Genomic DNA, 144,179 nt, shown 5'->3' on the forward strand with positions numbered 1-144,179 from the left:
TCGAGCACCCAAACATCACGTCCATTTTACCCTCGGGCAACTGAAGTTATGAGTTCGATATACTGAACTTCAGACCGGGCACCCGAAATGCGGTTTTTTGAGAAATTGCCTCATTCAGCAAACCGAACATTTTTTCAGGCACTCGAACCATGAAAATGTTTTTATATTGATGTGTCTATTCGGTCGATTGAACTTAAGCTCGGGCACCCGAAACTCTCGAATTGAATTTATTTTTACCTTGGTAATTAGGGGTTAAACTAGGTTAAAATATTAAACTCATTTAAAATATTTTTAATAATGGCCATTGAGTCCCCAACGGTTATAATTTTGCCTATGCATATATATATAAGTTCATTTGCAAAAATTAGTAGAGATTAGCAAGATCATTAAGCCAAAATTCTCTCAAATTTCCAAATCATATTTTTGCTCATACTACTGGTATACACTTATTTCTTGATTATCCAAGTGTTGTGAGAGTTCCTAGAGTGCTTGTGATCCATTCTCATTTGCTTAATACTCTCATAGTGATTGCTTGTTGATTGATTTTGATATTAAGAGTTAAGCATAAGTTTTCCCACTAATTTAATTTGATAAATCTTGTGTGGGAAAAACTTAGTGGCTTGTGGGTTCTTGCATTGATATTGCAAGATACCTTAACCAATATTTTTTGTGTGCAAAATATTTTTATAAGCTTGCATTCAAACATCTCTTGTGCTAAGTACATAGAGAAAATATCTTTGAGTTTGTTTGAATCATCTTGCTAGCACCTTTGAAACCCTATGTGTAATTGAGATATTGTGTTTGAAATCTGTGTGTCATTCTTTCTCTATCTTATTTAATTTCATGCACTTTAAATATCGCATGTCACAATTATTTGCATACACACATTTGATTTAGATAAGATATAATGCACATGTGAATGTTTGCTTTCATTGTTAATTATTTTATATTCACGAGTGTATATTGAATGAGATATGAATTGTGGTGAATCGGCAAATATTTAAATTTAGCCAAAATGTTTTAAAACCTAATTATCCTTAATTACCCACGGTAAAATTTGGCCAACTCGTGCGTTTCGATCGACCGAGCGATAGGTTCGGTCGCCCGAACAAACACATGAGAAAAAGTAACTTTTCTATGTTCGAGTGCCCGATGACAGGTTTGAGTGGCTGAATAAGGCGATTTTCCAAAATGTCCGAGGTTTGGTCGGCTGGACCTAAGTTCGGTCGCCCGAGGTGAAAATGAACATGAAGTTCGGGTGCCCAGGGAAGGTGGAAAAAGTTACGGTCAGGGTTCAGTCGACTGAGGAAGTTTAACTCATTTTGGTTCGGTCGCCCGAACCAAGTCAAACTTTTGACTAGTCAATAGTTTGGTCGACCGATGCATTATTAACTTGCCTGGTTCGGTCGCCCGAATCCCTTTCAAGCTTAACATTTTAGATCCTTTATGAGTTTAAAGATATATGCAGGGACCTAGGGTCTTTCTAAGGCCTAGGCTTCTTAAAATAGCCCAAAACTTCGACGTCAGTCGACCGAAGTTAGCCTTAAGGTCTGTCTATGCTTCTATCTGAGCTTACATTCATATCATGCATGCAGATGCAATATATTGCAAACCATATATAGAAATAAATGCATACACATTATGTCTTCTTCTACCTTCTTTGCTCTTTGACTACATGGAATACTCCAGATTATGTGTGATCTGACTAATACATGGGTTCACACACTAAAACACACACATAATAAATACTTGTGTTTATCAGCATCAAAACAGAGATCAGACTCAAAAAGCCAATACATAGGTAGATACAATCGTACTTACTACCTTTACTGACTCAGCTATGGTCAACTGGCCATTTGCTGAGTCTAGCCTTCAAGCAGCACAACCCATCATGGAGGGAAGCATGTTGTATGAGTTTATGATAGCGTGACGACGTTAATACAGCAGTCCAGGTTGTATCTTTTATGCATATATGAGCAAATTTACTATAAAAGGGTTATATTGAGCCGACATTTTATTATTAAAAAATTATGTGTTTTCAGATATACACTGTAGTATAGTTTTAAATGTCATTTCATATACAGTTAAAATAATGGAAGTTTTATTTTCACACGAGAACTCATGCTAGCCACACACTGATAATAATATAATCCGTCTTACTAAGAAGTGTCTCATCCCATTATACAAATTGTTTTTCAGGTCCTTCAGGGAATTGTACCTAGCTTACCTCGGGGCTGGGATTAGACTTATAGGAGTGGTTATCAGAATTGGTGAGATACCAGATATTTTATTTTGTTATTTTGGGATTGTAATATGTAGATAGATAGTGGTGTGTATGTATTTGGGAACAGATAGAACTCTGTTAAATCATTTAGATGTTTTAGAAATCTTCCGTTGTTTGGTTTAATTTCAGTAATGGCAAGTGCACCCGGGATTCCCTGGTTAGGGCGAGTTCCATTTATATATGTTACAGATGGTATCAGAAATATATATATATATATATATATATATACATATATGTATGTATGTATGTATGTATGTATGTATGTATGTTTTACTAGCACTCCAGGCCCACGTGGCGGGTCGAGGCGCTACACAAATGTTGCACATTAGACTTCATTGGAACCTGATTGCTCTCATGTTATGTTTCGGTGGGAATGAATGCGATTGGAGACCATTATTATGGAATTGACGAAAGTATATTTTTGTGGTTTTACATTTGTTGCTTTATCAATGACCTTGCCATAGGGCATCGAGATGAGTTTTGTCAGAGGGATTTGAGATGAGTTTTGTTAGAGGGCATTTGAGCCATGTTGCCAATAGGCACTATTGTGAAATTACGCCATAATATTATGCATACACAGAGAAAATACAAAAAATTAGAGAAAATCAAAAGGAAGAAGAATAACACAAATTTTCGTGATTCGACAATGTGTTTACGTCCACGGAGTCCCTGCACAATTTTTATTATCAAATGAAAATTGTTTTAAGGTTTTAACCCTTGGCTATAATGTGTATATACAGCCCTATATGAAAAAAAAAAAAAAAATACCCTCATATGAAAATGTAGTTACATTGTTGCACCTTGACTTAAACATATTATACCGTATCGCGAGAGGGATTAGACCCCCCCCCCCCACCCCCAATATCCCCCAACGCTCCCCATTTAACTTAGTTTAAGCAAACAAGGAGGTCTCACATATAGAGGGCTCAATGGCCATGTGAGTCCCTGTGCCCTCCCATTTGTACCCTCCCATTTGTAAGAACCTTCAAGTGAATATCATTTGATATGAGCCACAACTCAACAAGAAAACACGTCGTTATCAGTAGAGGGCCTTTCTTGGTTGTTGTTGTTGTTTGTGCAGCATAATTGAGCCAGAGGACTTGTTTTTATAGGAAAGTTTGAGTATGAGCTAGAGGGTAGAAATATCATAATGGTAACCATAATGGAATATGGTTGAGATTTTTTTTGTCAAAAGACAAGAGATTGTGGATCATTGAGTTTCTATTTGGGTTTTGAGTCTTGGATGTTTGAGGACTTGATTTTTGTTATGGGATGGAAGATCCACACTTGAGTTATGACCTAAGCTTGAGACACAAGGACTCGAGGAAGTTCTCGTATCGATCATGTCACGACCTGCTCATTTTTCCACGTATTTTTTTTTCAATAATAATATCATCATAAAATCAATACTACATATCCCACAATCTAGCTCAGCAGGTCACCATCCACCTGGACCCGTGGGTACTAGGGATATAACGAAACATACAGCAGAAGCCTATGCAGCAGAAAGTATAAAATTATATACATCTCATCATAATGTGCCCAATATATACTAGAGTACTACAACCACTAACTCTTAGTATATACAACCCAAAAATAAATCTAGGGACAATTCCCTCAAAATCTAACTGTCCCTACCAAAACTTACCCTTCACAGAGGGCAGATAAACAACACTAATGCGGGGCTTTTCCCGTTCTCCTATCCGGGGCTCCTAAAAAGTTAATGAAATTTAGGGGTGAGACACCTCTCAGTAAGGGAAATAAACTAATACTAGTGTGTGGCAACATGAGTAATTCGTGTTCAACATATATCATATATAACACATTTAGTACTGTTTCATCAAATCTGAGAAAACATATATATATATATATATATATATATATATATATATATATATATAAATCAACATGGCAGAACATACTGCATTTTCATAATATATCTCAACTCATGTCATAATAATAATAACATAAAACAATCTTGGTAGGTTAGCTGGCTGTTGTCATGTATTACCCCCACATGACTGGGTTGTATGGCCCGAAGGCAGGACCTGACAATAGTTGGTCGACCACTGTCAAGTCAATAGTCTAGTCTGTAGGTCCGATGGGTCTACCCAGACTGGTCCGTAGACCAAGGGCGATAACAGCACACTTCTCGAAAATAACCACATCGACCATCCAATCTCACACCACTCCATACAGTGGCTTTAACACATATATCATGATCATAAGGATCATTGACACATAGCAACGGTACCGTGCAAGTACTAGCTTAAATCAAGCCAACCAGGTTCTGATATCATATACATATACTGATACCGTGATACATAAATATCTCATTTCATTTATTTTCACATCAATCATATCATTTCACATATATACATGTATCATAAAAATCATCGGCCCGTACGCCTGTATTTCACATTTTATCATAGCTCAGCCCGTACGCCAACTACACATAGCACAGCCCGTACGCTGGTAAATAGTAATCACATAGCACGGCCCGTACGTCGGCAAATCACATAGCACGGCCCATACGCCGGCAAATCACATCCTTATATATATATATATGAAAACATCTCGGCCCGTACGCCGGTTTTCCATCATAAAAATCCATCTCATCCACATTCCCAGAAAACAGCATTTCACAACATTTTTACTCATGCCACACAGTAAATTTTTCACATATTCAACATATGATCATTTTCACAGTATTTTGCAAATATAAGACATATATATATAATCATATACATTTTCCATAAATCAAATGATAACTATATATATATATATATATATATATATATATAAACATTTTCCAAAACAATACTAGCTTAATTTTTCCCCTTACCTGATTTCTGGAAAGCCCCTAATAAAACTGTCCCGCACCCGCAGGGTTCCTAACTCAACACCCTAAAAATGAAAAATCCAAGAATTAAAGTTCAGTATTTCGAAGCATACAATATTTTCCTCAACTGCCAAAAACCCAAATATTTGGTAGAAAGTTTTCACCAAAAAGCATTCAAGTTTAACACCTGAGGGGTTTCCTAACCAACACTTCGAAACTGAAAACCTCCAGTATTAAACTTCAGTATTTTCATGCGCACAACATTTCTAATAACTAGCGCAAGACCAAATATGGCTTAAAAAGCCTTACCTCAACTCTGGGATGATTTCCAACTAGCTTTATCCCACAATCCGCTCCAGCAGATTTGGAGAGAACTTCGCTAGGAGCGCCGTGGTGACTTCAGATCGTTGATCTGGCGTAAAAATAGCCCAAAAACGAAGAAAGAGAGAGAGAGAGAGTGAGCCGAAGGGGAGAGACAGAAGGGAGAGAGAGATTTCTTAAAAAATGAAATAATTCCCAGATTTTTGTATATATAAAACAGGGGATTTCGTCGACGAGCCTGTTCTTTGTTGACGAGTCCTTCACAAATTTCGTTGATGAGACCCTATATTCGTCGACGAAATTCAGGCTACCTCAGAACCCCTCTCGGTATTTTCTCGTTGACGAAACCCTGTGTTCATCAACGAAATCTTTAAAGCCTTCGTTGACGAATCCCCTATATTCGTCAACGAAGTCGACGGCCTCCTTCTATTTCCGGTCTCCATTTCCCTCTCTTTATTATTTGAATACCATTTTATTCGAGTCGTTACAGATCATGTGGTTCAATTGTGTCGATTGGTTAACTTTGGAATCATAGTATTTTGTATATATTGGTTATCTTATGAAAAATTTGGTATTCTGTATATATTAGTTATCTTGTGAATAATTAGGGTTGTGTACCGTGGATGATGAGATTATTCGTGTCTTATGGAGTCTCCTTGGGGTGGACTTATTCGTGGAGTTATGTTCTTGAGACTCTTTGGGTGGGGACTTGCCTTTGGAGTGATTTATCAGTTTGAGCTTGATTGGCTTGCTGCAAATGGTAACCCCATGATTTTAAGATTGATTTTTTATGATGAGACTCTAGAGTGTGGATCCATATTTGGAGTTGTGTCTTGTAAGACTCCTAAGATGAGACTCACTTTGACATCGATTTGTTGATTTCGAGCTTTGAAGTTTACTTAGTTGGTCAGCTACCAAGCAAATTGTTGGTATAACTAGGAAAACCTCTGAGATGGGATTTACTCTTGGATGGTATGGTCAGTATGGAACCTTGATATGGTATTAATCACCAGGAGATGGTTTAGTACTGTGCAAAATATCAAAATTAGGTTATGATGGAGCCTTTGATTTGATGATACCTTGGGTTGGTTTGTTGCGGTAAAATTGAGATGAGTGTCGGTTGGGTTTAGATCAAATTTGGCTTTTGGAGAGTGGTTTGCCTTCGTAAATTAGTGGGTGAACACTCTTTGGAACTATTGTAAAAGTTTGGTCTTGAGAGGCAAGGTTGTAAATACGGATCCATATCAAAGATTGAGAATTTGAGTTTTAGGAGTATGTTAATCTTTAGAACTATTTGGTATATTGGTTGGTGGTTAACTTGCAATTAATTTGCGACCTTGGACATGAGAAGTACTGAGTTGGATTTCAGATCTAAGTGTGGTTTAGAGGAAACTGTAGTTAGTTTCAAGTTTGAGTTGGGCCAAAAACCTTGTGTTCAAATATGTGGTCCATAAGCAACTTTAGATTAGTTTGGGATCAAGTCTACCATGGGATCAAACAAGATTGACTACTATGAAAAGTTTCAATTTGTGGTTGATTAAAGCTTCCTGTGTTGGAGTTTAGCAAGTATTGCTAAAACATTGGTTTGTGTATGTTTATCAATAAGGGAATTAATAGATTGAATTGGGAAAATGTTAGGGTCTTATAGTTTTACAATCCTAACATATAGTTTTAGTGTATGATTATCTATTTGGATGTATAGTCGATTAACTTGGATGCGACTGTGCAGTTGTCACGAGGATGGTTTTAGTATGTCACAGTGGCATTGTGGTTGGTCCAAACAGTTCTGATAGTGATGTTCTTGAATATAAGATGTATGATCATTTCCTTTTTGGTTACTCATGTGTGACTAAAAATATTATGGAGAATGACTTTTGGGAAACATCAAGTGTGCATCCTACTAGGTATCTTGATGGGTACTAAGTGAACAATCCTGATGAGCGTTTAAGGGCAGACTTTTGACATCATTAAGGGGTGTTTGGGCTTCTGTGTGGGATTGGGAGCCTTAAGGAAGATCCATTTGGGGATAGGATCATGCAGGTCTCTTTGACTCGGAGGTTTCGGTGTACATCCTTTTTAGTTGTTGACTATATATAGTTTAGCAGCATCATCTAAGTCTCTGGTTGTGCTAAGAGGATGAAAGTTACCCTCAATACTGATGAAATGTGAGTTATTTCCCTTAACATTCAAGTCCAAGTTTAGTAGATATGACCTTTGTTGGATGAAGGATTGTTGAGAGGCGAGACTTGATTGCTGGGTTAGTAAATTGAGTGTTTCCTTAGATAAGGATGAGTATGGTTGGGTTGGACTTGATGTAGTCTTGCCGTCACACGGGCGTGACTTCTTGACACTTTGAGAGGATTTTAGAAAGGGTGATTCCATTTAGCCATTGAGAATTCCACGTTAGTGACACGTACAACATTAATTTATTATGCCCCAACATTCATCTCAACTTAGCATTAAATGTTGGTAGGTGCCGACCAATATTTAATGCTCCAATTTTTTGCTTTTCCACGCACATTTATATTTAATATATTTTGCATTCATTTTTCATCTCTTATAAAAAATGAACATAAAATTTGAGCTTTTAATCTTGAATCTTGAAAATAAATCGTTGTATGACATAGTTTTTCATATGCACATTTCTTAAATTTTTAGTCAATTAAATATATCCTTGATCTATTATTTAGTTTTTAATATGCTTTTATTTTTGTGAATTTAGTCCAAAGAAACCAATTAGCATATACAAAGAAAGGTTATAATCCAATAATATTGTTGAATTTTTTAGGCTAATAAACACATGCTACACTTCTTCATTGTTTATCAACCCCAAAATATCAACATTATTATTGAAATTTTAGTCCATTTTTTATTTATTAGTTGGCTTCTTTCCAAAAAATATAAGCATATTAAAAACTAAAACAATAGATAAAAGATATATTTTGGTTTATCAACAAAATTTCAAAAAAAAAAAAAAAAAAAACAATGCATAAATTTCAAGCAATTTTGTAATTATTTTTTTATTAACTCATTAAATCGGTTGGTAACTAATGCTTAGCTGACATTAAACACAATATACATACATATGTATATCTGTGTGTGCATATATCACAATCAATGAGATAAGTAGCATGATGTTAACTTATTAAAAGATGAGGATTGTTACATTATTGTAATTACTTTCAAACATTACCTATTTAAAAGTCATACCTACCTTTGTATAGTGAAAGTTGTCAATACGCTAGAGATTTTTAATAGTACATAGGAGAAGAATAAGGAGAACTTAAAAGCAAGAAGTGAAAAAGAAAATAAAATGGTATCAATTTGTTAAGTATGAGTTGCTAAATTTTCATTCACTTAACACTGTTTATGTATTGTCATCAACTGATAGGAGGAAGTCGATCATTGTAATTTTTTAAATCTCAAGGGACATCTCCAAGATGTCATTAAATTTTGAAGGATCTTACTTCTTAATATAAGTTGTCCATTTATTTTCTAATCTTCATGGCATGTCCATAATCAACTACAGAAAATAAAATGAAGATGATTAGTACGAAGAAATTGAAAATTATTGAATGTGGGTAAAGATGGTGAAAAAACATTGATAAACAATAAAAAAATAAAGATAAAATCTGAGCAAAATGAAAGAAGTGTCTTATTAAAGATAGTTTGAAAAATACTCCACATTTTTACACGTTTATTTTTTTAACATTTTTATACTCATCAATATATACAACTTTCTCCGCCTCGAGTTCCTTATGAGCTTATAGTTGAGAGGCTACAAGATTTTTTTTTTCTTTTGTCTTGCATGGTGCAAGCTCTAATGTTTTCTTTGTGTTATCTTGGTCTGTTTCTTTAGGGTTTCGTGGTTGATATGATGGCAGATTGGATAAATAATTTAGATTAAGTGCAACTTATAATAAACAAAAAAGAGATAAACAACTACATAAGAGTCAAACTTTACCATGCTCTAGTTTGTTTATTAAAGTTTAAATTGAGATCAATCTTGAGTAGAGTTAAAACCAAGCTTGATTATATTTGTTTGAACTTGTTCATTTACGCAAACAAATGAAATGAACGAGACCCTACTGAACTAAGCTATTGATTTGCTCACGAGTGAGCATCTCACTATGTAGTTCTTAGGTTTCCGTTTGGTAAAAGGGAAATATTAGCTTTTACTAATGCTATCTCAGGGTTTCTTTATCCCCAATCTATTAGCTTTGCGCTTTTGATCCTATCATTAATATCAAGTTATGAACTTTGAGCTAAACAAGCTTACACCTAGACAACCCTTACTTTTAGTCTATTGAACCTAATTTGATGTCATTAAACAAGCCAAACTAAGCCTCTAATTGAATTAGTCACCAATCCACACGAGTCAAACCCATTCATGTTGAGGTTCGACTTGTTTACAAAATTTCTCAAAATTGCACTTGAGAATTACCAATTTGTATAAGAATGATCTTGAATGAGACCTTATCGAATTGAACTCTTGAACCACTTTGGAAGTGACCTGATTCATTACAGTCCTAGTTGGAATTGTTAAAGGAAGATCTAAAGAAGTGAGAAGAAAGATGGAAAAATAGTGTAGTAGTGCAAGGATTCAAGCTAATAAAAGATTGAGTTTTTGCACAAGCAATGACAAATAGCATGCAAAAACATGGAAATACATAGTAAAAATAAGAGACTGCTTTTCAAATTTTGTGATTTTCTTTAGAATACTTGAAAAAGTGTTAAGAACATTTATACTTTCGTACTTTTTTAATTACAAAACTTAAAAATATGCCTCTCTGCTCAAGAATATTTAAAAAAAATATATGGAATATCCTTCTCTAAGCTAGTTTATTCTCAATCTCTCAAGTATATTCCTTTGAGAGAGATTCATAAACTCAAAGAACCATTGGTCTTAAAGGGAAGGAAGCAAACAATAGCGTGACAAAGTCCAAACGCAAGAAAGGCAAAGCGTGAAGCTTGTGGCCTGTTCCTTTTCCAACTATGGCTAAACTTGTCGAAAGAAAATCTTTTGTCTTTCTTACTTTGTGCCTATTTTGATGATATTACTTGAGTTGAAACATCTTTGCCATTTCCTTTCTATTTCAAATCTTAGTGAAGATTTTGTTTTCTTCCTCCTATCTTTCATTATCCTCTACGAGTTTTGTTGTTTCTATTGAAAGCAAAGATTATAGCAATTGAAAATATAGTGAAACTTTAACGTAGTTGAAGCTTTCTATACGTAAATGTGGGATTGTTGAATTACTATAATAGAAGAATTTGTATTGTCCTCCTCCTTTCTCTTTTGAATTTTAATTGTATTATTTCGTATTGTACTTTTCCTTTCTTAATTTCATTGATGTCGACATTAATTGGTAATTTTAAAGAAAAAAACTCTCATTAGGTCACCACTATAGGTCATGCTACGCTCAATACAATTGTTATATGGTTGTTAAGCATATGAAGAATATTATTATAATTGATAAATATTTTTAAAAAATGTTTTTTAAAGTAGTATTTGTGTTTAGTATGATGTTGAAGAAGAAGTTTCTGAGGCATATGAAAAATAATTCACTTTTTATTTATAGTTTTTCAAATAATTAAAAAAATTCTTTTACTTTTTTTTCTCGATTTTCAACATTTCTATAAAAGGCCACTATTTTCCAAATCCTAAAAGTTTAAAATAAAAATTGTGTTTATCAAACAAAAATATTTCCAAATATCAATTTACAGTATATATAATTAGTATTATTAATACGTCCTCTCCTGGTCGGATTGAGGACACCGCCGAGTAGTCTAAACTCGTACCCTTGACTCCTTGACTTCTTACACAGTTACAGGGCCTCCATAGCTGCTGCTAGTGGAAAGACCTCGCAATCTAAGCAGTTGCGCCCCACGCCATTTTCACACCCACACCCATCCTTCCACTTCCTCAACTCTTCTCCTCTCCTCCTCTCCGGCGCCGGAACCCGTACTTTCGATCCCACCTGCACCTGACAACGATGAACAGGCTTCGCACGACCGGGGCTTCCCATCGTAATCCACTCCTCAATTTCCATGTCCGGCGACTGGAACAGGGTCTCCCATGGAATCTCTGCTCTGCCCAGCAGACGTGAGCCGCCGCCGCCAAGCCTTCCCAGAATTGGCAGTGTGGGGTTTCTGCAACGGAGATCGAAAACCACATGTCCTTGCTTTAGAGCGGCCATGGAGTCTAGGGTTCCGAAGCACTGGATGGAGAAGGACTGGTTCCAGCAGAGATGGTGGGAGTTGGATGAAATTTGTCGGGTGGTGAGGGCAATCGTCTTGTTGTTTCCTGCAGAGAGGTGGATTCTTACAAACAGGTTCCGGGCAGGCTTGAGTTCAATGTTCCTTGCTCTTATGATTCTCAATTCGCAAGCAAGAGAGGAAGTATGGGCAGGGGCAGCAGCACCCATTGTGTGTGTGTGTGTGTGTGAGAGAGAGAGGAGCTTTTAGGGTATGAAGAGAAGCTTTGGTTAATGGGGTTCATATATACGCAGTGTGCCTTTCGAGGATTGTGGTCTATGCCTTCAATCCATTTCAATTGGAAAGAGGTTTAATGGAAAACAGTGGATCTCTCTCAAATGGGCCAAATGTTAGTATATTAATAAAACAGGGAGGATGAAGTGGGGATTGAAATCTTAGAAAGCCCTTCTTATCCTCGAGAGGCTGTTCAGATGTCATTTGCATTTAAACTATATTAAAGTATGCCCTTTCCCTTCTTCGGGGTTGGCCACAACTTGATACATAGTATATATAAATAGACTGCAGAACCACCTCAATCTATTTTATAATCCAAGTAGATTCGACTTTACAACTCCAAAAGGATTACTCTCCTTTTTATTTTTCTGTTCCTCCTATACTCCTTTCAGGGGATATCATTGAGGTGTGCCTCTCTCTCTCTCTCTCACACACGCGCGCGCCTATATAACAATATATAATAGGGCAAACTGGTCATAATCTGTGGAGGCCTCTGGTTGTGTACAGTTGGCAAGAAAGCGATGCTTATGGTGGTAAAACATATCCAGATCAAATCAAACCAAGACAAATTCTACATAGCTGTACATGAGTTTCAGAACTTAAATTTGATTTGGCTTTTAGATATTCTATACTATAAAATTATATTAATTTTTTTGTGGATTCACAACCTTCCGAAGCACATAATGTAAAACAACCGCTCGCAACATGACTTTAAACCTGTGACCATGAATCTTAGATTGCAAGAAGCAACCTGCATACTTGAACTAGCAAACATCATCTAAAGAGGGTACCCAATTTACCTTCCATTTTTATTGATCGGGGCTAACCAAAACAATTAAGCACCGTATTTTACAACATAAATGAATTTACGACCTCAAATAGCAAAATAAATGCCTGTACATAGACAATTTTCTCTATGTTATGTTACAGGAGCTTATGACATTCTTTGTATGCTCAAAAATTATTATCTGCACTTTTATCCTAACAACAATCCTCCCTATACTTTTGACGGGCTTCTTCATCAGCCTCCACTGATGTGTCTGAACAGTCATTACCAGAGCTTGTTAACTACTTCAATAGAATGTTTATTAAGCAGTCACTCGCTTGCGCAGCCATGGGCAGAAGGGAGCAAGGGAAGGCCAATAATAATTACAGGCATTGGCATTGTCAGCTCATTGTTTGATCAAACGACGCTCCCAATTACCCTCACCATCAATCAGCCGTAGTTCAACAGAATGGAATGGAATCAGGGCAGGGCGCTGAAAACAATATAAAAAAGTGCAATAGAGAGAGTGCACAGTGAGTCGAGATAAAAAAAAAAAAAAAATGAGGGGTAAGCACTGCAATCATAATGCATTGCTTACTTGTGAGGAGGTAACAACTGTTATACCCATATCCTTTGCAAGTCTATAAAGATGTTCTTCAACATCAACGCTTGTTGCACTATCATGTCATAAAAATAAGCACAAAAAATAAATTTAGTTAGCTGTCATTGGGAAGAAAAGCAAGTGAAAATTGTTGCTTACTTGGTGCACTCATCAAGGATGCCAAATTTTGGCTTGTGAAAGAACAGGCGCGCCTAGGAGAAAAAAAGCATCATGTCAATAATTAAAAATCCACCAGAAAAATTCTTCACCAAAAAAAAAAAAAAGAGGTAGGAAACATCTAAATACAGACGAGCACATTGAATGAACATCTACATAAGTGAAACTCACCATGCCCAATCTCTGCTGCTCACCAAGAGATAGAATGTCTTCCCAGTTTAAATTAGCATCCCAGCCACATTCATCCCGTTCCAGAAGATAAATTAATCGAACACTTTCTAGAATAGTTCTCAAATGCGTATCCAGAATGTTTGAGGTGGCAGAAGATTTTTTGCCTAAATATTTCGCATGAGTCAATTACTTGGGTAACAATATGAGAAGAAAAATGAATATTCATTAATCCAAAAAAAAATGCATCCATGAATATGTCAAAATTTGAAATACCAAGTTCCAGGTTATTTTTCCCAACTTTATATTTTGTTAAGTTGGTCTTCCTGCAACTTACCCACACGTTGCAACCAATACATCATTTCCCCTATGACATGTTCCATTGAGCTAAATGATGGCTTTGTTACAGCTTATAAAAGGTTCCTGATGTCCTCACAGTGAAAATGAAAATGTTTATATACGTACATATATATATGTGTGTGTGTGTGTGTGTGTGTGTGTGCGTGTGCGTGCGTGTGCGTGCGTGCATAGATAGATAGATATATGCATGGTTTCTCTAAATACCCCAAGTTTTAAATTCTTCTGAAAAATATTTGAAATTGAAGCACTTTGAAGGCTTTTGTGAAAATATATTGCAGGGAAGAGATTTTAACTGTCTGCTGATGGTTTAATGACAATTCTTTTGAATCCAAGAGGTTAATCAATACAAGCACAATATTTTCATGATGCAGTAATTCAAATGCTTTTGTAAAAATCTTTTGTCATGCAGAGGTTTTAACTGCCTACTAATGGTTTAAATGACAATTCTTTTGAATCCAAGAGGTTAATCAGTACAAGTACAATATTTTCAAGATGCAGATATCTAGCTACTTTAATGAAACTGAAAACCAGGTAGAAGCCTAAAAATTGGAGATTTATTCAGAAAATTAAAGTTAAAATAAGATTGCATTAAAAATGATAAAAAAAAAAAACTATAAAACCAAATGACATCCGAATTGAAGTTTTGGAATGCCTATATGATAACATAATTGTATGGTTAACTAATTTATTTATTACAATTATAAGAACTGAAAATGCTAGAAGAATGGAGGCAAAGCACTTTAATACCTACATGCAAAAAATAAAGGAGATATTCAAAATTATAATAACTATTAAGGAATTAAACTAATGAGTGATACAATGGAATTGAGTGAAAGGGTAAATGAACAAAAACTAAAATTAAAAACAAAGGTCTCAAAAAAATCAATTTGGTTTTATGCTTGGAAGATTGACTATAGAAGGTATATATCTTTTAAGAAGATTAGTAGAAAAGTTTAGGAAAAAGTAGTAGATCTACTGATTCCGTCAAGGGTAAGTATGATAGAGTAATGCCTAGTGTTAGTAATTTAGGTGGAGAGTCTAGGAAATTTCCAATCACAATGTGTACATCAGGGATCCACTTTCAGCCCTTATCTTATCGCATTAGTATGGATGAACTTATTAGAGTACCCAAAATGAGGTTCCATGGTATACGTTGTTTGCAGGTAATAATGTCTTGATTGATGAAACTAGAGGTGGAGTAGAATTTGAGTTAGAGCTATGAAGAATCTAGAGATTTTAAGATAAGTGGAAATAAGATAGAATATATGAATACAATTTTAGTCATGGTTGGAGGAATGTTGGAGAAAAGATGAAACTTAATTGTCAAGAAATTAATAACATAAGTAGATTTCAAGATACCTTGGATTTATTATGCAAGCTAAAGGAGACAAACTGAAGATTTAATACATGGAGTTCAAAAGTAAAGTTGGATAAAATGGGGAAGTGCTTCGGGCATGTTGTGTGATCATAAAATACTCCTAAAATTAAAAGGAATTTTTTATTGGACAATTATAAGACTACCTATGTTATATGGAATAGAATGTTAGACAACTAAGAAACAATATATTCAAAAGGTGTAAATTTCCAAAATGAGAATGCAATGGTGGATGAGTGACGTATTATCAAGATAAATTAAGCAATGAATAGATCTGCAATTAGGCATAAACTATATGATAAGTGAGAAACAGCTTAGATGGTTTGGGCATCTACAATGTAGGCCAAATAGTATACCAGTGAGGAAGAGTGTATTAGTTACTCTTAGTGGCAGTAGAAAGGGCAGGACTAGACCTAAATAACTTGGACTCTGAATTATGAGATAGTAATGATTTAATAAACTGATAAGCCTTTAATTATTGGAAATTGCCCATGCTTGTGTAAAATGGTAGAAAATGATTCTTATAACCGATCTCACCTAGTGGGACTTAAGGTTTAGTTTTGTGTTATTGTAGATTTCTAGCTAAATAGTTCTATTGAATCCATGAGGTTTAAAAAATAGAAATATTAAGGCCTGAAAACAGTTTTATTTTTTATTTCAAATTTTCAAAAGAATTACAAAAGTGCCGCTTGATTTCTAGTTTTCCAAATTTGTACATGGGAAAAAATCGTTTTATTAGAGAACTAGAAAATGAGGTGGCACTTATGTAATTATTTGAAATTTGGAAATGGAAAATGAGAACTGATGTGGCCCTAATATTTACTTTTTTTCATCCATCAAAAAGTGTTTTCAATCAACTTTGTAAGCAAAAAGGAAGCATTGCACCATCATTTTCATGCCAATGTTTGAGAAGAAAGGAGTGAAGCATAAAAAATATTGATTCTGATGCAAGTCATTACCTTCTCCATGTAAATTTAATACCCTCAGCTCTGCTTCCTCATGAGAGAGGGGATAAATGATTTGATCCCTTAAGGTACCTAGGCATGTATAAGGTCGCTGGGGAACATAGAAGACACTGCAACCAAGTCCAGCTGCTTCATTAACATGTTGGGATGGTTTGCTGAGTCTTCCACTCACGATGGGCCAAAGGCCTCGTAAAACTCTGAAAATGGAGCTTTTACCACTCCCATTCGGACCTTGGAAACCGAAGAGTCATCAAAACATAGATTTGTATGATACAAAAAACCAAATGGTCCGAACAAGGGAACACCTCCCACCGGATTTTAAAAAAGGGAAAAAAAGAAAAGTTAAAAATAAACAAACCAGTTACAAGCAGGCTTTTCCCCGGAATTATGTCACATGTCAACTGCCTCGCCAACATTTTCTGCGCTGGAGTAATGATATCCACTTCGGAGAATGAAATGCTTTCTTCAGAGTAACTCTCACTCCTTTTAGATGGCAAGGAAGCATTACTAACAGGATCTCCTGCAGGAACACCACTTGGCATGAATGCGAAACTTCCACGTGACTTCATCAAACAAAAACAAAGATAGCAATTATATCAAGTAATCAATCTATAATCAGACGTCAGCAATTGTGTTCAAGGTGTCAAAAATCATTTCTTTTTTACCTAGGATCGACATAGGATCTACAAATAGAATTGTATGATTGAATTGTAAAATTATAAGATTTTACTAGTTGTGGCAAATAATGCTTAAAAAATCACACTAATAAAAAGTCCTAAACAGGGTTTACATCACATTATTTAGTACAAAATTCAAATAATAAAAAGGGGCAGCACGGCGCACAAAGCTCCCGCGTATGCAGGGTCCAGGGAAGGGGCGGACCACAACACAGAGACAACCTTACCGTTGCGCCTAAGCTCCCCTTCACAAAATTCAAATAATACTATCTCGTTGCGCCTAAGCTCCCCTTCAAAAAATTCAAATAATACTATCTTTAAAAGGAGCATTAGCATCACTATCATTAGTCACATAAAAAGAAAAATAAAAATTCATTAGACAATTAAAATACTAACATGCATGCTCATATTACTAATAATAAAGCATAGTATATGATACATAGGCCTTAGTCTATAGCATAAACAATCACAATATTCCACATGTTTTCTTCCGTACTAGAAAATTTCCCCTTGGATATATTTCAAATTCCAGGACCTGAATCTGGGTTATCAGGCATTTGCAACCACCGGTCAACTCTTTAGCAGAGTGTACAATCTTTCAACTGGACTGTTATTGTCTCCTCAGTCAAACGTGGAACACACAGAAATATGAGAGAGAGAGAGAGAGAGAGAGAAAGTGGCATCATCTACAATTGACAAGGAACAAAAATTATAAAATAAAGATCGACAAGGAGCAAAAATTAGAAAATAAAGAAAAAATAACACTAAGCTACAAATGCCTATTAACATGGATCCCTTTTAACAGCCCTCAACAATTATTGGAGCTCTTTAAATTATACAATTTCCACTGGAAAACAAGATCAGCAGATCATTCTTTCTTAACCTCCTCAATTGAAAAGCTACCATCAGTATCCCTCTTAGAAGCTTCTGGACATTCTTGTGAAGTTGCTTGTTTTTCAGTTCAAAATAACGACCTGGCTCTCTCCCTGCCTGAATTGCCATCAAAGAGGCTCAATCATAATCGACATCATAAAATACCTCTCTTTCCCATCTTCATCAACTCAGAGCAGTCAACATTAGAAGGTAAATTTAATTTGGGAACAAGAGAAAATTTACCTGAATATTTCTTAGATTTCCAAAATTTCTCTACAATGGCATTTGATTGTGATTGCACAACTTTCTTCCCTAAAATAACCTCCCTTAAATTGAAGTCTTTTCCTTGCCAAAATTGATTCTCATTGGGTACAAGTTTTTTTTTTTTGGTCCAATTCAAAGTCCATAGAATCCTGCTGATCTTCGATTCCTCTGCCAGATCAGGAACACCACTTTTTCCACCTTTGCAATGATACTCTCCAATCTCTTCTTCCTTGTTTGTATTCGAATTTTATCTCCTGCAGCCTGCATGCCGTTGCCCTAAGTGTTGGAGCTGGACAGCACCACCAATTTTAAGTCCCTTGAGCGAGCATCCACAGTCAATAGGTTACCGGAGCTGAATTGCTATAACGTGTATGAGTTGGCTGAATGGTCTTAAAATATTGAGTCTCTCTCTGCTGGCCCAGTCCATAATCTTGTTCAGTTTTAGAGACAACGGGCCTAGTTAAACTAGTAAAATATTTTCTGGACCCCCTATTCATTTAAACACATTTTTAACAGCCTGCAAAATTAACTGGCCCAAATCCACAGCTTTATTAATGTTGGACCCATTCCATTCTATACATGGGTTTGGACCTTCACACCCACACAAATCATTTCCTTACTCTCTGAGATACCCTGGAAACTCCCTGAACCTGAGATTTTGCAGACACAGTTGCCCACCTTTTAGACAACTCTGCCTTCTCCACTGTTTGCTCTTCTTCAAAAAATAAATCCACCTCCTATCATTGCTAGCCTTACTCCAAATCTCCAACCTGTTTGTGCAGCTGTGGTGAAGCCACCCACCAGGCACCACAGCCTTGAGCAAATCTGTAAATCCCCTCTGCTGATCCATATCCCGACAATCAGCAAAAAAAATCACATGCCGTTCACACCAGGAATACATAGAATTAATTTTTGGCATAAATACAACCTCAAAAGCAGAAGGGGCTGCAACTTGAACAAAGCTGAGGAAGTCAGACAGATGAAGGAGACGCGAAAATAGACAAGACAGATAGCTCGAACAATAAATATAAACAGTTCATGGAGAGGCACTGAATCAGTAAGCCCTAACAGAAACCCTTATCAATCTTAATGAATGTCGCTCAATTAGGCACAAGCAGGCTCATTACTGTATTCAAAGAACCAAAAATGAGAACTCAAGCCTCGCCTCAAACAGCGAAAATAAGCAGCCTAGTTAGAATGTTAATAAAATATGACAGAATTGTGATTCAAATGAGTTTAACGAGCCAACTCACAAGTCCATTACGGTTCCAACCCAAAGGGACTCTTCAAGGATGGTGAATAATAGGAAAAATGCATATCAAAGAAAAAGAAACCCCTCTTCCCACTCAACCCCTCCTCCCCCACCCCCCAAAAAAAAAAACACACACACACACACAGAGTTCCAAAAAAAGGGGGGAAATAAGGAAAATTTGCAATAAGTTAGTCACTCAGCAAAAATAGACAATAACGTTTTTAGTGTCCAATGATTCCAAACAATATGAGACCTGGTCTTTGATACGAGAGGAAGAGGTAGAAGTAGCATAAAAATCCAAAGGCACAATAAAGAAAAAGAGGATGGGATTTTTTTATTTCTTTTCTACAAGGACAAGAAAAACATTGTTGTTGCTCGTGTTTTTCTTGTCCTCCTTATATATTCTTTCCTCTATAAATAAAATGTCCTACAACTAAAAAAAAAAAAAAAAACAATGTGAAGGAAAAGAGAATAAGAGCTGTGCTCAACAACTCATTAAAAAAAAAGTACAAGATAGTAAACAATGCAACTTATTAGACTTAAGAAATAATAACTACTCAGAGACACAATTATGGTTGATCAATTTTGTAGGCGAACTGATTTAACTTCAATGACTTCTCTCAACAAAGATGCCACTGGAAAGGTCTATGAATCTACTGTCCAACGCATAGCACAGAGTGATTTATAGCTCTCTGGAGAAAGTCATGGCGCTTTTAACAGAAGGGGTCACAGTTAGACTGCAGAAAGAGACCCAGAATTTGCGTTTTCTCTTGAAAGTTGTAAGCTACTAATCCAGCTACTTCAGTATTCCCCATGTGGAAGAAACTCACCATTGAGTTGTTTTTAGAACAACAATCCCTTGATGAACTTAATGACGTCCCAAATTTAATGTTCTCGATCTCTCACCAATGGATTTTGAATTTTCCAGATTTGTGATGGGAACCAACAAACCCAAATACTTGCAATAAACTGAATGATAAACTTCTTGATTAACGACAAAATTCAGTATAGCTACTATTTTAATTTACTTAATAATTATCCAATATTTAAATTATACAACATAATTTGGGCCTTTAAAGAACAAACCACCCCCAATCAAACCAAATAAACAAATTAAAGAGTAACTGATGCTAGATGTATGGGGGTCTACCATAAATACTTGTGCCATATGGGCGCAAAGTGTGAAAGGCAGATTAGTAATTAATCAATTAATAAATAAATAAACCCTTGTTTGGTTTGTGGAATGGAATTGAAGCAGGAGAGGAATTGAGTGATGAATGAAATCAAGACAGGAATGAAATCACTCTTGGAATGCAATTACCCTATGTTTGGTGAGGCCTTAGATTTGAATTCGTATTGGATTTGGATAGGATGTAATATAAAATTGTATTGAAATTTGTCCAAATCCACCAAAATCGAAATCCAAGGTTTGGAATACATGCTCTCAAACGCAGTATTACTATATTTGGTTAGTAATATGGAATGATTGTAGGAATCACAATTTCAATTTCTTTCAATGTTTGATAATCTTTAATGATTTCTTTAATAGAATGAGAAGTCATTTTTTTATAAATACCCCTAATACTTAATTATTTAATTTTATAATTATATTTTTATTATTTGTATAATAGTGATTAGTATTTTATTGTTATTATTATTTCTTTTATTGTTTCATAATATTTATTACCCTTAAAATAAAAATAATTATTATTTTCGCCTTTATTATTATTGGTTTTTTTTTTTTTTTGAGTATCGCCGGGTGTCCACAACCGTCAACGTACGTCCATTTTACGGTCCGCACGCACCTGTCGTGACTAATCCCACGCCCTGCAGTGGTGGCCCCACACACACCACAGAGGGATTAATTCAGGAGCCTGCCACAGGAATCGAACCTGGGGGGTGGGGGGAGAAATCCCTGACCTCGTGAAAGGCACCCCCGAAATTCGCCCTGCCAATTGTTATTGTAATTATTATTAGTTGTCATTATTTTTTATATTTTTATAATAATTATATCCTTAAAATAATAATTATTGTTTTTGCCTGTTTTATTATTATTGTTCTTCTTGTTATCATAATTTTTATAATAATAAATATTATTGTTATTGTAATTATTATGAGTAAATAGTTTTATAATAATAAAATTATTACTATTTTTTCAATAATATATTTTTTATATTATAAATGAGTTTGATTCCACAGAATTAAGATGGATTCCAGCCCATCTGTACAGGAGTCTCAATTTCATCACCTGTAGGAATTGTATTCCGAATTCTGGCCTTGACTCTGCAAACCAAATGTAGAAATACAATTCCATTCCTAAAATTTGATCCCATTCCAGGTCTGATTCTGCGAACTAAATGCAAAGGGGGGGGGGGGGGGACTGTGTCGGTGGTGGTAAGTGTCGAGTCCAGTCTACAACTAAACAGCTCAGTAATCTCCATTGAAATGGTTAGTCTCCAGGCACAAAAGAGTCTTGATATGGTTGGTTTTTCACTGTAGCTTTGTTCGAGTCATCATAGTCACTTGGAAAAATAAAACCAGTGCACTAAGGGAGAACGTAGAGATATGCAAACACTGGGCAGGAGTTGAGTTGGTGAATTTCTGCAAAAAGGAGAAAAAATAAAAACAAAAGAGTTGATGTGGCTAAAGGCACATGACAGTTAAGCCACAGTATTTTTTTCTAGTAACCCTGTCTTCCATTACAGAATACAGAATGAAGCACATAAGAGATTGATTGTAGAGATTAGTGAGAAGTTCACAAATATTTGCAATAAGCTTGGCATAAAAGAATCTTTAGACATCTTGTTGGTATTCAACTTTTTTCCCTTTTTGTGGTGGGGTTGGGGGGGGGGGGGGGGGGCTTGCATCTTATGGTTCTCAAATAAGAAGTGGCAGATTACTAATTAATCAATTATTTAATAAAATAACAGGATATGGTCTAGTGTATGACTCAACAGCTTAGTATTCTCAACTATTGCATATTCTTTTATTCTTCGCTCCCTCAAAAATGTCCACTTCCATGGATTGCAAAAATAAAACTACACAAGCAGATGCTGAAAAGTACAAAAAGATCTAAGAGATACATTAGGATGAAATAAGTCGACAATCAAACTGAAAACACCAAAGAACACAGATGTACCAGATTGAGCAGCATCTAAGAGCTCTTCAAGCTCAAATATTCGATTGATACCACCCGAAAGTTCAAGAAATTTTTGATGTAATTCAAGTATGTCACCAAAAGCTAGAAAGCTTTGAGATACAACGGATGCTAAGAACCGCAATGCATGCGCCAGATGAGCTGAAAATATAAAAAGAAGTAATGTGTGGCCGTTTTACCAAAAGAGAGAAACAACTGAATCTTTGATCAACAAATTTTTTAATAGCATACCTTGAGTGGAAGTCAAAGCTCGATCTCCCTCGTGCTCCATTGCATATAACAAGCTCAAACCCCAAGTCACATTGTGTGGGAGTTGCTTTGTGATAAATTCATCAAGCATACCAAAGAGCCATTTCTTCTTTAGAAGCAACATAGAGTGATCAAGAAGCTCCTTAAACCGTGCCTCAACCATCTGCTTAATACGAGGAAGATTGTTAAAGGAAGCAGAAAATATGGGTGCAATAATGAAGCAATACAGTAGTGATTTAACTCTACTCAAACATGGTTTTGATAACACAAGCTTACAAACAAATTCAGTTCCTAACACAATAAAGTGCTTAATCATTTTCTCCTAACACTAAGCAATTAGGTGGACAATGAATCAATGACTGCTGGCTTTGTAATCAAGTGGTGTCTAGCCAATGGTATCTACTTATCCTAAAGCCTCTAGATTCCAAAGCTTCTCTCCACACTTCTAACTCAGCCTCTACTCTGTCCCTAGTTTCATCAATTAATACAATATCATCTGCAAACAACATACACCATGGAACCTCCTTTTGAATACTCTTAGTCAATTGGTTCATCACTAAAGTAAAAAGATAAGGACTCAAAATAGATCCTTGATGTACACCTATGCTGATTGGAAATTTTCTAGTTTCTCCATCTATAGTCCTTACACTAGTCATTACTCCATCGTACATATCCTTAATGACATCAGTATACCTACTACACACACCCTTTTTTTCTAAAACCCACCATAGAACTTCCCTAGGTATCCTATCATATGCTTTTTCAAGGTCAATAAATATCATATGCAAGTCCCTCTTCTTTTTCCTAAATTTTTCCATTAATCTTCCTAAAAGATATATAGCTTCTGTGGTAGATCTCCTAGGCATAAAACCAAATTGATTTTCTGAGACCTTCGTTTCTAACCTTAATCTTTGTTCAACTACCCTTTCCCATAGTTTCATCATATGACTCGTAAGTTTAATTCCACAATAGTTATTACAATTTTGAATATCTCCTTTATTTTTGTACATAGGTATTAAAGTACTTTACCTCCATTCATCTGGCATTTTCTTTGTTTTTATAATTGTATTAAATAAATTAGTTAACCATATAATTCTGTTATCACCTAAGCATTTCCAAACTTCAATTGGGATTTTATCTGGTCCCATAACTTTCCCATTTTTCTTTTTTTTTTTAGTGCAAACTTAACTTTGTTAATTCTAATTTTGCGAATAAATCTCATATTTTTAGTCTTTTCCTCATTTGATAATTCTAAGTTTAAGTCTTTTATTTGGTTTTCATTAAACAATTTACTAAAGTAACTTCGTCATCTTTCTTTAATGTCTTCGTCCTTAACCAAGACAATATCATCCTCACTTTTTATACATTATACATTTTCTAAGTCCTTATTCTTTCTTTCTCTAACTTTAGCAATTTTAAATATATCTCTTTCCCCTTCCTTTTCATCTAATCTATCATACAAACTGTTAAATGATTTGTATTTCGCTTCACTAACGGCCTTTTTTGCATCTTTTCTTGCCTCCTTATATTTTTCAAAGTTATCCCTGTTTCTACATTTTGGCCACATTTTATAGCAAATTCTTTTTGTCTTTATGGCTTTTTGTACATCTTTATCGCACCAAAAGAAAATATATTTAATTTGAGAGGAGAAAATAAGTTTTCCCAAACAAATAACAGAATTGGTTTTCTAAAGCCGAAAATGTGCTTGAGACACCAATGAAGTTTGCAACAATCGACACCTCTCACACTCCAATGAAAGAAATGCTCTTTCTGCAGCAGATCCAATTTGAAGTACCCTCAATTTGCACCAGACCCTGATCATCTCTTCACAAACACAGTTTCCATTCCAGATAACATGGACTGCCTCCTTGATGCATTTATAGGGCTCTGTGGGAACTCCACAATCCACATCTGCAGGATCATGAACAAACCAAGCTGCTCATTAACAGCTCGGAACTTAGCTCAGTAAAACTTCATTAGGTTCATTTGTATAGCTTAATGAATGAGTTTGAACTTTGAACATGAGTTTAAACTTGTCTAATGAACAATCCAAGGTCGAATCTTTGAATGAGTTTGAACATGATTTTTGAACTTGTCTAATAAATAGGCCAAGGTTGAACGAAGGTGAGCTTGGCTCATTTATGTTTACAAAGAAAGCTCACAAACAAGTTCATGAACAAGCATGATAAAGGTCAATAAAATTCAATAAAAAACACATTAAGCTTGGCTCATTTTTTATACATATAATGTAAAACCTTCCGTGGATGTCTACTTTTAGAAAGGGTGATCTTTTATGCCTATCTTTAGGCGTCAGTGGTTGACCGGTTGGTGTTTTTTTCCATGAATTCCATTCTCCCAAATTTTGAGTGACTAGAGATCCTTGTTATATATATTTATTTTATTATTTTTGTGCTCTTTTGCAATATTGCTTTTTTATGCTTTGTGTGGACTTCTGGTCCTCTCAATTGTAAATTATTTCTTCCTTTAATAAAATTCTCTTTTCTAAAGAGGCAGCCAGGTGCACAAAGCTCCCACGTATGCGGGATCCAGGAAGAGGCAGACCACAATGGGTCTATAGTACGCAGCCTTACCTTGCATTTTTGTAAGAGACTCTTTCCACACCTCGAACCCATGACTTCCAGATCACACGGTGACAACCTTATCGTTGCACCTAAGCTCCCCTTCAATAAAATTATCTTTTCTCATTTTAAAAAATATAATGTTAAAATAAAAAAATTAATTTTCCATTTACTATTTTCAAAATATTACAAGTAAAATATAATTTTATATGGCATGAAAAATGCTTTTTTCATTGGCATCAAAACCATTGTCAAGACCCCCACTTTTCAAGCTACTAATAAATATGTCTTGTGTGTTGCCATTGATTGCAAATGAATATATGAGCCAAATAAATTGAAATTATTTAATTTCTAAATGATTCAACTTAATAAATAATATATTTATCAAATAGTAAGAAACTAAGTCATGTTTAGATAAATTATAATACATTATACACCATCTAAACAAGCTGACAGTATATTATCATAATTAAGTTTATAAATAAAAAGTACCAATGCCCAAGGAAATGTAATATAATGTATCTGCACATTATATATATATATATATTGCTTCACTAACTAAAAAAGGACTTACATAAGAGAGCACTAATGGATTATATTACTATTAAAATTTAAAATACAATCCAACATGTGTGTACCCAATTTTGGAAGAAAAACTTAAAAAATTTACATCGTATGATTGAATTATTTAATATTTCTCTAAACTCATAATATAGAAATCTAATGTAGTCTGCATATTTGTTAAGCAAATTGATAATTCTTTGTTTCATTAAATTCAACTCAAATGTGATATTTATAGTGCATATTACTAATAGATCTCATTTCAAATTGGAAAAAAAAAAATGATCAGCTCCTCCAAATTAAAATTTTAAAACTAGCATAGACTTAGACAATAATCCTAAACTATTGTGCAACAGATGTATATAAACACAATGAACTATTAGTGGCCAATGGGTAGATAGAATATTCTGAAAGACTTGTATATTTAAAAGGTTATTATGTGATAGGCATGTGCAGAATTTTTTGAAAAATATGAGTGTATTACATTGTAACAGAATATTTTAAATCAACAAGAAGTAAAAAAATATTTAAAGAGCATCAGGATTACGGAAACGACAAGGACAGACACAACACTGTTATAGAAAATTTTAAATTTTTATTTTTTATGAACTTGCAATACAGTTATCCAGCATTAGTTTGTATACATTTTAGATGAAATGATAAGCCTGTGATAATTATACATATTTTGACTTGATATTATAATAGATTTACTAACACAATATATTCTTAAAATTGAGATTCTAGAGAAGAATATTTATGTAGAATTGATAAACATACCATATGAGACAATTCTTACAGATTTGAAAAAGTTAAATAAATTTAGTATCAAGTTTATCATGTAGCATAATGTATAAATCTAGTAGAATATCAGAATAAATGTTTAAGAACTAAGAAGAGATGAGTAGAAATATTTTATGTTTTTTAACTATCAGCAAAGAGAGATATTGTTAATTATAAAATATGGCATCAAAGGGAGGCCACCCAAGTACAATGGAAACAACATAAAGCAACACAACCCTCATTGATGTCTCCAGGAAATCAAGGAAACACAAAAATGTCCCCCCCCCCCCCCAACCAACCCATTTTGCCAGTAAGAAATTATAGTTATCCAACGGTCCTTGAAAACATGCGGGGGGAAACTGTTCCCTCAAAGCACTCCTATTTCTTTCCCTCCACACCACCCAAAAAATAGCAAGGGGAATGAGGGAAAGAGCCTCTCTTCTACCCTTGTTGGAGCAGATCACTTTCCAACCTCATAACTCTCCTTCCACAGTTCCTACAATGACCCACTTTTGCTTGGCCATGGAAATGGCCAAGTTCCAAAAAATTTTGGTCCTAGGGAAGTGCAAAAGAATGTGCTCCAAAGTTTCAGCATGCTCTGGGCATAAGCACCTATTAACGAGAGGTAAGCCCTTTCTCTGGAGGCTGTCAATGGTAAGAATCTTCCAGGGTGTTCCCATGTGGAAAAAAAAAAAAAAAACAATCTTTGTGGTAGCTGCAGTTTTTCAAATGAGTTTTCAATGGAAATGCTGCTTTCCATCAGGGCAATAAAATGTTTATAGCAACCTGATCGTAAATATCATTTAGAATCGCAATCTTCCTCAAAGCGAAGTTTCCAAAAATATTATTGCTCTACCATTTCAGTATCTTCTTCAGCATTTTCAGCCGAGGCAACCATGAAGCTGGCCTTCCCTTCAAACTGCAGCTTGAGCCACTAATTCTTGACCTAACTATCAAATCCCTTGTGCTTGAGCCACATATTCTCAAAGCAAAAATGGGCTGGCCTCCATTTGATTCCTCTCATGTCAAGGATGGGAGAAGTGTCCAAGATGTGAAAGACCTACCAGTGAGCAGAAGGTCAATGAGGGCAAAACCATTCACGAAGTCATGAAACTCTTGTTGACTTCAATGGCCTGTCGCTTCTTTTATGGGGGCATAAAATCAAGTCAAGATCGTCCCCAATGACCAAGGGGCATCCCACTTGTCTCTAAGCACCATGGGCTCACCACAAGAGATGGCTAGAAGAGCCTTCGCTTGGACCATAAACCCCCAAAAAATCCCAAAAAAAATTATCTTCCAAACTCTTGAACAAACAGAAAGATGAGAAGGGATTGATGTAATGATTCAACATTCCACCACCAAATAGTTCCACATTATGAGAATTCTTCCTGCATTGCCTGCTGCACCAAAAGCAATCCATTTGCAGCTCTTAACCCCCATATATTGCTAACCAACCAGCTATTTAGAGAATCAACCTTGGTTTCCTAAAAACAGCTGACATCTCCCTTCCATTCATTATGAAACAACCTAATTACAAACCTTTTGGCTTTTGGTTTTTGGTTTTTGTCATATAGTCCCATCACATTCCATGAAATTAATTTCCTCAACATATGTTCAATACACAACCTGGCTGCTTCCAGCTTCCCCCATGTCTGAAACACCTCCCAAAACTTTACATAATTTACAGAGGATTCCAATCTCTTCAATTCCCTACTTCTGCCTTTCTTTTAACTGCTGCCTTTAAGTTTTTTGCCAATGATTTTTCCTTCCTCTCTTCTCTTACATAGAAATCAGACTTGGAAGGGGTAAACAATTAGCAAGAGCGGCAGGTTTAGTAGCGTAACTGATTTCAAAGCAGGGGCCACATTATAATTACCCTCAGGGAAGGTCTGTTCAATATAGAAAAAATGCTTCAATTTCTTCAAATAAACACATTGCTTTTTCCTTCAAACCGTCAAAAGAAACCACAATAGTCTTACTCAAAAAACCCAATCTGACCCCTGCAATTTGAAGCTGGTGCTGTCATATCCAGTCCATTGAGCTCCTTCAAAGATGAAGATTTGGTTGTGGTGGCAGGGGGGGGGGGGAGGAGAACAGGTCCAGAACTGCAAGAATAATCACCAAATTCTCCTCCACAATCAAGGGTTTCAAGGGATCACTCTTTTTCCCAGCTCAGTCACGACCTGATGATTTTGCTCCATCCCTTCGAGTCAAACCCCTCTGGGAAAGCTTGAGTCACCATCCACTGGCCTTGATCTCCATTAGGGCAAGGAACTTGCTGAACCTGTTCTCTCTAAGTTGAAGCATCAATTTTTTTTTCTCCTTTGTCCTCGTACAACACAAGAAGGAGGGGGATGGCAGCCTGTCCTAAACAGCAACTCCAGAAATCATCCAAAGCTGCAAGGAGCCACTCAATTTTCCCCACCTCTAGGAAGATGGAGATCCTCCTACCTTTTTGGTTTTCTGTGATTCTGAGAAGATCAACATTCTCGCCATTGAGCGCACGGTTGAAAGATTTTCTTTCAAAGAAGATCGATATCCTACCCTTGCCTCACATGGCAGAGAGAGAGAGAGAGAGAGATTTGTTTGGCACCTACATAACAAATTTCTTTCTTGGGGTGAGCATGAGACTCATCACTAGCCTAACTCATCACACACACACACACGTCAAGAGATGAATCTTTATAAGGTCTTCTAATTTACATTGTCAGTGTATATTCTATTTTTTATCTACAGTAACAACAACAACAATAAACCTTAAGTGCCACTAGGTGTAGGCATATTGGATGCCGCCCAAGTACAAGCAACAGAAAGAAAATCACCCACACTGCAGTGTGTAAAAAAAGTCAAGCATTACATGTGTAGACATAGTAGATTATTATCTGATAGGCATGTATAATGTATTTTGAAATTTTTGGAAGTATTATTTCTTAAATAACATTTATTTGATGAAATGTTTAACGCATCTGTAATTTTACTTAGATTGTAGTTATTTAATTTATAATATGTAGGTGTGCTACATGCGAAAATTTTAACATATGGCAACTATTTGAATAGGTTAGATAGGATTTCATTTTGTGTATTAAAGTTAATTTTTCTTATAGAAACAATATAAAAATTTTTATAGATGTCTCTGAGTCATCATTTACAGAATATTGAATATTGTTTAACATATCGTGCATACTTGCAGAAAAGGACTCATGTAGCCAACCCCACCCAGTGGGACTAAAGGCTGTGTTTTTTTTTTTGGCTGTTGTTCCATATATTAGTATATGATATAAGGATTTACTAAAAGAATTCAATAGTTCTATACAAAATTCCTTTATGTATCAGTACTCAAATATTTATACAAATTGTGAATCATTAACTAACATTTGCTACTTTTTTACAGTTAATTTACCAGAAGTGAATTTCTTCTAAATTCAAATAAATTTAAGTTCTATTTAATTCACTTCCAAATCTACAATTTTATACTTCATATTTTATAACTCATTTAGTTGTTTACTACTCAACTAAAGATACTAAAATTTTGTTTAAATTTTGTTGAATTTTTTTAAAAAAAATATCTTCTTTTAAGTCCACAAAATGATTTGCATTTTTTGTGCTTTTGTATATAGTACAAAACTACAAATTATACATAAAAAGGTAACAAATAAAACACCAAGAAAAGAAAAGAGATAGTACTCATAAAGCAAAAAAATGCAAACCATCATTTGGTGATTGTAATTAAAAATAATCAGTGAAGTGTCAAATTCAACTTAAAAGCACAATTTCCCAAATGACCTATGATATGCAAGCCATTTTGGATACAAGATTGGAATATGATCCTTGTGTTCGTGAATCCAAGACTTAATTAAACACACTAGTTAAAGAGGCTATCATCATTTGCCTAAACAAGAAAATATAGGCCAAGTGTTAGGGAGTGACAATGTAATGGGGAAAAGGGGGAGAGAGATACTGCTATAATTGTATTGTCTAGGGATTTAAAATAAATATACGATTATATGTGTTAACGTTTGTATGGTTATTCTCTTGGATTTGAATAATACAAGTAGTCCTTTTCATTATGGTGTTTTGTTGCCTTGGGGTGTGATATCCCTAATTGTTATAGCCTTATTTCGTGTACTTGAATACATTGTTCGTGTGATATCATATTATTCCTTGTTTTTCTTGAGTATTGAGACTCACCTGGTGCTCATGCTTGCAGGCTTGAACGTGTGAGATTTGACTGACTTGTCGAGGGAGAGCTCTCAACGAGTGCCACACGGCCCTTACTTGAGTCCCATTTTGGGGGTCTGTGACAGTTGGTATCAGAGCATAGTGTGTGTGAGTACCATGAGAGGTAATATGAGAAACAAGTCGGAAAAAGTGGAGCGCATTGAGACGCTTGAGACAAAACTTGTAACTTTGGAGACAACGTGCTGTGAACTCCAAGGGTTGGTGGCAACATTGATAAAGCAGAAAGGCATGCCAATAGAGTTTGAGGCTGCTGAAGAAAACCCCAAAGAAAATCTATATAGGGTATCAAAATTTGTAGAGAAACTTGAGGAACTTCAAAAATTCATTCCACGTGTGAAATCCCTGGAGAAAAGGCCAAGAGAGCTTGAGGCCTTCTAGAGGAGTATCGAGCAGTTGGAAGCCTTTGAGAGTAGACTGGAACATATTGAGGGCATATTGTCATCTCTTCCGTCCCAACGGGGAGAGCCAATAGAGCTTGAGGTTTCCTTATGAGAGCTAACGGATAATTTTGATTTCCTTGCAGAAGATGTTAAGGAATCCATTACTTCTTTGAAGGAAGATTTGAAGGAGATGGGCAATGTACAAAGTGCTGTGGACTAAATTCAAAGGGATTTACAAGAGATGACGGTGAGAGTGAATGCAGTGGCACAGATAGCCCAAAGGCCGATTGCAGATCCGAGTGAGGGTTTTCGATTGAAGGTACCGGAACCTAAAAGTTTTGGGAGTATGCGAGATGCAAAGGAACTGGATAATTTATTCTTTGATATGGAGCACTAATTCATGTGCTCACGAGTGAATCTAAAAGTGGACAGAGTAAATATGGCAACCGTATACCTGATTGGGGATGCCAAATTGTGGTGGAGAACTAAATGGAATGATATTCAACACAATAAGTAACACTTGGGAGGGGTTGAAACAGGCGTTGAAGTCCCAGTTTTACCCGGAAAGTGTGGTGTACATAGCACGGTGCAAAGTAATGGAGTTGCAACAAACCGACTCAATAAGGAGTTATGTACGAGAATATCAAGCCATGATATTGGACATCATAGACATGACCGAATCGGATAGACTATCTCATTTTCTTCGGGGTTTGAAGACATGACCAAAGAATGAACTGCGCAGGCAAGGTGCTAGTGATCTCTTTTTCGCCCTTGCTGCTGCTGAACAGTTGGATGATTTTTCAGAAAATTTTGGGAAACGAAATTTTCCTACATCCGCCAATAATGATTCCAGGCCCAATAAAGTGTATAAGCCCACAAATGGGGGAAAGGACAAGAAGACAAATAGTTCTTGGAATGATAAAAGAGCGCCCATGAATAGGGAGTGGAGGGGCAGACGAACAGGTGGTGGAGAGCGCCGGGTGCCAATCTCATGTTTTCTTTGCAAGGGACTGCATCGAGTGGCGGAGTGCGAAAGGCTTTGAATGCTCTAAAGGCCCTTCGAGGGGAAACTGAAACCCTGACAGCAATCCCAGAAGAACAACAGAATATGGTGGGAGCATTGAGATTTTTGGGGGCATTAGAGTACCAAGTAGTGACCAACAAGTCTCAGGAAAAGGGTTTAATGTATGTTGATCTACTTTTGAATGGAAAGAAAATCAAGGCCATGATTGATACAGGGGCCACCCATAATTTCATTGCTGACTCAGAAGCACAACGGTTAGAATTACAAGTATATAAGGATGTGGGGAAGTTAAAAGCAGTGAATTCTCAAGCGTTAACCACAATGGGAGTGGCACCTAAAGTAGCCTGTCAAATGGGGTCGTGGTCTGGAACAATTGATTTCACCGTGACATCCCTTGATGACTTTGATGTGGTATTGGAAATGGATTTTCTTAAAGTGACACGCTCAATGCCAATCCCAGCTGTGGATTGTTTTGTGATAATGGGAGATACACCTTGTACGGTCCCCGCAGCCTACAACAATTTCGATGAGAGAAAGTTGCTTTCAGCCCTCCAATTCAAGAAGGGAGTAAAAAGAGGAAAACCTTCTTTCGTAGTTCTACTAGTAGTTTCGAAAAATGAAGAGAAAGGGGAATATCTAGTTGAAATTAAGGAAGTTTTAGAAGAGTACAGAAAGATAATCCCAGAACAGCTACCTAGGGTTTTACCACCTCGACGATAGATTGACCACAAAATTGAGCTTTTGCCGGGGGTAAGACCGCCAGCACGTGCCCCTTATCGAATGGCACCGCCTGAGTTAGCTGAACTTAGAAGACAACTAAATGACCTAATTGCAGCAAGATTCATCCGCCCATCAAAAACACCTTTTGGGGACCCAGTGTTATTCCAGAAGAAACAAGATAGCAGTTTGCATTTGTGTGTAGATTATCGAACTCTTAATAAGATGACGGTTCGCAACAAGTATCTCATTCCACCGATTGCCGATATTTTTGACCAATTAAGTACAACTAAATATTTCACTAAATTGAACTTGAGATCGGGATATCATCAAGTGCACATTGTAGAGGGAGATGAACCTAAGACCACTTGTGTCACCCGGTATGGAGCATTTGAATTCCTTGTCATGCCTTTTGGGCTAACAAATACACCGGCTACCTTTTGTTCTTTAATGAATTAGGCTTTTCGAGACTACCTTGATCAATTTGTGGTCATTTACCTTGATGACATAATGGTTTTCAGCGCATCCTTAGAAGAGCCTAAAGATCACCTTCGGAAGGTTTTTCAAAAACTCCGAGAAAATCAGTTATATGTAAAAGGGGAGAAGTGTGCTTTCATTCAAAAGCGTATTAAATTCTCGGGGCATATCATTGAAGAGGGCCAGATACGGATGGATTCAGCAAAAGTACAAACCATCAATGAATGGTGAGCACCTACATCCGTTAGAGAACTGCGATCCTTCTTGGGCCTAGCCAACAACTATTGAAAGGTTATAGAGGGGTACTCTAGAAGAGTTGTATCGTTAACAAATTTACTGGAGCAGGGGGCACCATGGGGGTGTGTCAGAAAAGTGTCAATCAGCATTTGTGGAATTAAAGGAAAAGATTGTAGGAGATCCTGTGCTAATCCTTCTTGATGTGACAAAACCGTTTGAAGTACAAGCAAACGCCTCAGACTTTGCATTAGGGGGAGTTCTTTTGCAAGAAGGGCATCCAGTTGCTTTTGAAAGTAGAAACTTAATGAGAGCCGCACAGAACTATACAGTGCAGGAAAAGGAGTTTCTCGCGGTGGTACACTGTCTTCGGGTGTGGAGGCACTATCTCTTGGGGTCCAAATTTGTGGTAAAAACCGATAATGTGGCAGTTACTCACTTCTTGTCACAACCAGGACTAACTTTAAAACAAGCCCGTTGGCAAGAGAAGTTAGCTGAATTTAATTTTGATTTTGAATACAAAGTAGAGAAGACAAATGAAGTGGCCAATGCTTTAAGCAAAAAAACCGAATTGGCAACATTAAAACTCATAAGTCATTTATCAACTAGTAGGGTGGCGTTACTTTTGAAGAATCTTATCAGGGAACATTTAAGTACAGATCAACAAGCGCACACATTGAGCAAACTAATAGAAGAAGGGAAGACACGACAATTCTAGGTAAAAGATGGACTGATAATGACCATGGTCTTAAATTTCCACGAAATTGTCAAAATTTCCGTCGAAATTTTCAATTTTCGTCACCCTCGAAATCGAAATGGCAGTCGATTTCTGTCTTGCATAATTTCCGTCGAAATCTCAACGAATCATCCGAAATTTATTCAAAACCTTGAAATTTTATCGAAATTTGTCGAAATTTTAACTATGCAATGAAATTTTGTCGAAATTCAAATGAGAGATTCAAGAGTGAAATGAAATTTCTCTTTTAACTTATTTTATTGAAGCAAAAGGTTATCACAAGTGCTTTTGAAATTATATGAAAAAATAAACTTATAGTAATATTTTATTTAACCATTCATGTCTAAATTATCAATATTTGTATAATAAATATTTTTAAATGATTTATGAATTTCATTTGCATTAATTGAATATGTTTAATGTACATTATCTTACAAGCATGTTTGATGCACATACTATTTTATGACTTTTCCACTTCATACAAAACATAGATGTATTTACTTTGTAATATATTAGTCTTAAAACTTATATTATTATGTTTGTTAACCATTTCTAAAGTTTCACAAATAATTTCATGCTTTACTACTAGTTTCCATTATTTTTTCAAATCGAACTTGACATCGAAATCGAAATTTCTGTCGAAATTTCTATACTTTTGGAGCTTCAAAATTTGAGTCGAAATCGAAATTTAAGACCTTGATAATGACTAAAGGCATGAGAGTCTATGTGCCCAAAGCTGGAAACTTGAGGAAATCGTTACTAAAAGAATGCCATGATACATTGTAGGCTGGTCATCCGAGATGGCGAAGAACTCATGCATTGATTACACAGGGGTACTATTGGCCGAATATGCAAGATGATGTGATGAGTTATACCAAGCTTGATCTATCAACAAGACAAGGTAGGAAAAAAGAAAACCTCAGGTTTGTTGGAGCCATTGCTAGTTCTTGCCAGGCCATGGGAGAGTGTCTCTTTGGACTTCATTTCCTCATTGCCAAAAGTAGAGGAGTATGACACAATTTTGGTGGTGATTGACTGGTTTTCAAAGTATGCAAATTTCATACCAGTCTCGAAGCCATGTTCAGCAGAGAAGACAGCTCAGCTATTCTTTAAACATGTGGTGAAATATTGGGGTGTTCCAGAAAGCCTAATCAGTGATAGGTATGTTAGATTCACTGGGGGATTTTGGGGTGAACTCTTTCGCTTGATGGGTTCAAACCTTAATCTATCCACCAGCTACCACCCACAGACAGATGGTCAAATCGAAAGTTTTAATGGGATGCTGGAAGAATACTTGCGACATTTTGTTAACTCAAATAAGAGGAATTAGGTTACTTTACTGGACACGACACAATTCTGTTTTAACTCTATGAAATTTTCTGCGACTAATAAAAGCTCTTTTGAGATTGTGACAGGTTAACAACCGACTCTCCCGCACACTCTGGATGGTCCATACAAAGGAAATTGCCCGAAAGCATACCAATGCACAAAGAATTGGTTGCAAAACATCAAAGTCACCCAAGCTCAGTTAGAAAAAGCATCGAAACGCATGAAGAAATGGGCTGACAAAGGGAGACGACCACAACAGTTTGAAACTGGAGATCTGGTTCTTGTAAAAGTGTCGCCAGAGACATTTCGATTTCTTCACGGCAAGGATAAAAGACTTTTACGCCGTTACAAAGGTCCAATCAGAGTGAACAAGAAGGTGGGACATGCATCTTATCGGCTTGAACAATCAGAGTGAATGAAAAGACACAGACGACCAGTCCATCTCGTGTTTCATGTAAGCAATTTAAAGTCATTCCACACAAATGAAGCAAATCCGCACCGACATAAGACAAGGAGATCAGCAATTTCCAAAAGGCAGCCCGTAAACAAAGATGTTCAGGAGGTCATTGTAGACAGAGTCGTCAATGCCGAAGGTCGTCAACAACAACAATATCTGGTTTAGTGGATGGGGCTGGGGGAAGAAGAGAATAGTTGGGAAAAGGCAGAAAACCTTCAGCATGGCTTACAAAAGATCGAAGATTTTAGAAATTCAAAACAACAACATCAGCTTAAACATCAGCAGAGTGAGAAGACCTTCTACAATACATCGACGAGGACGTCGATAAAATAAGTGAGGGAGGATGTTAGGGAGTGACAATGTAATGGGGAAAAGGGGGAGAGAGATACTATTATAATTGTATTCTTCAGGGATTTAGAATGAATATATGATTATATGTGTTCACGTTTGTATGGTTATTCTCTTGGATTTGAATAATACAAGTAGTCCTTTTCATTATGGTGTTTTGTTGCCTTGGGGTGTGGCATCCCTGATCGTTATAGCCTTATTTCGAGTACTTGAATACATTGTTCGTGTGATATCATATTGTTCCTTGTTTTTCTTGAGTATTGAGACTCACCTCGTGCTCGTGTTTGCAGGCTTGAACTTGTGAGATTTGGCTGAATTGTCGAAGGAGAGCTCTCAACGAGTGCCACACCACACGGCCCTTACTTGAGTCCCATTTTGGGTGTCCGTGACACCAAGCATATTATGCTCCTTTTATTCTCCAAGTCAATTCTATTACCTTTTTTACCTTTAGGAAATGTGTCTATAAGTGTATTAGGGAGACCTTTGCCATATAAGAGCAGGTCAAGTTTCAAACTTGTCAAACAATTTTCTATGGGACAAAACATGAAGCTTCATAGCCCAAACACAACAAGAGTTAGGCAAAGATTAAATACATTAGGTATCACCCAGGGATCCTGCCATGTGATGTGCGTGGGTTCCAGTTCCACACAGAAGGGTGACCACCCTGATGACAAGATCAAACATGAGATGGTGAGCCTATCTTGATCTCACGTTGCATGATATTTAGAGAGATATTGATCATATAAGGGTAAGTTAGATTCAACCTTTTGAGGGTCTTATGGGGCAAAACCAAGAGGTCTAATGGGAAGCAAACAATAGCACAAAGGAGTTGTCTTGTGACAACTAAACAAGCATGCCATGCACACCCCAAGGAGTTCTTCCATCAATGAAGGTGGATTGATATTGTACAACTGTCCCATGTTCCTAATTTTAAATTTGTCTATGTTTAGTACCCAATGTCATCATGTCCATGTCCACCATTGCAAAAGCGAAAAAAGCACTGAAAAAAACAAAATAACATCAACATATAATACACATTATTAATGTTCAAATTTTAGCAGCTTACCGCTTTTTCTCGAGCACCACCCCCAAAAAAAGCAACAGATTCAGCATGGGTACAGAGTCTTGCATGCATAAACCTAATAAATGCATGATGTAAGATGTAAGGATTATACATAATTATACACAAAATCAGCAGCATAATATAAGAAGCAGAAATCAAGCATAAGATGACCTAAATGTTCCTTCAAGTTGCTGCTCTCGACTTGCCAAGTCACCAAATTCAGGAGTAACACTCCTTAGAAAACCCAAACCCAGTAGCATATAAGCATACAAAATAGCAACTCCCCTTCGACCTGTTAGCAGCTTCATTCTCCAGGTGAACCTAAAAAATAAATCGTAATGTTTAATATTATTAGTAAATGAAAAAGGAGCAAGTGAAATGAAATATATTTTAAAATCTCAAATCAGCATTGCATGGTCCTAGAGATACAATTCAGTCAACTGCAATTGATACAATTCCTTACCATAGAATATCAACAGATGGCTTTACCATTCCGGTAAGCAGTCCTGATAAATCAGTACTCAACTTTTCCAGATCATGAGTTATTCTTTGATCTGCATCGATATTTTTATTTGACATATGGAAGACCTGGAAAGAGAAATGACATTAATTTGGCACCTTCCAAAAGTGTCAAACCTCAAGAGAGAACAAAAAAAACATAAATCATTTGCTAAATTTGATAACTGAAACCTCTGTTATTGAAGCTGCTTTTAATTTAGTATGGAATAACTAAAGTCACCAAAAAGAGTATCTTTCCAGTTCTTGCAAAAACTAATATTGAGTTCAAGCCCGAACAGAAAACATCAGGTTTGGTTGTTAGAATGGAATTGAACGAGAATGAGATCCAAACAGAAATAGAGTCAAGACAGAAATGTAATTGATCTTGGAATGGGATTACCATATTTGGATTTACATGCAGAATGATTAATGGAATGGAATAAAAAACATGTCCCATTCCACAAACATCCCTGAATCAGAAATTTCACTTAATACTGTCCTTTGAATGGCAAAGAAATTTCCAATAATATTATATTTTAAAAAATAAATATACAGATCTGAAGGATTGAAAACAATGGACATCAGTTCACAGGTTTGAAAGACAATAAATGGGTGATGCAATGGTTAGTAACCATGGATGTCAGCAACATCATGGCCACAAAACATGGAAATCTTTACTCCCACTTTAGGGTTGACAAAGAGAGAGAGAGAGAGAGAGAGAGAGAGATTGATTTTCAGATTTGAAATAAAATTGCATTGCAATGGTCTGAAACCATGGTTGTGCGCAACCCTTGATCACCTCCTTCGATTTTGAGTTTAGAGAGAGACAGAGAGAGAAGCAAGAAGTTACAGATTTAGAATTCTAGAAAAAATTTTCATTGCCAAAGTCAGGAACCATAGACATCAGGCAGGCAGCCTGTTCCGCTATTGATTTGAGTTGAGAGAGAGAGAGAGAGACCAATATACAAATCTTCAAAAAGCAAAAGCAAAACAACACAAGGAAAAAGAAAACAAAAATCTGGGTCACCATGGCCAGTGATCCCAAGGTCACCAACATGGCAGCCTCATCTTTCAATTTTTGAGAGAGACAACGCTTTACAGATTAAAAAATATGCAAAAAAAAAAATTGCATCGCAACGGCCAGCGATGGCAGTCTCTTTTTCTGCTCATTTTGAAAGTGACAGTTTACAGATTTACAAATATGGGGGAAAAAAGAAGAAATTGAGCTGTCATAGCGGGCGATCATGGAGGTCAGGACTCGGGAACCACATGACAACCAATAACTCAAAAAGGTCTCTTGCAAGGAGAGTTGAGAGATGAGATTGAGAGGAGAGAAGTCGTGAAGTGGGGTATAAGGATAAATATGTCAATGTTGGAGTTTATATTGGTCCTTGTAAATAAAAGAAAGGAAAGGGATTGCGATGCCCATAGATGAGATGCAGAATAACAAATATGTTAATTAAAGGAATCAGCATTCAATCAGAATCATGATTCTTCCATGACTTTGAGAAACAAAATGACAAAATGGAATCAGGGCCAAAATTTAAATTCCATTCCAGCCTTGATTCCTCCAACCAAACACACGAAACAGTTAATCAAAGCACTGCAATGCCCAGCTAGGTGCAAAAAACACAGCCATGACCGCTTCTCACTTAAACAAGAAAGAGAATTTACTGAATCCAAAAGATCATATTAGATTACTTTGTAAAATGCATTATTCCTTAAGTAGGTCTTCAGTAAATGTTGAGTCAAACGAATCCTCCATCCAAGGGCCAGCCTAGCTGTCAAATGCCTGGAAAACAAGAAATGTCACACTCAGTAATATTTAAACATATAGATTTTTTTCATCAAGGTTCTGAATTAAATGTATCAAAACATTCTTAATTTAGTGTAACACACAGTATAACAGATCCTTTTTAAGTAATCAGCCTATTTGAGGAAAAGAATTAGCTATGGGAAGATAAAAAAAACAAGCATATTTTTATGCATACATCATGCTGACCTCATCTCATTGGGAGTCAACTCATAAGTTTGCTTATCATTTAGCCAGACAATTAAACCTTTATGGAAATAGAACTAAACATAAGGGCACCCTTATTCAAGAATCAAAATGTCCAAAACATAAGCTACACAGTTATAGAAGGAAGAAGACTGATGTCAAGCTCCAGTGGCCATCAGAGGTTCCACTCAGAATGTTGCTGATCATTGGTCAAAGAATCAAGGGCGCACATGATTCGTGGAATGGAATGGGATAAGAATTGTTCTATAGGGATATAATAGCGGAGGAGAAAAATAATAATATCATCTTAAGGAATATTATGTGGAACAATGACTATGATTCCATGAAAAAGTTGGTGTCTTCCCCCCAATAAGTAATATTATATAAATATAACTGTGGAATTTGGGAATAGCTATTCTATATTTATTCTATGTTGGTTGGAATAACACCTACTTTTGTATGGTCTTAAAATGAAACCACATTTTTTTTGGCAACATATTATATTGCTGTAACCATTCCATTCCATAAACCAAACATATGTCAGAGTTTGTTAAAGAGAGAATTGATCATAATGAATACATGCTCATAAATAGGGGGAAAAAAAAAAGAAATAAAAAATTCCTTCATATATGCTGTAAATAAAATGATGCACTTATCATCAACAGACACCAGCCATGCATACATCCATGCTGATCTCATGTCAATTTTTCATAGCAGAATATTAAGAGAAATCGGTTAAAGGCTTGAGATTTTATGAGAAACACTACACGAAAAGGTATGCCTATAAGACTGTAAGTAAATAGAATGACCCTAACACCATAAGAAATTTCATGCAGAACATTACCTAGTGCTAATGGCTATTTTGGTCATTTAGCACCATTAGTATGTTCTAGTGTATTGTTAATGAGTGCAAATTGGTAAGGGTAAGCAAGATCTGAACCAAACCATAATTGCATAAATGCTGTCAAAACAAAGTGTTAGGGTGTGACAATGTAATGGGGAAAATGGGGGAGTGAGATACTGCTATAATTGTATTCTTCAGGGATTTAGAATGAATATATGAATATCTGTGTTATCGCTTGTATGGTGATTCTCTTGTAGATGAATAATACAAGTAGTTCTTTTCATTGTGGTGTTCTGTTGCCTTGGATTATGATGTCTCTGATTGTTATAGTCTTATTCGGTGTATAAGAATATATTGCTCATGTGAAATCCTATTGTTCCTTGTTTTCCTTGAGTATTGAGACTCACCTGGTGCTCGTACTTGCAGGCTTGAACGTGTGAGAGTTGGCTGACTTGTCGAGGGAGAGCTCTCAACGAGTGCCACACGGCCCTTACTTGAGTCCCATTTTGGGGGTCCGTGACACAAAGCCTAAATTCAAAAATCCCACGCAGACCTTCTGCTGTAGAAGGACCATTCGGATCACCAAAGACCAGAAGCAGGTTCAGGAGTTGCTGGAAAACACTGCCGTCTCTGCTAAAATCCTGAATGCTGCTGTCCTCTTCAAAATCAATAGAAATACTTCATAGTACGAAACCAACCACATAACAATCCACAGAACTTGCCAATCTGCTAGCCTGCATAATTTCACAACCAGAAGATCCCCCACATGCTGCCACACGCCAGTGGAAAGCCAGCAGCTCCGACTCGACATGCTAGCACATAAGTGTGTTTTAGGTAGCCCCTTTGCTTCAATTTCCTCCCAAATGTCTTGAATCCCCTACACCATAATATCAAGTTTTTGCTAATGTTTTTTGTCCAAAGGTATCACCATTTTTAGTTGCACATGTGCAGCATTCCAGGAATGATTGTTTGGTATGCCTGAAGCTGTTTGTCAATGTTTATAGAGGCCTGAAACAGTGGTATTTTCTGTGTTTGCGATTTGGTCTTATCTTGTTCATCATGTTCTTGTGGTTTGCTCCAGTTGCTGGAGGTTGTGTGTTCGGACAGTTCATGAATTTAAAAAGCATGTTGCTCGTTGTGTATTACTGATTTGCTGCTGTATCGGGGTTGTGTGTGCATCAAGATGGGGTCCCCAAAGTCCCACAAGCATTTCATCAGAATCATCACATTGCATCTTTTGCTCAGAAAACTAATTGTATAGTTTGTATGTCATCCTATGTCTCTCCCACTAGTACTTGGATTGTCAACTCTGCTGCCACTGACCATATGATAGGGGTAACCAACTTCTTTTCCGACCTCCAGCATGCTATGAATATAACCCAACTTAATGTAGCTTGTGGGTCCACTACTAATGTTAAGGGGATAGGAATAGTAAATCCAACTGCCTACATCGCTCTTTCCACTATTTTGTACATTCCTAAATCCTCTTCCAATCTCATGTTTGCTAGTAAGATTACAAAGTCAATAAATTGTTTTGTGACCTTCTTTTCTGATTCTGTAGGTATTCAAAATCTGATTGGCAAGGACGTAAGGCTCATGGACTTCACTAGTCGTTTTCTCCTCCCATTGCCTGCACAGCTGCAGCTACACCACTTCAAATCCATTGTCACCTTGATCGTCTGTCCTTGGACAAGTTGAAACTACTAGTCCCAACTATGAGTTCTGTGTCTAATCTTGAGTCTTAAGTCTTATCAATTGGGAAAATATCATCACATTCCCTTTGCTTCCCCAGTCAACAAACAGGCAGTTAGTCCTTTCAAATTAGTCCATTTTGATGTTTCATGTGCTAGTCATGTCATATCAAAGTTGTGGTTTCGATACCTTGTTACATTTGTCAATAAATACTCCACAATCACTTGGTTGTATTTAATGAAAGATCATTCAAAGTAGTTTAATATCTTTTGTGCAATCTATTCTCAAATAAGGACTTAGTTTAATATGCTAAGCAAGATACTTTGTAATGCTAGGGAGTACTTTAATACCCAATTCACTACCTATAGGACTAATCAGTCATCTTGTGTCCACATGCCACAAAAAAAGAAGGCGTTTCAAAGTAGAAAAAGCATCCATATCCTCAAAGTCACTCCTACTCTATTTTATAAAATGAATTTCCCCAGAGTTTTTAGAAGTGATGTCGTGCTCACTGCTTGCTCTCTTATCAATAAAATGCCAACCTTTGTCCTTGGTGGTAAAATCCCAAATTTAGTTATCTTCCCTAAATCTCCTTTGTTCCCACCTCCTCCTTATATCTTGGTTTGTGTCTTTCTTCCATCAAGTAAGTCCAGGAACGAACAAGTTGGATCATCATGCTATCAAATGTATGTTTCTGGACTATTCATGTACTTAGAAAGGATATCAATGTTATAGCCCAACTTTACATCGATTCCTTATCTCCACTGATGCCACCTTTTTTGAGTCTACACCATACTATTCCGTGTCCTTGAGTTTTTTTACATTGATGAGTCCCTTCCTCTGCCTATCCTTCCAAATCCTAACCTATTATCCATGCCCAATCCTTCTACATCTTCGTCCAATGCTTTTTTCAGCCAAATACAATATACAAGTGGGACTTGCACCATAAGGGTTGGATTCTAATGGCTTGGGTCGTCCAAACCCATAAATTGGCAGCCTGACTGGCTTGAGTCCTTCTCGTCATTTGGATCATCCCAATTTGCACGTATAGATAGAACGATTAAAACGAGGAGAGCCTCCTCCAACTTCCACTCCTACATCTCTAGTTCCCTCATCAAATGATCCTATTTCCCAAGATGTTGATCCTCTAGCCACTTGAAAAGGCAAAAGTTGCACCCAACATCCAAACACTAATTTTGTTTGTTATGATTTCTTGTCACCCTTATATTACTATTTTGTTAGTACCATGCCTTTAGTTGCGCTTCCAAAATCTAAATCTGAAGCCCTATCCTAATCTGAGTGGAGGAATACGATGGTTGAAGTTTTGAAGAGATGCATGCGCTACACTATAATGATACTTGAGATTTGATATCTCTTCCTCTTGACAAGTCTATGGTTCATTGTCAACAGGTGTACAATGTGAAAGTCAATCCAAATGGTTCCATGGCTCGTTTCAAGGCTTGCCTTATTGCTAAAGGATATACTTAGGTGTACAATTTGGATTATTCACAAACATTCTCTCCAATAGCCAAACTTGCCTTAGCAAGTCTGTTAGTCTCCTAAGCCACTACTTGCCACTACCTCTACAATAGTTACATGAGAATAATATTTTCCTACATGGTGATCTTTAAGAGGAGATCTATATGGAGCAACCACCTAGGTTTGTTACTCAGGGGGGAGTCAATCTTAGTTTGTTGGTTCAAGAAATAATTTTATGGTTTAAACCAATCTTCTAGAGCATGGCTTGGTCAATTCAGTGTTGTATTAAAGTTTCACTACCGATGGTGTGCAGTAGTCACTCTATATTTTATCATCATATTTGTGATTATTGGTGATCATGATCAAGCAATTCAAGGCCTAAAGTATTTCTTGAACCACTTATAGAGAAGTACTTTTCTTGAAAAAGTACTTAACTAAAAGTAGTCAGACACTACTTATTATAAGCACTTTTTCATAAAATATTTATTTTCCCAAAAAAAAGGGTAGTTTGGAAAAGTAGTTTTTTGAAAGTACTTATTTAAGAGGAAACCAAACATAACTAAGTGTAAAAGTAACTTAAGTACTTTATTCATAACAAATATTTATTTTTAAGACGTTCCAAATGGGGGCAATTTCAGTCCAAAGATGTGGGGCCATTGAAGTGCTTTATGGATGTGAAGTATAAAGATCTCGTACGTGACCATCTATCTTGTCACAAAGGAAGAAATGTTCTTGATCTTCTAGATGGGATTGGGCAGTTAAGATCCAAACATGTTGATAAACTCATGGATCCTAACAATAAGTCAGTGCCAAATATGAGTGATTTGCTATCTGACCCAGGACATGCATCACGTGCCAGAGACATGTTAGGGAAGTTATCTCAAAGCCACTTGACCAGATATGTCTTCCGCAACAAGTGGTGAGTCATTTTCTTGATTCTTTGGAAACAAATCACTGGGATGCAATAATTCGCATCCTGTGATATCTCAAAGGTGCATCTAGGAGAGATATCTTATATCAGGTGCAAGGTCACACTTATAGTCAAGGATATATAGAAATAGATTTTGGGGGTAATATGGTTTCTCAGACGATTAAGAAACAAACAATCATGGTTAGGTCAAGTGTTGAGTCAAACTATAGAGTCATGGCTCACACTACATGTTGGAAGAACTTGTTTTTTTCCACACTCTTGGTCTAGAGAGTTGATGTGTGATAACCAACCTACTATTCATATTGCCTCCAACCCAGTCTTCATGAGTGAACAAAACACACTGAAGTTGATTGCCACTTTATTCGAGAGAAACTCATGCAGAACAGCAGAAGCTCATTACAACAACTCATGTGAAGTCTGGTTTGCATCTTGTTGATCTATTCACCAAAGCTTTGGAGGGTGCTTATGTTAAATTCATTTTTAACAAGCTAGGAGCATATGATATCTATACTCCAACTTGAGGGGACCATTAATGGTTATATTAGGGGTCGTTTGGTATCACTATCAAAAATTAGAGAAACGAAAACTAGAAACAAAAACCCAAAACTAGAAACAAAAACTAAAAACCATAAACTAGCAACTTGTTTGGTTAACATTATAAAACTAATACAAATTAAAAGCTTAATTAAAAAATGTTCATTTTCATCTTTAAATCAAATTATATTATAAAATATGATTAAAATAATAAAATTACAAATAATACACATTAAAAAATTACTATAAAAAAATAAAATTTATTATAATTATTTTACTTAATTATTCAACTTTCAAAATTTATTTTACAATAAAAAATTTTTTGGACATGACAATTTAAAAATAGTATAAGTATTTTGCAATTGGCTTTATTATTATTATTTTTTATTTGAAATTTATGTATATTTTTCTATTAATTATATTTAAATTCATATAATCATTTAAATTTTATTTATAATTTAAAAGTATATAAAATGAATAATGTAATCCAAAAATACATTTCTGGATATTAAAATTTCTGGCAACAGGTTGCCAAAACAATTGAAAAGTATAAAATCTGGTTTTCAGTTTTTTGGCAAACAGCTAAAAACCAACTGAAACAAATAGAAAATTAAACATAAACAAACAAGTTTTTATAATTCGTTTCTTACTATAAAGAACAGAAACAGAAAATAGAAAATAGTAAAGATACCAAACAGGCCCTTAGTTGTGCTAGTGTTATGGAAGTGTAAGGGTGTTATGGTCATTCATATGTACTTGACATATACTATAAATAGACTGAGACCTATCATTAAGACAAGGTCTTCCATTTTACCCAGTAATCCAACACCAAGCATATGCTGCATCCCTTCGAATACTGAAAAATGACACATACTGCATTCCTTGGTAATGAGCACCAGGTTAGTACCAACCATGGTATTGCAGCGAAGATACCAACCAAACCATCACCTCCAAATGAAAATTGAAGTTCGCACATTCCCAAAATCAGTGAACATCATAAAAAATGTGGTTATTTATTATCCTGCTTAATGGAAACCTTTCACCTATGGTGCTGAAAATTTTTCTTTAGACTAACATTCATTTCACACCCTTTTTGCTGCATATATTTGTAATCTTACCTCACATACTTGTTTCAGGAATTAATGGCAGAAATTACTTCAGTTATCTTTTCTTGCTTCTACAATGCTCTCAAATTTTATTATTCATTTTTGAAGACATCCCAAAAGGGAGGGGAAAAAACTCCACAAATTAAGCCCATAAGAAAAAATAATTTCATAATGCTTCCACTTGTCATCTAAAAGTCATATATAAACATAATATATATATATATATATATATATATATAAAAAATACAAAGCACAATTACAAATTAGCTAGCAAATTCTTTATACTATCATATGTATTTCACACCGTTTTAGGTGCACATATATGCACACACACACACATATATATATGATATTAGCTCAATCACATACTTGTTTCAGGCATTGATGGAAGAAATTACTTTTCAATCATCTTTTCTTGCTTCTGTAATGCTCTCAATTTTGAGGCCCCATAGAAGACAATCTAAAAGGGGAAAAAAGAACTCCACAAATTAAGCCCATCAAAAAAATTAATTTCGTTATGCTTTCACCTGGCATCTAAAAGTCACATATATATATATATACACACACACACACACACAAATATGTGTGTGTGTGCGTGTGTGTGTGTGTGTTTGTGTGTGTGTTTATGTCTATAATGCAGAGCACAACTATAAATTAGCTGGCTACTGCGGCACCGTAGCAGCCCAATCCATGGCACCAGTTAAAGAAAGCTACACAGGTCCTAGGTTGGCCCATTTGTGCCTACCAAAGTTTGAACCAAGAAGTGTTGGGCTTTGTGGAGCCTAGTTATGTTTAATCCATGGAGTGAAGGCCTGGGCCTGGCCAGAAATACTGAGAGTCTCGCCCAAGTGCTCGACCAGGAAGACCCTGAAGGGCGACCAAGTCGAGATTCTAAGATATCCTGAAGGACGAAATCCTGAGAGGCTCGACCATCATCTCAACCAGCAAGACTTAATGGTGCGACTAGGTCGAGGATGCTAAAGTTCAAGATTCCTGCTTTCCTACGAGGTTCGACCAAGTCGCGACCATGGGGAACATGGGTGTGACTAGGTCGATGGCGATGATCTTCTGTGCTAGATCTCGGCAGAACTTTCCTATTTTGAAAATTCTAATCTTGTAAACCCTAAGATAAATACATTTTTAATGTTCAACTATGTGCATAGAGTGGCATAGAGTGGTGTAGCAACGTGGAGAGAGTGTGAGACTCTTGTGGGCACGATCCAAAGGTGTTCGCTTTGGTGTTTAGGATGGGTGCACGTTTCCTTCCTTGCTAATAATGTAAGAGAAACTATAATTGCTGCACTCTGTATACTTCCCTGATAATAGTGAAATCCCCGCAACTCCGTGAACGTAGGCAAAATTGCCAAACCACGTAAATATTATCTTGTGCGTGCATGTGATCGATTTTTTTCTTTGGCGTGTGCTTGTCTCCATCTTGTTTCTCACAGGTTTTGTGTTCTAGGAATTTTCGCATGTTTGTTTATTCCCTTACAACTGGTATCAGAGCCAAGTTAGGCTTGAGTGGGAGTAATGGCAAAGGAAGCAGGAAAGGCGCCTAGATAGAAAAATTCGATGGCACAAACTTTGGATTCTGGAGAATGCAAATCGAGGATTATCTCTATGGGAAGAAGTTGCATCTACCACTTCTAGGAGAAAAACCTACGACTATGAAGGACGAGGAATGTACTCTCCTTGACAGATAGGTACTAGGAGTTATCAAATTAACTCTGTCTAGGTCCGTTGCACACAACGTTGTAAAGGAGAAGACCACAGCAAATCTGATGAAGGCTTTGTCTGGTATGTATGAAAAGTCGTCAACAAATAACAAGGTACATTTGATGAAGAAATTATTTAATTTAAAGATGGCAGAGAATGCATTAGTTGCACAACATCTGAATGATTTTAACACAATCACAAATCAATTGTTGTCTGTAGAAATTGATTTTGATGATAAGATACGTGCACTGATTGTTTTAGCTTCGTTACCAAACAGTTGGGAGGTCATGAGGATGGTTGTAAGTAACTCCATAGGAAAAGAAAAACTAAAGTATAATGACATACGAGATTTAGCTTTGGCTGAGGAGATTCGCAAAAAGGATGCAGGTGAAACCTCAGGATCTGGTTCTGCCCTAAACCTTGAAACAAGAGGTAGAGGTAATGATAGAAATTCAAATCGGGGCAGATCAAAATCCAGAAATTCTAATAGGAACAGAAGTAAATCGAGATCTGGCCACAAAAGACAATGCTGGAACTGTGGTAAAACGGGTCACTTCAGGAGGCAATGCAAAAGTCTCAAGAAGAAGAATGAAGATGACTGCTAATGCCGTAAGAGAGGAAGCAGGATGCACTACTTATTGCAGTAGACAGTCTACTTGATGATTGGGTTTTGGACTCAGGAGCTTCATTTCATACCACTTCACACCAAGAAAGCATACAGAACTAGTGATTTCAGTAAGGTGTATTTGGCTGATGGCACAGCCTTGGATGTTGTGGGTATGGGAAACGTCCGGATGTCGTAGCCCAATGGGTTTGTTAGGTTACTAGAGAAGGTACGACATATTCCTAACCTGAGAAGGAATTTGATTTCTGTTGGACAACTTAATGATGAAGGGCATGCGATGTTGTTCGATGGTGGCACTTGGAAGGTTACAAAGGGAGCCATAGTATTGGCTCGTGGAAAGAAGTTTGGTACTTTATATATGACCTCAAGTCCAAGAAACATAATTGCAGTTGCTGAAGTGAGTACTGATACAAGTTTATGGCACCGCAAACTTGGTCACATAGGTGAGAAAGGGATGAAGATGCTGCTGTCACAAGGGAAACTACGAGAATTGAAGTCCATTAATTTTGACTTGTGTGAAAGCTGCATTTTAGGGAAACAAAAAAGGGTGAGTTTCTTGAAAACCGGCACGACACTGAAGGCTGAAAAATTGGAGTTAGTGCACACTAACCTCTCCGATTGCATCCCTTGGAGGATCAAGATATAACATCACTTTCATTGATGACTCGACCAGAAAGGTATGAGTTTATTTTTTGAAAAATAAATCTGAAGTATTTGACACTTTTAAGTTTTAAGAAGTGGAAGGCTATGGTTGAGACTGAGACGGGTTTGAAAGTAAAATGTTTGAGGTCAGACAATGAGGAGAGTACATAGATGGAGGGTTCAGAGAGTATTGTGCTACACATGGAATCAAAATAGAGAAGACCATTCTTGGGACAGCACAGCAAAATGGTGTAGCTGAGCGCATAAACAGAACTCTCAATGAGCATGCTAGGAGCATGAGGTTGCATACTGGACTACTAAAAACTTTCTGGGCTAATGCTGTTAGTAGTTAGCACTGCAGCTTACCTGATAAACCGAGGACCTTCAGTTCCCATGAATTTCAGACTTTCTGAAGAAGTTTGGAGCGATAAAGAGGTAAAGTTTTCTCATTTAAAAGTTTTTGGTTGTGTTTCTTATGTCTATATTGATTCTAATGCTCGTAGCAAACTTGATGCAAAGTCTAAAATATGATTTTTCATTGGCTATGGTGATGAGAAATTCGGCTATCGGCTTTGGGATGAATAAAATAGGAAAATCATCAGAAGTAAAAATGTGATATTTAACGAATAGGTGATGTACAAGGACAGGTCAACTACAATGCCAGATGTCACTAAGATAGATCAGAAGAAATTTGAGTTTGTCAACTTAGATAAGTTGATTGAAAGTACTATATAGGAAAGGGGTGAAGAAGATAAGGAGAATGTAGAATCACAGGTAGATCAAAATACACCTGTAGCTGCGGTCCGTAGATCTTCCAGGACCATTAGACCTCCACAGCGTTATTCACCCACTCTAAATTATCTCCTGTTAACTGATGGTGGTGAGCCAGAGTGTTATGATGAAGCCTTGCAAGATGAAAATTCAAGCAAGTGGGAGTTAGCCATAAAAGATGAGATGCATTCCTTGTTGGGGAACCAAACATGGGAACTAACTGAATTGCTAGTAGGGAAGAAGGCTTTGCACAACAAGTGGGTATACAGAATAAAGAAAGAACATGATGGTAGCAAGCGCTACAAAGCCAGATTAGTTGTCAAAGGGTTTCAGCAAAAGCAGGGCATTGACTTCACAGAAATATTTTCTCCAGTTGTGAAGATGTCTACAATTAGACTAGTATTGGGAATGGTGGCCGCTGAAAACCTACATCTTGAGTAGTTAGATGTGAAAACGGCATTCCTTCATGGTGACTTGGAGGAAGACATTTACATGAGTCAACCAGAAGGGTTCATTGTCTAGGGACAAGAGAATTTAGTCTGCAAACTGAGAAAGAGTTGTATGGCCTAAAACAAGCTCCAAGACAATGGTACAAGAAATTTGACAGTTTTATGCATAGAATTGAGTTCAAGAGATGTGAAGTTGATCACTGTTGCTATTTTAAGTTCTTTGGCAATTCTTACATCATTCTACTGTTGTATGTAGATGATATGCTCATTGCAGGGTCTAGCATTGAGGAGATTAATAATTTGAAAAAGCAATTGTCAAAGCATTTTGCAATGAAGGATTTGGGAGCTGCAAAGCAAATCCTTGGAATAAGGATCATTAGAGACAAGGCTAATGGTACATTGAAGCTTTCACAGTCAAAATATGTGAAGAAAGTTCTTAGTAGATTCAACATGAACGAAGCTAAACCAGTGAGCACACCCTTGGGTAGTCATTTCAAACTAAGCAAAGAACAGTCACCGAAGACAGAAGAAGAGAAGGACCACATGAGCAAGGCGCCGTATGCCTCAGCTATTGGTAGCTATGTCATGGCAGACATTACACATGCAGTGGGAGTTGTGAGCAGATTCATGAGTAAGTCTGGAAAGCAGCATTGGGAGGCAGTCAAGTAGATTCTAAGATATCTTAGGGGTACATCAGATACATGTCTTTACTTCACAGGTGCAAGTTTGAAACTGCAGAGTTATGTAGATGTTGATTCTACTGGTGATGTTGATAGTAGAAAGAGTACTACTGGGTTTGTATTTACCATGGGTGGTACAGCTATATCTTGGGTTTCAAATCTACAAAAGTTTGTTACTTTGTCTACTACAGAAGCTGAGTACATTGCAACAACTAATGCTGGAAAGGAAATAATTTGACTACATAGTTTCTTAGATGAATTGGGTAAGAAGCAGAAGATGGGCATTCTACACAGTGACAATCAGAGTGCAATTTTTCTTGCTAAAAATTCGGCTTTTCATTCAAAGTCGAAGCATATACAAACAAAATACCACTTTATTCGTTACCTTGTTGAAGATAAACTGGTAATACTTGAGAAGATTTGTGGATCTAAGAACCTGGCAAACATGTTGACTAAGGGTGTCACTATTGAGAAGCTAAAGCTGTGTACAGCTTCAGTCGGCCATCTAGCTTGAGGACAGGAGGATGAGTTGCAGGGATGAGGGATTATCCTTTCGGAGAATTGCGGTTGATGTTGGTGATTGAACTATTTTCCAAGTGGGAGATTTGTTGGGTTTTGTATAGCCTAATTATGTTAAATCCATGGAGTGAAGGCCTGGGCCCCAGAAATACTGAGAGTCTTGCCCAAGTGCTCGACTAGGAAGACCCTGAAGGGCGACCAAGTCGAAATTTTGAGATATCTTGAAGGACGAAATCTTGAAAGGCTCAACCATCATCTCGACTAGCAACACTTAATGGTGCAACTAGGTCGAGGATGCTGAAGTTCAAGATTCCTGATTTCCTGCAAGGCTCAACCAGGTCATGACCATGGGGAACAGGGGTGCGACTAGATCAACGGCGACGATGTTCTGTGCGAGATTTCGGCAAAACTTTCTTATTTTGAAAGTTCTAATCTTGTAAACCCTAAGATATATATTTCTAATGTTCGACTATGTGCGTAGAGCGGCATAGAGTGGTGTAGCAACGTGGAGAGAGTGTAAGACTCTTATGTGCACAATCCAAAGGTGTTTGCTTTGGTGTTTAGGGTGTGCGCACGTTGTTTATTCCTTGTTGAGAGAGAGAGAAACTATAATTGCTGCACTTTATATACTTCCTTGATAATAGTGAAATCCCTGCAACTCCGTGGACATAGGCAAAATTTCCGAACCACGTAAATATTGTCTTGTGCGTGTGTGTGATCGATTTTTTCTTTGGCGTGTGCTTGTCTCCATCTTGTTTCTCACAGGTTTTGTGTTCTGGGAATTTTCGCATGTTTGTTTATTCCCTTACAAGAAGCTACACTTATACCGTTATACAGGCTCACCCCATCATTGAGCCGCAGCCTTTGCAACCCTAAAACTCGAACTTCTTTTCAAATTGCAATATTGACACATACAATGGGAGCAGGGGCTGTCATGTTTCAAATATTAACTTAGGCAACTATTATGCCACATGTTTAGACGGTGAGAGAACTACCCCTGAAACCTCAGGTTATATTCCAAAATTCAAGCTCATACAGAATCACAAGCAATGATTTGAAAACCTTATCAATTCAGCATAAACAGACAAAAAGGAAACATATCAACTATTCACCAAAAACAAAATTTGATGCATAAAATAGTCCAAAGGATGTCACTTTTATAAAATTCACTCTTCCTCTCCAACCTTCAATCAGACACACTAACAAAAACCACTAAATTGCCGCTATATGGCACAAATGGAAATTATAGAAATTAGGATAGGATTCAAAAATTTGTAAATAACACAGCACTATATCAAGTATAGATCTTCCACTCAGCAAAGCAAAAGATTAAATGTAAGCAATAATCATTCAATAAGTGAAATTTTTGTGAACAATAAAATACTACCTCAAAGAAGGTGCAACAAAAGAAGAAGCAACACTTTGAAGAATGCTAACACCAATTAGCCGAACAAAAGACGCCTTATCCTGCTCCAAAACATATTTTACAGTAGTCCCTGTAAAAACCAGTCTAAGTCAATCACAATAATATTATCAATCGGTTTTCAAATGCTTACAGGACAAAAGAATATGCAGAGTACCATTCAAAGAAGCAATGCGATCTGATATCCATGTCCTAGAAAAAACAAGTAAAGCAACTGCCAGAAGTTGTGCCCCTTGTTTATCAAAAACTGTGGGTACCTGGATATCCAACACTAAGAATGTCAACAGAATAATAATAATTTAGGTTATTACAATAATAAACAGATTAAGAGTAGTTAATAATTTAGGTTATTATAATAATAAACAGATTAAGAGTAGTTTAATAAAATGCCCCACAAAACCTACTTCAGTGACACAAAATTAACCATCTAATAAACATTGTAATAACATGTAATAGAAAAATAAAGGAGACAGACTAATATTGGGCGATTAAGACAGAATAATGCATGCGCGAGCACTAGAGAGAGAGAGAGAGAGAAGCTCAATCCCCATACATCGTTAGCATCATCATCTTTGTCTCTAAACCAGAGTCAGCAGTTGGTTGCTTCATTTGATTGCATACAGGCAGATCTAAAGAAAAATTGAGTTGATTTGAGATATTTTAAAATTTTAAAATTTCCTCCATTTGTTAAAAGATCTACTTGCATTTCGCCTCAGTAAATTTTATCTTAATTGTGTAGATGAGAACTTTAGTAAGAAAAGATATACTCTAACAAGCCATGTGTTGGATTGGTGACCAAAGTACACAAATGATTATCCAAGAAAATTAAAGTTAGGCAGGTTGATGCAAACAAGTTTAAAGAATATTAAACATGAGATTTAACTAAACATCGTAGGACATCAAAGGCTGCACGTTAAGAGCAATATCAGTTCTAAATGATGAAATTTTTTATTCAAGAATCCTATCTAATATACAATAAATAATTTTAAAAATCAACTCAATTTCATATCTTAAGAGCAGTACAGTGCCTTTTAATCATACCATACCACATAAAATACCCTAAAACCAATCAGTCCAGTCTACCAGGGAGAATTACATTTTGGGTACGCTGTCCAACAGAAAGTCAAATAATAGTCATTACAGTTACAATAAACAAGTATCAGTTATGCCCATAATGTAGAAGTTGAAAATCCAGGAAACATTTTGGGTACACTGTCCAACATAAAGTTAAATAATAGCCATTACAGTTGCAATAAACAAGTATCAGTTATGCCTATAATGTAGAATTTGCAAATCCAGGAAAAGGATTTAACATGAATGAAATTGCCCCAGGGCTATAGTATGACTTGGGAAGTAGAAAAAGCAATGTCCATGGATAATAAACTGTAAGTCCAGGGATTAGAAGTGATTCTCATTCATTTAAAGTTTTGGCTAAGTCCAGTTTAAAAAATAAGGCTAACAGGAAAACACAATCGGTAAACAGAAACTCACCAGAACTTTGCACATGGCAGCTACCCTTAATGGGAACATCCTAGGAGCACTCTGAAGTTGTGGAACAACAGGCAATGGAAGGCTAGGATCCACAGGGTGAGATGCTGCTATTACTTTTGAAATGTAGGATTGTGCCTTCGAAGATGAGAATGCAGAGTCCTATGAAAGGGGAAAAAGGGAAGGAGGAGAGGATAGACAGGGAAAAAAAGGGGGGGTGGCCCCAAGAATATTTGTAGTCAGTAAAAATAATAAAATATCATAAAATAAAATGAGCTATAAGGAGCAAAATTGGCATTTTCAAGACCTTCCTATTGGTGGCAAATGCTCGTTGCACTGCCATTGCATCACTTTGGCGGTCTGTTTCAAAAGTTCTTATCTGATTAGTAGCAGCTCCCTCAAGGGCTGGAGAATCATCCCTGTAGTTTTTATTGAAGTCCATTAAGCAAATATCCACAGCTTACACAGAAAAAGGAGAAAAATAATAATAAAATAAAATAAACATTTTCAGATTAATCAACTCACATGTCCAATGTTTTGCAATGAACACTCCAGCCTCCTTCACCATCTAGGGACAAAACCACATCATGAAATGCAACTAGGGCAGGACGATGTGATATAGTGATGCATGATGTACCCATGGCTCTAACTTTAGCACAGAAACGTTCCTCCATATCAGTTGTGACAGCACTCGTGCATTCATCAAGAATAGCAAATTTGGGTTTATGGTAGAACAGTCTGGCCATCCCCAACCTCTGCTGCTCCCCAAGAGAAAGTTCATCCCCCCAATTTATCTCTTTTTCAGGAGGGTAACGCTCCAATAGATACTCAAGGTCAACCTTAATGCAGGGAAAATTTTACACAACAATAAATATTTCCATAAATTCAAGTTTATATAGTTAATAATAACAGAGAAAGGACAAAAATAGCCATACATTTTTCAATAACTCGACCACACCATCATGTGTGAGTGGTTCAACCTCTTGATCTTCAGTGAGAGGATAAATTAACTGGTCGCGCAGTGTTCCTACAGCCGTATATGGTCTTTGAGGAACATAGAAAATCTCCTTATTAAGATCAGAACCAATCCCAGGCTTCACAATATGACCAGACACAAGAGGCCAAAGACCTCCTAGAACTCGGAAAAGCGAACTTTTGCCACTACCATTTGGACCTTCAGCAGATATGACAACATAAATAAATTCAAAAATGGAAAGGAGTTTGGACAACCATTCATACCATAAAATTGAAATTTTAAAGTATAATATACGATTACAAATAGCCACAAAATAGAGTAACATTTAGAAAACATCCTCAAAAATGCTGGAATTTTGGTCATTGAGAAAATCAAAAATAAAAGGCAGGATAAGAGCAATAAACTAATTCTCAGGGTCAATCCCATTGCATACACTTAGACCAGGTATAGATCTCATGTAACAATCCTAAGAGGGGAACCTTCTAATGTGAACAACTTTCCTGGCATGGGATCTTGATCCATCACCACTCACTCTCTCTCTCTCTCTCTCTCTCAACCCCAGCAACTTCTGAAACTAAAACAAATTAAAAATGCTCATTTTTAGTCTTTGAACCAAATAACAATTTAAAAATAATAAGACAATATAAATAACAAAAAATAAATTTTAAAAAATACAATAATAAAAATAGAAATTATTATAATTATTTATTTAATTTTTATTTTTTAAAACTCCTTGTTTAGAGCTACAAGAACAATCTTATTATACATGACAATGGAAAAAACATTAACAATGTGTTTGGGCCTTGCATTTGGATAAATTTTAATACAATTTTTATATTACATTTTATTCAAATCCAAGACCTTTCCAAACATAAGGTAAAAACATTTCCTAAATAACTTTTATCATTTCTTCAAGTTTCTAGAAATTTTATGAACATCTCTATTTTAATTTATTTTAAATTCACATTGTTATTTTGTTTTTATTTAATAAAAAATTATGCATAAAATGAATGATTTTTAATTCAATATTTTAACAACAGGTTGCCATAATAACTAAAGGGCAAAAGATAGTGACCTCCCCTATGATTTGGCAAAAAGACACAGACATCCCTAAGGTTTTAAAAATCCCAGGGACCTCCCCTAATGTTTCAAGAATTCTACAAACTTCCCCTAACATTTGATTTTTGGAACACTTACAATCCTCAAAGAACTTGTCTTTTTGCAAAATATAAGCGGAAGTTTGTGTCCTTTTGAAAAATCTCAAGGGAGGTATGTAGAATTCTTAAAACTTCAAGAGAGATCCTTGAGATCTCTAAAATCTTAATGTAGGTTAGTGTCTTTATGTTAAACCTCGAGGGAGGTCAATCGATCAATGTCTTTTGCCCTAACTGAAAACCATAAAATCTGGTTTTCAGTTTTTTTCCAATGTTTTCAAATTAGACCGCGAGGCTGTCCAGCTTCCCACTCTTCTGGTTGAACTGATTTGAACGCCGATCAAACTGACTTTTTTTTCCACAAAACGCCCAACATTTTGGTTATAATGTCTCTAGAACCACATGACCAAGAAGTTTCCGTTCTTCCAATTGAACCGGTCTCAAACTGATTTTATTTTTTCCTAAAATTTAAAATGTATTGGTCATATATGTTTCTGTAAATTACAAATTAATTCTTGCGCGGAAGTTTGGTGGTTCAGGCATCTCTTGGGATTGAGAGTGTCAGCAGATCGAGCATTCTCCCTTCCCCTTTTTTACCATTAACAGCCACTTTTTCCCTTTCCTTTTTTAACCCCATTCAAATGGCATCTTCATAATTTAATTCTTAGATCAGTTTACAACTTTATATTCCTCCTTATCCGAATCTCCTGATCCCATCCCACAGCAATTCTGCAACCTGCAATACTGCAAACAAGAATTCTCTTTTCTCTGCATTTTGCTCTATAAGGTGAGAATTTTATCTTTGGTACATATCCGTTCTAAAATTTCAGATCTATTGTGAAGATAAGCAAAAGCAACCACAATCGGATATTTTGGCAGATTTTCTATGTAAATTAACTCATTTTGTTGTTCAATATTCATCAAAACTCATTGGCCATCACTGCTAAGCTACCTACATTTGGTGGACAACTGCCCATGGCCATCAAATAAGTAGATCTGAAGATCAAGATGATGTTTGGATAGCAAAGGGCATTCAACCGAGTTCAGGCCAATCTGCCTGAGTTTTCCAGTTTTAAGGTTTTAACCCAGTTTTATCCAGGTTTAACAAAGGCCAAAACCTTGTTCAAACTGGACCAGAAAGGGGCCCAGTTCCCCGTTCAACCAGTCGAGGTTCAGTTTTGAAAACACTAGTTTTTTTTAGAACAGCTGAAAACCAATAATAAAAACAAAAAGCTAAACAAATTCCTAGAAACAAAAAATCAATATATATATATATATATATATATATAAAGAATTCAAATAGCCAAACCCCAACTACTGGATTTAAGGCTTTGTCCATGTTCTTTTATGTAGCTGCCGCTGTTGTTATTGGATTCCTAATCATAAGGTTTTTTCAATCCATCTCTGATCAGAATGCACATACGCAAGTGTGCTTACCACATACGTTTACGAGTGCAGGTGCTTTAGATGCTTCGTAAATGCTACAAATTGACCCTCCAAGGGCTAAGTGCTTCACTCTCCCTCCCACCCCTAATTCATAATTCCAAGGTCACATCCTAATCTTCAAATTAGTTTTTTAAACTACAAAAAAAAATTCTCAAACTAAACATGCATGGTAGGGTTCTAGTTTGAAAGATGAAATTTCAAGAGATGGAAGTTAACTTTACCCCCAAACTCTCTCACTGCAACCCACTTCTACATTCCCTCTCTCTCCTTCCCTCCCTCTAGACAAAGTTTCAAATTTTGATCTCAACTAAAATTTCAAGGCTTCAAAAATGTGGAAGTTTCAATGGAAATTTTGATGTCAACATCAATTTCTATTTCAATAAAAATGGATTTTTTTATGAACAAATTTCAGTTTCAATTTTTTATCAAGGCAAGGATGTGTACTACAGACCTATCAAAGTCCTCCCCTTCCCTAGACCCTGCATACACGGGAGCTTTGTTCACTAGCCTGCCCTTGTAATTACAAATACTAATGATAGATTTCAACTAAAAATATCGTAAATACAGTAGATCAATGACATGTGGCATATAAGATGTAATATCTATAATACAGTAGTCATGCTAGATATATTCAATTAATATAAAATGAAATTCATAAATTAGTTATATTAGTAATTATGCACAAACTACTATTTTTGACATAAAAATAAAAAAAATGTTGTAGCTAATATCTAAGTTTCAACTTTGCATAAAATTTCAAAGTTTGTAAGTCATGATTAGTGTATCCTTGTAATACCATTTGTTTTCAATTAAATAGAAGATTCATTAAAAGAGAAATTTCAATTTTGCGATTTGAATCTCAAGTTTCTATTCAATGGAAATCTTGTTCCATCGTCAAATGCACAAGAACACGCTAAAATTTCAAATTTTCAATAAATTTGGATGAGGCATGTAAATTCTAATGGAAATTTTGTAAGAAGAAAATAGATTGCCCTTTCAATTTCGAAGATGTGGATAGAAGAAATTCCAACAATTTTGTGGAAATTTAAGACCATTATCCCAGATATTCAGTGCATGCATATTAGCTAACTTACAGATGATAAAACAAAAAAAATCATAAAATGCAGATATTCAAAGTACAGGCTACAGCAAATCTATTTACAAAAACTGCCAAAGCAGAAGATGGATAACTGTGCAAGGACTGCTAAAATCACCAGCACAAACTTCTCTAAAGCAAGGCCTACATAAGGGTTTCCAAGTCGCTCATAACCATATTTTAAATCCCGTCATTATGGCTTTCTGCCAACTGCCCAAGAAAATGAACCGAACTGCAAGCTCCCAGTCTATTTCTAGGGGTTTAACAGCATAATTATTCTAAGCTAATGCCTAATGCATTGTGGTCTATTCTTTGTCTTACCTCCATGAGCTAAGGCAGCCATACATATTTTCTTAAGTACTTTAATTAGTAAAACTTTATACCTTTATTCAAAAAATAAAATGAAAATTTCTAAGACATTTATCCAAATTGCCCAATGCAATATGATGCTAGCAGCAGTGCACTGTCTCAACATTCTAAAAAGGATTAAATACAATATTGACAATAATCTGTACAAAACAAGCAGTGCCAAATGATATCTAGAAAAGAAAGCGCTTTATGCAAATACACTCTTGAGTTGAAGACACCACCTGTAATTAGAAGATTAGATCCAGATTCAACCTTGAGTGTCAAATCCTCCACCAAGACATGACCAGTAGGTGTAACAACCTGGAAGACACTACAATACCATGAGAACATTTAAACAGAAAAATGTCAACCCAAAATAGGTATATTGTTATTTTCCAATGAATTTCAACTACCTTAACACCAGCAAACTCGATGTAATTAGCTTGACTAACATAATTCCTACTTCCATTTCTCTGCAGCGTCAATTTATCATGAACACTACTAAGCTCTCTTGATATGACCATTAACTCATGAATGCGGTCAGCATAACCACTGAAAATTGGGGGAAAACATTTAAATAATTAAGAGGTCAAATCAATTTTAACAAACTATTTTACTGTAGGACTCAAAAGCATAAAGAAACATCAAACTGCAACCATACAGCCAACGAATCTTGACAACAGAGCATGGTTTTAAATAAAGGCCGCGACCGTTACATAACGCTGTTCTGTAAAGGTTTTTTGGGTTACCGATATCGTTGCACACCGCGAAATCGGTGGGAAGAAAAATCACAGCCGTAGCAACCATTACGGACCGCAACCGTTACGTAAAGGCCGCTACGGCCGTTACGTAACCGCTACAGGACTGTTACACCAAAAAAATATTTTATTTTTTACTTTTTCTTATCACTTTTTCTCTCTCTTTTTCATATATCATTCTCAATATACCAAGTGGCAAGAGGGGGAAAAGATTATAATGAGGATGACAATGATACAAAATTTACTATTTCTTTAAATACTCACAATAGATGCATTAATTAACAATTTCAAAATATTAACTTGTTAGGGAAATTTTTTTTTTTAATAATATTAGTAATGTGATATTTATGTTCTTTATTTTTCAACTTCAACCTTCTTTCTTTTCTAGCTATTTTATATTTATATTATTTGTATGTGTTACGTGTCTAATAGATTAATGGATTGTATAATGTATTTTATTTTATTAATTCATTTAGCACACATAAGAATTTATCACAGATAAGAACAATGAGAAGTATAAATACTCGCACACACGTAATTTTCTATCAATGATGGTTTAAAACAAATGTAAACTTGTTGCCCTTACCAAATAACTTAGTTACTCGAACTAAAGGGTCCAAAATACACTAAAACCCTTTCTAAGGATGGCTAAAAGCTTAAAACATGCAAGTACGCTAATATGCACAAGGTTGTGCATGCTCCAAAAAAATTCATGGTCGTTACACCCGCTTCCCGTTATGTAACATCCGCTACTCCTGCTTCCCGTTACACCCGTTACCGTTACGTTACGCTACCCACTATCGTGATTTAAAACCATGCAACAGAGACTCTGAAAGGGAGAAATGTAGCATCAAAATGACACATTCAGTCCATCACCTAGACAAAGACTTCATAATAAGCTATTAAAATGCGAAGAGGTTAATTTGACCAACAACATTTAATGCCAGAAAATCAATGAAGAGATGAACCTGATTTTAAGTTTCCAGAGATGCCTAGCTATGCTAAGCCAAGGCATGCAGAACGGGAGGACTTTTATAAAGTCTGAAAGTGTGAAAGTGCTAATATTTTATGGGATACGTGCGAGGAACAAATCATTAAAATTTTATATTATTTTAAGGGATTAAAATAAATCCAGAAAGAAATGTAATGCACAGGCTTCCATAAGAATTTACTCCTATAATTAATATAATCAATATTTTTATTAAGGAATTTTCTTATTTGGTGATCTAGGGCAGTAAGGCAAGAAAATGAGAAAGAAGAGTGAGATAGAACAAGAGAGGAAGGGAGTAGAGAGAAAGAGGGAGAGAGCTGTGCAGAGAGAGAAAGAGAGATAGAGAGAGAGGGAAGGAGGAGAGAGAGTCACACATAAGAAACTAAGGGAAAATTCAATAATCATCCTAATTCAATATTTCATACATCCATATCCATGAGGCCATATTTATAGGCAACTAAGAAAACACTAGGATAAAATAATGAAAAATAATAAGATGATGCCAAACTAAATAAAATATAAAAAAAAAAAAACCCAAGATAATTAAAATATGCAAGACAACTCTAAATTAACTTAAATTCTTAAGAAACCCAATTACATTAACAAAAACAAATTTTAATTTCTAAATATTCGAGTAGGATATGATTGCTTAATATTATCCATAGGCAGTGCCCCCATGGAACTTCCTTGGCTAGAGAAAACTCAAGCTATGTTCCGCACAGGAGTACTAGCCACAACTCAACAATGCAGATTTATTTCAACCATGCAGCAAAATGAAAATTTGAAATGAACCATATCACATCCACAATTTCCCAGCAAATAACCCACCAACAAAAACTCATCACTTAGGAGCTCCAAATCACCTATATCATGGTTCACATGTGACAACTCCAATAGCAACACCGTAAGAGCTCAAATTAGAGAAACACTAGCAGATGTAGTGGAAATCACCTACAAGCATAAAAGGCTGCTACATCCTTCGATAAAGTAACATTTCTTCATTACAACAGTGTATAAGCAAAAATAAACACACGCACACACATATATAATATAAATAAAAATATGATATATAAAAATTTATAACATATAATACATAAAAATATAATGAAAAATTAATTTAATTCCCAAATCTAATGGCAATCAAGTAAATATGCGTTTGGTCCATATTTAAGAATCATGGGAAATATTTCATTAAATTTGATTACGAAATATCAGGTGGGGAAAAAAACTAATGATGAATGCACATGTCCAAAGATAGGACAAGAAACACTCTGAAGGACATTCTCAACAATAACCTCATCTTTTTTAAGAGAATCTAAGGTAGACAATTGTGGTTTATTCCATGGGTCAAAAATCAGAAACTATGGTTCAAAAATTGAGTCATTAACAAACATTTCAATCCCTTTAGTTGGCAAATCATCCTGAATTACATTGCAAGCCTCAATGATTAAGTATCATGAGAAGACAAGGTCCATGTCCAGCATACAAATGAACCAACTGTATCTAGGGTCACTAAGACAAGTGTGGGTACTAATCCTGCAATGAAGACTCATGACTTATGTCCAATGAAGACTCATGACTTATGTCCATTGAAGGGTCAAGCAGTTGAGCACTAACAGCATTCAGATTGATAATGTAATCATGATACTCAATCGTGCAACAACTAACATAAGGACTTGAAACAATGGTTTAATTATCTTCAATAAGTCATTCCCCAAGCAGTTCGTACAAGATCGTGGCTACCACCTGACCACTTAGAAATTGCCCTAGGCCAATAAAACTCCCTACACAAGAAGTGATGTTCTTGTCATTGGAGAAAAAAGGGCATCCCTGGGCCACAAGGTTCCCTGCTTTGAGAGGGTAGGGTGAGGGTCGTCACAGTGTAAAATTTTACACAAATTAATCTTCCAGAGCCATGTGATAAACATTTACACGAAGTGATAGGAGACATTGGGTTTAACCAAGGAATCTTACTCTTAATTTCATCTAAACCCTTCTTTGAACATGGTGACAAGACTGGTGCTCTCATCCATATCAAAGTGATGCATTTACAATCCTAAAATCCATACCAATCAAAAAGCGATCTCTTTGTAGACAAGCCAATCTCAAGGGGGGAAAAAAAAAAAATGAGGGTCTGTACAGTCATAAAAAATTAAAACAAAACATGGATTCAATCAATTGTAGAGAATCACCAACCACTTTGATAGGAAAATTGTCAAAGTGAACCTTTCATTCTTATAGAATAAATAAACAACACAGAGAAGGGTCCAAGTTGAAAAGGGTTTGAGTGAAGAAGTAAAGAAACAAAATTCAGATTTGAAGCAAGAAGCAGGTCAGTGATTTTCCTTATATATTGACAAGCATGCAAGAAGACCACGCAGAATTATGGATCTAGTACAAATTTCCAAGCTTACCAATTAGATAGAAAACATAAAATTAATTCTCAACGAGTAAAATCATATGTACCCAAAGTGCCCACAAGGATATTTTTTACTCTAGATCAGGTTTTCAATTACTTAGAGAACCACCTAATTTCAGGCAGCAAACAGTCAAATCATTGTAGAAACACTCAGAAATATCGCAGCAAATCTGGAACTAACCAGGAAGGAACAATTTCCCATCACTATTCTAAAATTTTTGCAGCAAATTCTCAACTTCTCAGAGTCAGATCCAACTTCGCTTTGGTATTCTTCAAAATCTTGCAAAATAATAATAATAATAATAATAATAATAATAATAATTATTATTATTATTATTATTATAATAACAACCACACTTCCACACAATTAGATTCCTTTCTCTTCAGCATTCATCAAATCCTCACAAAAAACTTCCGAAATTTCCTTGATGCAGTCCAATATCTCTTACAGATAGTCAAAACATCTGTCTCAGATAATAGTATCATTAAGTAGATTTTCCATTAAAAATTCTAGCATTCCAGTTGATCCAGAAAGTCCAAAAAAGGAGCAAATAGCACACATCTCCATTACACCAATCATTTCATCAGGAATGCCTCCACTGTGCATGGCAAAACCACATCCTTTCCAAAAAACAGAAATAAGATTTCCCACAAGATCCTTAGCCACACAACAATGAAGAAAAAGGTGCTCACTAGTTTGACCAGAATCTGAGTGCAAAATGGAAATATCCAGATTGATTACCTTACGAGGCCTCCTTACCTGTAGCAATTCATTAGTATTGATCCTATTCAGAACCAAAGTCCACATAAAAGCCCAAATTTTGAAGGGAATCTTAACTCTCCAGATAACATAATTCAAAAGAATAGAAGGATATCTAGAAGGATTCACCAAATGAGAAAAGAATGATCTTGCAATGAAAGAATGAGAAGCATACCCAATACGAATTCTCAAATCATTTCTCATCTTAGAACAAAAGAATCCAACACTCTAATAGTAAATTCAACCTCTCCTCCATTGAGATTCTAGAAAAAAAAATGAAAATTGAAAACATCAAGAAACGAGCCCCCTTGAAAAGAGATGAAAGAATTAATTGAAGCATTACGGGTTGAAGACGGACAATAAAGATGAGGTCCAACAACTCCGATGAAACCACACCCACCCAAGTACATCCTAAAACCAAATATAATTCCCATTGCCAACTCTAGATCAGGTGAGAGGGAAAACATAATGAGCAACCTGCGAAATAAACTTCCATCAGCTCACAAGGAATTCATTATCACTTCCTCTAGTATCCTATACCACCCATTATGATGCGTGTCATTCTTAATTCGAGCAACTTTGTGGCACAAAGAGCTATCCTCCAAGGGAAACCTCCATAACCAATTCCCAACTAACGATATGTTGTTGGACACCACATTACCAGGACACCACCCCTTCAGACTTGGGTTTCCTAACCTGATCCCAGCCAACAAGATGATCCCTCTTCTTATCCCACAAGCAAACACCCAAAAAAAAATTTCTCTCCCCCCCCCCCCCAAAGATCAGAACCACGTTCACTAGGAATTTAAAAATAGAAAAGTAATAAGTAGGCAAATTGGAAAGAATTGCACTACTTTTAGAGTGATATGGCCACCTAAGGATAAATATACTTCTTCCGCCCCTCTAACCTCCTTCCCAATCTCTCCAGCACATGCTCCCAAAAATAGGAGAGTTAGCATTTTCTCCAAGAGGAAGACCTGAGTAAGTCAAAACACTATTCTAAAATTAACCAGCCCCCAACCACAGCAAATCAATCCCCATGTTCATACCAGCTACTCCACTCTTAGACATATAGATCTTCAACCTTGAAATTTTCTCTAAAATTTTACGTTAAAATCTTTCAAAATTTCACAACACTATCTTTGAGAAAGAGCATGTAATAATCAACAAACTAAAGATGTGGAATAACAACCCCTTCCCTACCTATCATAAGACCTGTAATCACGTATAGGCCTTGAACATGACTACTCAACCTACTCAGCACATTAACTGCCAAAGTGAACAAAAAAGAAGAAAGAAAGTCCACTTGCCTTAACTCCCACGCAGCCTTGAACCAGTCCCTCAGTTGACCATTCAAAATATCTTATCTTGTCAAACTAATTTGGCTAGGGTACTGATTATGGGTATGTGGGTCAGATGAATATTGTTGTGGGCTGAACTGGGGTAAACTGGTTGGATATTTAATGGGCTAGGGAATATGCAGACCTGAAGGTCGTGAACTTGGGGCTGCATCTCACGGATTTGAGAGTTAAGGAGACGACTAGAGTTGCAACCTGAGAAAGCTTTACAATGGAATTACAGCGCCAGAACTACGAAAAATGGAAGGAATGCCAATGATCCAAGGCTTGAAGCAACAGTAGATACCAGATAATCGAAAGAGTTTGATGATGGATCAGAGAGGATGAGGGATTTAATTGTGGTTCTTGGTGAGTCTTGGTTCTGGCCACAAAAAAGGGTTCCCTCAAAAACAGACATCTCTGGGATTGAAACATCTTTTCCAACAAGAATTTGATACAATAGCAGCAGCAACCTTTTCTTGTTTTTTTTGTTTCTTTTTTCCCGTAACTTTCTCTAATTCAGACTGGCAGATTCAATTTCCAATTTTATTTTTTCCCATTTTTTGTGATTCTGCTACTCTGGCTGCCTTGCCACAGCAAAAAATTAACTATGTTTTTTTCTTCTTCAGTGCTTCTGCTACTCAAATCGGTCACCTCTCTGGTCCAGGTGACTAATGAAAACCAGAAATGAACTGAGCCAGCACAAGTAAGCCCAAACCAGGGTTGGTTCTAGGTCAGCTCGGCCTTTTATTTTTTAAGAAAAAGAAAATTTTTAAAAGTATGAAAAAATAAATAAAAAAGTAAACTCAGATTCATATTTCGTCATTTCACAATCCCTATTCCCAACCAGTTTGCTCTCATGTCCTCCCTCCCATCGTAGACACTCGGCGGTGAGGCTGTGTTGTTTGCAGTGCAGCCACCTTCCACAGCCAAAAATGCAGGCATCCACCTCCATGGTGATAGACTGACGCAGCTGCGCAGGCTTCTTCAGTTCTTCTAAACCCCCTATGGTTCTTAACCTTTTATCTCTTATATTTATATATTATTTCGAATTAAATTTATTTTATTATTTTTTACTTTCCTGTCCACACCAATACAGAAAGCAGGGAGATCAAGAGAGCATAAGTCAAGCCAGAAGGTCTGCCCACCGGACCCTATTTATGTTTCCACTTTTCAGTCTTGCAGATTGGGACTCGTGCCAATGATTTGAGATGTGTGAAAATGTAGAGAAGCTTGGGACTTGGGACTTTGGGGAGTGGCTTGGGCCTTAGGAATTGGAACTTTTGGGGAAAGTCTCATGGGCAAGACTTACTGTACAAACCAACATATACTCACAAATCTTTAAATGCTTGGAACTTGTTGTAAAACATGTATATTTATGTGGATGACTATCTAGATAATAGGTTACAACCTTTGGCATGCCCACATAATGGTTCATTATGTGGTTAACCTTTGGGATGCCAATGTATTTGCCTATATAAGGACATGCTTTTCAACAAAATGAGATAATAAGATTATTAGCAACATCTAGTTCCTGAAGAACTAGACTGTTGAATTTCTATAGCTCCAAACTTTTTGTATTCCTCTTTTATTTCATTTACAACATGTTATCAGCACAATCAAGTCTTTAATGGTATAGCAAGTTTTGTTGGTATTATTCTAAGGTAAGAATTTTGTTTCCTTTAACATTTGTTATTTATATAGCTTTAGTTTTTCGTTAAACTATATTTATATGTTAACTATCTCTTATCTTGAGTATGTGTCCTTAAATATTTTTATGTTGGGATATATGTGAGAATAACATTTCCATTTAATATTTACCTAACTTTGAATATTTATTTGTTTTCAAAGTGACTTTATGATGTCAAACCTCAAAAAGCTTGAATTCATTGCCCTTGATATTTCTAGAAGAAATTATCTGTCATGGGTACTTGATGCTGAGATTCACCTTAATGCAATGAATCTTGGAAGTAGGGGTGTACACAGTTCGGTCCGGTTCGGTTATTGCCAAAACCGTCAACCGAACCGAACTCCTCGATTTTTAAAACTATTGAACCAAAACCGGACTAAATACTGTCGGTTTATGAAAAAACCAAATTGTTAATTTTGCGGTTCGGTTCAGTTATTTTCAATTTTATAAAATTTTGAACTATCAAGCCAAAAAACTATTTCTTGAGCGGCTAAGCCCAAGTTAGGCTGCATTCACGGACCAAAAGGCCACAGCCGATTTTATAATTCTAATTGGGCCAATGAGAAATGCTAAAATGAGGATCCAACTAGAATATATAAGGTGAGGAAACTTGTTTTCTTCCCATTTCCAACCGATGTGGGACGGCTAGCATCAAGTTCCCATATCAGGCGGTTCCTGCACAAGAAGGCCGCCGGAAGGGCTGCAGGCCGTCCGATCGAATCGGCAAACCAAGGACTATCAAATTTGAAATGGAGAAAATTGAGGAAGGAGAGATGGGGAGAGGGAGTTATCAAGACGATGCGATTGTGATGCAAAGGTCGGTGAAGAGGCTTCACTTCAGGAGTAATTGGGCAAAGAAGGAGACAGTGGCACCATTACCTCCAGTAGTCATCATCCCCACATCCTCTGTTCTTACATTCCCCTACTCTATTTTCTTCCTTTTTAGTTTTTTCCTTCACACACACATACATATATATTATTCTATACATAAATTAATTAATTAGAATGTTGTATCAAAATAGATCTAGAATTCTTGAATCTTGATAACGGAGCCACCATCCAAAATAATTATCAATTTAATTTAAATTAAAGAAACCCCAAAACTACCAACCTAATGCCAAAGGCAAAGCTAGTCAGGACCTTCCTGGATGCATCTCACCGTGAAGCCATTGGCTTTAGTCAGGATGCCACCATGCCTCTGTATGGTCAAGCTCATTTGAATAATTGCGATCAGCTAGGCTATTCATAATAAGACAGTGGATGTTTTGGACCTTCTGGGAAACTATAAGTGCCTTATTTTTATTTTTTGGGAATTTTTAAAGAGAGAGAGAGAGAGAGGATTTGAACTTTGAAGTGCTCTCAAATGGTTTGAAACCCATTTGTGTTTTGAAATATACAAGCAAGATGAAGTCACTTCATCCCTTTTGGGCCAAGTTTTTTGTCTTCTGTTTTTTTATTTTTGTTCTTGTTTTTTATTTTTTAGAGAGAGAGAGAGAATTTGAGTTGCCTCAAATGGTTACTAACCCATCTGTGTTCTCAAAGGGCAGAAGCAATATGAAGTCACTTTCATATATAAATGTATTCAACACAACACTTACCGAAAGAAAAAAAAAAAAAAAAAAACTTAAAAAAAAAAAGCACATTGCTGGCTAGCATGGGTTCTATTCTATGGAATCTAATGAGGCTCGTATGGTTGGTTCCATGCATGCGATGAAGTTCCTTTAACCATTCAAGCAACTCGTTGGAGAAGAAGTGAAGAAAAGGAAATTGCTAATGGAGCTAGGTGTTATTCCGACTTTGGTAGCGATGGTGGATTCGGAGGTGGTTTCTCGCCGGCGACCGGCGATCCAACAGGCAACAACTATAAATATTAGTATTATATAAAATTATACAATTATAATGTATTAATTCAGTTTTCGATTTTTTCAGTTCGGTTTTGATCCAAAACCGAAACTGAAATCGAACCTGAAATTTTCTATATTTCAAAACCAAAACCGAAACCAAAAATCAAAAAACTAAACCGTAATGTGTTTCGGTTCGGTTTCGGTCCGGTTTTTGGTTTTTCGGTAATTTTTGTACACCCCTACTTGGAAGTACAATTGAAGAAGGAAATCAAGCATCCCTGCAGGATCGTGCAAAGGCAATGATTTTCCTTCGACACCATTTACACGAAGAATTGAAAATTGAGTACCTTACTATTAAGGATCCATTAGTCCTTTGGAACAACTTAAAGGAGAGATATGAACACCAAAAAACAGTAATTCTTCCAAAAGCTCGATATGATTAGATACACTTATGACTGCAAGATTTTAAAACTGTAATTGATGACTGCAAGATTTTAAAACTGTAATTGAATATAATTCAGCCTTGTTCAAAATTAGCTCTCAACTAAAGTTATGTGGAGAAAAAATTACCGATGATGACATGTTAGAAAAAAAACATATTCGACTTTTCATACCTCAAATGTGGTCCAATCTATCCATCTTGCGGATTATTTTGATATTTCATGGTTTTAATTGATACTTCCACTCGATGGTCACATGTTTGTCTACTTTCAACTCGTAATGTTGCTTTTGCTAAATTTCTTACTCAAATAATAAAGTTAAGATCAAGTTTTCCTGATCATCCCATTCAGACTGTCTGTTTAGATAATGCAGGTGATTTTCTTCAAAAACATTTTATGACTATTGCATGTCAATAGGAATAAGTGTTGAACATTCTATCGCACATATTCATACACAAAATGGTTTAGCGGAATCCTTCATTAAGCATTTAAAATTTATTGCTAGACCTATGCTTATGCAATCAAAGCTTCCTGCATCTGCTTGGGGTCACGCTATAGTGCATGCGGCGTCTTTGATTAGAATTAGACCAACTGCATATCACAAGTTTTCACCTTTACAGCTTGTGTTCAACCACCAACCCAATATATCTCATCTTAGAATTTTTAGCTGCGTTGTATATGTTCCAATTGCACCTGCACAACGAAGTAAGATGGGACCACAGCGTCGGCTTGTTATTTATGTTGATTTTGATTCTCCTTCTATCATTAGATATCTTGAACCACTAACAGGTGATCTTTTTAGAGCAAGATTTCTAAATTGTCAATTTGATGAATCAATTTTCCCGTCATTAGGAGAAGGAAATTGTAAAGGATTAAAAACACAATAAATTTGTTGGAACACACCAACTTCGTCTAATCTTGATACATGCACAAATCAAAGTGAACTTGAAGTTCAAAGAATAATTCATTTGCAGAATGCTGCAAATCAATTTCCAGATGTTTTTACAGACACCAAAAGGGTCACTCAATCACATGTTCCGGCCGCAAATATTCTTGCTAGATTGATTGTTCCTGAAGAACATCCAATGGGAATAGCAGCTAATGAATCTAAAGTGCGCCAAAAGCTTGGTGGACCAATTTGTGCAAAGGATACTATTCCTCAAAAGAAAAAGGAAATGACTAAAAGTGACACTCCAAAAGAGTTCATTAACACTCAAGAAGAGGTTAAAAGAAATATAGATCAACAATCCCATATTTTCACAGAAGCAACACCAGAAGTGGTTCCAGTATTAACACTCAAGAAGAGGTTAAAAGAAATATAGATCAACAATCCCATATTTTCACAGAAGCAACGCCAGAAGTAGTTCCGGTACCAAAAAATTATGAGATCTCATTAAAATTTGGAAATATGCGAAGAAGAAATGAAGTTGTTGTTGACAATGTGTTTGCATATGCGATTGCTTCAGAAATTATTAATGATAATGAGCCTGAGCTTCAAACTGTAAAAAAATGTCGATATCGAAATGATTGGCCAAAATGGAAAGAAGCAATACAGGCTAAGCTAAACTCATTAGCCAAACGTAAGGTATTTGGACCAATAGTCCAAACACCTGAGAATGTCAAACCTGCTGGGTATAAATGGGTTTTTGTACGTAAAAGAAATGAAATGAATGAAATTGTGAGATACAAAGCACGTCTTGTAGCACAAGGTTTCTCCCAAAGGCCTGGTATAGATTATAATAAGACCTAGCTACTTTCAGATTTTTTATTAGTTCAACGGCTTCCGAAGGACTCGACATACGTCGCATGGACGTAGTAACAGCTTACTTGTATGGCTCACTGGATAATGACATATAAGAAAATCCCTGAAGGATTTAAAATGCCTGAAGCATATAATCCAAAACAATGGCAAATGTATTCTGTTAAATTGCAAAGATCCTTGTATGGATTGAAGTAATCTGGACAAATGTGGTACAATCATCTACGTGAATATTTGTTGAAAATTGGATATGAAAATAATCTTATCTGTCCTTGTGTTTTCATTAAGAAGATAAATTCTGGATTTGCAATAATCGCAGTTTATGTTGATGACATAAACATAGTAGGAACTCTAGAAGAGATCTCAACGATTGCTGACTACTTAATGAAAGAATTTGAAATGAAGGATCTTGGGAAGACAAAATTTTGTCTTGGTTTTCAAGTTAAACATTTAACAAGTGGAATTTTTATTCATCAATCATCTTATATAGAAAAAATCTTGAAACAATTTTATATGGATAAATCTTATCCATTAACCCGATGGTTGTTCGTTCACTTGATGTGAAAATGGATCTTTTTCGTCCTCGAGAAGATGATGAAGAAATACTTGGTCCTAAAGTACCCTATCTTAATGCAATAGGAGCACTCATGTATCTTGCAAATTGCACTAGACCAGACATAGCTTTTGCGGTAAATTTGATGGCAAGGTTTAGTTCTACACCAACTCAAAGACATTGGAATGGACTAAAACATGACCTTCATTATCACCGCAGCACATCTGATATGGGTTTGTTTTACCCAAAGGGAGTAAAGTCTGTGTTGAAAGGATATGCTGATGCTAGATATCTTTCTAATCCTCATAAAACTCAATCACAAACAGGCTATATTTTTACATGTGGTGATACTGCTATCTCATGGCGATCTATAAAGCAAATGATCACTGCTACCTCTTCAAACCATTCATAAATATTGACAGTTCACGAAGCAAGTCGTGAATGTGTATGGTTAAGAAATATAATCCAACACATTAAAGGGACACGTGGATTATCACTGGAGAATGACAATGCAGCATGTATTGCACAAATAAAAGGTGATAGAACTAAACATATTTCACCAAAGTTCTTTTACACTCATGAACTTCTGAATAAACGAGATGTTGACATTTGCAAAATTCGTTCAAGTGACAATTCAGCAAACCTATTCACAAAAGCATTGCCAACTTCAATTTTCAAAAAGCATGTACATAACATTGGAATGCGACAACTTAAAGACATTTCTTAATTGATTGTACTTTTGAGGGGAAGTATGAATACTGTACTCTTTTTCCTTCGTTAAGGTTTTGTCCCACAGGATTTTCCTTAGCGAAGGTTTTAACAAGGCATATTCATAGTGTATAGTCATCTAAAGGGAAGTGTTGTAAAACATGCATATTTATGTGGATGACTATCTAGATAATAGGTTACAACTTTGGTATGCCCACATAATGGTTCATTATATTGTTAATTTTTGGGATGCCAATGTATTTGCCTATATAAGGACATGCTTTCAACAAAATGAGATAATAAGATGATTAGCAACATCTAGTTCCTGAAGAACTAGACTGTTGAATTTCTATAGCTCCAAACTTTTTGTATTCCTCTTTTATTTCATTTACAACTGAACTTTAATATGCATTATTTATATTTTAATTAGTTGCATGTTAACTAAAATTCTTTTAAGTGACTAATAATGGTAAGTTTTTAAATTTTCATAGTTATGCTTGAGATTTAATTAAAATTTTTAAAGTAACAATTAATAATAAATTTATATTTCTAATTTATTATATAAAATTATAAACTCCTGGTATAATTAGTTTTTAAAATTCTATTTTTCTTAGATTGTTTGTTGTGTGTCTTATATAGTTATGGGCTAATTATAAACAATTTACTTCAAAAGCCTCTAAATTATTTTTACACATTTATGTTTTAATCATTGATATAAATAATATAAAATATATAATTAATTTTACTTTAACTACATTATGTTTGACATTATGTTGACGATACCGGTTCGACTACCAGGTTGACCCACTAGTCCCACCAACCCAGTAATTTCAGCAGATCAATCTCTGGTCCGATTTTTAAAACCATGGGCAGGACAGTTGGAGGTTACTTTGGTGGAGGGAATGGAGGGATTAGAGGCTGGATTTGAGTGTGCTCTAATGCATATTTATGTAGGATGGAGAGGAGAGGAGGAGGAGAAAGAAGAGAAAGAGAGAACAAAAGAAAGGAATGGGAGGAGGATAGGAAGTAGTAGAGTGGGAGATAAAGACATAGAGAGATGTGAGAGATCTTAGATCAAATTCAATTAATCATCCAAATTCAATATTACATGAATGCATAAAGCCTATATCCATGGGCAACCAAGAAAGCTTTCAAGATTAGAAAAACTACATAATTAAATAATTGGGTAAAATGTAAGACCTCATCTCAATGATAGATCTCTCCCTCTATTTATAATACATGTCAAGTACTTTCCGAAGACCATAATACCCTTATTGACTCACACTTAACATAACTCTAGCACATACTATTAATGCTGAATGACCAAAATAACCATTAACGCTCCTCCTCTTGCTGAGCATAGATATCTTATGCTCCTAACTTGTTACAAATAAATTTAATATGAGCACACCTAAGGCTTTAGTCAACAATAAGCAAGTTGCAAATCTGATTTCATATGAATGGTTGTAATGAGCTCCTGCACAAGTTTTTTCCAAACAAAGTGGCAATCAACTTCAATGTGTTTTATCTACATGAAAGATTGGGTTTGAGGTATGATGGCAGCTTGGTCACCACAAATAAACTACATAGACCAAGAATGTGGAAAACCCAGCTCCTCCATCATATTCTTCAACCAAACAAATTCACATTTAGTGTAAGCCATGGCCCGATATTTTGACTCAACATTCAACCTAGCCACCATAGTTTGCTTCTTACTCTTCCAAGAAACAAAATTGCCCACAAGTCCAAAACAAAAATATAGTAACCACTTGTGGATCTTCTATTGAAAGGCGATCCAACCCGATGTGCATCTGTATATCCCAAAACATTAGTGTGACCTCAATCTTGATATAAGAGACCTCTCCCAGGTGCACCTTTAAGATATCTCAAGATATGAATTACTGCATCCCAGTGACTTATCCTCGAAGAATCAAGAAACTGACTCACAACACATGTCGAGAAAGATATATCTTGTGAAGTGACTATAAGATAATTAAACTTTCCAACAAGTCTCTGACACCATCCAAGGCTAAGCAACAATCAATTATATTTGGCTCTAACTCGCTACTAGGATCCATGGGTGTATCAACAAACTTGGATCCTAACAAACTGATCTCATCTAGAAGATCAATAACATACTTCCCTACGACAAGACAGTTCCTGTACGAGATCTCGATACTTCAACACCCAAGAAATACTTCAATGGTCCCAACTATTTGGTTTGGAACTTTGTCTATATAAAATGCTTTAGGCCCTGGATACATTGATTATCATCAAGAGCAATCACAACATCATCCACATATACAATAAGAAGAATCCCTAAAGGATGGAGTATGACAAAAAAATGCATAGTGATTACTACACAACATCGGTCAGACTCAAGTACTACAACACTGAATTGACTAAAGCATGCTCTAGGGGGCTGTTTTAAAGCATATAATCATTTATTGAGCTAACTCACTAAGCCTAGCTTCCCTTGAGCAACAAATCTTGGCGATTGCTCTATGTAGACCTCATCCTAAAGATCAAGACGTAGGAAAGCATTTTTCACATCTAACTAATCTAGTAGAGGCTAGTGGGGAGTGGCTACTAAGGAGATGAACAATCGTAGTGAGGCAAGTTTAGCAACCGGAGAGAATGTAATTGAATAAGCAACAAGGCAAGCATTCAAACGAGTACCATTTGGATGGACTTTCACATTATATACCCAATGACAACCAACCATAGACTTATCATGAGGAAGAGGTACCAAATCCCAAGTATCATTTTCATGTAGCGCACACACCTCTTCAACCATTGCAACCTTCCACTTAGAATGGGATAGGGCTTCAGAAATAGATTTTGGAAGAGCAATAGAAGAAAAAGTACGAACAAAATAGTAATATGAGGGAGACAATAATCATAACAACAAAATTATAGATTGGATGTGGGTACAAGTCTATGCACCTTTCTGAACATCTATAGGAGGAGCATATCACAAGCAATAGGATCATCTGACGAAAGAACTAAAGGCTCAAAAGTAGAAGCTGGGAGTGACTCTCCTCCCTTAAGTAGCCATGTGTATACCAACAAATTAAAATGATCCAAGCAACGAGAAGGACTCTAACCAAATCAAGATGTAGGAGGACTGGGCATAGAGAGTATGTTAGGATTTAGAAGGCTAGGCAAACTCATAAAGATCAACAGAATTAAAGGACTCGGAATAACATGGTACAAACTCAAAAGAGGTAAATTTACGGAGACAAAGAATCAATGTAAAGTAGAGCTATTACATCGATATCCCTTTTGATTACATGAATAGCCTAGAAAAAATACATTTGATAGCACAAGAATCCAACTTGTCCATTCCTAAACTTAGCTAATAGACAAAGGACATATAAACAATATACGAGGAGTAAGTGTAAAAAAAGGGGCCTTACGGAAGATAATTGGACATGGAATTTTACCACCAAGAACAAAGGATGGCATTTTATTGATGAGAGAGCAAGCAGTGAACACAAAATCACTCCAAAAAACTTTGAGGACATTCATTTGATACAATAGGGTACCAGTGACTTTGAGTTTGTTTTTTGGTTTTTGCAACTCCATTTTGTTTTGTAGTTTAGGCATAACATGCCTAATGGATCATACAAGAAATAGGCATACAGGTACTAAATTGGGTATTCAAGTATTCCTTCGAATTATCACTACGAAATATCCTAAATTAATTCCTTCATTGAGAACAAAAGGCACAAAGATATTAAACAACTCGGAACAATCTTCCATTAAACACAACCAAGTCATCCAAGAGTAATCATTGACAAATATAACAAAGTACCAAAACCCCAACTTTGACATTACACGACAAGGACCCCAAACATTGAAATTTACTAGCATGAAAGGACTAACAGCCCATTTGTTGACTTGAGAAACAAAGGGAACAAAATGATGTTTTCCCAACAAGACTCACACTCAAGATTAGACAAAGAACTCAAGGTAGGAACTAGCCGTTTCAACTTGTCCAAGGACAATAGGTTTGAAGCGGTGTAGTAGTAGCTGTGCAAACAATGAGAGGAGAGAAAAACTCATAGTAGTAAAGTCCACAAGTCTCACACTCTTGTGCCAATTATTTTCCTCTTCTTCAACCACAGAATCATGAATGAAGGTTACAAAAAAATGTAGTGACATTGTAAACTTACTAACTGACATAAGATTAAAAGGGAATTTAGGGATGTACAAAACAGAAGAAAGAGACATGGAGGGAGTAGTATTTACTAACTCTGTTCTGTTAACTATAGTAGTGGACCCATCAGCGAGGGTAGCTAGAGGTATATTTGTGGGATACTAGAAGGCAGAAAAGAATTTGGTTACACCTATCATATGGTCAATGGTGGCAGAGTGAAGTACTAGTGGGAGAGATACCAAAAGCCATAGAGATTTTGGGATTACCTTTCTGAAAGATGAGATGCTTGTTAGGATGCTTGATACTATAGAAACCTCAAATACTCCTACTCTAAAACAATTACAGTATGTGGTTGACTCATACAAGTGATTGACGAGGAAAACATACTTTTAGGATTTGGGGACTCCATCCCAACCTCAAAAACTTATACCAATGAGAACAAAATTACTAGCCAAAACAACCATGAACAAGGTGACACGTCACGATCAAGTCACAAATAAACCAGCATAAGGCTGCCACAGCACCAAGAAGCTTATATGCAGCCCCAAGAAACCAACACAAAACCCTAACAGTACCAAACAAACAGAACAACTACGAACAAGGTGACCCACCACAAACGAGTCACAAATAAACCAGCGCAAGGCTGCCACAACACCAAGAAGCTTACACCAGCCTCAAAACCAACACACAGCCCTAATGGTACCAAGCAACCATTAACAAAGTGCTCTGAGTGGAAAATTGAAGTTATTTTTTAACAAGATACATAACGAACAACTTAATACTATGATGTACGGAGGTATTTAAAGCATTCAAAAAAAAAAATGGGAGCAGAGGACACTCTCTGACTGTGAAATTTCACTGGGCAGCAACATCCACAGGTTATGTGGGTGGCTATGTGGTTATTTTTGCAAAAATATGAAGGGATACTAATTGTTCTGAAAGGCAGCAGCATCCAGGATTTTCCGGCAACTATGGTATTTTTCCAGCAGCTCCTTGACTTTGTTTCTGGTCTTTGGTAGTGCAGATTATCCTTATACAGCAGCAGGATTGAGGTTTAGGGTTTAGGATTTGGTTTTGGTATTAACTTAGGGTTTAGGTTGGATCTTGCTCTAGTACCATGTTAATAATTGGGTAAAATCGAAGACCTTATCTCAATGGTAGGTCTCTCCCTCTATTCATAATATGTGTCTAGTATATACCAATGACAGAGTAAATACCCTTACATAACTCTAGCACATACTAGTAGTGCTAAATGACCAAAATAACCATTAACAACCTCAAACTATTAAAATATCAAAAGAAACTCAGCATAACTAAAATATCCAAAATAGCCTAAAATTGACTCATATTATTAAGATATTCAGATTTCCCAAACAAAAAATAAATCTCGAATTTCTAAATCATAGAGATGACTGCCTAAAATTATACATAGGTACCTCCCCATCAAGAGGAGAGTGAGGAAAATGTCCCTTCTCTTGGTCATCATAGACACATATCTGCTAATGTAGCTCCATAGAGAGAGAGAGAGAGAGAGAGAGAGAGAGAGAGGCCACTTTTGCCCTTCTGTGTAATGCGAAAATAAGTAATGGATCAAGCAATACCTGAGACGATTTAGCCGCCTTGAACTAATAGAAAGAGTTCCCAGGGATTGAAATAGTGATATTATAACACTAGTATGATATCTTATATTGCTTAACATCTCCGCCCGCCCCAAGGTTGAAGCCTCAGGTCGCAAATCACCAGAAAAGAAGGGCTCAATAATCAGGACAGCAGCAACGGTAGCTCCCAGATACTTCAATAAGAAGTCTTGAATCATGCCAAACCACCAATGGTCATGAAGAACAATACGCATATGCCTAATCAATGTCTTAAATTTCTGTTGAATATGAGATTCCTCTCTCGTTTCTCCTCCATAAAATGCAACACTTTCTGCATAAGTCCTTAACCGTGAATGAAGCTGTCGATACTCACCTTCCAGTTGTTGCTCTTTGGACATTAATTTTCCAAATGCAGGAGAGAATTTTCTAATCATGGCCCCTGCTCCAGTTACATAGGCCTGAAACATAATATCAAATGCTGAGATTGCAAGCTGGTAACTAAATTAACTATGACAAGACCCAAAAATTCTTATACATTGAAACTACTAAGTGAACTGGAGAAAGAATTGAACAAGTTAGTTGAGTCAACAGTCAGATATGTACCAATATCCAAAACACATATTTTGGACTTGCATAAGAACACAGGCGCCAGGTGTAGAGCAAACCATCAGTAATCGCTGTCAGATCTTCTTGCACAAGGTCACTCAATTCTGAACAGAACCGCGGCACATCACTTGCAATCCGTTGTTCAGGATTAGTTATACGACCATCAACATGAGATATTTTGTAGTATGCCATATTCTGAAAACCAAATATTGCATTAACCACCAGAGAGCCTAAAATAATGACTGGGGAAAAGTTAATAATTTATTGAGCAACATGAATACAAACCAAGAATCCCTTTTTTCATGTCTAAGTTAAGTTTTCTCAATAAAAGAAGAGATCAGATTTGTACCGCTTACATTTGAAGTGCAACAGCTGTTTCACAAAACCAAAAAATCTAATTTTTCTCGACATTTTTTTAATAGGAAAAGCGGTATATGCATATACACTCAAATATATATGCCAAAGATTAAGAAACCAAATAGTCACTCAAAAATGCCATATAGGCAAATAGTAATGCCCATTGAAAATAAATGAACTAGAAACACCACAATCCCCCCCCCCCCCGGCAGGCAGCAGCATTTTTTCTTTTACTTTGAAAATTTAGTCCAAAATGATCTGATGACCAACTAATAATTCCCAAGAAAAATAAATGAACCAGCTCCTACACTTGATTCAACAAAAATTGCAAAATAAAATAAAATAATAATCATCAAAATACAAATAAAGTAGCATCCAGAAATAACAACCATAAGCCATAGCTACCTCAAAATAATGCGCATGGATAAGTTTTGTCAATATTTTTCTGAAACGCAGACTTAAGGTCCCTGTTATGTATTTTGATGTAGAATGCAACGTGGACTGAAGGAAACACAACAGAAGATTTTCAAAAATTAGCCGAAGAAATGTAGGTACACGTCGGAGAAAAGCAGCACGAAATAGAAATCCTTGAACTTTAGCCAGTCTGTTGCTCAAAGCGGTTCGCAACACCTGCAAGATAGTATAAAAGACACATAAAAACAGAATGAAACACTCCACAAAATCAAATGTACTGCACCATATTAACTGTCACAAATGAAGGATTTATAAATTTAGTCCAAATTTTAATAGCTTCTCCTAAATATGTGCACACACAAAAACTCATTAAGTTCTTTACGTCTCCAAACTCCATCAATTAGTATCATATGGAATGTGGTTTCCAAATACAATTTCATGTGCCCAGCATTAAGTATTTAATAAGTAAAAGATTAAAATATATTAACTTTTTGGAGTTTGTTGATCCAACAATATTTATAATATTACAAATGTTCCAAAAAGAAAAAGCTTGTACCCAGTGACAACCATCCAGAGAGGATCATGTCTTTCTACCATACGAGAAGATGACAAATCATTAAGCTTCATGGAGAATGTGAGTGCATGCACTTGCAAATGCATGAAACATGAGGTACAGTAATCTTAATAAAATGCTGTTTTTCGGTGTCCACCAGTTTTAACACTTGGAAAGAAATAAAAGGGGATAATGTGGGATAGAACATCAGAACATTAAATCAACAATGAACAAAGCACAATAAAATTCAAAAAAGATGACAAGAATGGTCTAGTTTTTACTGACACCATCACCAACAATGTCTTAAGGCATTAAATAGAGTTTTGTTAAAATGTATTATGGTTATAAAGATTAAGAATGCACCAACAGTTAGTAAGCATATAACACCTGAAAATAAACTCACTTATTGAAATAGCATGATAATTTTTCATTGTTATATTCCCAAGCCTGCACTGACTGAAAAAATAATATATTAAAAAAGAAGTGGACGATGATGAAGAAGAAGAAGAAGAAGCAAAAGCATAAGAAGAGGAAGACAAAACAGATAAAAGAAAGGAAAAGTACATTGAAGGATAAATTACATTATCACAGAGTAAGAAATGATACAAAACGAGAGGAACAGGACCAGTGCTTAACAAACTGAGGAAAACTGACTGCAATTTTTTTTATAGCAAAAGAAATTCATTGATAGATTAAGAATGTACAAACAGGAGAATGAGACATCTCCTTTCCACACTCTTGACTACCCTAGAAAAGGCACAAAGGAAAAACCAAAAGCACGAAAACAACCCAGAATAATCAGCATGCCCTAACAACTCAACAAGGAATGCCAATTGTGCTGAACATCTGAAAAATACACCCCCCTGAAGTTCCCATTACCCAGACACCAAAGAGAAGCCAAATAGTTAATCTCCATACCAACAGAAATGACAGCTTCTTCCCTTGGAAAATACGTGTGTTCCGATCCATCCACAAGACCCCAAAATACTGCAAAGAAAGCACATTTCCGAAACTTTTTACCTTCATTTTTCCTACCAAAACCGACAAAATGAATTTCCAAAAACTCTTGCCCTGTCTCTGGACAAACCCAACATTCTCCAAAATAATTAAATAACTTGTTCCATACCCTCCAGGCAAAATCACAATGCATGAAAATATTTGGAGCAGTTTATGAGCTTAAAACAAAGCACACGTACATGGGGGGGGGAAAGCCTTCAAGGGTCTCCTAATCTGCAACAAGTTATTGGTGTTGATCCTATTAAGGACAACCAACCAGACAAAAGCTTGGATATATGGGGGGGAGGGAGAACTTTGGCCTTCCAAATAGTTTTATAGAGAGGAAGAGAAAAACCAGTACTAGTCAAGAACTAACAAAAAAATTTGCAAAAATAAAACCTCAAGGGATCAAAGGACCAAAATCGGCTATCAGCTTCCAAGAGACCAAACAATTATTCAATAAGACTAACAAAGAGGATAACTCTTCCATCCCATCATTCAAGGATCCCCAAAAGTAAAAAACCCATGAAGGTGAAGAACCACCAGGCTCTACAATAAAAGAAGAAATGGATCCATCTTGTCCTAAGCTCAAACAAAATAGTCGAGGAAAATAGGTGGATAAACAACATTCCCCAGCCAAAGGTCTTTCCAAAATCGGACATTGCAACCCCTACCCAGAATTTAGTATGGTGAATAAAGAAGGTATAAATCTGAGAAGCTTTCCACGGACTTACCAAAGAACATCTAGGACCAAAATTAGTATCCCACTCATTCTTGTCAAGTCCAAACTTGCTTTTTTAACAACTTTATGCCACAAGGAAGATTCCTCTAGTGAGAACCCACCAAAGCCATTTGGCCAAGAGAGCCTTGTTTTAAGATATCAAATTTCCAAGACCCAAACCACCCTCACGTTTAGCCCTACAAACCACCTCCCACCTCGTCAAATGGTCCCCAAAACCCCCCAACCCTGACCAAAGGATCTCTCATAATTTTCTCAATCTTACTAGCAACCCCCAAAGGAATTTTAAAAAGTTAGGAAGCATCACATTACAGTTGACATAAACTCATTAATCTTCCACCTCTAAACATTATTTTGTACGACACCTATCCGGTCAAGTCCATCATTAGATTAGATATTCTTCCCATGGCCATCATGAATGCCAAGTATCAAGTTGATCAAGTATTCAGTATTCCTTTTACAGAAAAAAGAATATTTCTTGAAAAATAAAGGAGTTATGAAGAGGAAGATAAAACAAACTCCCAGCCAAAAACAGAAAAGAAGAAAGAGCAAAGTAAAAAAAAAAAAAAAAGCAATAAAAATAGGTACATCAAGAAGATCATCACAAAGCTAACCAATTTTATCCCATAGCAACTGCAAACAAAGAGAACAACCATTAAAATTATGAACATTCCTCTTTAAACAAATGACCCAAATTACTGCAAAAATCCACAATCTTCTACTTATTCACAACTTTATCCCTTTCAAAATCTATAGAAGAAGTCAACAATAAAATTTCAAAAGATCCAAATATATCCAAACCGGAATAAACAAATAACCAGTTCCATAAGCTCCAACCCACATAACAATGCCAAGAAGAAAAAGATGAATGCAAATCATCACTACCACAACACAACACTCAAACATCAGGAAAGAGAACTATATGAGATCTCCTAATCTACCATGGATTTTTGGGTTAACTGTATTAAGACGTCCAACCAAGCAAAACCCTTGATCTTGAAAGGGATCTTAGCTCTCTAAAAAGGACTAACAATCAGGAAAGGAGAAAATGAATTAAAAAACATAACACCCAGTGCACAAGGCTACTTGAGGGTCTGGGGAGGGCAAGATGTACACAGTCTTACCTCCATACTGGGAGAGACTATTTCCATGTTTTGAACCCATGACCTTCAAGTTTGGATGTAACACCCTTGCCACTAAATTAAGCTTTTAGGTTTGTGGGCCTTAGTACTCCCCACACATGCAGCCCACTTGCACGTGGAGAGATGAACAACAATGAATAATGCCCATATTGAGAACATGATTATTTTTTTAATGAACTTACAATAAAAACAGGCAACAAGAACCCAGGTACTCTGGACAACCATGGCTCTGATGCCATGTCAAATTACTACTTCACCTAAAAGCTTAAGCTTTTAGGATGAGGGCCAACAATACATGAATCAACTAATAATAAAGTAAATGAGAGGAGTAGGAGTACACAAATGAATGAACTAATAATAGAAACACTTGCAAGAAAACATTCCAAAACCATCCAAAATCCTAAACTTAGAGCCCTTTCTAGAAGAAGGGCATAAATAATCCAACTATTGATCAAGAGTTGACCAGCAAATGTTATGCAAACGAATAAAGTCACACTCACATCTCCTCTTCCTAAAAATTTATAAATATGACTACACCTTGCACTAATGGCTCTTGCAGTAATGTATGCACTGATAGCTCTTTATCTCCAACCCTCTTAATATATTGCATATGCGACACCATATATTGGACTTTCAGGGACAAGACAGGTACCACAGCAACTGAAGCAGGAGGTCTGTACATGAGAGTTTCCCTTCATACAGCTCTAGATGAAGGTGGTGGATTAGGGTATGTTTGACTTTTGCAACACATTCTCTTAGTATTAATTGGTGATCCAGCACTTGGTTTTCACCCTTGAGAGGAGTTTAGCAGGGTGATATGTTATACTCTTCATAGTGTATTCATATTAATTATGACAGATGTTCAAGGCTAACATGACAAATGGGGCTGTGGAAATAGGTTTGGTACATCGTCTTTCATTCTTTATATTAATAGAGATGAGGTGACCATTTTACACTTGTAAAAGCATCTGAGGTGTTTCTTCTCTCACATATTTCTTCTTAAAGTGTTTCTTTCTTTCTTTTTTACCATCTTTTGCAAATTTCAATTTTTGTTGAAGACAATAAAATTTAGACCAAGCAGTTTCATTCTAAAAATATTAATCATTTTCAACATGAAACTACCAAGGAATACTTCAGAAAACATCAGCCCCAAGTTTTTGCAATAAAGAAGGAAAGAAATGCAAGAGGAGAAATCATGTTTTAGTCAAACCTTGCATTTAACTATCCTGTTCAAAGTTTGAAAGCACCTTGTAGGCATCAGAGTATCTCAAGTGTTTCTTTCTATTTTAACATATTTTTAAAATTTGATAGAGATATCAAAACTTTTACCATTACATGTGGCTTCATTCTACAAATATATAGCACTTCTCAACTTGAAAATATTGGAAGGCACTACAGAAAAAATATATCAGCTCTAAGTTATCAGAAAAACAAAGAACAATACACATTACATGAAAAATGCAACAAATGCGCATGGAGAGGAATAAGTGAAAAATAACCAAGAAAATAAGCACAGAAAATATATTTTGCAATAAAAAAGAGCTTACCACTACGGCCACTAATGCTAGAAGGTCCCTTGCACCCATTCGACCCATCTGAGATATAAGAATCGCAGCTAAAACCTGAAGTGACTTCAATCCTCCTTTCTTCTGTTTACTCTTCTTCACAATATTAACATCAGCAGCCATCTTATCCAATTTTTCCTTACTATCATCAAGTCCGTTGTAGCAACCAACAGGCCTCTTAGAGCAAAACCGTGATTGCATATATGCAGCTGTACCCCCAGCAACCAAGACCCCAGTGGCAACAAGTAACGTTCTCCTGTGGAATAATAACAAATTTGTCGGTCCTCACCATTTAAGAGAGAGGTATGGATTGTACGCAGGAAATTAGTCATTAATGAAACTGTATACCAGAGAGAGGAGAAAAAGTCTGCACAAAGGATATTACATAGAACTAAAACTGGAAAATCACAACATAGGGAACAAGAGAACACAGTAAAAACTTTAATTTAACCAGAATGAGAGCATGAAACACCAGAAGGACCATATGTACGTGTCACCGGTTTTACCAACCTGATAACAAATGAGAGGGTCAAAATAGCAGAATCAGAAAAATATTTGTGAAGATACAAATATGAAGGGAATAAAACAGCAATTTCCCAATTATGAGGTTTGCTATGTAACCAGTATATCATGAAAAAGCTACCATCTGTCACTGATATGAATCTCAAAGGAATATTAAAACAGAATGGCAATATCAATCAACATCCAAATTTTTCAGAATGTGCAAAAATTAATAGCTTTATGAACTTCAAGGAATGTAAAGAACAGCCCACAAAACACATAATCTGCACACAACATAAGCACATCTTCAACTATTACAAAGTCAAAAATGAAAAGTTGGTAAGAGAACTATTGCACCACCACTTCAACTATAAGGAGAAAGATTTTCAGCAGTGGGCCAACAGTGTATCCAATACTATTCCATCCATATGTTTTGAACAAATGTTGACTTTTTGAGTCCGATCTCTGTTTTGATGCTGACAAACACAAGTGTTTCTTATGTGTGTGTTTCAGTGCTGAACAGGTATAATTCAGGTCACACATAAGATCAAGAGAACATGGAAGCCAAGACAGGACTTAAAGCTCAAATCTGGCATATTCCATGATGTCAAAGAGCAAAGGAGAAGTTTGTAATTGCATTTATTTTTATTATTTGGTCTGTAATAATGCATACATCTGTATGATATGGTTATTTGCTCAGACAGGACCATAGATTGACCATAGGGAGCCACAGGACCGTAGACTGACCTTAGGGCCGGATTTTTAGGGTTAACTCTCAAAGATCATAGACTGATTTTAGGTCCCTAAATATCACATGAAAAGGCCCCTATAACTTAGAAATTATAATTATATGAACAGAGGTGACTTTAAATGAAAATCACGACTTAAATGCACACCTTGAGTGTGTTCGGTCGACCAAACCCAAACCTTCATATAAGATTTGGTCGACCGAACCACCCACGATTTGAAATGCGCTTGACACTTACGGTCGACCAAACTAGCACGTGGGTGATTCTCAACGCCCTAATCGACCGAACCTCTTAGTTCAAATAGGATCTAGTCAACCGAACCTTAAAATTTGGTCAACCGGACATGCCCCGGTCGACTGAACCTTGGAGGGTTCAAAATCGCCTTAATATGGTCGACCAAAACCTTAGTTCAAAAATGCCCTGGTCGACCAAACTTAGTGATATGGTCGACCGAACCTTAAATATGGTCGACCAAACCTCTCGGGTTCTAAATTTTTTAAGGACTTAAATGTAATAAATTTTTAATTAAACAATTTGGAAAATACCCAGCATGTCCCCAATGGTCATAATTTTCAAAAAATCTATAAATACCCCCTCCATAACTCAGATTAGCAACTTTAATTAACCCAAATTTTCTCTCTAATCCATTGTTAATCAAAGTTCCCCGAAACCAATTTTTATTGCTAAAATCTCTTCTTTGGGGCAAAATCTTTTATACTAATCTCTCCCAACTCTCTTTCATGCATTTATTTCAAAATCATTTTTTACGAGAGCATTTCATTTAGGGCATTTTATTTGCATATACTCTCACTTATTATTTATTTCCCGAAAATTATTTTTGAGAGTATTGCTTAGGTTTTCTCCCGATTATTACTTTGATAAATATTTTTGGTGAGAAAATTATATACAGCATAAATATTTTCCTGAGCTTAAATTCCTAGATTTTTCAAATATTCTTTCTTTGCAAAAATATTTATAGGAGAACAATAACACACATTTTTCCTATACATTTTATTTGTGTAAAATTATTTGATAGCACCCTTACTCTACTGAGCATAATGCATATCATTAGAGAGTGCATATATTTGAGCCTTAATACGTACATCTCTGCTTCGTATTTAAGAAGCATGTTTTATGTACAAAAATGTTTTCATGCAACGATTGGGTTCAGCTCGTAATTGAACTGGGGGTCTCACCCCCGTAAATGAGACCGGTTCGGTTCAGCCCAAAAATTAAACTGGGGAGTTTCAACCCCGTAAGTGAGACTGATTCGGTTCAACCTGGAAATTGAACTGAGATTTTTCTCGCCCCGTAAAAAGAGGATGTAAACGGCTTTTGCTCCACCCATTTAAGTGAACAAGTTTAGTGAAATCCTCGGGGGGTATGCCCAAGGCGGGGACATAGGTTGGTTTGGCCGAACCTCAATAACAAATATCGTGTGTTCCTCTCTCCCTATCTCATTTACTTTACGCACTGTAATTTCTCTATGCGTATGTTTGTCCATTTACAGTTATAATTATCTTGCATGCACACATAATTAATTTAAATGAGATATGCAGCACACGTGTATGTATGCACACATTGCTCACTTACTTTACATACATGTTTTATTTCGAATGGGATATGAGATGTGGTGAATCGGCATAATTGTTTAAATTAGCGAAAAAGTTTTAAATGTCCAATTCAACCCCCCTCTTGGGATCACACCAATTCCAACAACAAATTTGTAAGGGATTGTTTGGAAACACGTATAGAAAAGTACTTTTTTGGAAAAAGTACTTCTCTAAGTAGTCTAGGATTACTTATTATAAGTATTTTTTTAGATAAGTACTTTCTTCAGAAAAAAAAATACTTTTTTAGAAAATAATTATTTTCCTTTAAAAAGAAAATTTTGTTTGGAAAAATACTTTTTGAAGTAAGTACTTATGTGTAAACCAAACACTACCCTTATCAACACAAGTACTTAACTTAGGTACTTTTCTTAATAAGTACTCATTTTTAAGATGTTCCAAATGGGGGCTTAATGCAAAAAATGAATTCACGGACATGGTATTTGTCCCCAATGATGTAACATGTCTGATGGCCGCAACCATTACGCCATGACTGCTACCTTTCAGCTGACTGCCAGCATTTTTTAGAACCATGACTGACACACTCCACAACAGAATCTCCTAACTGGCATCCATGGCAGATAAACAGAACCATTTATGGAATGAAAATAAACCAGCTTCCTCATTTTGCGCATTCATTTCAAATGAAGTGGTCCTGAATCCTAAGTCTATGATGGCAAGCCACTAACATTAAGTACAACATTGCCATTGTTTTAGACAAACATATCATGCCAAATTTCAGCTATTTACTCTAAAGGTAAAATGAAAGGTATACCTCATCCCTATCCTACGGTCCTACTTGAAATCAATAATTTTATGGAAAAATATCTCATTTAAGGGAGATAAAAAAATATTACAAAAGGTACAATGAGACACCCTCCAAAACGAACAAAAGGAGTACAAGACAAATTCTGAAAAAAAACAAAAAACAGAATTAAAAAAAAAAATTACATCAAAACTGCCCTCAATCAAATCAACGAAACTAACCCAAAGATATCATGAGAAAAAGCCCAAAGTAGAGCAAAACAAGTGATTTTATCCCAAAGTGAGAAGGCATAAAGTTATCCAGAAAGATCCTCTCATTTGTTTCATTTCATAACTTTCTTAGAATAGCAAACTAAACACCTGCCACCACCAAAAAAAAAAAGCACATACTTCGTACTCCACCCAGAACCACAAAAGCTTATCATCATGAAACCTTCCACATTAGCTGAAATAACACAAACCTCGTCAAAAACACCAAACAGATTAACCCACTAAAATCTACAAACCTGACAGCAAAGAGAGGTGAGCATGATCTTCTGTAAAGGCTTATGCATCACACATATCTAGGTCAAATTCCATGTGAGTGTAACAATTTTTGTTGTAGGTTTCCATAGACTTACAAGGGCCAACTTGATCCTGTTCCCCAAGGATCCCAGATGAGGGAACCCTAGGAGAGCCGGGGCTCTCACTTGCAACAAATCATTGGCATTAACTTTGTTAACAAGTCCAAGTCTGAAAATTTGAAATAACTTTAGCTCGCCAACAATCCTACCCAGAGAGAAATAAGCGTAGACTGTCAACAACTGAATCAAAAAGGTTTTTGGAAAAAAATTGACCCCAAGAATCCCCTTTTTGACCTAGAGTGAAGAATAGAGGGTGCAAAGAACACCAGACAAGTGAACCCTTTTGACTTCCCTCTCACTAATCTAAAGGAATGAAAACTCAAAAAAAAAGAACTACCCTCCAAGGAATAGAAAAAAGATATTTCTTATTCCCCCTACTAGCCCCAGCCAAAGAGAATTGTATTTTAATGGGACTCTCCACACAATTTCCCTATGAAGGAAATGTTTTTCCAGGCACCATATTATGTAGACCAAAACCAACCTCCGCTTTAGGCCTACTAACAATCTCCCAGTCCCAGCTGATTGGATGGACTTCCTTCGCATCCCCAATACTAGACCACTAACAGAATCTGCTAAATTCTACTCTAAAACAGAATAGAACAAATGATTGGAGGTGAAACAATTTGATCAGTTAATATACTTTTTGACTTGACCAAAGAACAACTTGATCATTTATTTCATATATATACATCTAACAAAAACAATGATTTAGAAGGGCATTCATTTACTTTCACCTGTCCTTTTAGGGTGCTTTTATATAAAATTGAACATAATTCTCTTCGGTTCAATCTTTGAAGGGGAACCAACACCGAACTGAACAAATGCAATTCTAACTTTTGGGACCAATCACAAAGTGAGACTGAACCAAGCTACTTTAGAACTGGGGACTATATGCTTTGGATTCAACTAAATAATGCCAACTAGATAAAATAGTGTAATTTTTAAACTAAATATCTAGGGCTATTAATAACATGGCCCAGGGCCCCAAGCCAAGCAGGCCACAAGGCAAAAGGGGAAGGGGCAAAATGATAGTTGATGCACTGATTGATGAATGGAAGTCAGCCAGGATAGCAATGGGTGGGGAAAACATGTAGCTCAAAGATGAACATCACAATCACTCATCCAGATCTTGGTATTGAATCTATCACTTACTAAATACATCTCCAAAGGTTCTAATGCTCTATCATGATTGCATTGTAATATCAAGGGGGAAAACACCCTTACCATCAACCAAAAACAGATCCTTTTTTAGCACCAGGGGAAGTTTTTCAAAATCATTAAAAAATAATCAACATTCTTATTTTATTGCATTATCTTTTGAAGAAAAGTTGAAAAACTATGGTTATCATCTGAGCTGTTTTTACAAAAAACAGTCCGTCCATGGTGAAATGGCTCTGGGAACTTAACTATATGCTGTACACATTGTTTAACTTGTTTCGCTGGCAAGCCAACAGTCATGAGAGATTTCTGTCACTGGAGAAGTTTCCCTCTAACACAACGGTTGTGTTCCTGATGGCAAGGAGGTGATGAGTTGGAAGCTTTTTTTTTGGGGCATGGTGAAGGGGGCAACCGGAAGCAATAAGGGCACAAGCTATGGGATACAGATGCAGGGAGTGAAATGGTACCAACATTCTTAGATTGCCATTCAAAGAATGTGCATGTAGAACCTAAGATGTCAGAAGGCCAAAACACAAGCCACCAGCAGTAAGTTTTCTCAAGGCTAGACTTTCAGCCCCATAGGAGGAGGCAGTTTTCTGGCAACTTGCCACAGGGGAGAGAAGCTTTAGGCTATGGTAATTTTTACCTACTGGGGATCAATTTCCAAAGGAATACAAATCAAATTTGGCCTCCAATTTCAGAAATAAACAAGAAGGAAATACAGGAGCACGCAACATTTAATGGGGATTCTTCTGGGCCCAACTTACATTTCAAGGGTCTTACGCATGTTAAATTAGGCTCAACAAGGAAGTGATTCACTCGACAACAGCCTAGCTTCTTCACAATGGCATGTTCTGGGTGGGCCTAAGACTTTTATTTCCAAAACAAACATGAATAAGCCCAAATCTTCCAAGGCTCAGTTCATAGGCTTGAAAAAACCAGGCCAGGTTATCTTCCTCTTCCTTGACAATTAGTTCCCAGCAGATGGGTGCTGCCATGCACAAATTGACTCAACCGATATTTGGTGAAGTCGCGAGGAATGGAGGAGACTTTTGAGAACCCAACGATGGCAGCAACAATGAAGAAAGAGGTCTGGGATCGTAATGGTCTCAGATTGTTCTACACCCGCTGTCAGAGGCTTATTCAGAAGCAAAGGTGACAATTAGGATTGATGAGAATGCTTCAAAGCAGAAGAGAAAGGAGGTTCTAGTGCATAATCAGTTCGAGCCCCTTTCAACTAGAGAAGACATTGAGGAGAATGAATCCCTCGAGTCATACGATTTTGCAGCGGATGGGTTATCATTGAATAGCTGCAACATGAGGAAGGTTAGAACCTTCATGAAGGTAAGGAGGGTCAGACTGAATCTTGAGATCCCTTTACAGGATAAGCATTGTGTTAATGCTACCAAGGGTGTGCAGTTTTCAGATGATGTTTGAAATTGGAGGGGCCTGGCCAGGTAAAGTTAGGGTTTAATCCATCTGCTTCACCATCTGCAATTCCAAGTTCAAATCTTGAATCCTTTCCAAATAGTGTTGTTTAAGGAACAATTTGGGGTTCCATTCAATAGTGCTGCAATGTGGAAGGTATTCTAGCCATTTTGATGCATATTAATACTAATTTCTAATCTTTGTCATGCTAAAAGGGGTTAACTTTTTCTTCTTATTTAATTTGGCATGCTTGATTGTTATTTTTTATTTTTTATTTTTTATTTTTCATTTTTCATTTTATTTATTTTATTTTATTAGGATGGACTTCTCGTCCTCTTTCATTTTATTTTCTTTCTCTAACATACCTACTTTTATTATCAAAAATAAATAAATAAATAAAAAGGTTAATCAATGAGAAGCACTCGCATACTACAGACCTTCTAGGAGAAGAGAAGAGTAATCAAGATACTCAAACCCTTCTTGATGAATTAGGACTAAGTCTTGTAAACCCTAGTGGGGAAGTTGTTAGGATTGGAAAAGGAGTTGCTCGAAGAGAAAAGAAGCTTTGAAGTTGAATAGAGGACTTAGTTAGACTTGCCTCGACCAATTATGATGAGGGTGATGAGGGAGGAAGGTATTTGGGTACTTCAAGTGGTTTTTAATGAGGCTTCTCTATTGTAATGTCACAAGGGTTAGTAGTAAGCATCGACTGGTGAAAAAGTTAATTAATAGAGTTTCTCCTAATATTTTGTTTCTTCAGGAAACGGGAATCTAAAACAAAGGAGGTGGGGGTGTTTTTGGTTTAGAGTATTTTAAGAGATTGGGTGTTCTGCCCTCCTCTAGAGTGTCCAGGGAGCATATCACTATGTGGAACACTAGATTTAGCATCTAGTAAAGAGTGTAAGGTTAGGTTTTTTTCATTGTTGATATTGTTACAGGTGAGGGGTCTTTGAGGAATGGTGATTTACATGTTTACAGGACCACTTTGTACTCCTTGGAGGATTACAAGGTTTTAGGGAGACCATAGTATGAGGATATTTGATTCTTTTATTCATAAATGTAGTTGGCTAATGATCTTTCCACTTGTCTGGCTTCGGAAGGTACGCTAGCTTCCTCTTGCATTAAAGGATTTTTGTTTGCCAATGATTAGGAAGACAAATTTCTAAATATTGCCCACAAAGTTTTAGTTACGCCCATTTGGGACACAATTGTGTTAAGACTTGGCGGATAGAAGGTAGTTTTTAAGGGGTGAATAAATTTTATGTTTATGAAAAAAAAAAAAATTGAAGCTAGTAAAAACAACTGAAAGTATAGAAAGGGATTTCTAGCAACGTAAAATTGCAAAAGAAATGAAGAATGTTATTCTTGATCTGATGTAGTGTTTGGATAGATTGGAGGAGTCGAGTGTGGCTTAGTTGACGAAGATAGTAAGTCTAAAGGATTTCTATGAAAAATTATTTGGGTATGATCCCTTCTCCAAAGGACATTAGTTGGAGGCAGAATTCGAGGACTGATGGAGTGAAAATGGGGCTACAGCAACTCTAAGTTGTTTCATAGGGTAGCTAACAAAGGAAGGAGGAAAAGCGCTATTCAATGAGTTGATTTAGATTCTAGGAGCATAGTGCAAGATCATAAGCAAATTGGGGAAGCACTTTTGGATTTCTACAAGAAGCTATATATCGAGAGTAAAAGGTTGATTGGGCTTTGATTGAAGTCCCATTGTGACCACCTTAGTTGTCTCATTAGAGAGACCTTTTGACATGGAGTAGGTCAAGGGTTAGCTTTTGAGATGGAGAGGTATATGGCTCCGAGCCCTCATGATTTTGCAATAGCCTTCTTTCAAGATAGTTGGGAGGTGATTCAAGATGAAGTTTTGGGGTTTTTTCATTAGTTTCATTGAAATTGGGTGGTGCAGAACGTGAACTCTGCTTACATTGTTTTTGTTTCTAAAAATGAGCCTTCTAGGAGGGTGAGATACTTTCAACCTATTAGCTTGGTTGCTAGCCTTCACAAAAAATTTCCGTTGAAATTTTGTCCAAAAGGGTTCGCGTTTCAGGGGGGGCACAATTAATTTGAAGCAGTCTGCCTTCATTAAGGATAAACAGATTTTAGATGCAATTTTGGTTGCTATTAAGATTGTTGAGCATGTGAGGAGGATGGGAGGGAAGCAAGTTCATAAGCTGGATTTTGAAAAAGTGATGGCTAAGAAGGGATTAGGGTTAGTTTGGAGATACTACGATGAAAATGTTATAGTCACTGTTTAATCTAGGAAATGGTTCAAGGCTTCTCAAGGATTGAGGCAAGTGAACCTTCTTTCTACTTTCTCATTTATCAACCTTTTTGGATCTCACTCTTGGAGGCAATCCTAACTCTCCTGTAATCCTGCTTTCTTTGGATCTGGAGGTTGAGAAAGTGAGTAGAAGGTTGGATAGTTGGAAAATGACAGATTTATGCTCAGGGGGCTGCATCTCTCTCATTAGTGCAGTTTTTCCTAATATTCCTATTTAGTTTCTCTCATTTTTTAGAGTTCCCGTGAGTGTGGTTGCTGCCTTAGAGAGGCTAATGGGATCTTTTGTGCGAATGTCTTTTATGGTTGTTTTAGGACAATGCCTTACTCTCTGATCTTTGCAATTCACTCTCTTTTCTGTCAAGGATATTCCTTCTCTATCCAAAAAGAATTTTGTTGATATGCAGAGCACAATATTGGGAAAGGGGTGTTCCCTCCATAAATAACCCTTCCACCATTTGTAGTTGCTGCAAAATTGGACAGTTGCCCATGTAGAATGCAAAGATTTGCTACATTTTCACCATCACTTGATCTAAATGTTAAGTTGCTATGTTATGAGCTAACAATGCCAATCAAGCACTATCACTCATTCCGCTAGCCCAGTAATGCAGAGTAACACATTGAATAACACTCATTAGGAAAATAACATCCATTTTTGGATAATAAATTAACAAACAGGTGACAAAGGCAAGCGGTAAGTATTAAACCGAAGACCTCCTAGCAACCATAGTTCTAATACCATGAAAAGTCATCGCTTGATCTAAAAGCTTAAAATGTCCAGTTACGAGCAAACAATAAAAAATATGTTTGTGTGTGTGTGTGCAAATATCTATTATTCATTTTGATTTCATATCAGTGGCTGAAATTGAAACTAGATACTGAAATTTTAATGATCCCAACCAAAATCAAAATATATTGACCACAAAGCCAGTCTCAGATTGGTTTTTGAATTTTCATATAAAAGTTAACAGCTTTTCCTAGGTACTAATTATGCAGCACATCCCCTCCTACCCTCGCAAAGCACAGAGCCTTAAGGCCTGGGGACGCCCTTTTTTACCTAAGCAGCTGCCCAAATCATAGCAATTTAAAATTATCATCTGCCGTTACAAGGACTGGCATAGAAATGAACATCCTTACGCATTACACAATGCATAAGCATCAGATAACTGCAAAATATTAGCAATCTAGCATTATCATCTGCAATTATTAGGACTGGCATAGAAAACTAATGCCCATCTAAACCTGATACATGCACTTGCTGGCTAGTTTAGCACTTAGCAATCACAAGAGTGTCAACAAAAAGTTTAAATTTTGATATTTTCAAAATAAATGAGTAAACAAATTGTAAGTAAAAAGTTGATAAATACGAATTAGTTAATTAACTATGACATAAAATTGGAAGGATCAAGAATAGCAACATTCCATGCAAGGCATGATAGTATGGTACAGAATCCAAAATTAATGAAATCAAGAGAACATCAAGACATAGAACATTAGCAAGCACCAAATACATCTTACGGACAATCAACTGAATCAATTCTAATAATATACAGTTTTTTTCTATCAAACGGTATTCCTCACTGATATAAACACAAATAGTAAGTACCTCCTTGAAGCCAAAAGGCCTCGGCCATGCTCCGACAAATGCAATAGTTGAAGTGATGGCATGACTGAAGATGAACCTCTCCCTGCCAACAACTATCAGCAATCGAACCTGCTTCCTCTAACTATCAGAAGTTGGGGAAAAAATTAAAAGTTGGACAGATAATAAATTGAAATTGCCCAGTAGAATTCTGCATTCCACATCAAAAATTGACGACTCCAAGACAAAATAAATGGGTTTTAATACATAAAAATGGGAAAGCTACTAATCAAAAGCATAAGAATAAAGCAACATCTTTCAGAGCTATGACACAAATTTTTTAGAAGTAAATTTTGCCAATCTTATAACAACATCCACGTACATGAATTTAGCCATTTCAATGCAAGTATGGAAGAAAAGAACCAGCTAGATACCTATTAAGCGGTCAACAACGCAACTCATGCTCCATTGCGCCTGCTAAAGTTGACAAGAGTACATACTTCTCGAAAAGCCGAAGGTTCTATTTTTGAAATTCCAAACCAGGAAAACGTCTTTCCTCTCATATAACACTGGCTTGTAAGATAACAGTCTGCAAAGACCATGTAAATATAGAAAATCAAACTCTGCGGTTATCCCAAACAAAAATCCACAAATATAGAAAAGCACCACACCATCAACAGCAAAACAAGACGTCCCCCGAATTCCCAAAAACCACCGTCGCTCAGTCAAGCCTCCGAGTACACTCGGTAGGGTATTCAGAACTACAATTAGAGAAGCACCCGAATAACAATCAGAATGAGACAGCTAACCGAGGAAAGAAATGGAAGTTTGGAACCATACCCAGTACCTAATCACGTGGACATCGACCAAAAATCAATCTCACACTCCCTGTCTCTGACCAGACCGATCTACAGCTGCATAAGGTTCCCAATCGAGCAAAGAGAAACCCTAGAACCAGAAGAAGCGCTCGAAGAGCAGAGAATAATGAATGAAGAGAACAGAACTTTGGGGAGCGAGAGAGGGATTGGGGGGAGAAGGGATCGATGAGAAAGGGGATGAAGAGGTATCTACGGAGTGACTTCTTTGTTTCTATTTGGGTTTGGGTTTTATGGTGATTTTAGAAAGAGATTTACCAATTTTGCCAAAAGAGAAAGGACATAGATGAGCAGAGAGCCATCTGGACGCAACGCCTCTTTTGGCGTGCTCGCCAGTTTCTGTGACACTTGCACGGCGCGGAGCAGAGTCGGTCCGGACCTCCTCCTGAGCTTATTATCTTCGTTCACCGTTTCCCCGCTAAAACCAAGCATTTGCTGTTAAAGGTTTCCTGCCGTGTCGCCTGTCAAGTTATTTACTTATAATCTCAAAAACAAATTGAAATACAAAGAGCATGGTATGGAGATGCAATTAATTTATAAGAAGTTATATTTTTTATATCATTACTTACTTTGTGATGATGATACCTTTTTTCTCTCTCTCTATTCCCATAAATAGACATTTTAGGAATTAGATATAACCTTATACAGATTTAATTTCCACAATTTTTTTTCCCATCGTAATGGGCCTAATGTCATATTTCCAGTATCAAACTCATTTGTCGTTATCCTATGAGTAGAGAGATAACTAATAAGATCATAAACAAAGCATTTACAAGAGCACACCTCCTAATCTTTAATCTTTCATTAAGGTAGAGAAAACACATTCTACAATATGTAGGAACACTTGCACATAAATACTTTATTGTTTTAGGCATACTACATGTTCACTTAACACAGTTGACTCTTTCAAATTCCAAAGTATTTAGAACTGACAACCCCAAATGCATATCTTGAATTCAAATAATGGAATACAAGTCGGTCATTTCAAGAAGCTGCTAGCTAACTATCGTGTTAGAGAGAGAAAGTCCATGGATGAGTTTAATATATATGGGTGAGCACCAACTTTATCCAAAAGTTTAAGCATGATTAGGTCCAACTAAGTATATAGGCACCCATCCTCTACTTTATTTTTTTAATGTGGGACAAACTCACAAGTAGATTTCTTAACAATTTTCTCCTCACTTGTAAGTTCCAACCGCTCTCGCTAGAACGGAAGCATTACTTGTCATGCAACCAGTTAAAAGTCATGTTGTGTCTTTTTTGGCTCATATACTTGATGGCTTGCATAAATAAGGAAGAAGACATAATTGAAAATCAAATATGTTGAGGAGCAGCAGCAAATAGTCGACTGTTTGGCTGAAACAATCGACGGTTTGCTTCAGAATTCAGACAATTTATATTCTGTCTGAAACAATCGACTAATTGTCCAAATCAGTCAACGGTTTGGCTCGGGACAGCGAGGTTGATTTCAAAGTTTGAATGTGAACATTAATATGGTTAGGTGTTTGGAGGGAAACCTCTGAAGTGTTTATAAATATACCATTATAGGTTTATTATAAGAGGAAAATCATTATGAATTGTATTGTCTTGTGTTCCTTGACATTTTCATAAAGAAAACCTTTGTCGATTGCTCTCGTGGATGTAGGCATTGCCGAACCACGTAAATCTTTGCGTTGTTGTTTTTGCTTTCATATATATATATATATATATATATATATTGTGCGGGTATTCCATATTTGTTGTCATGCCCCAAACCCGGAAATGGGACCTAGGGGTGAAAATGTAATCTAACCTATCCCTGTATCATACAAATCATCCAAAGATACAGTATAAAGGATGAGGGTCTGACCCCGTGGGGTTTCCAAACACCCTATACACATCCAAATACAACAGAATATAGGCAGTGGAAAAAGGTCATTCTATACATACATGGTACCATACTAGAGTCTATACAAGAGTATAAACAAGGCTCTATCATACAACGTACAACTGGGTGCCCAACATATCTCAGAACAGCAACCCACAAAACACAAGTCCTAGCACTTACCCAAGCGCTACCCGCAGTACATTGGCCACTACTCTCCCGACACAAGGATGCTAGTTCCGGTTACTCGAAGGATCTCAAAAATATGTACGTACAATAAGAGTGAGACACCTCTCAGTAAGGAAGAATGCAGGTTATATCAGTGTATGGCATTTGAGTGTTATCATAACGCAACATATACCCAGTTAAATGCAATTCCTGTACTAATTTCACAACAGTGCATACACGCATGCACACATGATCAAGCAATTCTGGTGTCGTCACACCCTTCGACCCAAAGCTGGCCCGCGATATCTGGTGTTAGCCCATAACCAACCCACGAAATACAGTACCACCGGCACATAGCTAGTCCCAAACTCCCATGGCATCGTACCGGCACAAACTGGTGGATCCACACCTTTCGGTGATCAGCCGGTGAGGCTCATGCCCTCGGATATAGAGTCGAACACTCTTGCCAAACATGGCCAATGATTTCATACGCCCTCAGATATAGAGCTGGACACTCTCAATACCTAGGACAAATTCGGAACCTCATTCCTACTCGCATTTCAACCAAAATACAACACATGCATGCTTATATAACCAAACAAATCACACCCATTTGGCAATCTAAAATCATGGTTTTCCAAACATATACATTTTAAAACAATTCAAGGCACGGTCATCCCTATAACACAGTATAAATCAACATATACATTCGGTTTTCAACAAAACCAAGGATACAGCTCGTCGCCCCCTTTTCCCAAAACTGTAATCATGAAAAACTCATAGTTTTCCCCATTAGATCCCTCTAAATGAGTAGCCAAAACACATACAGGACCATGAACCACAGTTTTACCGAGTCCGATTTAAAAAATAATCGACATAAACAGATTCCCCTTACCTTTCCTCCAAATGGCAAATCCCAAACTCTAAAGCCCCCAAACAGTGAACAGAGTTCCAAAACCTACAAATCCCAATATAGAAGGTACTCACAACACTATTCTCTACAAAACTATCAGATCAGAATTGAAAACCGAGCCTTACCTTGATTTTATACCAAAACCCAAAAATCTCCGAAACAAGTTTCCGATCCGCAGAACTTGTAGAGAATCTTTCACTGATCCTCGTGGTAACTTCAAATCGTCGAATCAGACAATAAATGGCGAAGAAATATAGAGAGATGGAGAGTAGAAAGAGTTTATAGAGAGATAGAGAGAGAATACTTGATTTCTTAGCTAAGAAATAATGAAAATGGATATTTATAGCACCCTTGACTCAGCAGTTCTCGTCAATGAGACCATGACCTCGTCGACGAGCCTAGGATTTTCGATTTTCCGAACACCTACTCCTTATTGACAAGAAATATGAGGCCTTCGTCGACGAACTCTGGCTTCGTCGATGAAGCCTGTTTAATTACCTTTTTACCCCTCTCTTATTTTAATTAAACCCACCTATCACGGTTCAAATTCTTATAGTCTCCCCACCTTACAAAAACTTCGTCCTCGAAATTTGCCATCTCTCATTCATAGACTCATACATACAATCACACACTCACACATACACTCAATTCTAAAGAAAAACTGGTGACTACTACAGCGCTGCCCCATCATAACACATACATACATACCTTCACTTATGGGGAAGGAATACCATGGTTACAACATAAACTGTCTCGGGAGTTCACAATACACACTCCTAATGACCAACCACCTATCCCAACCCAAAGTAAGATGACGTACACGTACTCAAAACAACTGTGGATACTTCTGGCATATTTCCATTTTCAGTTCCCAAAAAGCTTCCTTAACCTCGTGGTTTCACCACAATACCTTCACTAACGGTATATCTTTAGTACGAAACTTCTAAACTTTACAATCCAGAACCTGAACAAGTATTTCCTCATACACTAAAGTGTCCCCAATTTCCAAATCATCATAACTGATAACATGTGATGGATCCAGCACGTATCTCCTCAACATGGATACGTGAAATACATCGTGAACCCTTAAGAGTGTTGGAGGTAGTGCAATCCTGTAGGCTACTGGACCCACTCGCTCAAGAACCTCAAATGGTCCGAAGTACCTCGGGCTTAGCTTGCCCTTCTTACCAAATCTCATAACTCGGAGCGATTCTCATAAATACCTTACCCCCCACCTCGAACTCCAACTCATGGCGGCGAACATCTACGTAACTCTTCTGCCGACTCTGAGCTGATTTAATTCTTTCCTAGATCAAACCCACCTTCTTAGATGCCTGCTGCACAAGTTTAAGCCCTAACACCTGACGTTCACCAACATCATCCCAATACAAAGGAGATCGACACCTCCGACCATACAAAGCCTCAAACGGTGCCATCCCGATACTAGCTTGGAAGCTGTTATTATAAGCGAACTCTACTAGTGGCATAAACTGTCACGCCCCGAACCCTGAAATGGTACCCAGGGGTGAATTAAGTAACCTAACCTGTCTCTATATCAATATAAAATATATATGATACCACATACAAGAGGGTCCGACCCCGTGGGGTAACGGATGCCCTATATACATACATACACATGTCCATACTCATCAATATACGCAGCGGAATACGGTCTCTCTTTACCTCAAACTGTACCATACCAGAGTCTATACCATACAGGGTTAAACATACCCACAAAATACTATACATACCACGGGTGTCTACAAAATCCATCAGGACAACCTGGTTACAAAACTTTGTACCTATCAGGTACTAATAGTAGCTAAACACACCCCCGCTTCTAGATGCTAGGATGCTAGTTTCGGCTACCCGAAAGACCTGAAAAACATTTGTATATATTCGGGTGAGACACCTCTCAGTAAGGGAGAAAACAGGTTATATCAGTGTGTGGCATACCAGTGTCATTTTCATACTTCATAACACATACAAACATACAGTTTGAAACAATACGTACAGTTTCAAAACAAGTTCCATACATTTCCATACATGTCCATACAGTTCCAATATTTCCACAAAATCCATTCCAGTTCATATGATACTCAAATACATACACACATACATATGGTCAGTGTCTTCACACTACTCACAACTGCACAAGTCACCTAGTCTCACAGCGGTTACATTCCAACACATTAAACTACGAAGGTTTCCGACTCAGGCCCAATAGTGAATCCATTGCTACATATGCAACTACACAAGGTCACCTGGTCTAACCCCAATTACGTTACCATGTGCAAACTACGCTGCGTCAACCTAGGCCCACTGTGGTCTGTTGCTACATTCGGTGACCAACCGAATCATACTAGTGATATTTCGCACCCAGGATATAGAGCCGGCCACTCTTGGTGATATTTCGCACCCCGGATATAGAGTCGGCCACTCTTGACCACGGTAGTTAACCGTTACAGGGCATAGCGTACGGTAGTTAGCCGCCCCTAGCTGTTACGGCGTACAGTAGTTAGCCATCCCTAGCCGTTTTTCACAAAACCTGGAATCATTTTGGAACTCACGTTCCTACACATTTTAGCGTACGGTAATAAGCCACCACATAGATGTTTTCAAAAATACCTGGAACATTTACAAACATACACACATACCACACTTATTTGGTTTACAGCAAATCCTATCGTTTACAATTTCAAGTATACAATTTATGCAAATATGGATTACGGTCACCTCAATAATACAGTTTAAACAACATAAACGGTTTTCCAATCAAATAAGAGTTGATACCCGAAATCCCCAATTTTCACAAAAACGGTAACCCAAAAATCCCATGTTTTTACCCGATAGATTTCCCCAAATAAGTAGTCAAAACATACATACGATCGTAGCCTATAGGCTTACCAATCCTGATTTCGAAAATGAACTGATATAAACAGAATCCCCTTACCTCAACCCGAAACCAAACTACGAACTCTACGGCCCTCAAAACTACGAACCGAGACTCCGAAATCTACAAATCACAATACTAAACATGCTTATAATCCATACTACTACACATATACCAAATCAGAAATGAAAATCGAGCCTTACCTCGAGTTTGGCCCGAAACCTGAAAATCTCCGAAACGAGATTCTGATCCATAGAAGTTGTAGAGAATCCTTCCACGATCCTCGTGGTAATCTTAGATTTCCGATTCTATCAACGACCGGCAAGGAAATCTAGAGAGAGAGAGAGAGGTTTTGGGATAACTTAATGAAGAAGAAATGAGGAAATTCCTTTTATACCCCTTTTGACCCGACCGATTTTCATCGAAGAAAAGTACCTTCATCGATGAAAAATCAAGGATTTGGTCACGGATGTCGGCAGCCTCGTCGTCGAAGTCTGATATTTAAAATTTTCTAGACCTCTCGACTTCTTTTCATCGACGAACCTCTGAATTTCATCGACGAAAAGTCTACTGCCTTTGTCGACGAAATCTGGCTTCGTCGACAAAATCTGCAGAAATCCATTTTATATTTTTCGGGTTCTTACATAAATTGTATCCAGCTACTCGAAATCTAACACACAAGCTCACAACATATCTTCTAAGATATGTATCGTCCTCTTCGACTGTCCATCAGTCTGGGGGTGGAACGCTGTACTGAAAGTAAGTTTTGTCCCCAGTGCCTTCTGCAAGCTTGTCTAGAATCGAGAAGTAAACCTCGAGTCCCGATCTGACACAATAAACACCGGTACTCTATGCATTCTCATAATCTCATGCACATACATATCTGCTAGCCTACTTAAAGGATAGCTAACCTTCATCGGTATGAAATGAGCAGATTTCGTCAATTTGTCCACGATCACCCAAATAGCATTCTGCTAGTGAAGTGCTGGCGGCAATCCGGTCACAAAATCTATGGAAATATGCTCCCATTTCCACATCAGAATAGGCAAAGGCTGCAACGGCCCTATTGGCCTTTGATGTTCACTTTTCACCTATTGACATGTCAAACACTACTCCACGAACTAAGCAATCTGTCTCTTCATACCAGACCATAAGAAGGTCTCGCGCAAGTCACTATACATCTTTGTACTACTAGGATGTACCGTATATAATGAATGATGCGCTTCTTCCAGAATCGTCCTTTTGATCTCGTCATCGTTTGGAAGACACTGCCTGATCCTATACCTCAACACACCTCTCTCGGAGATGTTAAACTCTGTAGCCAGTTCCTGCTGTACCTTTTCCATAACCTCTGCCAACTCTGCATCACTAGCCTGCGCGGCTTTTATACGCTCAAACAAAGTCGATTGGACCACCAAATTAGTAAGAAAAGCTTGATGGTCACCACGCACCAATTCTATACCTAAGCTTTCCAAATTCCGTCTGATGTGATGCTAAGCTACAACTGTAGATACAGCAGTAGGTTCCGACTTCGGACTCAATGCATTAGCTACCACGTTAGCTTTTCCCGGGTGATAGCTGATGGTGCAATCGTAGTCCTTAATCAACTCGAGCCACCGTCTCTACCTCATATTTAACTCCTTCTACGTGAAAAAGTATCTGAGGCTCTTATGGTCAGTGAAGATCTCACACTGCACACTGTATAGATAGTGTCGCTAGATATTTAGTGCATATACAACAGCAGCCAACTTAGATCATACGTAGGGTAATTCTTCTCGTATTCTTTCAGTTATCGAGAAGCATATGCTACTATCTCACCCTACTATATAAGCACACATCCCAAACCTTGTAGAGACGCGTCACTATAAATCACAAACCCACCATCCCCTAAAGGAATGGTCAAAACTGAAGCAGTAACCAGTCGGTGCTTTAACTCCTGAAAGCACTGCTCGCAATCATTGGTCTACTCAAATTTCACTCCCTTCCTAGTCAATCGAGTCAGAGGCCTAGACAGTTTAGAGAACCCCTCCAAGAACCGATGATAGTAACTTGCTAGTCATAGAAATCTCCGAACCTCCTACACATTTTTTGGCTTCACCCAGTCGACCACAACTTCAATCTTGTTAGGATCAACAGATATACCGTCACCAGTCACCACATGGCCTAAGAATGTAACTTGATCAACCAGAATTCACACTTCTTCAGTTTAGCATACAACTTCTTCTCCTGCAGAATCTATAATACTAACCTTAGATGACTCTCATGCTCTTCTGAACTCCTCGAGTATACCAGAATATCGTCAATGAATACCACCACGAACCGATCCAGGTACTCATGGAAAACCCTATTCATAAGATCCATAAATACTTTCGGAGCATTCGTCAACCCAAAAGGCATGACTAAGAACTCGTAGTGGCCATATCTGGTTTGGAAAGTAGTCTTCGCCACATCCTCAGATCTAATCCTCATCTGATGATATCCTAACCATAAGTTGATCTTCGAAAAGACCCGCGTCACTTGCAACTAGTCAAAGAGATCATTGATACGAGGTAAAGGATAGCGATTCTTCACAGTCATCTGGTTAATCTCACGGTAATCAATGCATATTTGCATCGACTCATCCTTCTTCTTCACAAACAGTATTAGAGCTCCCTAGGGCGAAACACTAGGTCGAATGAAACCCCTATCCAATAATTCCTGCAACTGCTCCTTTAACTTCCGAAGTTCCGCTGGAGCCATCCGGTACGGAGTTTTAGAGATCGGTGCCTTACCAGGCAGTAACTTTATCGCAAACTCGACCTCACGATCCGGAGGTAAATCTGGTAAATCATCTGGAAACATATCCAAGAACTCACTGACTACCCGAATATCCTCGAGTATCAACTCATCCCGTGGCAGTTCCTTCATACAAGCTAGTTACCCCTGACACCCGTCCAAAAGTAACTTCCTCGCCTACAATGCTAATAGAACCTGTGGCGTCGAACACTCACACGATCTCACAAACTTATACTCCTGCTCCCCAGGAGGTCTGAACACTACCACCCTCCTACAACAGTCGATCACAGCATAACTGGAGAACAACCAATCCATCCCCAGAATGACATTGAACCCCGACATGTCCTACACCATAAAATTCACCGGTAGCAGCCTTCCCTGAATTACCATTGGGCAGTCTTCTAACATCCTACTACAGAATGATATACTCCCAGATGGTGTAGTAACAGATAACACCTCGTTCATGACTCGAGTCTCAACCCCACATTATTTAACAAAACTCACGGATACAAAAGAATGGGTTGCACTCGAATCAAACCCTTATTTGAAAGCAGTAATAAGGTACCTGTCACTACGTTCCTTGCATGTTCAACATCCGCTGGAGTAAGAGAGTATACTATGGCTGGAGCTATATTTGCCTGAATGGTTCCCCGAGGTATCTAATTACTCCCTCGGTTCACACTAGATGCAAGCACGTTTCACTTCGGTGCACGACAATCGTAAAACATGTGACCTGTCTGGCCACAGTTGTAACAGTTACCCCAAATGACCAGCACTCACCCTCGTTCCATCTATAGCATCTGGTACAACGACTACTAACCTGGTCCCCCTGAGACCCCTGGCGCTCGGTATTCTGATGGTAACCCGAGCCCTTGCTTTTCTTCCTCCATGGTCCATAACGAGATCCAGACTAAGAACCAGAAGGTGCTGGCCTCTTCTTCAGCTCCTGATCCACCTCATCCTCTCGGATACCAGTCTCAATCATAGTGGCTTTATCCACCAAAATCGAGAACTCGTGGATCTGAAGCATACCCACCAATCTGTGGATATCCTTCCTCGGGCCCTTCTCGAATCTCCGAGTCTTCTCATACTCGCTTGAGATCAAACACGGTGCAAATTGGGACAGCTCTATGTACTGAGTCGTATACCCCTGCACCGTTATACTTCCCTGAGTCAGAGTAGAAAACTCATCTACCTTCGCATCACGTACAGAAACCGAGAAGTATATGTCAAAGAACACCTCCTTGAAATGGCTCCACACCATCTCCCCAGGACCACCCCTTTGCTTCTCCAATAGATTCACCGCAGTCCACCATCGACCCGCCTCCCCAGATAGCTGGAAGGTAGCATAAAGGACTCGATGCCTATCCGTGCAGTGTAAAACCTCCAGAATCCTCTCAGTCTTTTCCACCCAGTCCTCTGCTATCGTTGGGTCACGTCCTCTAGAGAACGTCGAAGGATGCATGCATGTGAACCTCTCAATGGTGTACCCCGCATCAGTCGGAGAGCGTTCGCGTCTCCTCACACTCCGCCCGACCTCTCACAAAACCTACGTCGTCAAACCTCAAGGCATAGAAGGAGACTTATCACTCGCAATCTCCTTGGAGCCACTTCCTAGGTCATTATCCTTGGGCTCCATTCTGAAACACAATAGGAATCTATCAGTATCCCTACAACACGTACAGACGTATAGTTAGCACAATTATCTATCCCCAATTATGTTAACTACTCTCTTCCAGGTCCAGGTTTGTCCTATCACACTGACACGTTAGTCATCAATGGTTTGCCCTATTTTTACTAAAATCCTCATTCCAAGAAAAGCACAGAATACCGCCGATAAGTCCCGGTCTAACAACAAAACAACCCTTAACCAACTCTACCCATTTACAACATCCTATACTTTGGTATGTACTCATAGCTAAGCCTAACCAAGTCTACAAGACCTAACAACTTGGTTAGCTCTGATACCAAGTTGTCACGCCCTAAACCCAGAAATGGGATCCAGGGGTGAAAATGTAATCTAACATGTCCTTGTATCATACAAACCATCTAAAGATACAGTACAAAGGATGAGGGTCCGACCCCGTGGGGTTCCCAGACACCCAAAACACATCCAAACACAACAGAATATATGCAGCGAATAAACATACATGGTACCATATCAGAGTCTATACAAGAGTAGAAACAAGGCTTTATCATACAACATACAATAGGGTGCCCAACATATCTTAAAATGGCAACCCACAAAACACAAGTCCTAGCACCTACCCAAGCACTACCCGTAGTACACTAGCCACTACTCTCACAACACAAGGACTCTAGTTCCGGTTACTCGAAGGACCTGAAAAATATGTACGTACAGTAGGGGTGAGACACCTATTAGTAAGGAAGAATGCAGGTTATATCGGTGTATGACATTTGAGTGTTATCATGACGCAACATATACACAGTTAAATGTTGTTTCGGTACTAATTTCACAACAACGCATACACGCACACACACATGATCAAGCATTCCCAATGTCATCACACCCTTCGGCCTGAAGCCGGCCCGCGATATTCGGCGTTGGCCCATAGCCAATCCACGAAACACGGCGCCACCGACACATGACTAGTCCCAGACTCCCATGGCATCGTATCGACGCAAAATGATGGATCCACACCCTTCGGTGATCAGTCGATAAGGTTCACACCCTCAGATATAGAGCCGGACACTCTTTCCAAACATGGCCAGTGATTTCATACGCCCTCAGATATAGATTCGGATGCTTTCAGTACCTAAAACAAATTCGAAACTCTGTTCCTACTCGCATTTCAACCAAAATACAACACATGCATGCTCATATAACCAAACAAACCATACCCATGTGGTAATTTAAAATCATGATTTTCCAAACACATACATTTTAAAACAAGTTAAGGCACGACCATCCCTATAACACAATATAAATCAACATATACATTCAGTTTTCAACAAAACCAAGGATGCAGCCCATTGCCCCCTTTTCCCAAAACTGTAATCATGAAAAACTCATAGTTTTTCTAGTTAGATCCCCCCAAATGAGTAGCCAAAACACACACAGGATCGTGAACCATAGTTCTACAGAGTCCGATTTTGAGAATAATCGACATAAATATATTCCCCTTACCTTTCCCCCAAATGGCAAATCCCGAACTCTAAGGCCCCTAAACAACGAACTGAGTTCCAATACCTACAAATCCCAATAGAGAAGGTACTCACAACACTGTTCTCTACAAAACTACCAGATCATAATTGAAAATCAAGCCTTACCTCGATTTTACGCCAAAATCCGAAAATCTCTGAAACGAGTTTTCGATCTGCAGAACTTGAGAGAATCCTTCACTGATCCTCATGGTAACTTCGAATCGTCGAATTAGATAATAAATGACGAAGAAATCTAGAGAGATGGAGAGTAGAAAGAGTTTCTAGAGAGATAGAGAGAGAATATTTGATTTCTTAACTGAGAAGTAATGAAAATGGATATTTATAGCACCTTTGACTCAGTAGTTTCATCAACGAATTGCGTCCTCGTCGACGAGTCTGAGATTTCTGATTTTTCAAAATCCCTCGGCTACTCCTCATCGACAAGCCCTGAATTTCGTCGCACTTCACAATACCTCTCGGCTTCTCCTCGTTGACGAACACCTACTCCTCGTCGATGAGAAATATGAGGCCTTCGTCGATGAACTCTAACTTCGTCAACGAAGCCTATTTAATTACCTTTTTACCCCTATCTTATTTCAATTAAACCCACCTATCACGGTTCGGGTTTTTACATTTGTTCTTCATTATTGCTGCGTTTAAATTCTCCAGTGCAAATCTGAGTTCATTCACAACAATTGGTATTAGAGTGTTGTTGTTATGGCATTGAGCACTTCATTTACGAAATTTGATGTTGTCAAATTTAATGGAATCGAAAACTACGATTTGTGGTAGAGAAGAGTGAAAGATTTGCTTGTGCAGCAAGGGATGGTGAAGGCCTTATATGGTGTTCAACCATAAAGTATAGATGAGTCTAATTGGAAAGAATTAGAGGCAAAGGTTGTTGCTACAATACAATTGTGTTTGGCTAAAGAAGTGCTCTATCATGTCATAGAGGAAGATTCTCCTACAACTATTTGACAAAAGCTCGAAAGTCGGTACATGTCCAAATCTCTTACTAACAAATTATTTCTTAAGCAGCATCTTTATTGGCTTAAGATGGTGTATGGTTCAAACTTGAACCAATACATGAACACATTTAATCAAATCATAAGTGATTTAATGCAGGTTGATGTGAAATTTGAAGAGGATGATAAGGCGTTGATGCTACTGAATTCCTTGCCAGAGACTCACACATATGAGAACCTGGTTACGACTCTTACATGGGGGAAAGAGGCCCTTAAATTAGAATAGGTGGCAAGTGCTTTATTTGGGTTTCATCAAAGGATGAAAGTCTGCGATGAAAATTCACACAGAGAAAGACTTGTGGTGAAAGGTAACCATGATTGTGGGAGATGAAAATTCAGAAATGGATCGAGTAAAAATCCCAAACTCAATCCAAGAAGAAAAAAGATATCCTGTGTTATAAGTGCGATAAAAAGGGGCACTTTAAATCGGATTGTTCAGATTAGAAGAAAGGAAATGCTGAAAAGCATGAAAAGACTTCAAAATCAGAAAATGTAGTTCAAGAATAAAATTCAGTTTGCATTGATGGTGATGTTCTTTCAGTTTCTTCGGGGTTGGATCGCCTTATGGACTCATGGATCCTAGACTCGGCATGTTCTTACCATATGACTCCAAATAAGGAGTGGTTCAACACTTACAGGTTGATAAATTCAGGTTCAGATCTTATGGGTAATGATGTCTTAGAAGGGTTAGAATTAAAATGTTTGATGGTGCTATAAGAACCTTGAGCAATGTAAGAGACATACCGGACTTACGGAAGAGTTTCGTTTCACTCGGCACTTTGGATTGTAATAGATCCAATTACAAGTCTAAAAGTTGGATTATGAAGGTGTGCAAAGGTAATCTGACGGTAATGAAAGAGCAAAAGTTAGATGAAAATATTTATACACTATAGGGAACTATTGTTGTAGGTGGAGCTACAACCATAGATTCTGAATTTGATGAAACTGTTTTATGACATATGTGGCTTGGGCAAAAATCTAGTTTATTTCTTTGCGACCTAACTCTATTACTAGCTGGGCTGAAATGTAGTGTAAGTTCTTACGTAAAAGAACTCAATACCTGCAGAAGCAGATTAGTCAGTTCATGTAGAGAGGTGACGAGACGTTCTAAGCTTGCTGGGAGAGATTCAAGGACCTGATGAATATATGTCCACACCACGGATTCAAATCATGAAGGTTAGCGAATTATTTTTATACTGCTTTAACCCCTGCATGTAAACAGTTAGTCTAAACTATGTGCAACGGGGAGTTCTTCAATAAGGAACTGGATGAGGCTCTATCATTCTTTGATTATTTAGCTGAGAGTGCTCAACAATGGAACACATGACATGAACGGGCACCAATAGCAGCACAACCTCTCAGAGCGATCAGCGGTGGTAGTAGATACGAGGTCAAAGAGGAAACTAGTCTACAGGCTCTTGTTGTTACGCTGTTTAAGAAACTAGAGGTTATGGAATTAGAAAAAGTGAAAGCTAATGATTGCTCTATCTGTGAGACCTCAGACCATAGGATTCAGTATTGTCGTTTATTACCAGTTTGGCAGGAAAGTAGATCTGATCGAGTACAATCAGCGAATTGGGACAACAAATCTCAAAATCAGCCATTCTCGAACACTTATAATCCTGGATTGAGGAATCACCTAAACCTCTCATGGAGGAATGATCAGTTTGGTCTATCATCCTCACAATATCAACAAGTTTCTTAATCTTATGCACCACCTCGGCAGCCGATATATCATCCAGTTGCAGCTCCTCAACCGCAGTATCAGCCGCAACAGATTTCTCAGAGCTATGCACATCCAGGATTTCAACCAAATTGAGCTCCTATTCCAACAAAGAAATCTCTTGATGATAGCATGGCGCAGATGGAGAACATGTTTCAGCAATTCATGCAATTTCATGTCACGACTAACAATCAGAGTAATCAAGCCTTCAATGAAGTGAGGGACACCATGAATAAGATAAGCACACAATTGAATACCTTACAAAGAGGAAAATTTCCTGCACAGCCTCAGCCTAACCCCCAGGTATATCGACAGCAACAGCAACCGGTGCACAATGTTTCAGGGGATGTTTTTGAGTTAGCTAAGGCAATTATTACCATGAGAAGGGGAAAGGAAGTTTCCCATCCTGAAATGCCTACTGATCAAAAAATAGTTACTCCAACACCTGAAGTGACAGCTGAGACAAATAAAGGAAATGAAAAATAAGATAAAGCAAGCTTAAGTTCAAATAAGTTAGATAATAACGAGGATGAGACTGTTAAGGAATATCAACCTGTGATACCCTATCCTTAGCGGTTGACATCTCGTTAGAAAAATAAGTATCACACTAAGATCCAATAAATATTCAAACAGGTGAAGATGAACATTCCACTTTTGAATGTCATACAGCAAGTCTCTGCATATGCAAATTTCTAAAAGACCTATGCACAGTAAAAAGGAAACTGAAAGTGAAAAAAAAGGCTTTCTTGACTGAGCAAGTTAGTTGTTGAAGTTCTGAATTTTGCTTAAGTTTTTAATCGCATTAAAAATTTGGTTTTTGTTTAAATTTTTGATTGATTTGAGTTCTTTTAAGGATTGCATGTTTTAATTACGTATTAAAGTTATCGTCTTTAATTCTTTTTCCCAAAGTTCAACACATGTTTCAATTTTTGTTCAGTTGTTAGACATAGGATCTTCGTTTCTCGTTATAATTTAATTTAGTGCGTGTTAGGATTTAAAATTTAAATTGCATGCTCTTTTTATTCGTCAAAAAGAATCTTAAACCACTAGAAAACTCGAATCTGAGTTGTGTTCAGTAATTTGTCTTTTCTTAATTTCTTTTGGAATTACACAAATTTTGGAACTAAACTGCATTCCCTAAGGAGACGATCTGACCCTTGGGCTAATTATTACACGACTGAACTCCTATACTTGGGATAGCTTCCGAACTGCTCATTTTTAGAGTAAGTCAAGTTTTTGGCGCTGTTGCCGGGGATTCCCAGTTTTAATTTCCAATTTTGTGTTTTTTCAATTATTTTTGATTTTTCATTAAATAAAAAAAAATTTGAAAAAAAATTGAACAAAAAATTGGCCATGCTTGTTTGCTGCTGTGTTGGTGAATTTCTGTTATTGCATTGATGTTTGATGCCCTGGGTCCGAGATAATTTGAATAGACTGTCTTCAATTTCACTTAGCACCTGTAGTGACACATAGAGCACAGAATCTGACTGTTCCCTGTTACTTTTACAAGTGATTCTGAAATTAAATTGAGTAATCTGTTTGAAGAATTCTTTGAGGAAGTTATGGCTGCACATGCACCACGTACACTTCAGGATTTTCTACAGCCTACACGCACATCTACACCTTCCTGTATTGTGTTACCACAAGATGTATCGAAATTTAACATTAAGCATGGCATGTTATCTATGATACGCTAGTTTCAAGGGATGGATTCTAAGAGTCCATACCAACACTTGATAGATTTTGAGTTGGTCTGCACCACTTTCATTAAAAGGACTGGAATTGATGAGTATATCAAACTTCGCTTGTTTCCCTTTTCTTTGAAAGAAAAGGCAAAAATCTAATTTAATTCTCTGCGACCTAACTCTATTACTAGCTGGGCTGAAATGCAGCGTGAGTTCTTACATAAATTCTTTCCTTTTCAAAGAACACAGTACCTGCAGGAGTAGATCAATCAGTTCAAGCAGAGAGGAGATGAGACGTTCTAAGCTTGCTGGGAGAGATTCAATGAACTGATGAATATATGTCTACACCACGGATTCGAATAATGAAGGTTAGTGAATTATTTTTATACTGCTTTAACCCCTACATGTAAACAGTTAGTCCAGACTATATGCAACGGGGAGTTTTTTAGTAAGGAGCCGAATGGGGCTCTATCATTCTTTGATTATTTAGCTGAGAGTGCTCAACAATGGAACACACGACATGAACGGGCACCAATAGCAGCACACCCTCTCAGAGCAATCAATGGTGGGGGTAGATGCGAGGTCAAAAGGGAAATTAGTCTACAGGCTCTTGTTGCTGCACTATCTAAGAAACTAGAGGTTATGGAATCAGAAAAAGTGAAAGCTAAGGATTGCTTTATCTGTGAGACCTCAGACCACAGGATTTAGGATTGTTGTTTATTACCAATTTGGTAGGAAAGCAGATCAGATCGGGTCAACAAATCTCAAAATCAGCCGTCCTTGAACACTTATAATCCTGGATAGAGGAATCACCCGAACCTCTCATGGAGGAATGATCAGTCCGGTCCATCATCCTCACAATATCGGCAAGTTCCTTAATCTTATGCACCACCTCCGCAGCCGATATATCATCCAGTTGCAGCTCCTCAACCGCAGTATCAGCCATAACAGATTTCTTAGAGCTACGCACCTCCAGGATTTCAACCAAATTTAGCTCCTATTCCAGCAAAGAAATCTCCTGGTGATAGCATGGCGTAGATGACGAACATGTTTCAGCAATTCATGCAACTTTCTATCACGACCAACAATCAGAGTAATCAAGCCTTAAGTGAAGTGAGATACACCATGAATAAGATAAGCACACAGCCGAAAAATAATGATATTTAAATAATAAGAGGGAGAGAAATGGAAACAGTAACAGAAGGAGGTAGAGCGTTCGTCGATGACATCGTACTTTGAGAAAATACCCTAATAATTTATCAAGACCTCGTTGACAAATACAGGGGATTCGTCAACGATGGTACAATAGGACCTCGTCGACGAGGGTGAGTTTCGTCAATGAGAAAATACCGAGATAGGTGTTGGGGCAGCCTGAAATTCATCGAGGAGGGAGGAAGTTCGTCGACGAAATTCCTTAAAGACTTGTCGATGAGATGACGTGTCTCGTCGATGAACCCAGGACTATAAATTGCCAAAACTCGAATTTTTGATAAAAATTGGTGCAAGAAACCCCCTCCTCTCTCTCTCTCTCTCTCTCTCTCTCTCTATGTCCTTCTCTCCTTCTCTCTTCGATTTTGGGTCCATTTTATGCCGGATCGATGATCTGAAGGCACCACGATGCTCCTGGCGAAGTTCTCTGCAAGTCTATTGGAGCTGATCGTTGGTGGTGTTAGTTTGGATTTCGTCCCAATCTCAGGGTAAGACATTTTATTCAGTATTTGTCTTTCCCTCAGTTATAAGAAATACAATACACAAAGAAATATTGATGTTTTGTTCTGGAGGAATTGATTTTCAAGGTGTTGAGTGGAGAACTCTGCGGGTATAGGGCCAGAAGTTAATAGGGGTTTTTCAGAGTTAAGGTAAGGGAAATATGCTATGCTAGGAATTGTTATAATGTTAACAGAGATTTTACACATATGTATATACCAGTTTATTACCTAGTTTTACAGAATATGAGTTTTAAATGCTTGTGTGGCCTGAGTGGATATTCATGTGATGAATAACTTATATAGTTTTTACAGTGTATCATACTATACTGAATATACAGATATAGACAGTATATACTGTTTATATAGTTTTTCCAGTATATGGAGTTATACAGAATATATAGATATAGTTATATATTCACAGAGATTATACAGAAAGATATGCATGCATATACAGCTATTATATGAATAGCTTCATAAAACAGATATATATACATATACATGTATACAGTTTTACTCAAATCAGTATATCTATTACAGCTTTATACAGAACAGTATATGTAGTGTTTATAGTATGTCATGTTTCCTATTACCATAACATATAGAATATACAGACAGAGTATATAGATAGAGAATACAGACAGATATACAGAGATAGCATCAAGATGCTACAGATATAGTATACAGAAATTATAGTATTTACAGTACAGAAAGATAGCGTTATGGTAATTTTGGAAACATGATGAAAACAGTATATATATATATATATATATATATATATATATATATATATAGTATTAGATTCCTGAGGAAAGAATACAGACAGATACAGATAAAGAATACAGAGCACGATACCGTTGCTATATACATATAGAGTGCAACCACATATCTCAGATAGTATGTGGGTATCGTCAATCGTGCCTCGGAGAGTATGCAGCTCCCCAATTCACTGGGTGAAGCGGGCCGATTTGACGAGGTAGTAGCCAGTCCCGAGCCTAGGAGTGGATGTTGTTTGGCCGAGCTGAGGTAGTGTAGCACCACCAAAGCAACATAGGGGACTTTTGGAAAGTTGGATGAGCCCAACACTCAAGAATTCATCCGATTGTTTCCTTTGTTCAACTAACTCCAAGGTCCCACCTTAAGGGGTTGGTGTAGGGGGTGTAATACTAAAAACCAAGCACATTGTCGTGGATGAGACTTTAGGAGTTCTATAGGCATAACATGAAATAATTCTCCTAATAAATTTGCAACCACATTAGGTTCTTTTGCCAATTAATCCAAATTTACTTTCAAAAAAGCAACCAAGAACGTGGAAACGCCTTTTTATAATCTAATACTCACTTTTATGGTAGATATTGTACCAATATCATGCTTACCTACCTCCTTCGTAGGATCCTTGTACATAGCATAAACAAATAAAAGACTTGTTCATTTAAAATCAAGATTCCCATAAGGTGGGGCTTCAACATGACCTTTGCCTTCGTAGAGAACTCAATGTATGGAATGACAACAAAAAGTCATTCGAGAGTACTATCGTTGAACAACAATATCCTTAATTTCCAAGAATCTACTACAAAAATAGTAGTGGCCATCTCTTGAATGGATTTTATTTCGTAGTCCACAACCTAAAATTGGTTCAAATTATGAAAAAGATTCAAGTTGAACTTTGTCACTTACTTCTTTGCAACAAAATTATAGGTGGCGTGTGAATCCACATTTACATATATCTCATTCAAATTAATCTTCACCCATATATACAAAAAGCATTTTCAAGAGAAAGATTTCTCATGGTAAGTGCATTCAACAACTATAATAAACTAATACATGATGATCCCTAAGAATTGGAGTACCCATCCTTGGAATTGAGGCCACCATGGCATTCAATTTCTCCCACTTAGGATGGGTTCAGTGAGGGCACTATTACTGATGAACCAACCATGATTTTTTAGGAATTCACTGAAGTTTTCTTCTCTTTATTCGGGTTTCTCCCTTTTGCCTTGGACTTATCCGACTTTTCCTTTTTCTCTCCTTTGCCTTCCATGGCCCTGCTTTAACTTTCTATAGCTTGGCTTTAAATTCTCAATTTTAGAGTTGATTTTGAAATCCATCAATTCATTGATTACTATTATCGCTAAAGGGAGATCTTTCACACCATTTCTCTATAGTTTCGTATGTGCTTATGTTTGTAAGCTTGAAAAGAATTTGAATAACTTGTCTTCCTCCATCATATTATTGATATCTAGCATCAAAGAAACGAACTTTTTGACGTAATCACAAAATTGTGCATGTATGCTTCAATCTTTCAGAGGCATCTCTTGCAACCCATGCTATGTTATATAAGAGGAATTGACCTTTCAATTCCCTCTTTAATCTCTCCCATGTTTCTATTTTAGACTTCTTGCATTAGCATCATTCTTTGTTTGAGTGCCCCACCACAATTTTGCATCACTTGTGAAAAAAATGGATGTAATTGCAACCCTTTCATTCTCTAGATTATGGGTAGCCATGAAATATTGTTCCATGTTCCATAAGAAATTCTTTAGATTCTTTACACTTCAACTCTCTTTAAGGGATTTTGGCTTAATAACTTGAACCCTATGAGAAACTTCATAGCACAAGAGCCTTAAGATATTTACAAGCAAAGTTTCAGACCAGCAAAATTTAGCCTTTCGATAATAAATTCTGTGGGAATTTTTCATAACACTCCACAAAGAGGATGTCTTCCTCCATGTCACAATCATAAAGTCAAGATACGTCTATCATGACTTAAAAACTTTGTTGGTTAATTGTTCACATTGCAATGCCAATGGAACCACATAATCTAATATTGGAAAAACTAAGTCTTTTAATTAACTCTATCACGCCAACTTGAATTCACCATAAACAAACCAAGATTTGATGCCAATTGTTACAGGGTCTAAATTTTCCACAATTTTCCCACTGATGGTGCCACGTTTTGCTTGCTTAGTCAATTCCCCACAACCAAATATATTGGTTTGTTATCCTACAAGTATAGAGTTAAGATAAAATGCAGAAAAGCAAAACATTTGCAATAGTAACACCTCCAAGACTTTAATCGTTTATTAATATAAATAAAATATACATTACAATGTATAAGAGACCCACACAAGATTTTTATTTTGTTTAAGGCATGCAATATGTCAATTTAACATAGTTGACACCCTCAATTGTCAAAAAGGTTTGCAATTGGGCATGTGCCAATAAGACACTAATCCACTCTAATTGCATCTGTATGGTTTAGAATGTTACCTAATGTTAGAGATTGAAGAAACTCCCTGTAACACCCTGAACCCTTAAACCTGGGTCCAGCGCGTTATACCGGATAAAATCCCTGATAATCCATAATCAACATATACGCAGTGGAAAATATAAACATAATCTCCATATAACATAATACCAGAGTTTACTAATTCTAACTACCAACTGTAATAAATTAATCATACACCTGTATTCAAATATATACATGTCTCCAAAACATTATCCACAAATGCCAGTATGTTTCACAACCATCCATATCTTATAAAACTTAAAACATAAATCAAAAACATAAAATATACATATCAAAATTAATATAAAAATTTATCATTTTCTCTTTCTATTTACCAAAAATGCTATAAAATCTCAAGCTCTCTAAGCTTAATCTTGAGGAAATCCTGAAAAAGATAATTTCATATTCGGGTGAGACACATCTCAGTAAGGGAAGAAACCATATATTAAACACAGCGTGTGGCTAACATGAGGTATATAACAACATAATATTTAACATTTAAAAATTGTTAACATAATTTTTGAAACCATTCTCTGATCCTAATCAAACACATGCAAAATATTTAACCCACGAGATTACCCGAGGATAGGGGTGATTACCAGCCCATACAAGTAGCACCCCTCTGCTATGATATTTAGGTAACCCTAAGGTCACTAATAAAGCATACTAGGACACTCACCTTACTCAGTAAGCCCTCAAGTGTTAGATTGATCTCATACTCATACCGTTCAACAATAGCTTACCGGCAAAGGCCCTAAGGATAGGGAAATCTACCTGCCCATACAAGTAGGTTCCCTCTGCCCTAGTACGTTATGCAGCTACTGTTACATCTGAAGCTACTAGTACACTCGCCTTACTCAGCAAGCCCTCAAGCGAAGAGTGCGCCCCACCCAAATGTAACATGTTTTACATACATAAATACTTCTAATATCATAATACATATTCTTTTCTATCATTATTCAATCATACACATATGTTCATAGCTTAGACATTGCATTTTATTTCACTTTAAGTGACTCTTTCCTATTTACATTGTTCACAGTTCACATTTTATTTCCATTCCATTCATTTCCCTTTTCATTTCATTTCATTTCATTTCATACCTAGCATCTTTCAGCTGTTTTACCCACCATCTTTCAGCTGTTTTACCTAGTATTTTTCAGCTGTCATACATTTACCCAGCATTTTTCAACTGTTACACATTTACTCAACATTTTTTAACTGTTTTACCCAACATTTTTTAACTGTTTACCTAACATTTTTCAGCTGTTTACATGGTTGCATTAACACACACAAGCAACATAGTCCATATCATGTTCTATTCACAATGCATTACTTACTTAACATGCATCTCATACATTTAACATATATTTACACAGAATCTCATGTCTCACAGTTTAGCAATAAAATTCATACATTGCCTGTAAAATAAGCCAACCAACATTTAATGTTTATATACTAAAAATACCTTTCATTTCTTACACAATTATCCTGAAAAATATTTCCCACTTTTATCAGTTCATTTTCGCATATACATATTTAATAAACAACTCTAAACTCAAAAAAATATAATTTAAATAGTTGATATTTTACCCATACCGAAACATATACACGTATATATAACACAATTTATTTTTTCATTAAATTCATAAAAATTCTGATTTAATATATATTTTTCCCCTTACCTGGTTTCTTGAACTACGCCAACAGGGACCTTAAAAAATGCCTGCGGCACTCACCCAGATCCTAAAATTAAAAATTATAATTTCATGTAATTAATCTTGAATAAAATATTATTTAATATTTCCTAAATCCATAAATTTTAAATAAATAAATATACCCTTAAATTTAGCAAAATTATCAAATTTCTTAAATCTCACTCTCGCTTTGGAGTAAGGCTTAAAAAATCCCAATTGAAAAATTATCTACGTCAAAATGACAACGACGACGACTAGGACCCCGTGGTGGTGTCTGATCATCGATTCAACGACAAATTTAACAAGAAATTGAGAAATTAGAGAAAAACTACCTTACCCCAGGAATTGTGCCTACGCCGTTCCCACGACAATTATGCTCCAATAGAAATGCCGGTGGCGGAGCTAAGAATCCAACGACACCTTCCGTTTTCTGATCGATGCTCGTTAAGTAGATGAAATTGAGGAGAAAAAGAGAAGCGGAGACAGAGACAGAGATGGTGGCTCGCAGAGAGAAGCTGGAGAAATGCAGGGAAGAAGATGATGGATTGGATTTCAATTTGAAATCCAATCCATCTTTTTACATTTAATATATATTACTTTAATATTATATTTTATATATATATATATATATATATATATACTTAAACTTATATTATACAATAACCTTATATATATATTTATATAAATCTTTATTTCAATTTTTTTTACTATTCCTTTTTATTTATTTATTTTAATTTAATAATAATTAATTCATTCATTAATTAATTAATAATTACTTTTTTTTCATACTATTTTTTATTTGTTTATTTAATACATTAATTTAATAATGTTTAACTAATTAATTAATTAATAATTTTAATTAATTTTTTTTTCTCTAGTTATTACACTCCCTTCAAACAAAGGAATGCATGTAAGCACTTTCAACAAACTACCAACTAACTGCACTGCTAGTCAACATATCATTAAATTGATCATATCCTTGACAAAAGCACATGGTTTTAGGTAAAATATCTATGTTGTCAATAAAGGCTTCTTAATCAAGTCATTTCCTACACTCAAACTCATAGCCACACAATATTAGATGTGTTTGCCATATAATTGGGTTAACTGCCAACAATCTTGAAGCATAATTGAACTAACCATTGTAGCAATGCAGTCAAAGGCTATGACCTGCCCATGTCCATTGTTGAGTATGTCGAATATCCCCCAAGGCACCTCAACAACCATTGAGTGAGATGCTTTTCGATATTAAGTGATCATGAGGTTGACACCTATTCGCCAAAATATGGTGTAATGACCCTAAAAATATTTAGGTGAAGTGATCCTAAAAATAAAAAAATAAAAAAATAAAAAAATAAAAAAATTTAAAATATAAAAAATAATTAAAATTAAAATTAAAATTAAAATTAAAATTTTAATTAAAAATTAATTAATTAAATAATAATTATTAATTAAAATAATATAATATAATATTATAAAGTTAATATATAGTAAAGCTTTTTGAAGCTTAACTTCAAGAAGCATCTGAAGATGATTTTACAGAGAGGTCTGCAAATAAAGTCCCCCCTCTGAATCCCGTCTTCGTCTCTCCTCGTTCTCTCTCTCTCTCCCACTTCCATCAATTTCTTGACTAATTTTTGTCCAATCGAAAGGTAAGGAGAATAAGTTATAGCAGATATTTTTATGAAATACTGGTTGAAATATATGTGAAATGAATTATGGTATTTTTCCTGAAATTATTATTATTATGATATGAATAATAGATGTGAAATTGTGTGGCATATGATTTTATGAAAATTATAAAATGTATTGTGTAAAATGTGATTTGAAATGAGAAATATGGGAAAATGATATGATGGTGAATATTCTTGAGAAAATGAAATGAAATGTGGAAAAGTTATATGATTTTCTAGAAAATATTGAAAAGGGATAAATGTATATACGGAAATGATTTTATAGGAACAGTGGAAATATGAAACACTGATATATGTGAATATTGAGAAATGTAGAATATGGGAAATATGGAAATGATTTTCTATGAAATGGGAAAAAAAATGAAATACTGATATGTGTATACATGAAATGATGAAATATATGAAATGTGATATATCCCCATATTTGCTTATATATTATTATGAGATGAATTGTAAAGTTGAAATGCTGAGAATGAAACAGTAGAAAATGAGAAATCTACTGGGAATATTGTTTTATGAATATTGAATGAAAATACTGGATATGTGAATTTTAATATATGAATATGGAAATATTGCAATGTGAAATTCTGCAATATGAAAAATGAAATATGGGAATTGATTTGTGAATGATGAACTGTGAATACTGGAAATGAAATGTGAATATTGGAAATGAAATGTGAATACTGGAATTGTGAACATTGCAGCGTAACAATTGCAATGAATATATGTATTGATATGGGAAACGTTGATATGAGAAAAGTGAAATAGTGGAAATGAAAACCCTGATGGATGGATATGTAAACTTCGGCGATGGGTTATGATATCGAGCACGGTACCGATGCTAGCGATTGAAAGGGGCAATCACACGGACTCGTGGAGCGTGTGGCATGGCAATGCGAATGGGCCAGAGTAGAGTTGATTATTGCTCCCAGGATTCCAGACCAGGGTATGTGGTAGGCCATTCGTTACTACAGACATGTATATAGTATTATTTGATCTAACCGGGTTAGCCAACCGCGGTTAGATCCAGCCTTCGAGCCACCTAACCTTGATCATGGGGGCAAGCATGGCGTGAAGAAAAATCTTCAGGGCAGCCATGGGTTACAAACACGACATGTTATGGTTACAGAGGATACCCAGTGGCTGGATAGCAGATTGGAAATGGCCACGAGTTACAGACACAATATAGAAAGGTTACTAGGGATACTCATGGGCCGAATAAATGAGAAAAGAATGATATAATGTAAATAAGCTGAACTGAAAGAAAGCTGAAAAAAAAAAAAAGAAACTGGGAAATGGGATATAAAGTTTATAACAGTTGTGTTTTATATTTATATAGCTATTTGCACATATCAGATATCATATCAGTTGAATAATGTTTTGACTGAAAATATATATATATATATATATATATATATTGATGTAATCGCACTCATATTGCCACACACTATCAATAACTTTTTCCGTTTTACTGAGATGTGTCTCACCCAAGTATTAAATATTTTAGGAAACCGAGATTAAGTTGGTAATAGAGCTCCCATATAGAGTGGAGCAGGGACCCTGATATACAGGGTGAGTGTTTGATCTAAGGATGGATGTTTCTCCTAGAGTTTTGTTATTTTGGGGTGTTTGTTGATGTACGTATTTTTGGATGGATTATACTCTAGTATGTATATATTTGCTGTGGCGTATATATATATATATATATATATATATATATATATATATATATTATCTTCCACTAATAAGTATTTGAAATATAATGTGACCGGTATACCGGTGCCCAATGCGATTCAGGTGATATGTATGGTATCAGGGTGTTGACGTGTTTGATAAATATGATGTAAAAAAAATTGGTATGAAAAATCAGGGCGTCACATATGGTATATTAAGTTTCCTAGTCAACAATATGGTTGCGAACGAGTCACCAATAAACTTATTCATATATTATAATTTTTTCACTGAATTTGAGCTCGAAACAAACTCAAAGTGAATTAACTTAATTATAACTGTTCAACTTGTTTGGTAAAGTATCAATCACTAGTCAAATCGACCTAAGTGTAGACAACACCCCATTTTGTTCGAGGTTTATATAACAAAATTTGTGTTTTTAGGTTTAATTTTAGTATTTATTGGGTATTTTCTTAATACAATTTTGAATTTGCACATGAGTGTGTAAAAATTCATTAATAATGGGAAAATACATGAAAAAATTGAATACATTGAAAATGATAAAAATAGAAAAGGAGAAAAAAGAAAAAAAAATCAGTGGGCCAGCATCTTTATCTTTAAACCTGCATGCACAAAAGGAAAATGACAATTAGACATGTCGAAATTGTACTATTAAATATGTGAGTAAAATCATATTTTAAGGCAAACATAAATGGATCAATTCAACTTAAATTTGATTGATCAAGTCAGAATTAATTGAATTGTTTCCTTGGGCCTATAAATAGTGAGCTTCAAAAGGGATATGGGGGAAAAAAGGGAAAAAGAAGAAGAAGAATTGCTCTCTAAAAAATAGTAGGAAACAAATTAGAGAGAAAATTTTGTGAGGCAAATTGGAGGAGAAATTGGACAAAGAATTGCTTATTGAAAAAGAGAGAAGGAAAAGGCGGACTGATTTGAGAAGAATTGAAGACCAAAGGCCTCAAATTGCAGAAGCTGAAAAAAGCTTCATATGGAGACCTAAGGGAGTTCGGGTGAAGAAAGAGTAGGTTTGCAGATTTGAAGATTCAAAAATAGAGGTTAGTTCTTTAAATTTTTTGTAATTTTGTTTGAATTTTTTGCATGTGCTAAATTTTAATTTTATAATTTGAATTCAAATTTAGATAGAACATTTGAACAAATATTCAGTTTTAACTCAATAGAACAAAGAATTTCTCTAAAATACCCCAACACAAGCTCAGGTTTTTTATTTGGATATGATCTGAAAACTTGAGTACTCATATCCAATAACCTAAATCCAAATACCTCAGATCCGACCCAGGAGACCTGGATCAGTTTGTTGCGGGTTCAAGGCTATTGACCTGTCTACCCAAGACCTAGGTCAATTTTGACCTGGGTCCATTATCCATTGACCCATTGACTTGAGCCCATTGGTCCCTAGAACTAAACCAAGACTAGACACCGAGCTTTTCTCAAATCCTTAGCAACCTAAGCTATATTCACTTAACAAATTAACCCATTTCCAAATTGAGCCCATTGGGCTCGACTTAATTGATCATGCCTCATTTAATTATGTTCAAGCCCAATTCTTCGTAGGCCCAAACCTAGACTTGCCTTCAATTAAAACCCAAAGCCAATTGGGTTTGGCTCAGTCCAATTGCTTACAACCCAATCTAAATCCCAAATTCTAACTAATCTATCAAACCATCCCCAGTCACCTTGGCTTAATGCACCAAGCCCATTTAATTTAGCCTAAGGCCCAAACCTATGCCTAAAACTCAACCCAACCTAAACTATAGCACTAGATCCGCTTGATTCTTGAGAAAATGCAAGAAAAGAAAGAGAAATTGAAATAAAAGAAAATGAAAGCAAAAGGGAGGTTTGAGTGGTACTTCTTGAAAAACCAAAATTTGTAAAATGGGAAGAAATAAAGTGAGATTAAGGAAAGAGAGAAAGAAACCATAGGAGAGAAAAAAAAAAAAATATATAGATATATATAGAGAGAGAGAGAGAGGGAGATTGAGGATGAGAGAGCGATGAGAAAGTTAAACAGTTGAGAGAGATGAGAAAGAGTTGTGCAAGAGAGTAGAATAAAAGACAACAATAGAGGAGAGAGAGAGAGAGAGAGAGAGAGGTTCGAGAGAATTCTAAAAAGAAAAAAAAAGAAAAAGTTTTTATATTAGATTTTCCATAAAATAAATAGTAAATAATAACTAGTGGGAGATGTGTCAACGAGCTTATATTGTATTTTTCAAATAGTAAATAATAATTAGTGGGACACGTGTCATTGGGTAGTGACACGAGACATAACCAAGACCGCACATTTGGGGAGCAACGTGGCCCGATCCTAGCCATCCAAGTTGTGTTTTCTTTGGACAACTGGATCACTGTTACATTAGCGATCTGTGTCAAAAGTCCATCGCCTATTGAAACTTGCCACATGGCTGATGACGTCACATTGACGTCTCCCTACTACAATAAGTTAAAAAAACAAATAAAATAATAATAAAATATCTTGTGCCACATGTTGCCATCGTTGGCTGACACATGGCAGCTTTCTTCCCCAATCGGGTCAGCCTGAGTTGATTCATTGACCTGGTTTAGACCATTTGAACCGATCCAACCAGCCCTCGAACTGTTTGGTTCATTTAATAATAAAAAAATTTAATTTTTATTTTTTTGAAAAGGTAAAAATAGTAAAAATAAAAAAAATAGAGAAAATGTTTTAAAAATCCTAGAGAACAACAAAAAAATGTTGAAAATTTTTTAGAAAATTCTTTAAATTTTTTTTGGAAACTTGGAATGTTTTGAAGACTCTTTTTTGCTCAAATTTGATGAATTTGTTTGATTACTATACATATACATATATATATATATATATATATATATATATATATATATATACATTTTTGTGTGTGTGTATCCTAATGATTAAACAAAGGTGAAAAGGTGTTTCAGACCTCACCTATATTAGTTATGAGAGGGGTGTTTATCTAATAAGATCCCCTCATTTGGAGGTTTTATTAAATATTTCTAAACTGCACCTTATTTCATATTTTCTTTTGAAGTTTTAATATTTATTTGTTTTTTAAGAAGTTAATTAAAGACTACTAAATTCAGTTTTAGGATAATTCATAGTTAATTAGGTATAGTTCGTAGAACAAGTGTGTAGGGGATGCTAGTACCTTACTCTTGAATAATTGAACTCTCAATTCCAAATCTGGTAAATGGAGACTAAAACTACTGATTTCTTGGCGTTAATTTTAGTTTAGAGACCAATCAACGAGTCGTAATAAAGTGAACTAACTACACCTAGGTAAATAACAGGTTAGTGACGACTACATTGAACCTTTATTATTATTACCCCTTGTAATTTCAGACCCTTATATGAGATGTTGTGACAGCTTTGTGACTCCGCTGGGGGCTTAAAGAGTCGAGTCATTAATTAATTATGAATTACCCCAAATACAAATTTAATGGGGAGTTAAAGAGTCGAGTCATTACTTATTTAATTATGAATTATACCAAATATGAATTTAATGGTCCTTTTGATAACTCGATGATATTTAATCAGTAAATATGAATAATTGTTGTGTACTTGTGAATTTACCCGTGTATATAGCTTATATATATTGTAGATGATTGGATAAGTATGCATAGGGTATGATGATGTGTTGGAATACGGGGATAGAATTTTAAATTTTTGTGAGCACACACATTTTCACGAACCTTATACCTAGGTTTTACCCTTTTTAGGAATAGATAGGGGTGTAGTAACGTTAGCTTCCATGAGACAAAAGTCTTTGGGAGCGCATGCTCAGTCCGCTTAGTTTTTACTTTGTCCAAGTCCATTGGCTAAGGATAGGGGACATTTTGGGAACCTATTATTGACAAGGAACAAAGCTTGAACCACACATATCTGACTCTAGTTTCCTCACTTAGGATAGAACCTCGGAGTAAACCTGTAAGCAATAAATACACCTGGGTTGAGATAGGAGCTTCATCCTTCTTCACATACTTTGTCCATTCTTCTGTTGTATACTAATTTAATTCCCTTTTGTTGTAAATTTAGTATTATTAAATATCTTACTGCATTATGTTGCATTATGTCCTTAGGTAGTTCCCACTTTTCAGATGGGACCTTTGTTGCCAGGTCTCACCTCGGTTTTAGACAGGAATAAAAGTTCAAAGAAATATTATGACTACAAGAAAAGGTAGGTTGCAAGAAAGATTTCTCTTACTTGAGGAAAGATCTGTTAGGAGCTGAATTAAACACTCAGTAGATGAAGCTTATGAGATAATTCTTAGGCGCCAGTAGAAGAAAGAAATGTACCTACAAGTCGATGAGGATAATTCAATTTTGAAACTGTGAAGATTGTACATGATGTACATCAAGAGTTGGGTTGGTTTAGATGCTTTCATTGAGGATATTGATGTAATTTGTGTAATCCCAAGAGAGGAGTGAATTGGAAATTTTAAAATTTTAGGTCAATATCCACAGTTAGTATAACTCAATCTAAGGTCTTTTCTAAACAGTTCCAATTTAACCGATACAAGAATGTTTAGATAAGCTAAGCAAATATAACAATTCTAGTAATACTCAAGCAATCACAATCAGTATCTAATTATCAGAGCAATAATTCAAGCAGGTAAGATAAGCAAGTAAGTACGGGAAGGTAAAGAGAGCAAGGTAAAAGTGACACGAGATATGTTATCAAGGTTCGACAACAGTGCCTATGTCCCCACCTCAAGCTCACCAGCAAAAGGATTTCACTAATACTCACTTGCGGGTGGAGCGACACCGTTTACAACCTCCTCTCCTTACTGGGTGAGGAATACCCCAACTCACATTACAGGGCTGAGCCCAACCTTTACAATTAATACTTATAGGCTAGATCAACACCTCCTCAAGCCACGCCTGGAATACAACAACAAGTATAATTTTGTGTACAATTGAAGTGCTTCTATACTAAGCAAATATGAACCACAGTACAATCAATGCACTTCAATATGATGGGAGTTTAAGCTCAATGAAGTTTATATGACAACTCTCAAAAGTGTATAAATATAACAATTTATATGTGAGAGTGTTGTGAAAATGATATTTGAATCAAGATATATAATATTTACTAAGTGTACTTTCAAAGATCTTAAGAACCCAAATAATATCCCAAATGTAATTTTCAAATATTAAGTATAAGAAATATTTGGGATTTAGCTTGCCAAAAGTATTTTTGCAATAACACAATATAAGCTTTTAAACCTTGCAATAAGGATGCAAAGATTCGCAAGCTAAGAAGAGTCTTTCCCAAAAAAATTTTATGAATCAAATAATAAGGAAAGAACTCAAGCTTACTCTAAAAAAAAATAATTTCTAATATGAATGAACAATAAGAGTGTAAGTTTAAGACAAATGTATAATAACTCTCAAGAATGAGGAACACAACCTCACTTCAAGTTGCAATTACTATGCAAATGAAGGAGAAGTGTTTGAATACTCTCTTAAAAATATGGATTTGTAAACACAAGTATGAAAAAAGAGAGTCAGAATGTATGCTTGTATGTGAGAGTAGGAGTAAAATAGCTTAAGAAATTTTCAAAGAGTTTTTGGTTAATCAAGATGCTAATTATGCTTATAAATGGAGTATATATAGACTTTCCCAAAAAAATAGCCATTAGGGATACATTGGGAATTAATTAGATTGTTTAATTAAAAAATGACCGCATTTTTACGCTAGTAAATTAACGACCTAGGATTTGTCAGTCGATCGCCCTGTGTAAAATTTTGATTTTTCTTGTGGGCTTCGATCTGCCAAGCAAACAAAGGTCGACCGTCCAAAGGCGATTTTTGAACCTTTATAGGTTCAGTCGATTAGGCGGCCGATCGACTATGCTTTAGAATAGGGCCAAAAAGCAAAGCTCGGTCAGCTGAGGCACGTTACATGATAATAGGCCAGTCAGTTGAGGTCAGTCAACCAAGGCATTTTGACCTTTCAATGGTCAGTCGATCGGGGCATGATAAAATTTAAAATTCAGCCTTGTTTTGACCTTGGATTTTATCAACCCTAAGTAGATGATTTTGAATTTATGTCCATAGGATTTTTTTGCAATTTTAGGGAGCCTAAGGTCAGTCTATGGTCCTAAACTTATTCATCCCATCATGCATGCAATGCATTATTACATACCATATTATTATAGACCAAAAGTTTAAATCCAAATATATATAAAAAAAATGTCTTCGATCTTCGCTCTTTGTAATGCCATCAAAAGGTATGACTTTGCGATCCTCATGGCTTCCAGCGTATCCCAACATTTCGTGCCTTCAAATAATAAATCCGTACAAGCACTAGATGCAAAAGTGAGATACATTGGATTTGTTATAATCAAAACGGGATAGGACTCATAAAGTTAATAGATATGTGTTTTTTTTTTTTTGTAATAAAATTAGTTGGAAAATTTTTTTAAAAAAAAGGAAAAAAAAAAGTGAGATTTCTTTTTGATTTTGTCTTTGTATTTTCTTTAGATATGATTTTAAAAAATGGAGTGATAGGGCTTTTCTAAGAATTTTGGCAAAGTGATTGTCTTAGGTTGCATCGCATAAGCATTCATGCATTTCATACATAGTCATGCATACATAAGCATTGTCAATACCTTGCTCATATTCAAGTTACTTGCAAATTCAGTGTGTCAGAGTGGTAGAGCCAAAATATAATTGAGTTTGATCAAAATTTTGGGGTTCCAACATTGAGCAGAACAAGGCAATGTCCCTGCATCCTTATAATACTGGATGAAAGATCAAAATCATGGGAGAGCATTTGAAAGACCACATGTTGAGACTTGAGTAAAGCCACGAGGAGGTTAGTTAGGATGTTTGTGAGATTAAGGAGCAAATGATGAGTTGATGGAGATGCTTACTATTATGAGTGAAGGGAAAACTGTGAAACCTTTAGAACCTGCAACTAAAGATGATCCTTTATTTCCACCATAGTTCACACCAGTTAGTGGACATCCTTCATCGTAATTGGTGAATGTGACAACAGGCTCAAGACCGAGCTCGCACCCATTCATTCCAAGGACATCAACCTTAGGGTTCCAACCAACTGGGAATACAAAGCACCGCCAATCATAATTCTTGATATTGAAGAAAAATGAATAGCTAGCGAAATAGCTAAAGAACATGCTACTAGCCTAGAGGTGAATCATAGATATGGGGTGTTATAGGAGCATTTACAAGTCGTGGAGGGTACAAATGTGTTTAGATCAGTGGATGCATTTAATTTGTGTTTGGTGTCCAAAGTGGTTTTATCTCCAAAATTTAAAGTTTCATATTTTGAAAATTTTAGTGCGTCCAGATGTTCGACACTCATTTGAAAATGTATTGCCAAAAATGGTTGTTTATTATAATGATGAAAAGATGCTTATCCATTGTTTCCAAGATAGTTTGATTGGGGTAGCCATGAGATGGTATATCCAATTAGACTGTACAAGGATTCGCACTTGGAAGGATTTAACTATTACCTTCATAGCACAATGTATGCATGTAATTGAAATGGCTCCAGACAAGTTGATTTTACAAAATATAGAGAAGAAGTCAAGCCAGTCATTTAAAGATTATGCCTATCGATGGAGAGAAGTAGCAATACAGGTGCATCCTCTCATATCTTCAATTCATTGCCTTCCATAAATTAGAATGGTTTGCATTCTACATAGGTTATGAGGGCATTAGTTCCCAAATCCAAGTAGTCACTTCCAAGTTGTATTGTCTACTTTGGAGGCACGTGGCTTAGTTTCAAATCCAAGTAGTCACTTTCAAAGTTAAGATATTTTGGCTATCTTAGAGGCATCTGACATTAGTTCTCAAATCTGAGCAATCGTTTCCAAGTTGTTTTGACTATTTTGAAGGCACATGACATTAGTTCCCAAATTTGAGTAATCGCTTCCAAGTTGTTTTGGCAATATCGGAGGCATGTGACATTAGTTCCCAAATCCGAGTAGTCACTTCCAAGTTGTTTTGGCTATCTTTGAGGCATGTGGCATTAGTTCCCAAATCCAAGTAGTCGCATCCAAGTTATTTTGGCTATCTAAAAGACATGTGACATTAGTTCCCAAATTCGAATAGTCGCTTCCAAGTTGTTTTGACTCTCGCGGAGGCATGTTGCATTAGTTCCCAAATCCGAGTAGTTGCTTCCAAGTTGTTTTGGTTATCTTAGAGGCATGTGGCTTTAGTTCCCAAATATGAGCAGTCGCTTCTAAGTTGTTTTGGCTTTCTATGATGCTTGTGGCAGTAGTTCTATTGGAATTGGTGTATTCCCAAGAGGGGGGTGAATTGGGTATTTAAAATTTTCTTCCTAAGTCAACTAACCAGCAGCAGTATAATACACAACCTAGGGATTGTCTAAGTATTTCCCAATATCACAAATAATCTATTGAGCAGATATTTAAATAGATAAAGCAAACTCAGTACATAAATCAATCAAAGTAATAAATAATAAATTACATGTGCAATAAATAAAGTGCAAGAATTAAAGAGTATGCACACAATATGTTATTGGGGTTCAGTCAATACTACCTACGTTCCCGCTTCAAGCTCACAAGTAAGAGGATTTCACTAGTTGCTCGCTTAATCGGTGGAGCAACACCGTTTACAACACCTTACAAGTTGGTGTGCCTAGTTCTCCTAACCGGGTCTGAACTAATTTGGTGCTCTCCTAATTGAGTCTGAGTAAATTCGGGACTTTTCACAGGGCTAGTTTCCCTCTTCCAACCACATGTCAGGAATACAACAAATAATCAAATATTTGGTACAACAATAAATGCTTCTACAACAAGACAAATGTCTACAACAATTAATGCACAATGCACTCACGTATGATATGAAGTGAAGCTCAATGTGAGTATGTGTTTTTCTAAAAATAATTTTCCAATCTTTGAATAAAAGATATATCTATTATGAGTGCTCAAAAATTTGAACCTAAATAGAAATTTTCTCCAAACATATTTTCTATCAAAGTGAAGGAGAATCAAGTGTTTTGAAAAATAAGGCATGATTTGGATAAGTACTTAATTGAGGGGGAACATCTTTCTCTCGGGGTTTTATAAAATTAAAATGCTCTTATGATCATTCCTATTTTCATACGCCTTTATGAAAAACAACACTGCGCTGAACTTATAACTATCCACTGTTATTCATAGTTCATATTATCTTCTTGATGGATAGCCTATCTTGAATTGTTGATTATACTACGGGGTTGCATGCTTGTATCGAATGCCTTCTGCATGATAGATGCAGTGTATTGAGTATTGCATGATGGTAGTGTTTATAGGTTCTCGCTTGCTTGAACTAGATGATATCTGCATGATGCAAATTATTTTGCCTTGCCTGCTTGAATCTATCAGGTTTTGGTGCATGTTTATATGGGAAAATGTTCAATTTACAGACAGCATGCTACCGAAATTTCGTGAAATTTTCCCAAAACAAAATCATGTACCAAATTGACCATGATTTAATGCATATGAAAAATTGAAAGGATGAGTGAATCAAAAGAATAGATTACTGAATCTCATCGTTGATCAGAAATGGCATGCATGAAAATATACATAGGGGAGCTGAGCTCCATTCTTAGAAAAAGCATGAAGAACTCATATGCATCTCATAGATTCATTTCTTGAACATTGAGGCTTTACTATAACCATGAACATCATATCCAACTTTTATGGCTATATATTTAGATATGAATTGTTCATGGTTATGTGCTATACAATACGTCTTAATATTTATTTATGATGCATTTGTGGCCTTTTGGGTTGACTATACTAATTAGGTGATAAATATATAAACATTCAATACAGTTGGTCCAAGGAATTTAAAAATAACTGCTTATACTGCTTGGAAAATTTATTCTTGGCTAGTATAAATAGTTCATCTCATTTTGGCTTGTACTCAAACTGAAGGGGAACAACTTAAATTTGAATAATATGGCTTTGAAAACTTAAGCTCTCTCACACTTATATTCATATACTTCATATTTTGTGAGAACTGCATCTGCTATCCATAATGAACTGCATATCTATATTATGTTTTATGGATATTGAAAATAGTAACAATCACAACTTGAATTGTCTTGGACTATACTGAATATCCTGCATGATTTGAATGATGAGCTTACTTGTAATCAATCAGGTCTTTGATTTACTTTTTGGGAATTGCTCTATTTTCAAATGGCATGCTGCCGAAATTTCTAAAAATGTTCTTCCCAAAATTAAATCATTCACTTAATTAACTATGTCTTGTGTTTACTTTCCTACTTTAATCCCTTTTTACTGATGTCAAAAGGGAGAGAAGTGTCTAATGCAAAATTGGGAAAGTTAAATGCATATCATTTCATATTATTTGAGCTTTATTCACAACCAAAAATTCAATGCATAATTTGTGTTTGTTTTTTTTTTTCATTTGTCATATGCTTGCACTTCAAATTTAAATTCTATGCATACACTTAGGGGGAGCCTATTAGGCTTTGCCCACTTTTGCAAATTGTTTTTGTGATCATCAAAAAGGGGGAGAATGTTGACTCTATGAGTTTGATCCCGTTTTGATTATGAAAAAACCAATGTTTCTTATGTAACGACCTGCTTAATTTCCATGTTTTTATTTTTATTTTTTATACTATGACATTTAACATGCTCTGATACCATACTGGGGTAAACCCAACCATAAACCTAAGTAGCGAGAAGCAGAAATCAATTAAACATATCCATATATAATTATATACAATACAATACCAGAGTACTAACATATTTCCCAAAATATACACATATACCTGTTCCCCAAAATACCCTCAACTATGATGGGATATACAAAAATCCTCCACAATACTCACTTCATTGACAGGGCACTACTGAAGCCCCTCTATCTTCGAGCCTGGTCTGCTTGCCTACCTGGATCACCTGAAAAATGATTCAACACTGGGATGAGTCAACGCTTAGTAAGACAAATTATGCTATTACTAGTGTGTGGCAAATGAGCTATAGCACTATGAAAATATATTTTCATATAATCATGTATAATTGGATACGTGAGTACAAAACAAGTAATAAAATACACCACCCTTTCCATGTTGCTTAACATAACAGTATTGTAGGTTACTATTCAAAATACTTCTAGTGTACATAAGTATGTTCTTTGTTTCTGTAAATCTGTACATATGTAATAGTAACTGAAAACTTTCCCTGTGAATAACTGTGTGTCATGATTTAACCCCTTATGACAGGATTGTGCGGTCTGTAGGCGGGATCTACACTGGCTAACCAACCAGGGTAAATCACTATACTCTATCAGTCTAATCTGCCCACCTTAACCCATATCTGATGGGGAGCCTGTCCACGTCAAGGGCCTAGGTGATCGACTTACTACCACGTATTATCTAAATAAGTGGTTGCACTCATAACATAACGTAATATCTGTAGCAATGGTACCGTGCTCTGTAACTGCATAGTCCAATAGGGTCTGATATTATATTATATATCTCTATATACCACTATCTGATTTACCATGATTTTGAAATAATTGTAATAACCATGATGCTGCATAAACTGTAACTGTAATTCATACGTCATAATAGTGAGAACTGTATAATCATAACACTGATAACTGCATAATCATAATACGGAAATTCGTATAATCATGGTATTGAGATTCATATAATCATGGTACTAGAATTCGTATAATCATGGTACTGAAATTCATAAAATCATAATACTGAAATTCATAAAACATATCTCCGTACTATATTCATATTCTCAAGCCACACCATACTTTAATACATAATTTTCATAATTTATTAAATTGTATAATATTTTAAAATTTCCTAGCATGGCATATTTCCTTTACCTGACTACTGGAAAGCCCTTATGGTTTACTGACCTAACACCCGCAGGGCTTCCTACATAACACCCTAAAAACAACGTTTTCCAGAACAAAATATTAGTTTTTTTTCACCTACATCATTTCCTATAACTGTCAGAAGGCCAAAAATGGACTAAAATGTCTTACCCTGAATTTGGGATGAAATCCAACTTCATTTTACCAACGATCTGCTCCAGCAGACTTGTAGAGAACTTCGCCAGAAGCGTTGTGGTGGCTTCTGATCGTCGATTTGGCGACTGAAGGGGCCGAAATCAAAGAGAGAAGGAAGAGGGACCATAGGAGAGAGAGAGAGAGAGGAGAGAGAGGCATTGAAATGTGATAAAAATCCAATTTTGCACTACTTATAGGGCCAGATTCGTCGACGAGACACGTCACCTCTTCGACGAGTCCTTTAGTAAATTCGTCGATGAATCCCTGTATTCGTCGATGAAATTCAGAGCAGCCCAAAACCTTTCACTCGGTATTTTCTTGTCGACGAGACGTAGCATCGTCGACGAATTTCCTTATGCCCTCATCGACAAACCCCTGTATTCGTCGACGAGTCCTGGAAATTCCTTGAAATTATTATTATAATACTATTATTCTTTGGATCACTACATCTTACCTGTGCACTGAGCTTCTTGAACATGTTCATCCTTAGCACGCATTGATGGCAGGAACATAAGGAAGCCACACGAACTTCAAGATCAGAGCTTACTTATGGCATCTGAAGAAGAAAAAGAATGAAGACCCTTTTTATTATTGTAATTGCATTCAATTCAGTTTGGTTTGTAATTTATTATGGTCTGTAATAACTGCATCATGCATGATAGGGTTATATGCTCAAAACCATAGATTGACCTTGAGTTAACTCTTAAGGCCATGATTGACCATAGGACACATCATAACTAGGTCCCTTAAGTCAAAATTGCAAACACATTCAAATAGGGATTAAATCATATAAGGTCAAAAGAAGAAGAAAAGTTTTCATGAGACCTCGGTCGACCGAACCATCAGCACTATAAATGCCTTGGTAAACAGAACGACTAGGAAGTCAACTTTTGACTCTACTCGGCTAACCGAACTTAAATTGAACTAACTGTCCTCGGTCGACCGAATGCTTAAAAGCCACATTTCCATTGTCCCCAATGACCAAACGTTTAGTTTAAAATCCCCCTTGGGTGACCGAATTATGAAGTTCGGCAGACCAAATAGTTCACTGGGTGACCGTACCTTGAACGTTTGGGAAATCGCCTTGGCTCAGCCACTTGAACTCACCCTCGGGCACCAGAAGAAAAAAAGTTCACTTTTCTCTATGTGTTTGTTTGGGCAACCGGCCCTAAAAACCGAGCGACCAAAACTCTCGGGTTGCCTTATTTTTATCGCATTAAACCAGGGTTATTTTTAATTAACTTTCATTAAACTTTTCTGAAATGACATTTGTGTCCCCAAATAGTTATAATTCATTGAATATCTATATATACCCATTCATTTGGAGATATTAACTGAGGATTAGCAATATAATTAACAAAAAACTCTCTGATGTTCTTGAGCCCACATTGCATATTCTTCATATTTCCAAGCCAAAATTTTGATACTCTCTCATTTTATTCTTGCTAAATCTTTTTAAAATAGAGAGTTATATTTTTCTTGTGCTCCTTTCTTGCAAGCTAATTGCAAGTTAAAGTGAGTTGGATTCTTGCTTGTGTGAGCTTGCATATATTGTTCTTGAAGCTTTTTACTCTTACTGTTTTGCATTGTTTGATATTTTACTTGGAGAGTAAAGCTAGGGTTTTTTTTCAATATATTTGATTGATAAATATTATTTGAGAACTCTTGTTAGCTTCTGAGTCTTGGCATCTTCATTGCTAGATTCGAAAGCTTGCTTGCATTATTTGATAAAATAATTTTGAGCAAGCTAGAACCCTAATCTTAGTAATGCTTAATAAAGGTAATCACACTCACGTATACACACGTTCATATACATCTTTGGAGAGTTCAAATCTTGTTTAATCAAATCTCACTTGAGCATATATTCTCATTATCTGTGAGTGCATATTTGGATCATAATATTGTACAAATCTGCTTATGTTAGAAGCACTTCTCATTGTACGTAAAATTATATTGATCTATTGTATTTCAAGCGTGCCCTGAGGAGATGTTGATCTAGCCCATAAGGATTGTTTGTAAAGGTTAGGGTCATTCGTGGTAATCAAACCTGGGGTTATCCTTGCCTTGTAAGTAAAGGGTATTGTATCCAATGTCGCTCCACTCGTTAAGTGAGCAATAGTGGTAATCCTCGGGCTTGCGAGCTGAGGCGAGGACGCAGGCACATTTGCCAAACCCTGATAACATTTTCGATGTCTCCTTTACTTTTCTTGCTTTACATACTCTTGCTTGCTTAATTCTATTCATCCACTAAATATTTTGAACTGTGAATTGTTGGGAGATATTGGAATTGTATTGCTTGTGCAGAGTATTGATTGATTTATCTTTTTTGCAATTTCATATGTGCGTAAACTGCCCCTAGGTTGAGATATACTGAATTGTTAATCATTTAACCTATGAAAATTTTAAATCTCCAATTCACCCCCTTTTGGGATTACACCAAAATCCACAAGAATAATGTTCCTCTAAAGAATTTTATCAATAAAGCAATGAGGAGAAATAACTAACAATGAGAATGAATAATAAAATGTATGCCCAAAACAAATGCTCTCCAAAGGAAAATTTTCAAACAAAAAGTGTAGGAGAGTGTTAAAATGAGAATCAAAAATATTTTGGGAGGATTTTTCTTCCTAATCTCTTGTTTAAATTTGAGTAGTGAAGGGGTATATATAGACTTGAGGAAAAATATGACATTTGGGGATACGCTGGGTATTTTGAAAAAAGATTAAACATGTTCAACAAAAAATAACCCTGTTTAATTGAGGTAAAAATTTGGCCAACCCGAGAGGTTTGGTCGACCATATTCAAGGTTTGGTCTACCGTATTGCTATGTTCGATCAACCGTGACACTTTTGAACTGAAGATATGGTCATCCGTCTCGAGGTGATTTTGAACCCTTCGTAGGTTTGGTCGACCATGGCTAAGGTTCGGTTGACCGCTCATATGGTTTGGTCGACCGTAACTAATTTGAACAACACAAACAGTCGGCCGAACAGTTGGGGTGTCAGACATATGTTGCTTCGGTCGACCGAGGATGGTGTGTTCAAAATAAAATGATCGACTGAGTAAAGTCAAAATGTTGACTTCTGACATGTTCGGTCGACCGAGGCATTTATATTGCTAAGGGTTTGGTTGACCGAGGCTTAGTCTTTTCAGCCAACAATGTGTTCGGTCGACCAAGCTGGTTATTACTAGAATAGTTCGGTCGACCGGGGCTATACAAAAGTACAATTTTAGCCCTAATTATAACCCAAAAAATTTGTCGTCGGTCGATTGAAGATTAACCCTAAAGTCGGTCAACGAACTTATGGTTCCCTATGGTCAGTCTATGGCCATTTGAGCTTGTCATTTACATCATGTATGCCATGCAATTATTACAGACCACAAACTAAATACGTATACAACTTAAAACAAATAATGTCTTCAATCTTCTTTTGCTCTTCTTGTTCTTTATGGAATTTGCCAAGTGAATGTGAGCTCTAAGTCCTTTCTGGCTTCCATTTCCCTTTTCCATGTGTGTGTTCTGAATTATTAACATGTTCAAGTACTAGGCACACACATTAGTTCCAAGTTCTTTGTCAGCATCAAAACAAGGATCGGACTTAAAAAGTTAATAAGTTCCTAAATTTGAGTAGTCGCTTCAAAGTTGAGGCATATGACATTAGTTCCCAAATATGAGCAGACATTTTTGAAGTTGTGATGATAGTTCCCAAATCCATGATAGTGACCTCTTCATAAACTTGGTCAATTTACACTTTACTTTGTAAGTTTGTTGAGTTGACCTAGGTTTCATGTGTAACGACCTGCCTATTTTTTCTATATATATTCCACTTAACAACAATTATAATAACCCTGATAACTTGCTAAAACTGAACTAATCATGATCAACCCAAAACCGATGGGTACCGAGGATATACCTGCCATACATCTTTGATACCTAAGCAACGAAAAATATTAATTACATACATGCCATACAACACCAAACACAATACCAGAGTTCTACTGAGTTTATCTCATATATACAATCATCCATAAAAAGACCACAAAGTATCCTAGGGTCTCAATCCAAAAACCCATCTAACCTTATCTCAACTACTTACCCTTCTGACAGGGTAGCTCGGTCAACTTCTACTGTTGCGGGGCTCTATCCGCCCTCCTACCTGGATTTCCTGAAATGTTTATAATGCCGGGGGTGAGACACCTCTCAGTAAGGGAGATAAACTAACATCAGTGTGTGGTAACAAGAGTATTATCGTGACATAAACATGAACTGTACTTAATTGTATAACATGTAAAACTGCCTGTATAGTTTTTGAATAAAAATGATTTGACATAACATAATATAACATACTAAATTTATGTACATGATAATCATCTTATATAGTTACAATACTGAAATAATACCCAAGATGGATAGCTAGCTAAAGTCACGTCTTACCCCCCACATAACAGGGTTATGCAGCCCGAAGGCGGGACCTAGCAATGGCTGGCTGACCACGCTAAGTCAACATAAATCTGTAAGTATGATAGGCTTGCCCCACCTAGTCCAAATTGTCAGTGGGACACTTGCACTACCATGAAGCCACATCGACTGTCATCTCCTACACTCTATCTGAGATGTGTGGTAGCACTAACATAAACATAATCTTGAACATATAGCTACGGTACCGTGCTTTATTAAACTAAAGTAAACCATCCGGGTTCTGATAACATATAATACATTTCATAATACCGATACATAATTGTTTCATATTTCATAGAAATATCTAACATGATCATATTTTCATAAATCTTGACATAACATGCATATTTATGGCATCTACGCCGACATAAATCACGGCATCTATGTCGGCATATCATGACATCTGCACCGACATATTATATCATATAAATCACGGCATCTGCGCCGGCATAAAATATAACATACTGAATCTTGATATTTCTACACTGTTAACGTATTATTTAAAAACCATAGTTCCTATACTGTTTTTATAGTTTTTCTGAAAACTATTATATCATGCTTATTTTGGGAAATCATAATATTTCGGTATAACATAATTTCATGGAAAATCATACTCATGCCACAAAAATGTGAATATTATTCTAAATATAAAATTTGAACTAAAACCATGTTTTTTTGATAAAATATATAAAATCCTTTTCCTGTTCAACAACAGTATTCCCAAACACTGTATTATACCATACATAATTTCTAAAAATAAATGGTGTATAATAATAAATAATTTCATGAAAATGTTGACTTAATTTATCCCCTTATCTGACTTACTAAGAAACCCACAAAATTAACCAAACTTACAACTATGTGTGTTCCCAGCTCAACACCCTAAAATTCACATTTCCCCCACAAAACTCCAGTATTATCTCACCCAATTCATTTTCCTCGGTCCAGAAATACCAAATACCTTATTAAACTTAAAATAATAAACTTATCCAAATTTTGGGATGGTGCCTAAGTTGGCCTAACTAACAATCTACTATAGTAGACTTGTAGAAAATCTTCCCTGGAGTAGCATGACGACTTCTGATCGTCGAACTGGCAAAGAACGAAGCTAGAAACCTAGAGAGAAGGTGGAGGAGATGAAACTCTAGAGAGAGAGAGAGGCTCATATGCAAATCTCTCGCAAAAATGTGATTTTTGGCCTGATATAAAGTGTTGTCCACGTGTCCTCGTCAACGAGCCACGTCACCTCATTGACGAGTCCAAGAAGGTGGTTCGTCGGCGAGCATATACCTTCATCAATGAACTTCAAGCCCTGAAACAAGTTCTTGTCAATGAGACACGTGTCCATGTCGACGAGCCCAAGTAGACTACTCGTCGACGAACACTCTGCGCTCGTCGACAAGACCCTGTTAAGTCCCCCTTGGAATTTTCCTTTTCTCTCATTTCTTTATTATACAATTACTATAATTCTTCGGGTTTCTACATTCTCCCCTCTTTATAAAATTTTGTCCTCGAAATTTACTATCTGTACTGAACACCATCCTTTGAGGAAAATGGGCTACTTATTTTATTACTTACCCTTACTTGTGACAGGGGAATACTGTGGTTATATTCAGGGTTCTGGGAGATTGCAAAAACATATTGAATAAAATTCTCCCAAAACCAAAACACTACCTACTAACACAAAATTATTACATGTGCAGATTAACCTGCACAAAAGAAACTTTACATATTTATTTGAGTCTTTTCCTAATTATCGTCGGTTCCTACAGAATAGGTGTGGGTATTTCTATCGTATTTCTTCCTCAAGCTCCCATGAAGTTTCTTTCACCGCATGATTCCTTCATAGGACTTTTACTAACAGAATTCTCTCATTGCGCAATTCCTGTTCTTTCCTATCCAGAATCTATATTGGTGTCTCCTCATATGCCAATGAATCTCTGAGCTCTATCTCTACATAACTGATCACGTGGGAGGGATCTAGGACGTATTTCCCCAGCACGAAAACATGAAATACGTCATGTATCCTAGATAAAATTGGTGGTAAAGCTAACCGATAGGCAACTGACCCCACCCTATCAAGTATCTCGAAATGGCCAATAAACCTAGGGCTCAACTTACCCTTACTCCCAAACCTAATAATTCCTTTCAGTGGCACTATTTTCAGAAATACATGGTCTCCCACTTCAAATTCTAAATTTTGGCGGCAAGTATTTTTGTAACTTTTTTGCCGACTATGAGCTGCACTGATTCTTTCTTTAATAAGTTAGACTTTATTGTACGCCTGCTGTACTAACTCTGGTCCCAAAACTCGCCTCTCACCCATTTCATCCTAATATAGTGGAGAATGGCATCTCCTACCATAAAACGCCTCGAAAGGTGTCATGCTTATGCCGACTTAATAACTGTAATTGTATGCAAACTCTACCAGCGGAATATACTGAGTCCAACTACCCCCAAAATTCAGCACACATGCCTGTAACATATCCTCTAATATTTGAATTGTCCCCTTTGACTGCCTGTCCGTTTGAGGATGAAACGCCATGCTGAATGATAACTAAGACCCCAGAGCCTTTTGTAAACTCCTCCAAAATCGTGACATGCAACGTGGGTCTAGGTTTGATATTATAGACACTGGCACACCATATGATCGTACTATATCTTGAATATATATTTCTGCCAGTTTGTCCATAGAGTAGTTGACTTTGATAGGGATAAAGTGAGCGGTCTTCGTCAGTCGATCTACGACCACCCAAATAGCATTTTACCCCTGCCGCACCGACGGTAAACCTATCACGAAGTCCATAAAAATGTGATCCCATTTTCACCCCGGGATGTAAAGTGGATGTAGCTGGCCCACCGGCCTTTGGTGCTCAGCCTTTACCTGCTGGCACGTCAAACACTGCTACACAAACTCGGTAATCTCCCTCTTCATGCCGCTCCACCAGAAAGACTCATGTAGATCCTTATATATTTTAATGTTGCCTGGATGAACCGTGTATAAGGATTTGTGGGCCTCCTCTAGGATCATCCTTCTGATATCCACATCTGTAGGCATGCACAACCTGGTACGGAACCTTAAAGTTCCGTCATCATAAATACTGAACTCCTCTCCCCGTCCGTCTTGTACCTCTCTATTAACTCCATCAACTTTGCGTTATTCTTCTGGGCTACTTTAATCCTTTCATATAGCGTAGGTTGTACCAACACGTTGGCAATAAATGTTTGGTGATCACTCTCTACTGACTCCATGCTGAGCCTCTCCAAGTCCATCAGAATCGGATGCTGAATGACTACTGCTAACTGTGTTGTTTCACCTGATTTTCGACTCAATGCATTAGCCACCACATTAGCCTTTCCTAGGTAGTAGTTGATGGTACAATCATAATACTTGATGAGCTCTAACCATCTTCTTTACCGCTTATTCAACTCCTTCTAAGTGAAAAGTACTTTAAACTTTTATGGTCTAAAAATATTTCACATCTTTTTCCATACTAATAATGCCTCCAAATTTTCAATGCATGAACCACTGCAGCCAATTCTAGATCATGGGTGGGATAATTCTTTTCATATTCTTTCAATTGTTTAGAGGCATATGCTACTACTCTGCCTTACTGCATCAATACACATCCGGGCCCCCTCAAAGATGCATCACAGTAGATCATGTAATCATCACCTCCCGATAGAATAGTTAATATTGATGTAGTGATGAGCCTCTGTTTCAATTCCCGGAAGCTCTGCTCACAACTGTCGTCCTATTCAAACCTGGCATTCTTTCTGGTTATTTGTGTCAGAGGCCTTGATAATTCCAAGAATCCTTTTACAAACTAACGGTAATATCCCACCAGTCCCAAGAAACTCCTGATTTCCTGAACTTTCCTCGGCCTAGCCTAATTCACCACTGCCTCTATCTTACTGGGATCTACCGAGATTCCATCTCCTGATATAACATGCCTCAGAAATGCAACTTTATCTAACTAGAATTCACATTTGCTAAACTTGACATTCAATTTCTTTTCCCTGAGCATCTAAAGTACTAGCCTTAGGTGCTTCTCATGCTCCTCAAAACTCCTTGAGTAAACCAGTATGCCATCAATGAAAACCACAACGAACTGGTCTAAATACTGGTGAAAGATTCTATTCATCAAATCCATGAATACATTAGGAGCATTCGTCAGACCAAATGGCATAACTAGAAATTCAAAATGCCCATACCTAGTCCAAAAAGCTGTCCCTGACCTGAGGTCGATCTT

The 144,179-nt window shown here is 36.5% G+C and overlaps 2 protein-coding genes across 5 annotated transcripts; both read right to left on the minus strand.

Annotated features, from left to right (window-relative positions):
• Positions 1 to 11,139: 11,139 nt before the first annotated feature.
• Positions 11,140 to 12,177, minus strand: LOC131159556 (uncharacterized). The gene has a single exon (XM_058114570.1). The coding sequence runs from the start codon at positions 11,870 to 11,872 to the stop codon at positions 11,273 to 11,275; it is 600 nt and encodes a 199-aa protein (XP_057970553.1). The 5' UTR covers positions 11,873 to 12,177; the 3' UTR covers positions 11,140 to 11,272.
• A 533-nt stretch (positions 12,178 to 12,710) lies between these two features.
• Positions 12,711 to 97,728, minus strand: LOC131159557 (ABC transporter D family member 1). Of its 4 annotated transcripts, XM_058114574.1 has the most exons (30): positions 97,699 to 97,728; positions 97,388 to 97,590; positions 97,102 to 97,202; positions 96,926 to 97,015; positions 96,689 to 96,843; positions 96,279 to 96,399; positions 85,534 to 85,807; positions 80,548 to 80,772; positions 79,783 to 79,980; positions 79,183 to 79,637; positions 60,574 to 60,712; positions 60,403 to 60,481; positions 56,076 to 56,314; positions 55,666 to 55,979; positions 55,448 to 55,559; positions 55,144 to 55,302; positions 53,810 to 53,909; positions 53,617 to 53,725; positions 39,944 to 40,034; positions 38,208 to 38,332; positions 37,916 to 38,065; positions 37,748 to 37,820; positions 22,803 to 22,983; positions 22,554 to 22,712; positions 16,707 to 16,868; positions 16,343 to 16,579; positions 13,652 to 13,815; positions 13,463 to 13,515; positions 13,301 to 13,379; positions 12,711 to 13,195 (listed from the first exon to the last, which is right to left on the minus strand). In XM_058114574.1, exons 6-30 carry the CDS (start codon positions 96,338 to 96,340, stop codon positions 13,109 to 13,111), a joined length of 4,026 nt encoding a protein of 1,341 aa, XP_057970557.1. In that variant the 5' UTR covers positions 96,341 to 96,399; positions 96,689 to 96,843; positions 96,926 to 97,015; positions 97,102 to 97,202; positions 97,388 to 97,590; positions 97,699 to 97,728; the 3' UTR covers positions 12,711 to 13,108. The 4 variants fall into 4 exon arrangements, with proteins under 4 accessions (XP_057970557.1, XP_057970554.1, XP_057970556.1 ...); XM_058114571.1 differs by lacking the exon at positions 97,699 to 97,728 and having other exon boundaries at positions 97,095 to 97,593; XM_058114573.1 differs by lacking the exons at positions 96,926 to 97,015; positions 97,102 to 97,202; positions 97,699 to 97,728 and having other exon boundaries at positions 97,388 to 97,641.
• Between the last annotated feature and the right edge of the window lie 46,451 nt (positions 97,729 to 144,179).

The sequence above is a fragment of the Malania oleifera genome, chromosome 7 (genome assembly GCF_029873635.1).
Source record: "Malania oleifera isolate guangnan ecotype guangnan chromosome 7, ASM2987363v1, whole genome shotgun sequence".
Classification (NCBI taxonomy): domain Eukaryota; kingdom Viridiplantae; phylum Streptophyta; class Magnoliopsida; order Santalales; family Ximeniaceae; genus Malania; species Malania oleifera.

Coding starts and splice junctions, on each gene's coding strand:
- LOC131159556 (XM_058114570.1), bottom strand. CDS start 11,872: ATGGGTGCTGCTGCCCCTGCCCATACTTCCTCTCTTGCTTGCGAATTG.
- LOC131159557 (XM_058114574.1), bottom strand. CDS start 96,340: ATGCCATCACTTCAACTATTGCATTTGTCGGAGCATGGCCGAGGCCTT. Junction 13,380..13,462: donor ATCCTTGATGAGTGCACCAA/GTAAGCAACAAT, acceptor ATGACATGATAG/TGCAACAAGCGTTGATGTTG. Junction 13,196..13,300: donor CAGTTGTTACCTCCTCACAA/GTAAGCAATGCA, acceptor TATTGTTTTCAG/CGCCCTGCCCTGATTCCATT.